This window comes from Pinus tabuliformis, chromosome J, assembly GCF_031772625.1.
Source record: "Pinus tabuliformis cultivar Carrire ecotype Pingquan chromosome J, CPIR1, whole genome shotgun sequence".
NCBI classification, from domain to species: domain Eukaryota; kingdom Viridiplantae; phylum Streptophyta; class Pinopsida; order Pinales; family Pinaceae; genus Pinus; species Pinus tabuliformis.
This window is the reverse complement of record NC_142295.1, coordinates 1,568,208,799-1,568,352,977: the sequence shown is the minus strand read 5'-3', so window position 1 is coordinate 1,568,352,977 and position 144,179 is coordinate 1,568,208,799. Positions and strand designations below refer to the sequence as shown.

General features: G+C 38.8%; 1 protein-coding gene across 2 annotated transcripts; it reads left to right on the top strand.

The window, feature by feature from the left end:
• Window positions 1–93,799: 93,799 nt before the first annotated feature.
• LOC149233480 (delta(24)-sterol reductase-like) lies at window positions 93,800–97,477 on the top strand. 2 transcript variants are annotated; one of them, XM_089379770.1, is made up of 3 exons: window positions 93,800–94,213; window positions 94,363–95,799; window positions 96,714–97,477. In XM_089379770.1, the coding sequence occupies exons 2-3, from the start codon at window positions 94,555–94,557 to the stop codon at window positions 97,170–97,172; spliced, it is 1,704 nt and encodes a 567-aa protein (XP_089235896.1). In that variant the 5' UTR covers window positions 93,800–94,213; window positions 94,363–94,554; the 3' UTR covers window positions 97,173–97,477. The 2 variants fall into 2 exon arrangements, with proteins under 2 accessions (XP_089235896.1, XP_089235897.1); XM_089379771.1 differs by having other exon boundaries at window positions 94,355–95,799.
• The last annotated feature ends 46,702 nt before the right edge of the window (window positions 97,478–144,179 follow it).

Below are 144,179 nucleotides of genomic sequence, written 5' to 3'. Positions count from 1 at the left end.
CCATCACACGTGGCATATGCCGACTAATTGTCAGGCTAGACTCACAGCTCGTAATACTACAACTCAATGGTATATATTTCGTTCGCAATCCAGCTATTTATCGCATGTTCCTAAGGGTTAAGATTTTGGAAAGACAATTTGATTCAATTCAATATCAACATATTTCCAGAAACTTAAACACATTAACCGACTCATTAGCAAACTATGTGTTAGATAGACATTTGCGACATATATAAAAGAGACACATCATCAATGATTGTACATATGGATCATATAACTCAACCAGAATAAAACTCGAAAATCAAAATATATATAAGCTGTTTATAGTTCATACATAATGTTCTGTAACCAAGACAAAATTGGTCATATGACCTAAAACTCAAAAAGATGCTAGGGGGTACCCTAGCCTAGTGGTGCTCATGATAGCACGTCACGGCCTGTGCAATCATGCGCAAGAGACGAGTCCATCGTCTAGGCACACCAGTAGTGTGTCGCTGCAGCTGTAAAGGTAACTCATCAATCCTCACATCGGGAATGCCGAGAGTAAGGCTCTCAACCTGCTCCTGCACAGCTGTAAGGGTCTCAGTATCGTCAAGATCACGAAGAATAGCTCTCCTAGCAGGCTCCACTGTCGGGGCAGCGACTGGCGGTCCCGGACGAACTGCTGGACGAACAGGACCAACATCTGCATGCACCAAGAGTATGATTAAAAGTCTTGATAGAATAAAGCATAGCAACATTATGAATAAAAACAGTAGACGGTGATATGGTCAAAGAGTTTACCAATAGCGCCCCACTGTTCGCCATCCGGTAACACCAAATCCGGATCACCTCGGAAATCCATACCCACATATGGATACTCGGAAAAGACCATCTCCTGGCGCTCGAACCACCTGAAGAAGGCATCAGTAAAAGTAATCTGAGGTTGACCAGCATGCCTAGACATGTGATCGACCCACCTCTGCATGCGTGGCTCGGTCGGAGAAGGCAAGTCGAGTATAATATACTGAGGCTGCATCAGTGGGATTTTCTCCAAGGCGAAGGCAGTCAGAATAGAACCAAATCCAAAGTTCTTCAACTTCCCGTCCTTCACCTTGGTCAATTGACTTTTCATCTGAACAAGTACTGCATCACACCAGTTGAATACTTTCGGTTGGAGACACTCCAAGGCGTGCTGCACATAAGATCTGTTGGCAACATGTAGAGCTGCGCTACCGGCCATCCTACCAATGGTATACAGAATGGACCTGAGAGACCTGTCAGTAATCTCACGGATAACAACCTTGCCGTCTCTGCTCGATTGGGAGCCTTCCCTGCAGTACTGGCGGACATAATCTCTCACGGAATCGGTCCCCCGGGCCGTACCTGACAAGGAAATGGGGGCACCTCGCCTTGACAATCCAGTCAAGAAGTACATGTCCTCTATGGTCAAGGGGATGGACTTTCCCCTAATCTGGAATACTTGGTTAATAGGATCCCAAGCATCAAGCATACACTGCAGCAAAGTAATCTGTGCTCTCATGCTAGAGATACGGAAGAACTTCAGCAGGCCACGGTTCCGCAGCGCGTTCACTGTGACAGGGTCATGGAGGGCAATCATGTCCTCCTCTTCATGTTCTCGTTCTCGCCATGTAAGGGACATTTTGTTCAAAGTTCCCTGCAAAGCAAACAAAAGAAGGAGTAAGTTCCTGAATTTGGTGAAAAACTGGCGAAAATTCATCAAAAAATGAGCCAAAAACTCAGTTTTCTGAGCCCAACGCAGGCAGAGAGTGTCCCACCTGCGCTGAAGGTCAGGCTGCCTTAAGGCAGCTTGACATTCAGCGCAGGTTTCGAATGGGGAACCTGCGCTGAAGTTAGGGCGCCCTGGCAAAACCCCTGAGGCTCAGAAAAGCTGGGAAACAGGCACAAAACTGAAAAAGGAAACCATGAAAAGAAAGAGCTAGGGTTTAGCTCCTACCTGGTCCAGACAGTGCTGAAAATCGTCCGCAGAATCTCCCGGAATCAGCTGGTGAAAATCAAGGGGAAAGAGGCACCTCCAGAGTTCCAACAAACCAAATGCAAATGAAGTGGTAAAATGAGAGGTAAAAACACCTTTTAATGGATTTTTATGTAGTTCAAAGCGAAATATTAGGGTTATAATCTCATTTTCATGCAAATATTATTCATTTCTAACAAAGTTTGTTGCAGCAATTGAGAATGCAGTACTACCCTTGAAAAGAGAAAAGCTAGTAATGATAAAAAATCAAAATTTGACCATATAATCGAGCAGTTTTAGCATAAAGTTCATGCTCGTTAAAAAATAAACGCAAGATCCGAGCAGTTTTAACGCGGTCTTCATGCTCGTTAAAAAATAAATAAAAGCAGTGAGCAATGTTTCCTCCAGAGTTTAAGCTCATTTTTATCTAAAAAATGAACCTATCCCGGTAAATAACCGTTGTGATCGTAAATTTATCAGCCATAAAAAGCCCATGGTCGTGTTTGCACCCACCACCTCCACCTTCATTTGGCCGATCGTTCACCTCCATATGATTGTTTACCCATTTTGAGGAACAGCTGCGAAGAGTGATTTCACCTAGCCATCCTTGTGACACTGCCGTGATTGGAAAATTCCAACCTGTACCTGGAATCAGTTGCTATCCCTGTTTATCACTCGTTCCTCAAAAGACGAGTCTTCTTTGAGCTCTTTTCATCTGACTCGTAAAATATGAAAAGTTTGCCGAGTTTTGGCCTTCCAGCTCGTTAAAGTGACCGGAAGAGCTATCCCTCCTCTAGATTTTAATCTTTTTGGACCTGAGGGATTATTGCACAAAAAGGTCGAGCGCTTGTTTTATTCGGCTCGTTAAAGTTATCGAAAATTCATCCCTTCTGTATTGTTTTATACTTTTTCGGACTTAAGGGATTAGATGACGAAAAAGGAATTTTGGAGTTAACTTTCTGTACCTTTTCAGACTCTCTAAAAATGAAAAGGACCGAGTTTTCCTTGTCGTTAGACTCGTTAAAAAGATTAAATAGCGACAAACTTGTCTTTAGACGAGAACGAGTCTCCCTATCGCTAGGCTCGTTAAAACATAGCGATGGGCTTGCCCGAAGGGCAGGTTATAGAACAAGCATATGTTATCCTCCTCAAGCTTGACAAAAATAAAGAGGTACTGGTCAGAAATGACTGGGGAAAAATTGGGAGAACCTCAAAGCTTTAATGGTAGCAAGTCGCTCTTGAACATGACACTTTTCCTCCGTATCACATCGGGTTGGGTTGTTTCATTCACCGGTCTCATCACCATGGTCTCGCCAAACCATCCACATTTGGGGTAATGCTACCGATCCATCGCATCAGTGTCGTTATATGTTCAAGAGATGTTGTTCAGAAAGAGTCAACCGTGTCCCATCCACTGCCATACATTATCCTTCATCCATCCATGATCGCCACCCTGAATCATATGTCACAGATTGTTTTCACCTCCATTAAAATCATTAGCTACGTTCCGTGTCACTGATGTGGGATTCATTAAGGCCCTCCTTTGACGGATCGCTCCTTGTCGACATCAGCTCATTATCCAAGGAGTTGATCTAGGAACAACCCCCCCAGTACTTTGAAGCTTGCATGCCTCAATGGCAAGTTTCTCACTTCCGGCGACAGGTATACATCAATGACCTTCGACCAGAAGATTTTGCGTGGTGTTCGACGCCAAGTCCTTTATTCACACCACGTGAATTGTACTGCAGTACCTTGAGGATCATTATCATTATCGGTGATTCCTCTCGCGCTTGTTAACGGTTTACATCATTGACCGGTAATCAAGCGATGTCTTTCCATGTTCGACTTCAGCGCAATTCTCACATGGATCGACTTGTACTTAGAGTGAAGATCGAACGAGTTTGAAGACCCCGGATCTAGTTTCATCCATCCGGGCTGCGATATATATTCAGGAAATATAAAGACATTTGACATGTACATCATTGCAGCAGATGATCATCCTACTCAAAGGATGATAATTTCAGCAGAGAATTATCAGTCTACCATCAGACGATCGTCTGTTCTATGTACCAAAATGAATTTATAAAGCTGAGCATGGGAATGCCCGCCTCAGCTAGATCATGAAAGCAGAATGAAAAATAATGTATTGTATTGTATTTTATTACAGGTCACCTCTCAGCGATTGAATGAACTTCGGATCCTCCTGATAAAGCATTTCACCCAATAAACGACCTCATACTTTAGGGGGCAACTGTTATAGACATTTTTGTGCCTTACAGCATGAAGCATGAAATGTCCATAATATAAGGGATCCAAAGTCCCTAAACATGTTGTTCCTACCTCTAGAGGAACAAGGTCAACAAACCACAGCACTGAATAAAAGTTCTCCACCTGAAAACACTCAAAAACAAGGCAATTCTGGATCATGTCAACTGCTCCACTGAGCATCTGCGCTGAATGTCAACTGCTCCACTGTCTACCTGCGTTGAATGTCAACTGCAAAGAAGGCTACCTGCGCTGGGCGAGTTGGGACATGTGGCACAGTCATTCCTCAAGGTGTCAATGCCCAGGAAGCTTCCAAAATGACACTTGGATCAGGGAATTCGACTGGTGATGAGTAAGAGGGTCTAGATCTCCAAGTGGAAGCAAGAACCTCCAAGTGGACTCAAGAACTGAAGAATAACTGAAGTGAGAGAGGACACTAGTCAGCTTCATGCCAGCTTCAAGCTGACTCATCCTTTCTCCAAAACTCCTATATATAGAGCTCTCTCATGAGGTCTAAGGGGGCTGGAATCTTGTGAATGTAAGGAAGTGCTGTTGGTTTGAGTTTAGAACTATTGGGTGATTTGCTTTGAAGGAGGTGAAGAGGAGATTTCTTTCTGCTGGGAGGTGATGCTGGATTGGGCCTCTTATGGTTGTATCACTTCCTGAACTTTGCTTCTTCCATTAATAAAGCATTTGAGGTTCTTCTATATACATGTGTCTCAATGATGTGTTGCTATACTTGTGTATTTGATTTATTCTAATCCTTGAATCAATTATGAATGTATGCTTCTTGTAGTTTCCCTCTCTTGCCATTTTGCAGGATCTTGTTGTAGCTGGGCCAGTAAAAAAGCAAGGAGCTGGGAGCAAGCAGCAAAGAGAGGAGATTGGATCAATCATTAGCGAAAGACATCGGTTAGTGGATCTCTTTCTCCCCTCTTTTACATCTCATAAAGAAGTAATCTCAAATAGCTTTGCTTTGATTGTTGCTGAGGTACTATCACCCTTAGAGTGGGATAGGGTCATTCCGTATTGGATACTTTTCCCAACAACATTCAGGTAACTCAGATGAAGAACTAGGAGTTCTTGATGTACTAGACTTAGTTAAGCGAGACCGCTTTTCTTAAATTGGTGTCACTTCAGGAGGCAAAGGCGGTTTACTTGCTATTCTCCACGAATGACGGGGTATGGGTTGATGTTCCTCCACGATTGATGATTAATTTTATCATCAAAAAAGAAATAAACAAAAGGGGGTATACTAGGCCAAAGGTTTACCAAGCAACTGTGAACTGCAAAATACCTCCTAGCAAACCAAGAAGTACGAGCAGGCAATCTCCCGGAATGCTATGTTTGGTGTATCACAATTTACAAGGTAGCCGACTCAGTTACTTAAGGATGGATAGCAACCTAGAGTTGTCCTCCCATATATACCCGAAGGTATGTGGAGGCCCAGTCCGTATAAGCGTTGTCTAATGCAAAACCGCACAGTGAGAGCATTCCCATATACTTTACGTACTGTAACACTACCCTATATATCCGAAGGTACATGGACGAGCTATGATATACTCATGTACGTGGAATGAGGTATCACACTCGGGATGTAGTACTGGCAAGTTAGTGACAGCTACTTTGTTTTACGATGCCAAAACACGTCTCTAGCCTAGAACCACTAAATGTTTGCGTTAATGATAATGCTCCACTAGGTAAATTGATGTTTATTTTAAGTTGATATTGCTTAGGAATTTGCCTTTCAAGTTCACTACGTGATGTATTCTAAAATTCCTAGTAATGCAACTATCATGATAAGCATTCTTTCCATTCAATTTAACGATCAAAATCCTAGCTACTTATGGATAGAGCAATCAGATTTCTTTTTATCAAAGAGCACAATCTAAATGCAAATTCCCTACACTTGATCTAGATGGATATTGGTGGCCACCCACCAAGTCCACTTGGACCCCCACCATGGTTTCTTTCAACTTTTCAGTTTCCTTAATTGTAGCATAGTTTACTATTTTTAGAAGTTTTTCAGGTCCAGAACTTCTGGAGCCATTTTCAAGCCCTAAACGACCTTTTTTGGGAACTCTGGGAGCAACATGGGTCCATGGACCGATGTTGCTCTTCCTAAATTTGTATTTCTCATATAGATCTTTCTAACGAGATATTGTACGCATCAAAGGGAGATCATATGCCAAAGTTACGACCCCGGGAAGTTGATGTACCAATTTACCCAAATGGGAACCACAGTTTGGTGTTTCATCTTCTAGGGTTAGGTTTTTGGATGTTTAGGGTTTTCCATTGTTTCTCAACAATAGATAGGCCTTTGAGCCTCATTGCAACATAGTTCGGAGGCATGAAGCCACCACATCTCTTCTCAGAGATAAGCTACCATCGCCCTAGCTGTTTATTTCCATTTTTTGTTTGTAAGCATATCTCAGTATTTTACATTAATGAAATGAAGTATTATTTTCGTTGCATCTTTGTGTTTATGGTTATCTCTGTAATTTGTTGCGTTCCTGTTTAAATCCGTATCAGTGGTATCAGAGCGGTTTGCTTTTCCTCTATTTTTCTTTGCATGTCCCCAACAAGGTCGGGATATAAGGAGTTAGGGCTTGAAATGGTCGAACCTTTGCAAGACCAGCCTCGCAAAACCCAATGGCCTCCCATGATGGATGAAAAGAAAGATGAGGGGGTAGGAGATCCTATCAAACTATTGCTCGAAGAATCCCTCGAGCGACAAAGGAACGCGATTATGGACAACTTTGCCCAGATCCTTCGGTGACTACCTAGGGGCCATGCATCGGCTTCCCACAGCTACTCTGGAAATGCCACATCGTTTAAGGCACAAGTTAATTTTGAAATCCCCATATTCGAGGGTCAGATAGACGCAGATGCTATAGATAAATGGTTAAATTTGCTAGAGGGTTATTTTTTTGTTCATGATTTTCCCAGTTGGGAAAAGATTATTTTCGCTCTTCTCAAAGCAGCCCCCACGTCAAGTACTAGTGGGAAACCTACTGCGAGAAGAAGGATGAAAATACTAGCTCACTATTTTCAGCCGCACCCACCTGGAATTCATTCTGAGATGCCATCAAGGAGCAGTACTACCCTGTCGGAAGCTATGAGGATCAATACATAAAGTGGACCACGTTGCGGCAAGGAAGGGACCAAGACGTGCTGGAGTTTACCAATATTTTCCATACCCTTCGCACAAATTTGGGTATCAAGAATTCAAAGCAGCATTTGATACTCAAATACCACGGTTGCCTGCACAAGTACATCTAGGAAGAAATAGAATTCATGAACATCTCATCGCTCGGTAAGGCATACCGATATGCCGTCAAGGTCGAGAAAAAGTTTAAATAGAAAAAGCGAGACTTTGGATCTGTGAATCCGAAGCAAGGTAAAGGTGCCCCCAAACCACAGAACAAAGGAAAAAACCAACGTGGGGTGGCCGAACACAACCCACCAAAGTTGTAAGCAAAGAACAGTGCCGCAAAGCCGAAAAAGGACACGGGAAAATGGTGTGAGTTCCATAAGAGCTCTACTCACAACACAAGTGAGTGTCAAGCCAAGCAGTCACTGGTGGCTGAGCCAAAGGTTTCAGAATCAGATGCATGTTCCTACTTTGAGTCAGAATCTGACAAGGGGAATGACAAAGGGAAGCAGATTATCGATGCAGAGCCCAATGCCAACATGAAGATCCAAAAAGAGGAACCTGAAGATCCAGAGGAGGAGGAGCGTCTCTTCCACTCCCAGATGTGGGTAAAGGGATCCTCGTTGCAGTTCATTGTCGACAGCGGGAGCCAAAAGAACCTCATTTTGGCAGAGGTCATGAAGTGGTTGGTCTTACCGACCACAGCACATCCACAACTGTACACCATCGGGTGGCTTCACCAAGGACGGGATCTTCGCATGAGCCAGCAGTGTCGCCTTCCATACAACATCAAGCCCTTCACGGATGAGGTATTGTGTGACATTGCTCCCCTTGAAGTTTGTGATGTATTATTAGGACAGAAATACTTGTGGAAGTAACATGTTGTGTATGAATCAAGGCCCCGTGCTGTTATTATTACTTTGGGAAATAAGTTGCATAGGATATCGGAGGAAGCACCACCTACCGCCATCTCTTTGGTTACTGGAAAATAATGCAGTAAGTTCATTTCCAAAACTGAGAAATTTGTTTTCCTAATGAAACGTCCTCAATAAAAGAAGAAGATGGTGGCCACGACCTCCAGACAGGACCCCTCTACACGACAAATACAAATGGACAAGGTCGTGGAGGAGTATGATGACATCTTCACCTCCCCCACAGGGGTTCCTCTACACTGTTAGGTCAAGCACTCCATCGATCTGACCCCAGGTGTGTCGCTCCCCAATGGACCAATCTATCGGCGCTCCGTTCTATAGAATGATGAAATCAAGAGGCAGATTCAGGAGCTGCTACAAAAAGTTCACATCTGTCCGAGTTCATAGCCCTATGAAAGCCCGATCGTGTTGGTATAGAAGGATGGGACTTGGAGACTCTGTATTGACTATCAGGCGCTGAACAAGATCATTGTCCGTAATAGGTACCTGATCCCATGGATTGATGACCTTCTAGACCAACTGAAGGGGGGAAAATATTTCTGCAGGATTAATTTAAAGTCAGGATATTACCAGGTACCAATCAAACCCTTCGATGTGTGGAAGACTGCCTTCAAAGACAAGGAAGGCCTTTTCGAATGGTTGGTTATGCCTTTCGGATTAAGGAATGCTCCTGCAACCTTCATGAGGCTAATGGATGACATCTTGCAGCCATCCACCAACTCATTTGTAGTGGTATACTTGGATGAAATCCTGATCTTCAGCCAGAGTTGGGAAGAGCACCTCCACCACATCTGATAGGTTCTCCAAACACTGCAGCAACACAAGTTATGTGCCAATTTAGAGAAATTCACTTTTGGCATGACCCAAGTTCAGTATCTGGGATACATTATTGATGAACAGGGGATGCATGTGGATCCAACTAAGATCCAAGTCATTTAGGATTAGCCCTCTCCAACCACTCTAATGGAGCTCTGCAGCTTTCTAGGTCTTGCCAACTTCTACCATAGGTTCGTGTTGGGATTTTCTCATATCACTTGGCCCTTGAGTCAAGTCACCAAGGGAGGAGTGAAAGCAAAATTCTTTTGGTTTGAATCTCAACAGAAGGCATTCATAAAGTTGAAAGATCGCCTCTGCTCCGCACCAATGCTCGTATTGCTAGACTTGCAACAATCATTTGAGGTCGAGACAAATGCCTCTGACTATGCTATTGGGGAAGTCCTTACTCAACACGGGCATCCAGTGGCATATCACAGTGAGACACTTTCCAACACAGTTCGGATGTATCCCACTTATGACAAAGAGATGTATTCCATTGTACAGGCCTGCTGAAAATGGAAACATTACATTTTGGGGAAGGAAACAGTCATCCACACAGACCACTGACCCCTCCAGTTCATACAAACCCAAGGGAAATTACAGAATGGTCGCCATCAGAAGTGGTCCACATACCTGCAACAGTTCCATTTGAATATCAACTATAAGAATGGCAGCACTGATAATGTTTCATATTGCCTTAGTCAGCCACTGATCATGTCATTAACCACCGTGCTCAACTTTTGTGGGCATGAGATTGCTGATTGGCCACTTCTCAACAAAAGCGACCTAGAATTCGGCCACACATACCAAACAGTCTTGGAGGGTCGGCATGTTCCCGATTTTCACCTCCAGGATGCCATGTTATTCCACCTGGGTCACCTTTGTGTTCCTTCAAGCAAGCGTGCCAAGATGATTTGGGAAGCACACTACAGTCAGGTTGCTGGGCATTTCGGGGTTGAGAAAACGGTGGCAGTACTGCAGAAGCATTTCTATTGGCCGAATCTTTGACAAGATGTCGGGAAGTACATCAAATCATGCACTACCTGCGCCATTGCCAAACCAACAGTCAAGAAGAAAGGCCTCTATACCCTGCTTCCTACCCCTAGTCGACCTTGGGAATCCATCTCCATGGATTACATGTCAGGCCTTCCTTCCACTAAGCATGTAAATGATTGTGTTTTTGTGGTCATCAATAGGTTCTCGAAGATGGCCATTCTGACGGCCTGCAAGAAGAAAATCACGGCAAAAGCCACTGCTAAACTCTTCTTTGAATGAGTGTGGGTACACTTTGGGATCCCATAGTCTATCATCTCAAATCAAGATAGAAGGTTCTTCAGTACATTTTTTTCCAATCTCTAGTCGATGTTAGACACCAAACTCACTAAGTCCACAGCCTTCCATCCTCAAACTGATGGCCAGACAGAGGTTGTCAACAGGATGATTGTACATATTCTACACATGTACAACTCGAAGCATCCATGCACATCGAATGAGAGCCTCCCCTATGTTTAGCACAGCTACAACTGGGCTCTCCACAGCTCGACTGGCCACCGCCCTTTTCAGGTAGGCTTGGGATTCTAACCACTATGTCCCATTGATGTGGCCCTGCCATTTGCAGCTACTCACGCAGGTTTGGCTCATGTCCAGTCTGAAACAGATAAGGCAAACAACTTCATTGAGCACATCCAACATATTCGCTAGCAAGTCCATGACATTCTAGAGAAATGAAATGCCAAGTACAAGCAGCGACATGATCAACATCAGGTGCCACACAAGTTTCAGGTCTGGTTGCATTTGGAAAAGGAACGTCTTACCAGAACCTATCAGAAACTCAAACCTCTCTGATATGGTCCTTAGATCATTACCAAGGTTGTGGGAGACAATTCATTTGAGCTCAGCATTCGCCCATTCCTTGGTCTACACCCTGTGTTCAATGTGGACCACCTTCGGCCATAATTTCCACCATTACTAGACACATCTGACATTGCAGAACAGCTCACACCCACAGAGTTAAATCCAGATTTCATGGAACAAGCTGCAACTGATCGGATCATGGACACACAGATCAAGCACACTCACCAGTAGAACATCCAACTATATTGAGTTGTCAAAGCAGGCCAACTCCTTCACCAAGGCAAGTGGCTCACCAGGTGTTATAGACATTTTTGTGCCTTACAGCTGTAAGCATGAAATGTCCATAAACCAAGGGCTCCTAAGTCCCTAAAAGTGTTGTTCCAACCCCTAAAGGAACAAGGTCAACAAATTACAGCTTCTCCCAGAAGTTCTCCACCAGAAACTACTCAGAATAAGTCAAATCAGGATCATTTCAGCTGCTCCACTAGCCAAGTGCGTTGCATAGCACCTAAATCCACTAGCTAGGTGCATTGCAACGCACCTAAATGCACTACCAGGGTGCATTGAGTGGGAAATGACAAATGGTAGTGTCATTCTGTGAGGTGGAGAGACAATGGAAGCTTCCAGAATCTTCTCCAATGACACTTGCCTCACTGAATTCGACCAAGGATGAGTAAGAGGCTCTCAGTCTCCAAGTGGAAGCAAGAACTGACAGAGAGAAGCCACTAATCAAATCATGAGCTGACTAATCCTCCTTGCATACATCTATATATGGATCCCTCATCCCAAAGATCCAGAGGCTGGAATTTTGCACATTGTAAGGAATTGTTGTTGGTTTGAGATACATATCAGAGAATTGGGTGATCTATGCTTTGTTGGGGTTGAAGAAGGGACTTCTTTGCTGGGAGGTTGATGTTGGGTCAGGAATCATCGGTTGTAACTCCTCCTGGATCTTCTTTTATATCAAAAAAACTATTTGATGTAGAAATTTTGAATAATTTAACACATATTCAATGGATATTATCCTGATCATGTACTATTGCGGAAAACATACACAATACATAAGCTCCTCTACGTTGATCATCAATATAGGAGCATCAATAACAATAAAACATCAAGAGCATTCACACATTAACACAGTATGTATCCCGGGGAAAGCATCTCGCTAAAAACCCCAACTATCTGTATATTAATGATTGAGTCATGTAACATTACACAGCATAATACTTCTCACAAGTATCTCCACCTCTGTTACACACAATACAGCTCAGATCTGATCTCCAAATCTCTTCCACTGCCTGCCTACCTCCACTGCTCAATACCTGCTCAAGAACTAATGAGAATGGCTCACCAAACTCGTTTTTCACCTGCAAAATAGTCACTCACACTTTGTTGGACGTGAGCACAAGCTATAATGTGGGCAAATATGTGAGCAAACTCATTGGCATACTCAATCCCTTGATTGTGCAAGATCTGATGCACAACTATAGTCACAACTGATAGCAATCTGATTCTCTACCACCTGTCCCTGTTGAACTGAACATGCACTGACATGCAACTGAGTTAACTGATGTATTCATTAGTTGTATTATGAGTTAATAACTTGTGAATTAATTAATAACTAATTCACCCTCATCTCTAGTCTATTTGCCAGTTAGACTAAATACAACTAGTTTAACAAAGCTAAACTGAACACAACTCCATCAACTCCACAATCAACTCCACCAAACTCAACTGATTGAGTTCTAACTGAAGTCATGCATGCAACAACTCAACTGACTCATAATAAAAGCGTATTTCCTTCTGACAGCTGCATGTGCCACCTCTGTAGCTCAAACTGAAGTGCTCCAAGAGAATAAGATTAAGTTTATAGTCCAAATATTATTGTGAGATAATAATATTTGACTTTTCTATTTTTGACAGCCAGTCTAAAAATAGACTTTGATCACTCACACTGTGATCACTCACACTTTCATCAAAAATAGAAGTCCATCTATTTTTCCCAACTTGATCAATCATCCATAAACAGCAACCTGCAATCCATAGACATGATCCATATGTCTAAAAATAGACATAGTCTAAAAATAGACTTGCGCCAAAAATAGCCTGCGGGCCCACTTAGTGAAGGCGACTCTTTTCACTAAGCTCCATCATCTTGTTGCAATCTCAACATTTATGTTTCTTCTCCATGCTTGTGTTTCATTGATGCTTGTTACATTTGTATGGTTAACTTAAATCTGATCCTAAGTTATTTATGAATATAAACCCATGTCTTTGTATAGTTTCCTTCTTCTGTGATCTTACAGGTACTTGGTGAAGCTGGGCAAGTAAGGGAGCAGGTAGTTGGAAGCTGTCAAAGAGGAGAGAGATTGGATCAAAGGACTAGCGCAAGACACAGGTTGGTTCATCCTATTCCTCTTTGTTTATAGTTCATAAAGAAGAATACAAAAGTAGTTTTCTCTGTTTGTTTCTAAGGTAGCTGTCACACCTTAGTGGGATAGAGCAGTTCTAAATAGACACTTTTCCCGATAACAAAATGGCGACTCCGCTGGGGATCGTGTCTAGTTAGTTTGTTTGTGTTTCTCTTGTTGTTTATTTCATAAACTTATAAGTAGCAATCGAACTGCATTTGCCATTAACAAATGCAAAGTAGACATCTGCTGCTTTAATCCATTCACTGGATCTGTTTATGATTTGAACAGCTGATTCATAGACCAACTGATTGCCCTTGTGATAGCTCTTAGACCCCCCCTTAGATCTACCTCTGATTGTGCATTACTGATTGCTTTTACTCGGCCAAAAACCAAAGATTAAACTGCAAACCGTGACCCAGAACCCGGATAAAATTCTCGTTTCTACCCCAGCGCAGGCTCTGTGAAGAGGTTCTGCATTTCAACGCACTTCCCGAGAGGGCTACCTGCTCTGCAATGCAGTTTCTCTGTGTAACAGGTGCGCTGATCAGCCTAGCCCTATGCAGCTGAGGTTCTTTGCTTCATTCTTTCCAGTTTTGTCTCTGATTTTTGCAGCCTGTGATCAGTATATGACTGTTTCATACCCCTTTTCCTTACTGATATTCTGCCTAAGTTGTACAAAAGAACTGTAGATGTTTTTATGTGTTTGTTGAGTCGTTTACAGTTTTCCATTGCAAAAGTATAATAGTCATACTGTCGTCCTTTGATTTAGATCTGTCGCAAGTGTCGATTTTGATCATAGGATAAAGTTTATTTGCTATTGATGGTCGATTATGCTTTTACTTTTGCCTTTGGTTTGAATTTGTGACTTTCTAGTGTCGAAACGAGTATTTATTTCAAAATCATAAAGTGTCGTAATCTCTACCTTTTGATTTCGAAAAGAAGCTTGTTTGTGTTTGTCGCTGGAAAGCAAATTCAGATTTGTACATCAACTTTCTTTTTAGGCATCAATATTAAGAAAGTGAAAAAAAAATACATGCATGTGCATTTGCATATTGACAGTCTGTTTGGCTTGATTTAGGAAAGTGCATTTACAGTGTGCTCTTTGCTCTTTGCGAAAAGATTGTGTCTTTCTTTTCCCCTAGTAGCTAGGATTTTCATTGCTGAAAAGAGATAAAAGTTTGCTTATCATCTTTAGATTGCATTTTAGGAATTACATCTACATCTCGTGGTGAACCCAAAAGGAAAACTTCATAAGAAAGATCAACTTAAAATAAATTCAATGAACCTAACAACGCTTTGGAACTTAACGCACAACATTTAGAGGTCTAGGCTAGAGACATATTCCGGCGTCGTAAAGCCTGGTAACTGTTGTCCTCACTGATGGTTGGGTGATTCCTCCACTTTGAGACGATAAGTGCCAGTACGGACTTGTGCTCCCACGTACCGTCGAGTATATATTGGGAGACCCCTATAGGCTTAAAACCTTTTATCCATAGGAAGCCGTGTCGGCCGCCCTACTGATCGCAATGCACCGAACACAGCATTCGGGAAGATTGACTGCCGTACTGTAAAAAGTATTCTGCAGTTTTGCGATTGGTTTGGTACTCCCTCTACCTAGACCTCCAGAGCAGTCCCTTTCATTCCTTTTCAGACTCTTTAACGGAAAAGGTCCATCTGAGCACTTGTCACTTCAGGCTCATTAAAAATCGAAGGAGACTAGAGTCATCTTTTGTTTTTTCTCGACTCTTAAAAACTGAAAAAACAAGTTGTGTCAAAGCGTGTTAAAATTTATTTTAAACGGAATATTCATACCCTTTTCCTACGTTGATCTTGGGTTGAGAAAATGGAGCCTACCAACCAAGGAATTCCCCTTGGTGGAAATCCTAGTCCCTTCTCCTCTTGGGGAGATGTTGGTGTGCCCCATATGGCCACATTGTCGCTTCCAGGACTGACAATTGGTTTGCCTGTATGGCTCTTCTCAACCTCTGTCGTTCAGAACACCATTATTCCTTAACAATCGAATCAGCAATTAGACGAGTCCAGAGTTTCCCATCAGCCTTCTACCTCCTCTAATTCTTCCTCTCCTCCTTCCTCTTCGCTTGATGGGGCTGGTAAAGCCAAAAGTCAAGTTCCTAAGGAAAAGAAGAAGAAAGAGAAGAAGAAGAAGGAGCCAAAGGCGAATGGAGGAAAACGAGTGTTGTCTAATGAAAATCCACACACTGCACCGACCAGGCCTAAATCGCCATGTGTAATTTGCAAACGAGACCACCTTCACAGAGATTGTCCTTGCATCCCCCGGATACTAAGAGACTGGTCTCCTCGTTTGCACAACCCGGTGTCGTCAACCTCTGATGATCATGTTGAAAGCACACCGTCAACTAGTGAAAGTGAAGCCCCAGGACAAAAAGGGAAAGCTAGATTTCCTTGTAAACTGTGCGAAGGCAATCATGCCCTCCACCGTTGTCCCTTCTTAGACGAAGCTAAAAGAGTTTTGGATGATCGTCCAGTTTCATTGTTACGACTTCCTCCTGGATATAAAAAACTCTTACCGAGTCCGTCACTAGTTGAGAATCCAGCTGGCCCGCTCAAGTGGTCGGCTGAAGCGCCTATCATTGAAGATAAACCATCTGGATCCATACCAGACGAAAGTCAAAAGGTCGAGGCGGAAGTTGACCCGGTCTTGCCTTCAGAGGTTTCATCTTCAGATGATACAGTCACTGAAGAGAACAAGGATGACACCGTCCAAATTCTCTTCATAAACACAGACTCCGACGAACATGGGGGCAATTTACCCGTTCCTTTACCGCAGGAAGGAAATTCGTCAGAGCCGTATCCGGCCGTCTATTCGGTCCCACCTCCAAGCAACCTAGTTGTTTCCTTCGACTGGATTCAACTAAGCATACCCCGTTTACCAGCAAGTGTACCATTCCGAATTATCGTTCAAATATATAGAATGGTCATGGCTGGTACCATCATAGATGAGGGGGCTTCTGTGAGTATCCTTTCCTCGACTACTTGGAAAGCGCTTGGTTCGCCATCGCTTTTGCCTGAAATGAGAAATCTGACAGGCTTTGATAAAGGAACCAGTCGACCTTTAGGGATGCTTCCCGATGTGCCCATAACATTGAGAAGGAAGACAGTTCACATGAACGTAATGGTAGTTCAAGGACCCTTGGGTTATAACCTACTCCTTGCACGAGAATATATTTATTGCATGGGAGCGATTGTCTCCTCACTCTTTAGAGTAATGTGTTTTCCGCACGAAGGAAGAGTGGTCAAGCTCGTGGACCAGCTTTCATTCCCCGGATCACGCATAGCAAATAGTCATATACCATCCCTAAATGGTCTTTTCACGCAAGAAATGTCTCAATCTCCAGTCCGTCCTCCCGATGAGCGCGAGTAATTCGGAGGGATATGACTGAAACCCAGGGGGCATGCATCCTGGTCTGCTTCGGCAGGAAAACTTCGGATATAGGGTAGGTTTCCGCGGGAGAATATGACTAGTCTGTACCCCGTCCGTGATTGGAAGAGGGGTTATTCTAGAACAAGATTCTTTTGTCAAAGTTATGTGAGTTGGCGGGCATCGTCACTCACCTTTGTTTGTTTCGATAGACATCGCCGAAGAAGTGTTTTGTTTGCACCGCGAATAGAACAATCTTTGGGTAACCTGTAAGAGGTAGGCCTCTCTCGTCAAAACAAAGTGTTTTGCCGGAGAGAAGTAGAGGTAACCTTGAAACTCTGTTTTATACCAGGGGGCATGCAAGCCTTTTGGAGTGCAAGCAAAGAGCGCCTATTTATTTTTTAAATTTTTAGGACCTCTAACCCTTTAAACTCGTAGGATTGGTCGTCTCCTAACTTGCATAAAGAAAGGATGTGGGGCAAAACTCTAAAAATTGCCGTTTTTATATGAGACATTCTTATCATATGACTGGATTAATCGAGCAGTGTTTACCGCGAGGTTCAAGCTCGTTAAAAAATAAACCCGGACCGAGCAAATGTTTCCACCCGCGTTTAAGCTCGTTAAAAAATGAACTATCCCCTGGTAAATAACCACCGTGAATGTAGCATTTCAGCCATTAAAGCCTTGGTCGTGTTTGCACCGTCACCTCCACTTTTCCATTGGCCGATCATTCACCTCCATTTGATTGTTTACCCATTTTGAGGAACAGCTGCGAAGAGTGATTTCACTAGCCATCCTTGTGACACTGTCGTGATTGGAAAATTCCAAACCTTACCTGGAATCAGCTGCTACCCATTTTATCACTCATTCCTCAAAACACGAGTCTTCTTTAAGCTCTTTTCTGACTCGTAAAATATGAAAATATTGTCGAGTCCTTGGCCTTCCAGCTCGTTAAAGGGACAGGAAGTGCTATCCCTCCTCTATATTTTAATCTTTTTGGACCTGAGGGATTATTGCACAAAAAGATCGAGCGCTTGTTTTGTTCGGCTTGTTAAAGCTATCGAAAATTCATCCCTTCTGTATTGTTTTATACTTTTTCGGGCTTAAGGGATTAGATGACGAAAAAGGAATTTTGGAGTTACCTTTACGTACCTTTTTAGACTCTCTAAAAATGAAAAGGAATGAGTTATCTTTGTCGTTAGACTCGTTAAAAAGATTAATAGCGACAAACTTGTCTTTAGACGAGAACGAGTTTCACTATCGCTAGGCTCGTTAAAACATAGCGATGGGTTTGCCCGAAGGGAAAATTATAGAACAAGCATATGTTATCCTCCTCAAGCTTGACAAAAATAAAGAGGTACTGGTCAGCAATGACTGGGGAAAAATTGGGAAGAAAACTCAAAGAATCTTTATTGGTAGCAAGTCGCTCTTGAACATGACACTTCCACTCCGTGCCCGAGTCGGGTTGGGTTGTTTCATTCACCGGTCACATCACCATGGTCTCGCCATACCATCCACATTTGGGGTTAATGCTACCAATCCATCACATAAGTGTCGCCGACATGTTCAAGAGAAGTCATCCAAAAGGCCACCTGTGTCCCGCCCACTTCCATACATTATACTCCATTCTTTCATGACCGCCACCCTGAACCATATATCATCAGATCGTTTTCACCTCCATCAAAATCATTTGCTCTGTTCCGTGTCATTGATGTGGGATTCATTAAGGCCCTCCTATGACAGATCACTTCTTGTCGACGTCAGCTCATTATCCAAGAAGTTGATCTAGGAACACCCCATTCAGTACTTTGAAGCTTGCATGCCTCAATGGCAAGTTTCTCACTTTCGGCGACAGGTTTACATCAATGACCTTCGACCGAAAGATTTTGCGTGGTGTTCGACGCCAAGTCCTTTATTCACACCACGTGAATTGTACTGCAGTACCTTGAGGGTCATTATCATTATCGGTGATTCCTCTCGCGCTTGTTAACAGTTTACATCATTGACTGGTAATCAAGCGATGTCTTTCCATGTTCGACTTCAAAAACATTTTTCACATGGATCGAATTGTACTTCGAGTGAAGATCAGACGAGATTGAAGACCTCGGATCTAGTTTCATCCATCCGGGCTGCGATATATACTCAGGAAAATAAAGACATTGAAATGTACAGCATTGCAGCACAGATAATCATCCTACCAAAAGGATGATGGCTCTATCAGAATCATCAGTCTACCATCAGACGATTGTCTGTCCTATGTACATAAAAAAGGATTTATAAAGTTGAGCATGGGAATGCCCGCCTCAGCTAGATCATGAAAAAAGTATGAAGATAATGTATTGTATTGTATCTTATTATAGGTCTCCTCCCAGCATTGAAAGAACTTCGGATCCTCCTAATAAAGCATTTCACCCAATAAACGGCCTCATACTTTAGGGGGAAACTATTATAGACATTTTTGTGCCTTACAGCTCTAAGCATGAAATGTCCATAAACCAAGGGCTCCTAAGTCCCTAAAAGTGTTGTTCCAACCCCTAAAGGAAAAAGGTCAACAAATTATAGCTTCTCCCAGAAGTTCTCCTCCTTGCATACATCTATATATGGATCCCTCATCCCAGAGATCCAAAGGCTGGAATTTTGCACATTGTAAGGAATTGTTGTTGGTTTGAGATACATATCATAGAATTGGGTGATCTATGCTTTGTTGGGGTTGAAGAAGGGACTTCTTTGCTGGGAGGTTGATGTTGGGTCAGGAATCATCGGTTGTAACTCCTCCTGGATCTTCTTGTATATCAATAAAACTATTTGAGTTTCTTCTCCATGCTTGTGTTTCATTGATGCTTGTTACATTTGTATGGTTAACTTAAATCTGATCCTAAGTTATTTATGAATATAAACCCATGTCTTTGTATAGTTTCCTTCTTCTGTGATCTTACAGGTACTTGGTGAAGCTGGGCAAGTAAGGGAGCAGGTAGTTGGAAGCTGTCAAAGAGGAGAGAGATTGGATCAAAGGACTAGCGCAAGACACAGGTTGGTTCATCCTATTCCTCTTTGTTTATAGTTCATAAAGAAGAATACAAAAGTAGTTTTCTCTGTTTGTTTCTAAGGTAGCTGTCACACCTTAGTGGGATAGAGCAGTTCTAAATAGACACTTTTCCCGATAACACCAGGGACCAAGTTCAGCAGAAGTTTCCTCATCTCATCGAGGAACTCAACGCAATGGGGACCATTGCTTCTTAAGGGGGGAGGAATGATCCAGGTGGATATTGGTGGCCACCCGCCAAGTCCACTTGGACCCCCACCATGGTTTCTTTCAGCTTTTTAGTTTCCTTAATTGTAGCACAGTTTACTATTTTTAGCAGTTTTTCGGGTCCTGAACTTCCAGAGCCATTTGAGGCCCTAAGCAACATTTTTTAGGAAATCTGGGAGCAACATGGGTCCATGGACCGATGTTGCTCTTCCCAAATTTGTAGTTCTCGGATAGGTCTTTCTAACGAGATATTGTATGCATCAAACGGAGATCGTATGCCAAAGTTACGACCCCAGGAAGTTGATGTACCAATTTACCCAAACGAGACCCACAGTTTGGCGTTTCATCTTCTAAGGTTAGGTTTTTGGATGTTTAGGGTTTTCCGTTGTTTCTCAACAATAAATAGGCCTTCGAGCCTCATTGTAACACAGTTCAGAGGCATGTAGCCACCACATCTCTTCTCATAGATAAGATACCATCGCCCTAGCTGTTTATTTCCATTTTCTGTTTGTAATCATATCTCGGTATTTTACATTATTGAAATGAAGTATTATTTCCGTTGCAACTTTTTGTTTATGGTTATCTTTGTAATTTGTTGCATTCCTATTTAAATCCGGATTAGTGGTATCAGAGCGATCTGCTTTTTCTCTGTTTTTCTTTGCATGTCCCCAACGAGGTCGGGATATAAGGAGTTAGGGCTTGAACGATCACCATCAGAAGTGGTCCACATACCTGCAACAGTTCCATTTGAATATCAAGTATAAAAATGGCAGCACCGATAATGTTGCAGATTGCCTCAGTCGGCCACCGATCATGTCATTAACCACCGTGCTCAACTCTTGTGGGCACGAGACTGCTGATTGGCCACTTTTCTACAAAAGTGACCCAGAATTCGGCCACACATACCAAACAGTCTTGGAGGGTCGACATGTTCCAGATTTTCACCTCCAGGATGCCCTGTTATGCCACCTGTGTCACCTTTGTGTTCCTTCAAGCGAGCATGCCAAGATGATTTGGGAAGCACACTACAGTCAGGTTGTTGGGCATTTCGGGGTTGAGAAAATGATGGTAGTACTGAAGAAGCATTTCTATTGGCTGAATCTTCGATAAGATGTCGAGTAGTACATCAAATCATGCACTGCCTGTGCCATTGCCAAACCGACAGTCAAGAATCAAGGCCTCTATACCCCGCTTCCTACCCCTTGTCAACCTTGGGAATCCATCTCCATGGATTACATGTTAGGCCTTCCTTCCACTAAGCATGGAAACGACTATGTTTTTGTGGTCGTCGACAGGTTCTCGAAGATGGCCATTCTAGCGGCCTGCAAGAAGAATATCACGGCAAAAGCCACTGCTAAACTCTTCTTGGAACGAGTGTGGGTACACTTTGGGATCCCATAGTCTATCATCTCAGATCAGTATAGTAGGTTCCTCAGTACATTTTGGTCCAATCTCTAGTCGATGTTGGACACCAAACTCACTAATTCCATAGCCTTCCATCCTCAAACTAATGGCCAGACAGAGGTTGTCAGCAGGATGATTGTACACATTCTATGCATGTACAATTCAAAGCATCCATGGACACGAGCCTCCCCTATGTTTAGCACAACTACAACCGGGCTCTCCACAGCTCGACTGGCCACAGTCCTTTTCAAGTGGGATTGGGATTCCAAACACTATGTCCCATTGATATGGCCATGCCATTTGCAGCTACTCATGCAGGTTCGACTCATGTCCAGTCCGAAACAGATAAGGAAAACAGCTTCATTGAGCACATCCAACATATTCGCCAGCAAGTCCATGACAATCTAGAGAAATCAAATGCCAAGTACAAGCAGCGACATGATCAACATCGGGTGCCACAAAAGTTTTAGGTGGGCAACAAAGTCTGGTTGCATTTGCAAAAGGAACGCCTTACCGGAGCCTATCGAAAACTCAGACCTCTCCGATGTGGTCCTTACACCATTAGCAAGGCTATGGGAGACAATGCATTTGAGCTCAACATTCCCCCATTCCTTGGTATACACCCAGTGTTCAATGTGGACTGCCTTCAGCCATACTTTCCACCATTACTAGACACATTCGACATTGCAAAATATCTCACACCCATAGAGTTAAATCCAGATTGCGTGGAACAAGATGCAACTCATCAGATCATGGACACACAGATCAAGCACACTTGCTAGTAGAACATCCAACTGTATCAAGTTGTCAAAGCAGCACAACTCCTTCACTAGGGCAAGTGGCTCACCAAGGACCAAGTTTAGCAGAAGTTTCCTCATCTCATCGAGGAACTCAAGGGGACCATTGCTTCCTAAGGGGGGAGGAATGATCCAGGTGGATATTGGTGGCCACCCGCCAAGTCCACTTGGACCCCCACCATGGTTTCTTTCAGCTTTTAAATTTCCTTAATTATAGCACAATATACTATTTTTAGCAGTTTTTCTGGCCCTGAACTTCTGGAGCCGTTTTGAGGCCCTAAACGACGTTTTTAGGAAAATCTAAGAATAACATGAGTTTAATGTTGCTCTTCCCAAAGTTGTAGTTCTCGGATAGTTCTTTCTAACGAAATATTGTACATGTCAAACGGAGATCGTATGCCAAAGTTACGACCCCCGGAAGTTGATGTATCAATTTACCCAAATAGGCCCACAGTTTGGTGTTTCATCTTCTAGGGTTAGGTTTTTGGATGTTTAGGGTTTTCCATTCATTCTCAATAATAAATAGGCCTTCGAGCCTCGTTGTAACACAGTTCAGAGGCATGTAGCCACCACATATCTTCTCAGAGATAAGCTACCATCGCCCTAGCTGTTTATTTCCATTTTCTGTTTGTAAGCATATCTCAGTATTTTACATTAATGAAATGAAGTATTATTTTCATTGCATCTTTGTGTTTATGGTTATCTCTGTAATTTGTTGTGTTCCTGTTTAAATCCAGATCAACACTATTCCTTATCAGCACACACAAACTTTTTCAATGCAACATGCATGTATTTATTTCCAATTTCCATTAATGTGAATGAACAAAAAGGAAAACTAATGCACAATCAATCAATAAACTCTTTTCATAAAAATGACGATTTTGTGACAATTTCTTTTCAAGGAAAGGAAAACTTTACGACACTTTCGTTTTCAAAGAAATGAGGAATTGTGACACTTTCAACGAAAAGACTAATCATATGCATCCTTCAATCAATCAATCTTTCATGAATGAAGATTTGACGACAATTCAATTTTCGAAGGAAAAGATGATTTTACAACACTTTCTTTTGCGAAAGATCAATCGATCAAAAACTAACTTTCGACTATAGATTGAAAATGAAAAAGTCAATACATAAGAAACATTTATCAATCCTAGTCTAAGTAGGGCCAAGTAAGGAGATGAAACACTAATTTCAGAGACAAGACATCGCTGACATTTAGCAAATCATTCAAACAAGAGAAAATTGGCAAAGAACTTTAGCTCCCAGATGAGAAACTGACCCTTAAGGGATCAGCGCAGGTAGCAGGAGAGAGAGTGTGCTAAAGCACACTAGATCTATGGGGGTAGTGCATTGCAGCACACTGTGTCCTTCATTGGGTTGCACTGGTGACAGTGAGCAATTTTGAAGGCAATTTGGCACAATTTTGGCTCATTTTTCAATGAAAGAAGACTGAAATTCAATCAATGACCACAAGTACAGTATGTAGAAATGTCTTAAGAGGCTAATAAGCTACTAAGATGGATGATCGCTCCCCAGCGGAGTCACCAATTTGTTTTGGGAAGTCTTAGTGTCTACAGATAAACGCTTAAACCCCTAGACTAGTAGCTAAGTCTAGAACAACAATACAAAGCATTCTCTACTTTTTCTATGATCAATAGATTAAATAAGAGGTAAAGAATCTTACCTGTAGCTTTCGCTTACTCTTTATCTCCTTTGACTAACTCTGTCGCTCCTCTCCATACTTAATCCACTTGAAGAGTACCTGCACACAGAAAGAAGACAAAAATCGATCAAAGCATACGATAATGATCTATTGATTAAACATAGCATGGAATCAAGTACATGATACACATATGGAAGCATAAATGAATAACACAAGCATATGGAAAAATATTTGAACACTTTATTAGTAAAAGGAAGAGTTACAACCCAATTTGCTCGATTCAGCATCACTCCTCCAGTTCAATCCCATTCTCTCCTCATAACAAGCAAGACATTTTTACATCATTGATATACTTGGAATCAATTCAAGTCTCATACTAATAGCATCGCCCTATAATTCAATGATTTCCAGTGCCTGATCACTTAAATGAGTGGTCTTTTTATGGGTGATGAAGGAAGTTATGCCATAAATGGTGATAATGAATACCCTCCCAAACTTAGAATTTAGTTCCATGGAGGAAGGGATAAAGGGATTTATGTTCCTTAACTCCCTTCTTCATCCAAATACGAGCTCAAAGGAGTAGATAAACTTGGGAAACTTCTAGATGCATCAAATGGATAAGAATATTCTCAAACCCCAATGCAATTTCACTCCAATTCGCCCAGCGCAGGCCAAAGAGGGCTCAAGTGCGCTGCATAGCACCCTATCAATGTATGGTCTGCATTGCAGCGCACCCTAATGAAGGCCTGCCTACGCTGATCTTCTTAGAGGCATTTTCTGGATGATTTCAGTCATGAAAATTCTTTGGAAGCTAGGCATTCTGATGGTTGACTTCTTTAGGGCATGTAACAACTAAATTAGGGTTTTATGGGCCCTAATAGTATTGATATGTAGGTTGGGATTGATGTGACCAAATGGATCTGTAACACCACTCAGGTCATCAAATTCAACTCTTTTAGCCACAACATGTGAACAAACAATCACATTGCTAGCTAAGTCCAAATGCTCTTGCATCAGACTCTAGGGGAAGAAAAGAATCGTCCCTCAGACTTTCAGGGTTTACTACATACTTCTGCAACTCTACTGTTGTCAACCAACTAGCATCCTCCACTGGTTGTCCTTTCCATTTGACTAGATATTGAAAATAAACCTGTCCTTTGGTTCTTTTGGTTACTCTTTTTTCCAAAACAGTTTCCACCTCTTTCTTATCTATCTTCAAGGATAATTTTAGGGGCGCCCTTTGGCGAAATTAAGGGGTTTTAAAATTTTAGTGGGCGAATATTTTGTATCAGAGTACATTTTTACAAATCACCTCAAATAGCCCACCTTATTTTAAGGGAGAGGGTAAAAAAGGTAAATTTAGCCCTTGAAATTAGGAGTTACAACTTTCCATTCGTCCATTTTCAAGAATAGGTTTTATTTAAGTGAATCAATTCGCCCATTTTTAAAAATAGGTTTTATTTAAGTGAATCCTATGGGCCAAAGGCCCAAATACCATATTTATAAAAGAGGTATGGTAAATTAATAAAAATATAAATAAATGAGAGGTATGGTAAATAAATAAAACATTTTTTATAGTTACTCCATAAGTCACCTTATATACATGCAAGGGTGTAAACAAATAAAAATATAAGTGGAGGTAGGGTTGTTGTTGGGAAAAGTATCTATTCAGAACGCCCCTATCCCACTCTAAGGTGTGACAGTGCCTTAGCAACAAACAAGGAAAAACTACTTGAGTATTCTTCTTTATGAAATGTAAACGAAGAGGAAGGATAAACTAACCTGTGTCTTGCGCTAGTTTGTTGATCCAATCGCTCCTCTCTTCAATAGCTCCCAACTCCCTGCTCCCTTACCGGCCCAGCTTCACCAAATTCCTGCAAGATCACAGAAGAGGGAAACTACACGAAGATATAGATTTACATTCATAAAAAGCTTAGGATCAGATTAAGCTAAACATGCAAATATAACAAAACATCATTGATACACAGCATGTAGGAGAAACTCAAATAGTTTTATTGATATGATAAGAAAGTCCAAGAGGAGATACAACCAAGTGAGTCCCGATCCAGCATCTACCTCCCAGCAAAGGAATCCCTTCCTCACCTCCAACAAAGCATAAATCACCCAATGTACTAATCTCAATCTCAAACCAACAGCAATTCTCTGCAAAGTACAAAATTCCAGCCTTTGGATCTCTGGGATGAGGGATCCATATATAGATGTAAGCAGAGAGGATGAGTCAGCTTATGTTTTGACTTGTGGCTTCTCTCTGTCAGTTCTTGCTTCCACTTGGAGACTAAGAGCCTCTTACTCATCACTGGTCGAATTCAGTGAGGCAAGTGTCATTGGAGAAGATTCTGGAAGCTTCCATTGTCTCTCCACCTCGTTGAATGACTCTGCCACTTGTCATTTCCCGCTCAACGCACCTGGGTAGTGCATTCAAGTGCGTTGCAACGCACCTAGACATTGTATTTGGGTGCTTTGCAACGCAGGCAGCTAGTGGAGCATCTGAATTGATCCTGATTTGACTAGTTTTGAGCAGTTTCTGGTGGAGAACTTCTGGGAGAAGCTGTCATTGGTTGACCTTGTTCCTTTAGGGGCAGGAACAACACTTTTAGGGACTTTGGATCCCTTGGTTTATGGACATTTCATGCTCAGAGCTGTAAGGCACAAAAATGTCTATAACAAGGGTAAATAAATAAAATGTCTTTTTATACTTACTCAAAAGCTATGGTAAATAAATAAAAATATAAATAAACTAGACGTATGGTAAATAAATAAAACCTCTTTTTATATTTAGTCCATAACCCTCGTTCTATTTATGAAGGCTCAAGAAAGAGATTTTATTTAAGTGAATCCTATGGGCCGAATACCATATTTGTAAAAGAGGTATGGTAAATTAATAAAAATATAAATAAACGAGAGGTATGGTAAACAAATAAAACAATTTTTTATATTTACTCCATAAATCACCTTATATTTATGAACATTCAAAAAATGCGTTATATTTAGGTGAAACCTATGGCAAAAATACTATGGGACATATACCATGGACCAGATTGTTATTAATACCATGCAAAAAAATATTATTATTAATAAAAATAAAAATGGCACATTGTATTGACCCATGGTATTCACCAAAATGGCACATGGTATTGACCCATGGTATTCACCTGGAATGCAGCCTATTTAAATGGGGGAATTAAACCAGCGTAGATCCATCTTTACTCTGGATCTACTAACCCCCGAGAGGTATCAAATATAGTGATATGCAAACTAGCATAGAGTGAAAAAATATTTGATCCCTCTCGGGGCTTGGTTAAAATAAAAAATAAAATAAAAATCAACTATTAATTTTATTAACTTTTATAAATTACAAATAGTAATTTTTAAGCTCCAGGTTTATGATAACCCATCGTATTAACCCATGGTAATACCATGGTATTCATGTGAGCATAGACTATTTAAAGGGGAAATTCTATCATCTTAGATCCATCTTAATTTTGGGTCTACCAAGTGCTCAGAGGGATAAATAGATTTCATCCCCCTAAGAGTGGTAGATGTGGAGTTAAAATGGATATAGATTGGTTTTTATGATAATGAAGATATTAAATAGACTTAGGAAATTATATTGTAAAAACATCTTAAGGTGAATGGTTAAAGCATAGACATTGGACAAGTATATTTGTATACTTCTGTTTTAAACTGAAACAAATCCAGGGTTAAAAGGAATGGATTGATTGCACTAGTCATCCTTCTATAACTTTCCAACATATGCTGGAGTAAATAGATTGTAATTTGGGTAATTTTTCTAACTACAAATAGGAACATACTTGTGTATTGGCAGGGTGGTTACGAGGTCCCTAGAAGTGATGAATTTGAATTTTTCTTGGTTTTATATATATTATTAGGTTTTTTCTCATGCTTTCTGTGAATGACACAGGTGAATTTTATCCTACACCCACTAGGTTATCGATATGTAATTTCGGTAATTTTGATTTCAAAAGATATTTTAAAGAAATGCAATGATTTCATTTGTGCATTCAATAAACACAAGATTTTATAATTGAGTAAAATATTCGCCATGCCCGATGAGAGATTCGCCAAAAAATTATATATACATATTATATTATTATTAAAATCGCCTTCCAATTTTCCTATATACCATGGAGATTCGCCCATTTATTATACATATAAATTTGGGGGGGTTCTTAAAATTTTCCCTGGCTATCTTTGGCATTTGTTCTTCCCAGTTCAAAGTTTGAACTTCATCTTCTGTAGTCTCCTCCTATAGCTCTGTCTCTGTCTCTTTGTATGGATACAAATCTGCAACATTGAAGATAGGTGATATCCCAATCCCTTTTGGAAATTCAATTTCATAAGAATTACTTGAAAACTTTCTTATAATTCTACATGGTCCTATCTTTCTCATTTTCAGTTTATTGTAAGTCTTAGCAGGAAATCTTTCTTTTCTCAAATACACCATCACTAAATCTCCCACTTGGAATTCCTTCTCTCTTCTTTTCATATTTGTTCTATGTTTGTATTTTCCACTACTTTCCTGCAATCTACCTTTGACATCTTCTTGTAGTCCCTGCATCTGCTCTACAAGCTCTTCATCTTTTACACTTCTGATCTCCTGTTTACCCAAATCTTTAAGTTCATACATACCTCTTGAATTCATACCCAAAATAATACGAAATGGACTCATTCCAGTACTTCGGTTTGGAATGTCATTATAAGAAAACTTAGCCTGAGCTAGTGCTAAATCCCATTATTTAGGACTTTGATACACTAAACTTCTCAATATGTTCCCCAAGCTTTTGTTTACTACCTCGGTTTCTCCATCTATTTAAGGATGGTATGCTGAACTGAAACTAAGGTTAGCTCCTAGTTTCTTCCAAATAGTTCTCCAAAAATGCCCTACAAACTTTGTATCTCTATCAGACACAATACTTACAGGCAATCCATGTAATCTTACAATTTCTGAAAAAAATAGATTTGCAATATGTGTTGCATCACTAGTATTCTTACATGCAATGAAATTTTCCATCTTAGAAAATCTATCTACCACAACATAAATAGAATCATTCCCCCTTTGAGTTTTAGGTAAGCCCAAAACAAAATCCATGCTAACTACATCCCATGGTCGGTTTGGTATTGGACATGGCTAGTACAATCCTGTATTCTGGCTTCTCCCTTTAGCATGCTAACATATCCTGCACTTCTCAACAAATATCTTAACATTAGTCTACATCTTTGGCCAATAGTAAAAACCATTTATCTATGCAAAGGTTTTGTCTTGTCCAAAGTGACCAGATAATCCTCCACTATGTTTCTCCTTTATTATGTTTTCCCTCATAAAACATTTGGGAATGCACAACTTGTTACCTTTAAACAATAAACCTCCTTGGATAAGATAATCTAACCATTGACTTCTGTTATGAACTATTGGATTTTGAACTATTTTATAGATATCTTTGAAATCTGCATCATCTTTATACATTTCAACCATTTCTTCAAATCCTACAACACCAACTTTGAATTATTGCACAATAAAACTTACCCTGCTTAAAGCATCAGCAAATTTGTTCAACTTACCACTTGTGTGCTTTATCACAAAAGTAAAGCTCTGCAAAAACTCTACCCACTTGGCATGTTTTTGGTTCAGTTTTGGTTGGTTGTTTATGAACTACAATGCATGATTGTCATAATACAATATAAACTCCTTTGCTATCAAATAATGTCTCCATTTCTTTAAGGCTTGTACAATAGCATAAAATTCTTTATCATAAGAAGAATACTTCTTCTTAGCTTCATTTAGTTTCTCACTAACGTATGCTATTGGTCTCTGTTCCTGTCTCAAAACTGCTCCAATTGCAACTCCACTAGCATCTGTTTCAACTTGAAATACCATTTCAAAATCAGGTAAAGCCAAAACTAGTTTTCTGTGATTTTCCCCTTCAGCAACTTAAAATTCATGTCTGCTGCTTCTGTCCACTTGAATGGTTGATTAGTCTCCTTGATTGTTTCAAGAATTGGTGCAAAAATCTGACTAAAACCTCTGATAAATTTCCTATAAAAACTTGCAAGACCATGAAATCTTCTTACCTCAAATATATTCCTTGGAATAGGCCAGTTCCAAATTGCATGGACTTTCTCTGGATCCATTTTCAATCCTTCTTTAGAAACTACAAATCCCAAGTAAATTAATTCTTCCTTCATGAAACTACATTTCTTCAGATTTATCAGTAGTTTCTATTTCTACAAAGTTCTTAGAACCAACTTAAGATTCTCTAGATGTTCTTCTCTACTTCTACTAAAGACTAGAATATCATCAAGATAAACAATAACAAACTTGCATGCATATTCCTTTAAGACTTCATTCATCAATCTCATGAATGTGCTAGGTGCATTAGTGAGTCCAAAAGGCATCACTAACCACTCATACAACCCACTATTTGTTTTAATTGCAGTATTCTATTCATCTCCTTCTCTAATTCTTATTTGATGATATCCACTCTTCAAATATATTTTAGTAAAATACTTTGATCCACTCAAAGAATCCATCAAATCATCCATGCGTGGTAAAGGAAATCTATACCTGATAGTGATCTTGTTTATGGCTCTAGAATCTATACACATTCATCATTCACCTCCTTCCTTTGGACTGCGTATTGTTGGTACAGCACATGGACTAAGACTCTCTTTGATTAGTCCCTTATCCATCAATTCTTGCACTTGTCTTCCAACTTCTACATTCCCTTGAGGAGTTAGTCTGTATGCTTCTTTGTTTAGCAAGCTTGCTCCTAGTATTAGATCAATATGATGACTAATACTCCTAATTGGTGGCAATGCATTTGGCAACTCATCCACAATAATATCAGCAAAATCATTCAACAAAGTTTTGATTTCTTCAGGTAAATCATCTAAGTTTGTGGAAGTCAAAATTACCTTAGGCCTCCCTATGACAGCAAAATGCATTTTTTCACGTTTTTCAACCTCTTACAATAGCTCCTTTCCACTCATCAACATAACACTATTTCCAGGTGCTCCCTTATTAGCTTCATCCTTCAATGCCAGCAGTGTATGTTTATTTCCATCCTTCTTCAGAGTATAAGTATTTCTCCTCCCATCATGAATAGCTCTCTGATCAAATAGCCAAGGTCTTTCCAACAATACATGGCATACATCCATTGGCATTACATAACAAATATCACATATTTATAATTACCAATCTGTATCTCTACCTTGCATTGTTCTGTCAAAATGATCTCATGTCCTTTCTGCAACCATGACACTCTGTATGGAGTATGGTGTAATGTCTTTACCAATTCTATCTTGTCCACCATCTTTGTTGAAACAAGGTTATCAGTGCTTCCACTTTCAATTATCACTTTACAACATTTACCTTTAGATTTGCATGTAGTTCTGAATAAACTCTTCCTCTGAGTTGGTTCTCCAATCTTTTTCTCTGCTTTAAGAAATGCCCTTTTCAACAACAGGGATTCTCCTACTTCATGCGATTCTTCCTTTTTTGCAACTTGAGGTTTTTCTTCCTTTGCCTCAACCACATTCACATTCCTCTGACTTATTGTTTTGTTATGAGGATAGTCCCATGATCCATGTCCCCATTCTCCACATATGTAACACTGAATATCTCTTCCTCGACCTCTTCCTCTAGGTGCAAATCTTCCTCTATTAAAATCTCCCCTCTGTGGTGGTCTACTACTTGAACTTCCTGCTTCATGCTGATGTTGCTAACCCCTTGGTCTGGTAGTTCCTCTACCTCTTACTGAACTTCTTCCTCTATTCCTCTGATTCTATTTTCTCAACATCTTCTCTTCTGCCTTCAAACCTACTTGATAGGCATCTTCAATAGTCTTCAAACTCAGCAAGATGATCTCATCTTGGATGGCATACCTTAAGCCATTGATATATCTAGTTACCTTCTCCATGTCATCCTCTGCATGTCCTACTCTAATACTCAATCTATAAAACTCCTTTGTATATTCTTTAAGAGATATTCCTTTTTGCCTTAAATTCTGCAATTGTTTGAAAAGATTTAATTGATAATCTTTAGGCATAAATTTAGCTTTCATTTTACTCACCATTTTATCCCATTGCTTGATCTTGGACTTTACTTTTCTCATTCTAGATGTTTGTAATTCATCCCACCAAATAGTTGCACGACCCTTCAATCTGGTAACTGCAAATTTCACCTTCTTTTTGTCGTCAGCTTCCTCTTCATAGTCAAAATATTTTTCCAATGAACTGATCCAATCCATTAGCTCTTCTGCATTGAGACTCCCTTCATATGTAGGAATTTCCACCTTTGGTTTCCTCCTATTTTCGCCAACATCTTGATAACTCTGGTAGTTTCATTTTCCTCCTCTTCTTCTTCCTCGGAAGATTCTTCTTTAGCCTTGTCAGCTCCCTCATCAGGTGTTCTTCTTTGAGCAATCTCAATTTTTTCCATTCTCATATGCAGACTCCATATCTCTTCCAGCAGAACTGCATTTCCTTCAGGTCTTCCTTGACCAATGCCAGCTCCTCTCCTCGGTGGCATGTTTAATGCAATCAGTCTTAATCTTTGTGCTCTGATACCAAAATGACATAGTAGGTTGGTGAAAACAAGGTTATGTCTTCAGATAGAATATTGGTTACTTTAGAACCAATCCGGTAGTCTCAATAGATTCTATTCATGGCTAGCTTTACATGGAGGGTCACCACTTTTTACTTAAAATTTCAGTCCCATGTTGACTTTCGCTTTATAAACAGTGCTTCAGTCCACATCGTAAATCTCTTCACTATCAGATTCGATGTTCAACACTCAACCCAATCAACAAAACAGTCCATTGTTCCTCCACCATCTATCAACCACACACTAGATCCAACGGTTCACAAGGATATCGGGTGAACCACTTGCACAAAGAATACCCACCCGATAAGGCGGTTTTCTCTCTCCACAAAGTGCTACATGCCACTTGGTTAGTGGAATCGTGTGACTCCCCTGAAATACCACTTACAGCTCTTTGTCCGCTCGATAACCACCTTTACTATTTAAAACCCACCTTCCGGATATAACCACGTGCATTAACTCAATACTTAACAAAGCACTTAATCAACAGTTTTAGCATTTAATCACAAAATTAACCCTTAACACAAAATAACCATAATTTATGAGAAAATACATTAAACACTAAGATTTTCATTTAATGCATGAAAATAAAGGAAATACCCCGTTAACTTTCTAAATGCAGATACACAGAGTAAACGAGAGTCCACACCAGGAATACTACAAATACATGTTGAATCAATTTCATTAATATAATATCTGTTACAGAGTCTTGGCCCTCTCGGCTCAATTATAGCAATATATTGATCTTTGTCTCAATCTCAAACCCTCTCTGACACTCAAACTCTATCCTCTCACTCAAACCTCTATCATCTCAGCTCGGCTAATCTTTTTCCATTACATTTTCTTTCTTTTATGAGTCAAACTCTATTCTAATTGTACTAACAACTCAATCTCTATTTTGATCAATCTAACAATCAATTCTCTATCTTTAAGCTTTATTACACACCTCTACTAACAACTTAGCATTAGTCATATATGGTTGGAATACAGAGCAAGAAACTATAGATAGAATTGCAAACCTTCTTGGCTTCGTTGGGTTTGCATCCTAGGAGAAAATAAAATACTTAGGACTCCCATTGATGCTGGGCTCTAACAAGGATAACCTGTGGGAGGAAATCATAGCCAAATTAAAAAAAAAAAAAAAATCCTAGTTTGGGGAGGATATTGGCTCACAACAGCAGGCAAATTAGTTCTAATTAAATCAGTGCTATCAGCACTCCCCACATTCCAGGCCTCTCTCATGCTAGCACCTAAAGTAATTACAGATCAGATAACAAGGTTAATGTGGGAATTTTTGTGGAACGGAGGAAGAGGAAATAGCAAAAGGTTTCACCTCATCAATTTGGAAATGGTGAAAATACCCCTTATGGAAGGAGGGTTGCAGATCAGAGAACTCACGCATGCAAACATAGCGATGGGTTGTAAAATTTTGTGGCAGCTTCATACAGAACCCAACCATCTGGTTAGTCAGATTATTAAACTTAAATATCTTAATAACCAAACATTGAAGCATTTCAATACAGAGAAAATTCCAAAAGGTTCCTTGGCTTGGACCTTGTGTAGTCGACGAATTGAATTTTTTAGAACTTTCCTTTATCGCATACCTGGAAATGGAAGAAACACTAAGCTATGGAGCGATACAATAATGGGTCACCCTCCTTTAGAAAAAGTTAAAGAAATGGATGAGATAAGAGCCTGGCTTATCGAGAAAGGAATTCAGAAGTTAGAAGATATCTCGGACTGGGATAACAATGGGAATTGGCAGAGCTGGAAGTTCCCAAGAATTCCAGATTGCTTGAAATTGCAGTTTGAAACTCTTATTGAAGCTATCACTGATTTTTCTCTGGTTCACAAAGATGAGAATGACTCCTAGGGATGGGGTAGATTTGGGGCTTATTCAGCTACCCAAGGATACTTCTAGATGCAATCTAGGAAGGATTCAATATGTCCGGCTTCCTTTTGGAAACAGGTTTGGGATAGCTTCAGCATCCCAAAAATTAACTTTTTCTTCTGGACAGTAATGCACATGAAAATTATGACTGGCGAGAACTTGAAAAAAAGGAACATCACAGGCCCCCATCGTTGCATTCAGTGTAAATGTGCTTTGGAAACCACAAATCACTTGTTTGTCGAGTGCGAGTTCGTGAAGAAGGCATGGTTTTTCTTTCTTCAAGGCATAAATCTTCCCTTTCCTCCATAGACCTCGATAGTCTCTCTATTCTCTTCGTGGAAGGACAGATATCATTATAGAATCAGCAGCAAGACTCTCTAGTATCAAGTGTGGATAACAATTCCAAAGTATGTTTGTTGGAAGTTGTGGCTCGCCAGGAATGATCTCATTTTTAACAACACTGAGTGGACCCCAGATAAGGTGGCTGCAAGAGCAAAGTGCCTCCTAATCGAAACCTTAAATCAATTCCCCTTTAAAGAGGATAAAACTCTCCTAAATGAAGAAAGGTCATGGCTGGAAGCTTTTTCCTGCAGAGACAGAAACCAAATTCTCTCCCATCCAACTCAAAAGGAAAGATGGCAAATTCGGGATCCAGATGATAGCTTCCAACAATGGTGGAGAACCCTGGGTAAGTGCACAATTTTCTTCGATGGCGCTTCTAAAGGTAACTCAGGAAAATCAAGTGCTGGAGGAGTGATCTATTTTCCAAATGGGATCAAAGAAGACAGATTCAACTGGGGGCTCGGACAAAAAAACAACAACCAAGCTGAAATCCTTGGCTTATTGAAATCCTGCCAATTGGTTAGAGAGAAAGACATAAGAGAAATCCTATTCTTTGGAGATTCGTAAGTTCTGATAAAAGCTCTCAACACTGAGAAAGATCTAAAGGATCCGGGGCTAAACAAGCAGCTAATAAGATTGAAGAGAATCTTGCAAGAAATTCCCTTGACACAATTTTTCCATATTCTCTGGACCTCAAACAAGGTAAGGCAACTTGGCAAACATAGGATGTACGTTGGATACTAGAATGCTAACCACAAATGCTAAGACCTCGGTTAAGGCATTAATCCCTTGAGGATGATGCAATGAAATTTATGCTCTCTGTATGGTTGATTGGCTTGGCCCAACCTGATTTTTCTCATAAATAAAACATAACCATTTTAGTTAAAAAAAAACAACAACAACAACAACAACTTAGCATTAGTCTAAAATAAGGCAATTTCCTAACTATTACAATAATGAAGTAAAACTCATCTTCGAGAGGTCCAACCCTCTCTACTAAAACTGAATTTTTGACCGCTCTGGTCATCAAATTCAACTCTTTTAGCCACAACATGTGAACAAACAATCACATTGTTGGTTAAGTCTAGATGCTCCAGAATTAGCCATTAATGTAGGGATTTGTTTGGCTAATTAACTCTGAACCTGGGTCAGGCCCCATCAAGCCAACAATGCCTAACTGGAAAAATGATTTTGGCTTTAAGGAGTTTGTTCAATTCACTTTTGATTTGATTTTCTAAATTCGGATGAATCTTTCTTAGCTTTTGTTGAACATGTTTAACATCAAGTATCATTGGGATAGTATGTTGAATGATGGAGGCATCATAAGTCCTCAAATCATCATAATTCCAAGCGAAAACATTTTTGTATTTCTTCAGTAGATGAATAAAGGCCAATCTCTCATCTGATGAAAGTCCTAGGCCTAACTTAATGTTTTTTGGTTTAATATTAGATCCAATTTTTACCAACTCAAACCTCAAAGTTGAACTTTGTAGTTTACAATTAGTAACCTTTTTAAATATATCCTTCAAGTCATACAAATCTTCAAGCTTGACCACAGACTTGGGTAGATAATTTTCCTCAATTGATTGCTTCAAATCTCTATCATGTTCGCCTTCATCGATTATCTAATCAATATATGACCCTTCTGATGTTAAGAAACTTAAAATGACTTTGTCATCATTGAACACACACCAATTAGTGACATTGTCCGGAATTGAAGGGCGAAAAATCAATTCAATCGAAAATCTATCTAGACTATAATCCTCGGGTGGAATGAGCCTAGATGCGGCATTAGAAAGTAGGTCAACACTAGTATTTTGAAGCCTTTGGATAGGAGAAATATTAAATGCTAGAAAATTAGAAGTGAGAGTTTGAATGAGAGATTTCAAGTGACTTGAGACACAATAGATGGTGTTTCTCACCTATTTAATAACAATTTCAGAGTCTCCAAAAACTTGAAGGTATTTGAAATTAAGACTTATCGCTTTATACAAACCCTGAACTAGAGCTTCATATTTAGTAATATTATTAGTGCATTCAAACTCTAATCTGCATGTTATCATTGTTTTTTCTCCTTCAGGATTTATTAAAATACACCCTGCTCCAGCACCATCATTGGATCTGGGTCCATCAAAATATAAAGTCCAAAACAAATAATTAACTATTGGTTTATCTACAATATTTACACATCTGGATGATTTTGTCTGTGAAAAACCTCAATTTGAGAGGTGACAGAATCAGTTAAGAAAGGAGGATTTTGTGCATTCAAACTTCCTAAGAATGACTCAGAATAATAGTTCCCAAGAATTTTATTTTTAAAGACCACCGGTTCATTCTCCTCATCCAAGCCAGTTACTAAATATTTCATTTTCTTTTCTCGGTCAATGTGAATTCCATTGGACTTACCATTATAAGGAAGCCACATATGAGACCATTATGTAGAGAAATAGCCATGTAATTTCTCTGACCAATATCTGCTTAAAATTTAACCATAAAAGTTAGGGATATCAGCAACAAGTACATCAATGATTTGACAAACTTTAGAATTGGAAGAAAGTCTTATGAGAACATAATTGATTTCTTCTAACTCTTTGACTTTGGTTCTATCAAGTTGAACAATATGAACAATAGACTTCTGGGGCAAAATATTCAGTTTAAGGCAAACTAAATAAGGCATTATATTTGAAGATGCCCCAGAGTCCACTAAGCAATTGTACACATTTTTATTAAAGATCTTAAAAGTCAAAAGGAAAGGAGGAGTATGAGAATTTGACCTATCTCTAATTAGGATAGCATTGGTGGGATCAATTTTATCTAAAGGATCATTGGGAGGTTTTCCTTTTCCTTTAGAAGCTTTAGAAGTGACAACAGTAGGCAGAGGGGATGCAGGGACTACATTCAATTCTTTAAGTAAAAAATTATGTTATTTCTTTAGTTTACTTACTTCATATAAGGAAATATTAGCCTTGACCTTCTTCATATCCTCTACTATATTATATTCTATGGTGTCAGAAACAACCAGAGGGAGAATTTGAAGAAGATGGAATTAAATCGGAATATTTAGAAGGGTATTTTTTGGTTATACCTTTGTCCTTAGTAGTAGGAGTAGAAGCTTTCTGCTTTTGGATTAACTGCGATGAATCTACAGGACCCTTACTATGTGTGCTAACTGACAAAGGTTCATGTTCTTCTTCATTATCTGAAGTAAGAAGAATAAAATCCCATAATCCATGAACTTCAACTGATTCTTCCTCCTAGGAATCATCGGTAGATAATGTTTCCTCTTCTTCATCCTCATCTTGATCAAACTCAACATTTGATATGATATTAGGAGGCTGAGATTTTGATGTTTGAGCTTTCTTAAAAGGTCTAAAATTCTTTTTAGAAGACTCAACTACTTGTTTTTTGATTTCTACCATTTCATTCGACATGGACTTAAGGACCTTTTGTAATCCTTCTAGATCAAATGGATCTTTGGGGGGTTCTTCTTTGATTCTTCTTTGAAGGTAACCTTCTTAGTATTTCTTTCTTCTTGAGCAATTTTATTTTCCAGTGCTAGTGTCTTTCTTTCCACAAATAGGGCTTCTTTCATGTTGTCCACTAAAGTGGCTTTATTTTCCCTATCTACAAAAATTGTGATATTGGAAGGAAGAGCAGAAATATACCATTCGATTTGTACATCAATACCAGGTTTAGAAGTATCTAGAATTTTGTTCAATAATTTATTAAATCTAGAACCGAAATCCTTGATTGTTTTCATTTGGATTGCTTTAATATTGGAGAGATCATTGATTAGAGTGGCAGTTGTGTGATCGTCACCAAATTTAGACAAGAATTTCTCTTCAAATGTATTCCAGTTATTGATAGATCCTAGTGGTAATGAAAAATACCATGAACATGCAGATCCTTCAAAGGTATAGGGAAATAATCTAGCTACAGAATCTTCTTCAACCACTTCATTGAGATTAATGGCCAGCATGAAATTATGGAGATGTTCTTCAGCAGGGAGTCCATCATCAGGGTTAAATTTAGGCAGCCATCTTTCAGGATGCTTAGATAGAGGATGGAGAGTTGGTACAATTTGAACAACTTTGAGATTAGTCCAAGGTATGTTTTCCATTATGGGAATTTGGGTAGAATAAGTTGTAATAGCATAAGAGGTTATTTGTGCGGAAGAAGAAGTAGCCCCTGTGCTAGTGTTGGTTGAACTAGCACCGATTGATTGAAAATGATGGGTATGAGTGGAAGGATTGATTGGAAGAGAGGAATATGATGACGAAGGATGAAATGAAGGTGTTTGTGGTGGAGAAGAAGATAAAATCTCACTAGTAGATGATTGTGATTCATATTTTTTTATTCTTTCTACGGTGGGAAGGTAAGGGAAATTCAAATGGAGTAACCCCAAGTTTCTCACTTTGGGATCGAGTCAAAATATGAGAATTTTGGAAATATGAAGATACACTACCTTCGGATAACTTATATTGTTGTGGCCTTTCTTCTGAAATAGAAATTCCTTCTAATTTTTGAATTAAGGTTTGAACTTCATGTATCTCTTGAGAAGGAGGTTGATCAAATGACTTAAGGTGTGTGTAGGATATCTTGTAGTTGTTTTTACAACTTTAGGTCTGGAAGTAGGATATTTGGAATGAGATCTGGAATTTGGGGGAGATTTTGAGGGATAATGACTCTTTTGATTGCCTTTTGATTTGGGATCAAACCTTGTTTCCATTGATAGTTGAGGCCCTTCTTCTAGTGCCAAAAATGTTGAAGGCTCGAAATTTCGCTACCTTAACATCGAGGATAACCACCCAGTCGAGAACTTGAAAACTGTTCCTTTTCTATTTGGAATAGTGGCTCCAGCTAGGGATAATGGGACCAGTTTCCATTTAAAAGTATATAGTTGAATGTGAAGTATAAAGACAGTGAAATGGATGTGATCAATAGAAATGAAAGAAATTTAAATACACATATATATATTTATATATCTATATCTCATGGCTTTATTTTTTATGCGATTTAAGGATTTCCTTATATGCAAGATAATATAGATCATCTAACACTTCAAGAAGTAAATACAAGTAAGATCACTAATTTAATTAAATAGTTAATCAAATTAGTTGTTAACACATATCGCATGAAATATCTTGTTGTTTCACACATACATTTAATGATGACAATTTTTCACTTTCAATAGTGAATAAGAGTTTAACTACATTTAAAGATCATATATAGAAAAACAATTCTAAAATGACTATTGATCAAACATAGACACAAAAATAACATAAAGATAGAATTACCAGATATATCAGTGCTCTGCTTATGAGAAAATAGTCTTGGTTCAACTTTTCTATTAACATGATTAAAAAGTACAGTAGTGCAACATTCTAAATCCTTCTTTACAAAAATTCAAAACCCTTTTCTAAAAGACATGAAAGGGTATGTATAACTTAGAAATCGAATTGTTAAAATAGAAAATACATGAAATGCTGAGGAGGTTTAAACAAGCCATTCTTAAAATAAAATCAAAAGGACAAAAATAGAGTTTGTTTCAACAATACATCAAGATTGAGAGGGTTGTTTCCCTCCCATTTGCTGCCTTAATTAATATATATCATCCATGGGCTTCAATTCAAGAGGATGAGCTGGCCCTATACGCATATGTCCCATATACACAACATCAGAGAGAGCTGGAAGCATGTGGGAAGTGGTATTTTCCAGGCATCGTAACATCAGCCATTGGCTATGTCATTTCACTAAGTAATGAAAATAATGTTTAAGATTTAACTTTGATAACTTTTCAATCTCATCTTCCTTTGTCTTGGACCAATCCTACCAATATTTCATCAATGTTTTAACATGAGGCAAAGAATCAACTTGCCATTCTCAAATTAGATTAGCATCAAAAAGATTCTCACGGATGGTTTCAGTAAGATTGCTTGCGATGTCCCTCTCACTAAAAATGGCTCTTTCATCTTGCTTTAGTTTTATATCACAGTCCCTAAAGAGGACATGATGTGAATCATCTATCTTGGAGGATTCACTGCTCTTCTGTCTGCACTGTCCTATGATGTAATATAATCAAATATTTTCTCCTCAATTTCTTCAAACTATGTCCTCAGATTGGACAACTGAATCATCAGTGAGTTGCTTGTTTGACATAGATCAGTTATTGTTGTTAATTTCTGGCAGAAGACCACATGTTGTTGGGCAAGGAGAGTATTAAGTTCTCCTGCCTCTTTCTTGAAATCCTCAATCTTAGGATTATCCTTCAATTGATCAATTTTGAGTTGGAATTGATGTAACTGATCATATTTTCTTCTGACATCAGCTTCATGCTGAAGCTTCATCTCATCAAAGCTTTTCTATAATTGGGTTAACTGTACCCGCCATCCTTAGTCAATGCTCTATTTTGCATCCAATAATTATTGTTCCAACAGTAGGATTTTGTCATTCTTGTCTTTGATTAACTATTGGACTTTCGAGGCGTTATCAATAGTGGTCGTAGCATAAGCCCCTGCAAACTGTGATAGCCTAGTTAAAATATCAGAAGGGTTGGTTTGTTGATCTTTCCATACAACATCTAGTGGTATATCTCCAGGAACTAGTGCTTGGGATTGCTTTACTCTCTTTCTCTTTCTTTGCCTACTCATACAACCCTGTGTCTCAGAATGTAAATACATCGAGAGGAGGTATTTCTTCAATACTAAGAAAAAATTCAGAAGTAGGGTAAAATCGGGATGACTTCCAAATCATCAACGTTGACAGCTTTATCGGAGGACCCAATAGTGAGTGGGTTCTTCTTAGTGATTTTAGTGTAGAATTTCCTATAGATTCACAAGCTCATGCAATTTACTAAAGCACGAGAAAATAATATACTTCTTCTTTCAATCAGCGGAAGCCAATAGATCAATGAAAACAATATGACCAAGAAGAAGACAAATCAATGGCACATAACACAATATGTACCTGGGGAAACCCACTTCTCAAAACCCCGCTATCTGTATTGCATGTATCAGAAATATGACTTAAGATACAAAGCTTGTTCTCACTAGAACAATTCTGCACAAGTATGCTCAACTCTCTCAGCTCAAAAGCTAGCTCAAGCCAAATCCTTAGCCTATTCAGCAGCTCTCAAAGCCCCTAATATCTTTTGTAATTTCTAGGATGAATAGCCTGTATTTAAAGGGAATTCATGCTTCCAAAATTGTGCAATCCAAACATAGGTTCTTATCTGATTGCATGCATGATCTATACAACTCAGTAAATCATACAACTGATAGTACATTGTCCCTGCACTCTAGTCTCAATTGGGTCTTTCACATAATCGACATGCATGAATTTCTGATGAGGGAATCTTCAGTTAACTAGAGTGACACTTGTTGATGCACTAGTGCACCAACTGAATGTTAACTCTCTATTAGTTCCACAAATAGTTAGGAACTAATTTAACTGAACATAACTCAGTAAAGTGAGTGATCTAATTTACAACTCAATTTAAACTCATACTGGACCCCTAAAACTTAGGGAGAACATATACATGACTTCAGAAATACTTCCAACTCAAAATTCCTAAGCTAACTAAGTTAATTAAACTTAATTAACTATTTACAAGTTGTTATGAGAATAGAATTTGATTTTAATGCTCAGTTTAATTCAAGGACAAATTAAACTAGAATTTCTTATTGCCATTTCTCAACACTCCCTCTCAACAAGAAAGGGATTATCAGCTACCCCGATCCTATATCTATGAAACTCGAATTTACATCTTGACAATGCCTTTGTCAAAATGTCAGCATCTTTCTCCTCCGTGGGAATGTACTCTAACAACATAATATGTCTCAATACACAATCTCTAAGATGATGATATCCTATATCAGTATGCTTGGACCGATCATGAAAAGATGGATTTTCAGAGAGTTTGCTACAAATCTGATTATTGCAGTAAATCAATGTTGGATCCATCTACTGACCAAACAAACCAACCATGATCTTCCTCATCTAGATGGCCTCACATTATGCCTAACTCACAACCATGTACTCTGCCTTTGCTGAACTGAGTGCAACTGATCTTTGTTTCCTGTTTTACCAAGAAACTGTCGTTGACCCAATACTAAAGATCCCTCCTGATGTGCTCTTCTAGTCGGATGGAATCCTTGCCCAATCTGCATTGGTGAAGCCTTGAAGCTTTACTCCATCTGTTTATCTATACCATAATCCATACTGAGAAGTGTTGTTGAGGTATCTCAACACATGCTTTGTCGCCTTCCAATATAGCTTGGTAGGCCTAACCATCGCTTGACTAAGATGGTTAATTTCATAGCACATATTTGGTCATCTGTTCACCAAGTACATGAGTGAACCCACAAGCTGCTTGTAAACAGTAACTTCCACTACTTCCCCTGAAGTAGCATCCTCCTTCCTCCAGTTACCTGCCAAAGGAGTCTCCATGGGTTTGTTGCTCTCCATGTAGAATCTCTTGAGTATCTCATTGGCATACTTTCCTTGAGATACAAATAACTCCCCATCTCCCTGCCATACCTCCATGCCAGGAAAGTAATGCATGAGCCCCGTGTTCTTCATCTCAAACTCTGTTGCAAGGTCCTCCTTGCAAGATTTGGTCAGTTTATCATCACCTGTCAGTATGAGATCATCAACATAAAGTACAATGATCAACAATTTACCTTCCACCACTATGTGGTACAAGTTCGCATCTGCTTCACTTTTCATGAAGCCCAACTCGATGAAGTAGCTATCTATCCTGGTGTACTAAGCATGGGGTGCTTACTTTAGCCCATACAACACTCTCTTGAGCTGACACACATGTGACTCACAATTGAAGGTCTCAAAGCCTTCAGACTGCTCTATGTACACCTCTTCCTCAATCATGTCATTAAGGAAGGTCATCTTCACATCCATCTGATGTATCTTCCAACCCATTTGTGTCGATAGTGCCAATATAGATCTGATCAGCGAGTACCTTGCAATAGGAGCAAAGGTCTCATCATAGTCAATCCTCTCTACCTGTGAAAAGCCACAAGCCAAAAATCTATCCTTATGCTTCTCCTCGCTACCATCTGCAGCTTGCTTTACCTTGTAAATCCACCATGAGCTCACCTTTGACTTGTCCTCCGGTCTTGGGACCAGATCCCAAACATTGTTACGAACTATGAAGTCATACTCCTCCACCATGGCATCAACCCAAACTATTGCTTTTCTTCCTTAAAGGAAGATGGATCTATCATAACACATCCACTCATAAGAGCCATGTATCCAGTGTACCTCTCAGGTTACCTCCTATGTCTATGATGAGAAGTGGGTGCTCCCACATTCTCCCATGCATCATCCAACAATCTATTAGTCTATTTGGTGTGCTTTATTCCCTCTCTAGAAGACTCTACCTGAGTGGATGTATCCACTCCCGAATCCTCTTCATGCAGCTACTCCACATCAATCTAAGGCTCCTCAACCTTAGGAGCTAAAAGCTCCTCATCCACATGTAGCTCAAGCTCCGTCTCAACGGAAACTCGCATGGCCTTCTCCTCATTAAATCTGACATCCCTACGAACCACTGTCATCTTGTTGGTCATCAAGTACACTCGATAGTTGTGGGGTGTATTAGTGTACCCCAAAAATATCCCAAACTCTATTGTCGGATCAAGATTATTCTGTGCATATTTGGTCACATGGAAATATATTGATGACCCAAAAATCTTGAAGTGACCAACATCTGACCTCTTACCAAAATAAGCCTCCTTTGGTGTCTTCATCTCAAGTATTCGATGTGGGCTACGATTCTAAACATAAACCATTGTGTTGCATGCCTCATCTCACAAGTGTAGTGGCCGGCCCTAATCATGCAACATTGCCCTTGTTGCCCTTACTATGCTTCTATTCTTCCTCTTGGCTACCCAATTTTGCTGAGGTTTATGGGGTGTCATCAACTCCCGTTTAATACCTTTCATTGCACATAAGTTCTTAAACTCGTTTGAGACATACTCACCACTTTTATCACTCCATATAAATTTAACCTTCTTGCCCGACTCTTTCTCCACCAATGCTTTAAACTCACAAAACTTTGTGAAAGTTTGATCCTTTTTCTGCATGAAAAATATCCATAATTTTCTAGAAAAGTCATCAACAAATAAAACATAATACCTGTGTTTGGCCATGGATGTTGTCGAGAATGGTCCACACATTTCTGAATGGAATCGCTCTAGAATAGCCTCTACTTGATTGTCTCTTTCATTAAGGAAGACTTGGTGTATTTTCCCAAAGTACGCCCCTTGCATGTATCAACTTGCTCAAGCGTAACTTTGCGAAGACCAGTAGAGATCTGCTGCAATATCTTCAAAGCCCCATGATGCAAGTGGCCCAATTGCCTATGCTACAATTCACCAACCTCTCGGCTCTGCACCCTTTCTACTTTTATGCTCAAATAAGCACATTCCTCAACTCCAACTATATATATTCTTCACCCAAATCCCTATCTTCTTTACTTGGCCCGTGGCTATGTGTCGAAGGAACACCTTTCCTTTCGAGAAGATTACATCATAGCATCTATCCTCAAGCATGGAAACAGATAGCAAGTTCTTCTTCAGCCCAGGCACATACATAAAATTATTCAAGGTGAGTGGAGCCCCATGCTCCCTTTGAAAAGTGATTGTGCCCAATCCAGTAACACTATACTTCCCGTCGTCACCCATATCAATATGCATCTGGAGATCTTTCTCCTCCGGGTCACTAAATAACTCTTTGTCGCCATTCATGTGGAATGAAGCCCCACTGTCTAAGTACCATACATTTCCCATAATTGACGAAACCATGCATGCAATGAGGGAAAATTCCAATTCGAATTGGGAGGCCAAAGCCTCAACTACCATTCCTCCTAAGGACTTCTTCTTGGACTTCTTGAGTAAACAATTTGTAGCAAAATGACATAGCTTATGACAATGAAAGCACTTAACTTTTGTCATGTCTTTCTTCTTACCTCCATGATAAGAATCCGATTTCGAATGGAAATCTTTCCCTTCCCCTTCTTCACCTTAATTGTTAAGGCTCATTTCCCTTCATCATCAGTCTTTGATGAAGATCCATCCCTGGTGTTCCTCCTAATCTCCTCCTGCATCAAATCCAAAATCACAATCGTTCCCAATCTGGCAGCTTCTCCCAACCATTGACATAGTCTCGATAACTATGCCAACTATTTGGGAGTCATAGAAGAGCAAGACTCACCATATCATCCTTGGAAACCGTGATTCCAACACTTCCACGTTCATCATGACATTGAGTGAAGTTGGTCAAGTATTTTGAAATAATCTCGCCTTTCTCCATTTTGATTTTTTGAAGTTTGTCCTTCAGTTCAAATTTTGTTTGGTCACTATTATTCTGATACAAGTCAGTCAATGTTTTCCACATAACGTATGGAGTTTCCTTGCCATGGAGACTCGAGACGTTGTGGTCTCGAACCCCCTCATGGATTATTCACCTCGCCTTCACCACACACTTCTTCCATTCGACCAAATTTTGTGCATCTGATGTTGGCTTAGGAATTTCTTGATCAACGAATTCCTTCAAGCCATTGTCCTCTAGCACAACCTCCATTCTATTCTTTCAGGCTATAAAATTTGATCATCCTTCCAAGGCATACTCGAGTCGCAAACCATAGAATGCCATCTTCTGATCCTGAAGTATGTATTGCAAATTCAAATTTCACCTATAACCTAAAACTCAAAACATATAAATCTCCTCTAGTATATTAAATTCAGCTCCAATACCATGTAGAATTTCCTATAGATTCACAAGCTCATGCAATTTACTAAATAGAACAAGAATCTACTTCTACTTTCAACCAGCGGAAGCCAATAGATCAATGAAAACAATATAAACAAGAAGAAGACAAATCAATGTCACATAACACAATATGTATATGGGGAAAGCCACTGCTCAAAACCCTGCTATCTATATTGCATTTATCAGAAATATAAGTGAAGATACAAAGCTTGTTCTCAATAGAACAATTCCACACAAGTATGTGTTGGTTTCAGGGGTCCTAATCGAGATTCAGAGTTAGTTGCACCAACCAACAAAACCCTAAACTGCTGGCCCTTTCAGAAACAACCCGCGTAACGCATGCTGCAATCTCACCCGAAGCAGTATTGGGGGATTATAAAACTAGTTTTCTGCATCCAGAGTTTTGTGTGATGGGTTTCTATTACTTCTAGGGCTTTATCCCGACCTTTGCGAACCCTAGCCCTTAAAATACAAAAATCATAGTAACTTATAGAAAACAGAATCTAACCCTTCGCGGAACACTTTAAACATTCATAATATCAATTAAACAAGTAGATCTACCACTTTCGTGTACCAACTAAGTGTTTCTTTAGATAAATGTGGAAATCAAAACGAATACACATAAATTGCATAAGTAAATACAAAGGCATAAATACACAATCATTGCTCCAAAATAGTCTTTATTAGATATGATCTTTCTGTTACAGACTCCTCTTCCCAGTGCGCACAGCTGCAGGGGCCCACACACTCAGCTTGCGAACATACCAAGGTCTCCCCACACACAGCTGCAGGAGCCTTCCCCTTCGCCTAAGTACAAGAAACAGACTTTTCATGCCTTAGACTACTTACCCATACAATGATCTTCAATTATTAACTGAATTCCTATGAATCACTATGACTTATTTATATAGCTTCTTCTTTTATAATACCATGGTTCACAAACCATGGGTGGGTCACAAAACATACTATCTTCTAACAAACTAAGGAACTAAAGTCCCTTTGGACTCCTATGATCTTCGTGCTTTGCTCCCTTGAAATGCGAAGGCTTTACATAGATAACAAAATTCGTTACAAAATTTACCCCAGGGGACCCTGTCCCAATAGTATGCTCAACTCTCTTAACTCGTAAGCTAGCTCAAGCCAAATCCTTAGCCTATTTAGCATTTATCAACCCCCTAATCTCTTTCATAACTCCTAGGATGAATAACGCGTCTTTAAAGGGAATTCATGCTTCCAAAGCTGCACAATCCAAACATAGATTCTTATCTGATTGCATGCATGATCTATACAACTTAGTAAATCATACAACTTATAATACATTGTCCATGCACTCTAGTCTCAACTGGGTCTTTCTCAAAATCGACATGCATGAGTTTCTGACGAGGGAATCTTCAATTAATTAGAGTGACACTTGTAGATGCACTAGTGCACCAACTAACTGTTAACTCTCCATTAGTTCCACAAATAGTTAGGAACTAATTTAACTGAACATAACTCATTCAACTGAGTAATCTAATTTACAACTCAATTTAAACTCATACTGGACCCCTATAACTTAGGGAGAACATATACACGACTTCAAAAAGACTTCCAACTCGAAATTCCTAAGCTAATTAAGTTAATTAAACTTAATTAACTTTTTACAAGTTGTTATGAGAATAGAATTTGATTTTAATTTTTAGTTTAATTCAAGGACAAATTAAACTGAAATTTCTTGTTACCATTTCTCAACATTCAAGAGTATCAAGTATTTCTTTTGGAGTTGAAAACTATGTCTCTTGTGATCCTGTATTGATAATTTGATCAAATTGTTTCTGTACTTTATCTAAATCACTAGCAAACAATGATCCATCAGTTTGTTGCGCTGATGATGTGCCTTCTTTGTTACCCTATTTGATATCGCTATCCTTTGAAGATTGGGCCAAAACCTGATCTAGTTGTAGAACTGGGTGAGAAATCCTCAATGTATCAAGAGGGAGGTTTTCTAACCTTTTACTTATGTATTCTCTGAATTTATTTAATTCCTCTAAGCTCAAGAGAGCCTTAGCTAACTTCTCCACTTATTTGTAGTCTTGGTTTGATTCAAATAAGCCACCAAAATCATTAGGTTCATGTTGGAATTGTATGACTTTGACCTAAGCGGTAAAATTTTGAGCTACTTTGTTTAGGTCATATTTCCTGGCTAGAACAGTGGGAAAGTTTAAACACCGTATCTGTTCAATTTTAAGCACTACATGTTTGAAATTTTCCAAAGCATATACTCCATAGTGAATAAGGAATGGTGGCCACATGAACTTCGTAGCTTCTTTAAGGGATTTAGTTAGGCCATTGCCCACAGTTTGATAGGCAACCTCTGGGGCTAAACGCTTGTCAGGAACATAGAGGGGGAGAACGTGTGGACTAGCCAGACTGCCAAAAACCCTAACATAAGTGAAGGATTCCTCTATGAACCATTTACCTATGGCTGTAAGATCATCTCTAGCTTCTCTAGATAATCTAGGGGGTCTTTCATCAGAGACATCTTGGTATAAATGAAACATCACTCCATGACAGATTTTGTAAAAATGGGGTTGGAAATTAGACTCCCAAAGGATATTATTATAGATGTGGATACAGGTAGGGTCTTCTAGGGTCCATTTCCATCCTATGGATGGAAAATAAGAGGTAAAACAAAATGCATCCATAATGTATGCACTCATATAGAAAGGAGGCACAATCCTAGTGGAAATGTTGCACTTTCTTCTGTAGGCTAGGATTTGGGAAGCTATATTGTCTGATAAAATAGTGGCCCAATCCATAATATAGGCATTTGACACGGCATCAATTAGGGGGACCCATTCAACTGTAAATTTTTCTGTGTTGGGATATTCAAACAATCTACACATCATGGCAGCAGAGTGACAATGAGGACCAGCCAGGGAAGATATAGAATAGAAGATACCCTTGTCTTCATGCTTGTGTTTGCTCAGATCCTGTCTCCACCGCCTTATTGTCTCTGATTCAACTTTGTTTTCCTCTGCAAACTTCTGAAGGAATTGCTTATCATATATCTTTTGGGACTTTGGAAAATGATACATTTTTCTCAATTCCTCAGCTCTGAATGACCAAATTATTGTCCTTTTCGAGGTTAGTAAGGTCCTTTCTGAGATGTTCAAGTTGTCGATAACCCATTTGACCACATCACTATAGGTTAGAATCTTGGGCCAAGCAACAATTCGATGGAGGTGGTAATTAGCAACGTTTGCCCAAGTAGTTTTAGAAGAAGATGTACAATCATCAGTTGTGGCTTTCCTTGTTACCACTTTGGGTTCTTCTTCTTCGAACAATTTGTACATGGATTCCCAATAAGAACTTCTAGAATATACATTGCATTTGGTATTGGAGAACAATGGGTGCATTTCAATCACTTATGGAGTAGGAGAAGCTGGTTGTGGTTGTAGCATAGGCCTTTTGTTCTTCTTAGTATATTTTGACATTTCGCCCAAGTTTTCCTTATCATGGCTAGCCTGTAGAAGAAAGAGCACAAAGAATGAAGAACAAACACTTAGAATTCAAAAACTTATGACAAAAAAGACCAAGTGGCATGAAATAGATGGTTAATGCAACAAAAACCTCGAAACACTAAATGATAACGATCAAATCATTTCTTTTCTCGAGAAACCATAAATATTGTTACAGCTGATCATAAATGAGAAACATGCATTCACATGATCTTTATACATGTCAGCACTTCATCGGATCTTTTGCATTGCAAGTTTCTTTGCCATGCATAACTTTTCAAATTGCGAGATTTACCTTTGCCGACATGTGATTGAATATTAAATAATAATTAAAATACAATGGCTGAAAGGTGTATATCAGATCTATCGTATTGGAGGTTCTTAAGGCAAGGCTTCTTTCAAGTTTCGCGATGGGATATGAGTATTGTGATCGCAAAACTGTGATATAAGCATATGCGATGGGAAAATGTGATGAAGTGATTGTGATATCAAAGAAGAGCTTTATCGGAAGGTCAGAATTGTTTAACAAAATGAAATGTCGATATTACTCTTGTGATAGTGGGATGCGATGATGACATGGCTTATTAGTGGGATTGACTCTAGAATGTGTATGCACAAAGGGATTTTTACTTTGTTAATGTTATATAAGACTTTTTGTTAGTTCATTTAATCTGGGAAAGTTGCATCACACTTTTCCTTGCTAGGGTGCTTTGATCTGTTCATGCGATTAGCGATATGCGATATGCAAATAGTCTTTACAACTTTTAGTTTAAGTAAGTTCAATGCCAATAGAATTAAGACTTAAGCTCAGATAGCATAGTTTTTTGGTTTTTTGGAATATTTTGTTTTATTTAATTGCTAAAAGACTCTAAATTAAAAATTTAAAACGGTCCCTGTTATTAGGTAAGTTAACTTATCTAATCATAACGGGGGGGTTGTTGAGTGACACAACAGGTTGCTGGCATAGTCACAGACACGCCAGAAGAATTTTCGGCCTGCACTCTAGTTGAATGCCATGATCACATCAAAGCAACCTAGATCGATCTCATCTTGATAAATAGAGAACTCAAATGAAGTCTTGTTCCCACTCAAAGGGTGCTACCAGATCCTGCTTCCCAATATAACATCGAGTCTAAGCAAAAAATCACATAAGCGGCTTGTTTGAAAGCCTATATCATTCAAGTAACAGAGGAAGCCAAGGGAGTCTTAGCACAAGTTCATGACTGGTCAAGCTACCTTTCCAAGAGAAATCAATTGGTTTACCCCATGCACCACTAGGCTAATCAATTCTTCAACCAAGCCATGGTCACCAAGGAAAAAACCGATTAGAAGGAGCTTTTAGCACAGGCGGATGCCCCCCAAAGCCAAATCCACCAAATCAAGGATGAATCGAGCAAGACCAAGATCCTTCTACATGACCTTAAGCCACCAACATAGGCTCACTTACAAATGCTACAAAAAATCAACAAAGACACAAAGACTCAATGGAATACCCTCTTGATGACATGCCCTAATTAACCTACCATCGAACTCACAATGTAGTTCCTCAATTAAACAAGCACTCTCACAGGTTCATGGTAGATGATCCTCATTGAGTACACACGATTAAAAAATGCAACCATTGAGTTTGTTCCAGGGTTGGGTCCTTTGTTGGCAGGAACCAGTTGAGGAGGAGCAACACAGGAAGAAGCACCACAACAACAGGAAGCATCAACAAACCAGCAACACCAACAAATTATTGACTCAGGGACAAGTCAATGGAATGTAGTCAAGGCCTGTTGGGTCGTTCCTTTTGAGGGTTAAGTTTTGTCACGTTTTTTCATTGACTAAATTTTGCCAAAGGTGACTGTTGGGAAGTTGTGGAGAAGACAACTAGAGACTAGCAGTTGAGGAAGATTGGCCAAAGAAATTAGGGCTCATGTAGTTGAAGCCAAGTTGAAAGGTTCGCTGATAGCCAAGGAAGAAGATGCAACAAAGGCAACCGAAAAGGGAAAGGGTAGAACATCCAAGGGAGAAGCAACAATCCAAGTGAGTGAAGATATTAAAAAGGCTGAAGGCGAAGAGAGAAAGCGAGAGAGAGAAAAGTATTGAAATGTTGTCACGAAGCCTATTGATTCTGTAGGATTCTATACTATTCTAGTTATGTATTGCCTTATTTGGTATCTCTAGACCTTGCTATGTTGATAAGGCTCTAAGCTGACTATACTCTTGTAATGTTGTTGAGCCTAATGAAAGAAGAAGTTGTAGGGATATATAAGAGTCTTCTTGCGTGATTTTATGTGCCCTTTTAATTTTTTTTATTGTTAATGTATTCACATTGTACATGTTCCTTTAAAATTCTTAATATATTATGCTTGTACCTATGATAGTTCAGACCTACGTTTACCGAGTATTACTATTTCCATGTGAGTTCTCCTGACACTTAGTTCCAAACCCTTATCTTAGTAAGGTCGTGGCGCAACTCAGGTGAGATGCCTTATTCTTCCTGAATAGAGTGAAAATGTCAACACTATGCTAGACTATGACGAAAGTTTTGTTGGCCCCTGTGCCTGAACCCATGGTCTCAACCTATTCATCATTTGTCTGCCAACAATTGTGCTCATTCTCAAATCCACAATGGATATTGACAATATTGAATAAATGTAATGGTTTTGAGTCAGATCCTAAATCTCCTTTTTAATATAAATCTCCATATTTGTTTCTTAAAAAAATCAAACATTTGATTGGACCATAACTTGAAGGCCTTATTGCAACCTTTGCACAACAAAATGGCATGTGGATAACTACCTCACATATTTTATGCCATAATTTATGAATATGGTTGCAATATTGATGCATGAGTTGTAGGTATTTCTTTATTGGTTTTTATTCTTTATCTTTGCAAGAAAACATAGTAGTCTAAGTAGGCAACAACTTTAACCTAAAAATATAGATTTTTCTGGCACGATTTTGGAAAAATCTGATTGAAATTTTCGGAAATCCATGTTATAGCTGTCAAACAATAGAGTTTTAGGTTCCTTGGGGTTTTTGAGGGTGATGAATCTATTTCTACCTTCAAAAACTAGATTGGAACACTTACAAATCAAGATTTTGCAAAAGAAAAAGCATTGTGAAAAAGTTATGGTCTGGGTGAAATTGTCGCCTTACTAGACAAGGTTGGAAGAAAACCATCCAAAAATAAAATCCTTGAAAATAGTTCATAATTAAATAACATATTTACCATCAGGCACTTCTTATCATAGTTTAAGCAAGTCTTTGCATAAAAATGAATAGGAATAAGATGTAAATAAATATGTCTAATAGGAGTTACTTCCCACCAGTAATTATGTTTCCCTTAGCTTATGTAGGAGAAAATTGTAAATGTGTAGGCTTGTTAGTGGTTACTATCCACCAAAATTTGTGCAAGTCCTCTAGCAAGCAATTAATTTATCCATTTCACATCTGAATTGACTATATGATGTGATTTGTTTATTGAGCACTATTAATTTTTGTGTTGACCAATGCAGGTTATAATTTTTTATGCATTTTTTTTCTAAAAGCATAGTTTCTATCTACTTCACATTTGAATCGATTATATGATGTGTTTTGTCTAGTGACAACTATTAATTTAGTGGTGACCAATGTAGGTTATAAATTTTTATGCAATTTTTTTATGAAAGCACAATTTCTAAGTTAAGTGGTAGGGAATAAATTGCCTTGCAACACTTGTTTTTGGATAGTTTTTGCGCAAAGCTTAAGAACAAAAAATCACTATACACATATTTAAAAATCATGCATGGATATTGCAACCATATCCATAGATTATGACATAAAATATTTGAGGTAGTTATCCACATGACATTATATTGTGCAAAGGCTGCAATAAGACATTCAAGTTATGGTCCAAATCAAATGTATTAAAAATAGTTTTTTTAATAATATTCAAAAATAAATATTTATTTTTCAAAGTTAAACATTATAAGTTGCATTGGTCAACACTAAACTAATAGTGATCATCACGCAAATGAATTGCTAGAGTCATTCCTTGGTAGGGAATAAGATAAATATTAAAAAATCATTTATTTTTAATTTCAAAATGAAAGTGGTTAGTTCCCAAAACAACTTGAGATACTAAGAGGGTTTAAGGTGAAAAACATTATCTCTTGGAGTTCCTTGGTCTTACTCACATCAGTTATGATTTTCAAAATCTTTGCCACACTACTAACCTTCTTGACTTGTTAAGTTAGCAAAACTATGGTCATCTATGAATGCTTTTCTCCCTTTGTTAAAAAATCTTAATTAATCTCTTACTTCATTAAGGTGGTCTTCGTCTTTGTTGTCGTTGCTGCCGCTGCATCATCATCATCGTTATGAAAACTAAAATCATCATCATCATCATCATCATCATCATCATCATCATCAATCAATTAAAATTAATTTGATAACCTTATTTAATACATTTGATTTTTAAATAATAAAATAAAGTAACTTAATTTAAATGTTTTTGGTCTTTTTTTAAAATATATTTTCCTTTTTGTCCTTTTAAATAATTTATTAGAATTACAAATTTGAATGGTTTAATTATATACAATTTAAGTTGTTTATAGTTTTTAAAAACACTAAATTTATTTATTCATCATCATCATCATCATCAAAATTAAAATTAATTTGATAATCTTATTTAATACATTTGATTTTTAAATAATAAAATAAAGTAACTTAATTTAAATGTTTTTGGTCTTTTTTTTTTAAATATATTTTCCTTTACCATTTAAGTTATTTATAGTTTTTAAAAACACTAAATTTATTTATACATTAAAAATTGCAATTTAAATAATAAAAAATTAAAATCTCATAAAAAAATGATATGAAAAGAAAATTGGAATCTCACCCAAATTTTATTACTCCTATGGTTTTGACAACATGTAGCCATCAACATTACACATAAAATTTAAAATATTCAAACTAATTATAATTTTAATTAAAATTTGTCCTTTTAATAAGGTGAAAGATAAAAAGAATCATTTTAAATTATATTTTATTTTCAAAACATTTGTAATAATATTAACTTTTATGAAAATCAAAATTCACTTACTAATTTTTATTTATAATTTTTTTTATTTTAAAATAATAAAATAAAATAATGATGATGATGATTAACATCCACCAAGATCAATATGGTTTATGAGACCTTAAGAAAGAAAGAGATGAATTGAGATTCTTTAATATTTTATCTCTATGATAAAAAAAAGGGAGAGAAGCTTTCCTAGATTACTATAGTTAGTTTTGCGGACTTAACAAATCAATAATATTGGTAGTGTGACAAAGGTTTTGGAAATAAGAATGGATGTAAGAGTGGGGCAATCCAAGGGAAAGGGTTTTTCATCTTCAACCTTCTTAGTATCTCAATCGTAACAAACTCTTTTGTCCCAAGGTGTTTTGGTGACCAACACCCAATTTCACTCTGAAGCTCATGATAATTAGCTTTAATCTTTGCAATGTTAATTTTCTTCTTAACACTAGTCAAGATAGAGAGACAATCCTGGTTAGCAAGATTGGGGTTGATTACCTTCTTATAATACCTTAACTTCCTTTTTCCTTCTAACTCCTTTTAGTCCCACAACTTATCCTTGAATTTGGAAGTAATAATATTTTTAATTTTATCCTTATTCTCTAAGATGATCTCTTCCTTTATCCCCCAATGGTCGAGCCAAGATTGGGTATCCTTATGCCAACCTCACTTAAGCCAGAGGTGGGGGTTTTGGCTAGAGCTAGAAGCAATTTTGGGGAACTTCTTGGCTTTAATGTTGTAAAGCTTCTTATTATACATCACATACCAAAACACAGACATGCTTTTAATTGGGGAAATATTAGTTTCAATCAATAGGATGAGATAGTGAGTATTTCCTTTTATCTTGAGGTTGTAGGTTATAAATTTCTTTTGGATCACCTCAATCTTTCTCCACGATTCTTTAGATATACTGCAACCCCAAATCTCACACCCATATAATATAACAAGGGTGACAAGAGTCTCAAAGAGGAATTTTTTTTACTCCATACCCAAAGATCTGTCAACTTACAATTGTTTTCAAGCTCATAATAATATTTCCAATAATCATTTTCTTAATGTTATAATTCCACTTGAGCTGATGTTGAATGTCAATACCTAAATATTTGTATGAAGAGACTTGCTCCAAATAATTGTTATCATAAATGACATTATCATAGTTGATATTTTTGGATTTAATTATCATGGTTTTAGAGCTTGTCGGTATTAACAATCATACCCATTTTGGAGCAGTAAGCACCGAGGATTCTAAATTGTTTGTTGAGATCATCATGGCTTTTGGCAAGAAGAATGATATCATCAGCATAAAGGAGAAGAGTAATGACCATACCAACGAGTTTGGGGCCATCACATCTTGAAGCTTCCAAACACTCTTCTAGGTTATTAATGTCAATGCCAAAAAGGGTAGGGGATAAGGGACACCCTTGCTTAACCCCGATATTGCATTTAATATCTTCGGACCAACCCTCGGTGCTCTTAAGCTTGAAAAGAATGTATAGTCTAGTCATAACAATCCTCAACTCGAGAGGAACCATTATCTCTTCAAGTCTCTGCCATAGCTTATCCCGAGGAGCCATGTCGAAAGCTTTTCTAAAGTCGACAAAACAACAAAAAAGGTCAGTTTTATTACTGCTACATTCATTGACAATAATAAATTTAATGTAAATGTTTTTCATTTTGCCTTTTATCTAAGTATATTCTTAAATTTTAATTTTGTTTAAATTTTGTTGTAATTGTAAATTTTAATTTTGTTTTTTTTTGTGTGAGCTTGGTAAGACCTATCTTTTTCATTAACATCAAAATAGGGCAAGTTACATCCATATCCATATGGTTAGGTGGCCTCAACCTGCCCAGAGGGAAACCAGATCTATTGGCCACCTAACGACATGATAAAACATCCAGTAACAAAATGTGATAAGTCTATCCATCCATGCCAAGTAAGTCTGATTGTCTTTGTACTGCCTAGAATCTAAATAATTGTAAACATAATTACAAACATACTAGACATTATAGGATTTCTACATACAATACTTAAAATTGAATAACGCACACTAAATTCTATATTGATCAGATTACATATATACATGAAGTGTTGTCTCAGGATAGGGAAATTGTCTTGGACACACAATCACTTGGTTGAGAGAATATCTCAACCACGCAACAATATAGTAAACATCTAGATCTTAACAACTCCTAAGGAATAAGAATATACTCCTTTACATAGAAAGGGTCACAACTGAGACAAGTAGGGATTATATTTCCAAGTCACTCGCTTAATGACTACTTGTCTCGATCTCAATCTGCAAAGCCTTAGGTTGTGGTCCAATATTGACAAACATGATATAAAACAAATATGTCGACGTCCATATAAAGGAATAACCATATATTGGAATGCATGGGTGCCCAACCACTGCAACCGCTAGTCTACTAGGATGCCCTTCACATACATGGTTCTGCCAACCATTATAACTACATACATGTACCTGTACCTGCAAATCCCCCTTCATCATCATTGTCATGGGTTTTCTCATATTACCCATAACCATGCTCTAGGTTTTATAGGCTTACCCTCAACCATGCCCAGGATTTTCTCGTCTCACCCTAAACCATGGCCAGGGTTTTGTTGGCTAACCCTAAACCATGCCTATAGGAATCCCTGCCCACTTCACTCTCACACGTGGTTTCTGGCTTACCACAAACCTACACTTCCAAAGTGGTTTCTGACTGACCACAAACCTACAATTACAAAGTGGTTTTAAGATTACCACAAACTTCATGGGGGTACACATGCCTCATTGGGATTTCATTACACACTCCAACTCTTGGAGTTACCAAGTACATACTTTAAAAAAGACCACTACAAAACATCCTAGACTTGCTTACTAATAAATGTATGTGACACATAATACACCATCATCATGAGTCTATTCCACAAACTCACACAAACTTTAACTTAGTTGTCCATCATAATTGATGTTGTTGCTCCTTTACCTCATCTTTTGAAATTGTTCACATCATGGGCATCTTTGTCTTTGACAATTAAATCTTGGAACTCCTTGCTTAACCTGTCATTTGTTAGAGTAGCCAATTCTAACAAAATAACCTCATATTGAGGTGGCTAATATCAATATGTATATTCATTTTAATTCCAATATACTTTCACCATAAAAATATCATTTACCCAAGCATGTACAAACAACCAAATTTATATCGGCTTGCTATAAATACAAAGATGAGGAAGAGCATCTTATAATCCAAGTGACCCATTAACTCTTTCAGTCGAAACAACGCCCTCAAATCGCTTCACATACTTCACGTTGAGGTTGCACCAATGAGGAAGATGCACAACTAACTTTCCAAAAATTAAAGCAGCTTTACAATAATAAAAAGCCCAAAATACTAAATATTAGGGAGGGCGTGGTAACAACGGTCTTTTGGATCCAAACAACGCTAGATAACTACATGCTTGACCCAGTCAGACCGCAATGGAAAAAAAATTACTAGCTCCACACACAAAAGAACTCAGTATTGTACGCACTTACCACATCAATCAACAACTCTGCAATCACTGCTCGAATTCACACACAGGCAAAAATCTTGTCAACCTTCATGTGGCCCACCAATTGAGGAAAAAAAAAGATGTTGAATCATACACAATATTTCTCTAACTAATGTCAACCCCTAAGCAACATGTTTTTCAATTGAACCATGCCCACATAGGCTGACTACGTTGCCGCAGGTCAACTAACAACACCATTTACTAATCACGCTATCCAATTGAACGTAACTAAGCTTCGGGAAATGAAAAAAACTCAGCAGTATAGGTTGGTGCTAGACATTTAATTAGAGTTTCTTCAAACCATCATGCCAAGGTGACCAACACATCAACCATGCAATGCTCTGCCAAGAACCAAATAGTGTTCTCGCAGACCGGAAGATATGAGGTTTGAAGTAAAACCATGAATATTTTGCACTTTACACTTTGTTTGAAAGTTGGATCCCTCTCTTCCTCGCTGCAACCTTCTTTAATTGATTCTTCACTTAACCTCCAGTCCAGCATATAAATCACCATCGGATTCTTCACTGTCAACACCATGTCAACGATGCTCCTGGAGGCAGGTAGAGGCCCACACCTGCCACTGTCAGGAAACTACTAACTCAGGTGCTCCATAACCTCATCCATAATATACACATAGTTGTCTGAGTTGAAAAAGCCCAAAGCCACTATCCACAGGTCCGCGCAAGAAAAGTATATGATTAGACAAGGGCATTAGAGGTGACAAGATCCGCTCACAAAGTTGTTGGATCCTCCTACAAGATGATTCCGCCTCACATAGCCTATGCAAATGGCTCATCAAGGCATGCTCAACTTCCACCATCTGTCAATTGCAGCTAAGATTTGATAGACAACATGATCGACAGATAACATGATGCTTACATAGAATTTATTCCTCTCCAACTCCCTTGGCCCAGGCCCAACCACTACAATTTCTAGTCTACTAGGATGCTCTTCGTATACATGGTTATGTCTACCATTATCACTGCATACTTGTTGGGATGGGATCCCCTAGGTCATTTTTTGGGTAAAAGCCCAAATTTTGATGTAAATTCGGTAAAATGATGTAAAGTCTCTGCAAATTGTGGATGCGGAGTGCATAGTTAGTTAAGATTCAAAAGGGTTTTTACCCTCGTTTATATAAACTTGAGTAGGTTTTGGAAGATCTACCCATGGTTCGTGGATCATGGGATTGTATAAATAGGTGTGTCTTAGAGAGTCTAAGGCAGATCTATGTCATTGTCTATGGGTACGACAGAAGGAGTCTAGAGAATTAGCGCAGAGAAGTAAGTCTTAGAGGTGGAAGAGGCTCTGCAGCTGAGTGCACAAAGGCCCAGAGTAGTGTCTGCAGCTGAGTGCACAGGGAAGTTTTGAGTCTACAACCTTATACTGAATATCAATAAAGAGGATTGTTGGGAAAATTCATTTGTTTTATATGTTTCTCTCTATTATTTATGATTGTGACATATGCTGTAATGAATAATGTCTTTATGAAATAATGATGTATTTGTTATTCTCTTAACCTGCAAGACGATACTCGAATACAAAATATGCAAAGAAATATACCCAGAACATAGAACAATAAGAAATAATAGCAAGTATTTTATTATTCAGAACGCAATGTTGACTTGCCTCTTCGAGGGGGCAACCTCCAATAGAGCTGAGCTCAATTACAAAATAAGACATGATGCTCCTCAAGGGGAGTCTCTATCCTTTATATAGGATTCATACATGCAATACCATGGGGCAATACCATGGTTCTTATTAATACCATCTATCTAATACCATGGCCCATTTGCAACTAATTGTGGTCCCTTCATTAAATGCGGTTAACCACTTACAATTATTAATATGGGCTTTGTTGAATCTTTACTTGATCCGGACTTAAACAGGAACGCAACAAATTATAGATATAACCATAAACACAAATATGCAACGGAAATAATACTTCATTTCATTAATGTAAAATATTGAAATATGCTTACAAACAGTAATGGAAATAAACCAGCTAGGGCGATGGTAGCTTATCTCTGAGAAGAGATGTGGTGGCTACATGCCTCTGAACTATGTTACAATCAGGCTCAAAGGCCTATTTATTATTGAGAAACAATGGAAAACCCTTAACATTCCAAAAACCTAACCCTAGAAGATGAAACACCAAATTGTGGGTCCCGTTTGGGTAAATTGGTACATCAACTTCTCGGGGTTGTAACTTTGGCATACGATCTCCGTTTGACGCGCACAATAGCTCGTTAGAAAGATATATCAGAGCACTACCACTTTGGGAAGGTTTGTCCATCAACTCATGTTGCCCCCAGATTTCCCAAAAAACATCGTTTAGGGCCTCAAAATGGCTCTGAAAGTTCAAGACCCAAAAAAAACTGCTAAAAATAGTAAGTTGTGCTACAATTAAGGAAACTGAAAATGCTGAGAGAAAAATGGTGGGGGTCCCGGTGGACTTGGCAGGTGGCCACCAATATTCACTTGGATCATTCCTCCCCCCTTAGGAATCAGTGGTCCCCATTGCGTTGATTTCCTCCATGAGATGAGGAAACTTTTGCTGAACTTGGTCCCTGGTGAGCCACTTGCCTTGGTGAAGGAGTTGGCCTACTTTGATAACTCGATACAGTTGGATATTCTATTCGTGAGTGTTCTTGATCTGTGTGTCCATGATTCGATCAGTTGCAGCTTGTTCCATGCAATCTGGATTTAATTCTGTGGGTGTGAGTTGTTCTGCAATGTTAAATGTGTCTAGCAATGGTGGAAAGTATGGCCGAAGGCGGTCCACATTGAACACTGGGTGCAGGCCAAGGAATGGGGGAATGCTGAGCTCAAATGCATTCTCTCCCACAACCTTGGTAATGGTGTAAGGACCATATCGGAGTGGTCTCAATTTCTGATAGGCTCCAGTAAGGCGTTACTTTTGCAAATCCAACCAGACTATGTCGCCTACCTGAAACTTGTGTGGCACCCGATGTTGATCATGTCGCTACTTGTACTTGGCATTTGATTTCTCCAGAATGCCATGGACCTGCTGGTGAATATGTTGGATGTGCTCAATGAAGTTGGTTGCCTTATCTGTTTCGGACTGGACATGAGCCGAATCTGTGTGAGTAGTTGCAAGTGGCATGGTCACATCAATGGGGCATAGTGGCTGGAATCCCAAGCCCACCTGAAAATGGTTGTGGCCAGTTGAGCTGTGAAGAGCTCGGTTGTAGCTGTGCTAAACATAGGGGAGGTTCTCGTCCCATGTGCATGGATGCTTTGAGTTGTACATGCGTAGAATGTGTACAATTATCATATTAACAACCTCTGTCTGGCCATCAGTTTGAGGATGGAAGGCTATGGACTTAGTGAGTTTGGTGTCCAGCATTGACCAGAGACTGGACCAAAATGTACTAAGGAACTGACTATCCTGATCTGAGATGATAGACTGTGGGATCCCAAAGTGCACCCACACTCATTCAAAGAAGAGTTTAGCAGTGGATTTTGCTGTGATATTCTTCTTGCAGGCCGCCATAATGGCCATCTTCAAGAACCTGTCAACGACCACAAAAACACAGTCATTTCCATGCTTAGTGGAAGGAAGACCTAACATGTAATCCATGGAGATGGATTCCCAAGGTCGACTAGGGGTATGCAGTGGGGTATAGAGGCCTTGCTTCTTGATGGTCAGTTTGGCAATGGCACAGGTAGTGCATGATCTGATGTACTTCCCAACATCCTGTCGAAGATTTGGCCAATAGAAATACTTTTGCAGTACTGCCACCGTTTTCTCGACCCCAAAATGCCCAGCAGCTCGACTATAGTGTGCTTCCCAAATCATCTTGGCACGCTCGCTTGAAGGAACACAAAGGTGACCCAGGTGGCATAACAGGGCATCCTGGAGGTGAAAATCTGGAACATGTCGACCCTCCAAGAGTGTCTCGTATGTGTGGCCGAATTCTGGGTCACTTTTGTAGAGAAGTGGCCAATCAGAAGTCTCGTGCCCACAAGAGTTGAGCACGGTGGTTAACGCCATGATCGGTGGTCGACTAAGGCAATCTGCAACATTATTGGTGCTGCCCTTCTTATACTTGATATTCAAATGGAACTATTGTAGGTATGTAGACCACTTCTGATGGCGATCATTATTCCATTTCCCTTGGGTCTGTATGAACTGCAGGGGCCGGTGGTCTGTGTGGATGACCGTTTCCTTCCCCAAAATGTAATGCTTCCATTGTCGGCAAGCCTGCACAATGGAATACATATCTTTATCATAAGTGGGATACTTCCGAACTGTGTCTGAAAGTGTTTCACTGTCATATGCCACTAGATGCTCGTGTTGAGTAAGGACTGCCCCAATAGCATAGTCAGAGGCATCTGTCTCGACCTCAAATGGTTGTTGTAAATCTAGTAACACGAGCATTAGTGCCATGCAGAGGCGATATTTCAAATCTATGAATGCCTTCTGTTGAGATTCAGACCAAAATAATTTTGCTTTTTCTCCTCCCTTGGTGACTTGACTCAAGGGCCAAGTGATATGAGAAAACCCCAACACGAACCTGCGGTAGAAGTTGGCAAGACCTAGAAAGCTGTGAAGCTCTGTCAGAGTGGTCGGAGATGGCCAATCCCAAATGACTTGGATCTTGGCTATATCCCCATGCACCCCCTGTTCATCAATAATTTATCCTAGATACTAAACCTAGGTCATGCCCAAAGTGCATTTCTCCAAATTGGCACATAGCTTGTGTTATCGCAGTGTTTGGAGAACCTGTCGGATGTGGTGGAGGTGCTCTTCCCAACTCTGGCTGAAGATCAGAATGTCATCCAAGTATACCACTACAAATGAGTTGGTGAATGGCCACAAGATGTCATCCATTAGCCTCATGAAGGTTGCACGAGCATTCGTCAATTCGAAAGGCATAACCAACCATTCGAAAAGGCCCTTCTTGGCTTTGAAGGTAGTCTTCCACACATCAGAGGGTTCGATTGGTACCTGGTGATATCCTGACTTTAGATCGATCTTGCTGAAATATTTTTCCCCCTTTAGCTGGTCCAACAGGTCATCAATCCACAGCATCGGGTACCTATTATCGATAGTGATCTTGTTCAGCGCCCGATAGTCAATATAGAGTCTCCAAGTCCCATCCTTCTTCTGTACCAACACGGTCGAGCTCCCACAAGGCAATGAACTCAGACGGATGTGACCTTTCTGCAGCAGCTCTTGAATTTGCCTCTTGATTTCATCGTTCTCCAGAACGGAGTGCCGATAAATTGGTCCATTGGGTAGCGGCACACTTGGGGTCAGATTGATGGAGTGCTTGACCTGACAGTGCAGAGGAACCCCTGCGGGGGAGGTGAAGATGTCCTCGTACTCTTCCACGACCTTGTCCATCTGTATTTGTCGTGCGAAGGGGCCCTGTTTGGAGGTCGTGGCCACAGTCTTCTTCTTTCCTTGAGGGCGTATCATCTAGAAAACAAATTTTCCGGTTTTGGAAATGAGCTTACTGCATTGTTTTACAGTAATCAAAGAGATGGCGGTAGGGAGTGCTACCTCTAGTATCTTGTACAACTTATTTCCCAATGTAATAATAACAACATGGGGCTTTGCTCATACACAACATGTCGCTTCCACAAGTATGGTTGTCCTAATAATACATCACAAACTTCAAGGGGAGCAATGTCACATAATACCTCATCTGTGAAGGGCTTGAAGTTGTATGGAAGGTGACACTGTTGGCTCACGCGAAGATCCCGTCCTTGGTGAAGCCACCTGCTGGTGTACGGTTGTGGATGTGCTGTGGTCGGTAAGCCCAACCGCTTCATGACCTCTGCCAAAATGAGGTTCTTTTGGCTCTTGCTATCGACAATGAACTGCAGCGGGGAGCCCTTTACCCACATCTGGGAGTGGAAGAGACACTCCTCCTCCTCTGGATCTTCGGGTTCATTTTTCTGGATCTTGGCGGTAGCAATAGTGGCATTGGGATTCACATCAATGATCTACTTCCCTTTGTCATTCCCCTTGTCGGGTTCTGACTCAGAGTTGGAACATGCATCTGATTCTGAAACCTTTAGCTCAGCCACCAGTCACTGCTTGGCCCGACACTCACTTGTGTTGTGAGTGGAGCTCTTATGGAACTCACACCATTTTCCCGTGTCCCTTTTCAGCTACGCGGCGCTGTTCGCTTGTAGCTTTGGCGGGTTGTCTTGGACCGCCCCGCCTTGGCTTTGTCCTTTTTTCTATGGTTTAGGGGCACCTTTCCCTTACTTCAGATTCGTAGATCCAAAGTCTCGCTTCTTTTGTTTAAACTTCTGCTCGACCTTGACGGCATATCGGTATGTTGTGCCGAGCGAGGAGATGTTCAAGAATTCTATTTCTTCCTGGATGTACTTGTGCAGGAAGCTGCAACATTTGAGTATTAAATGCTACTCTGTATCCTTGATACCCAACTTTGTGCGAAGGGTATGGAAAATATTGGTGAACTCTGGCACGTCTTGGTCCCTTCCCTGCTGCAGCGTGGTCCACTTTATGTATTCATCCTCATAGCTTCCGACAGGGTAGTACTGCTCCTTGATGGCATCCCGGAATGAATTCCAGGTGGGTGCGGCTGAAAATAGTGAGCCGGTATTTTCATCCTTCTACTCGTAGTAGGTTTCCCACCAGTCCTTGACATGGGGGGCTACATTGAGAAGAGCGAAAACAATCTTTTCCGGACTCGAAAATTCATGAACAGGAAAAATAACCCTCTAGCATATTTAACCATTTGTCTACAGCATCTGCGTCTATCTGACCCTCGAATATGGGGATTTCAAAATTAACTTGTACCTTAAAGGGTGTGGCGTTTCTAGAGTAGCTGCTAGAAGCCGATGCATCGCTTCTGGGTAGCCACTGAAGGATCTGGGCAAAGTTGTCCATCATCGCGTTCCGTTGTCGCTTGAGGGCTTCTTCGAGCAAGATTTTGATAAGATCTCTTGCCCCCTCGTCTTTCTTCTCATCCACCATGGGAGGCCGTTGGGATTTTCGAGGCTGGTCTCGCAAAGGTTCGACTAGTTCAAGCCCTAACTTCTTATATCCCGACCTCATTGGGGACATGCAAAGAAAAACAGAGAAAAAAGCGGACTTCTCTGATACCACTGATCTAGACTTAAACAAGAACGCAACAAATTACAGAGATAACCATAAACACAGATATGCAGCAGAAATAATACTTCATTTCATTAATGTAAAATACTGAAATATGCTTACAAATGGTAATGGAAATAAACCAGCTAGGGCGATGGTAACTTATCTCTGAGAAGAGATGTGGTGGCTACATGCCTCTGAACTGTGTTACAATGAGGCTCGAAGGCCTATTTATTGTTGAGAAACAATGGAAAACCCTTAACATTCCAAAACCTAACCCTAGAAGATGAAACACCAAACTGTGGGCCCCGTTTGGGTAAATTGGTACATCAACTTCCCGGGGTTTAACTTTGGCATACGATCTCCGTTTGATGCGTACAATAGCTCATTAGAAAGATCTATCCGAGCACTACCACTTTGGGAAGGGAAACATCGGTCCATGGACCCATGTTGGCCCCAGATTTCCAAAAAAATGTCATTTAGGGCCTCAAAACGGCTCCAGAAGTTTAGGACCTGAAAAGACTGCTAAATATAGTAAGTTGTGCTACAATTAAGGAAACTAAAAATGCTGAGAGAAACAATCGTGGGGGTCTCGGTGGACTTGGCAGGTGGCCACCAATATCCACCTGGATCATTAATTAACTAGAACTATGACTCGATCCTATTACATAAATAAGGGGGTTAGGGTTGGACCCTAACATGCCCTCCCCCATAAGAATAGCCTTGTCCTCAAGGTTGAAGTTGCAGAAACTGTTGAAGGATAGTAGCTGGTTCCCAGGTTTCATGTTCCAGAGAGGTGTTTTTCCACTTGACGTGGACTTCCTTGATCGTGCGGCCACGCAGGTGCCGCTCTTGTGTGTCAAGAACCTATTCAGGTTGGAGCCAGATTGACCCTTCTTCATCCACTTCAAGTAGACTGGTTTGAATTCTACAATGGTTCCCAATCACTTTCTTGAGGCATGAGACCTGGAAGACTGGATGGATTTTTGCAGTGGGTGGCAAAGCTAGCTTGTAGGCGACTTCTCCAATGCGCTAAAGTACTTGATACGGTCCATAGAATTTTGGAGATAATTTCTGACAACCCTTGTCTTTGAGTGATGTTTTCTTATATGGTTGCAGCCTCAAAAGTACTTGATCCCCTTCTTGAAATTGGCGTTCTGAGCGATGTTGATTTGCCTGTTGCTTCATGCGGTTTTGGGCTTGATGAAGATTCTCTCTAAGGTGGGCCAGCATGGTTGTGCGGTTTTGTAGGAGTTGATCCACTGCTCGTACCTTCGAGCATCCCTTGATATAAGGAGTAGGGGAAGGAGGGAGTTGACCATAAACTACTTCATATGGAGTCATTTTGGTGTTGGCATGATAGGTGGTGTTATACCACCATTCGGCTAGAGGTAACCACTGTACCCAAAGATGTTGCTTTACTAAAGTGAAACACCTAAGGTAGGTCTCCAGACATTTGTTGACTGCTTCAGCTTGACCATCAGTTTGTGGATGACAGGAAGTACTGACTTGTAGTTGGGTACCTTGTAGCTGGAAGATTTCCTTCCAAAAGTTACTAGTGAAGATCGGGTCATGATCAGACACAATGGAAGTGGGCATGCCATGCAATTTGAAGATCTGATCCATGAAAGATTGAGTGACCAAAGTTGATGTAAAAGGGTAGGGTAGGGCACAAAAATGAGCATACTTAGAAAGTCTGTCCACAACCACCATGATGACTGACTTGTTTCCTGACTTTGGAAGACCTGTACTGAAATCCCTAGAAACCTCCGTCCAGATTGAGGTCGGGATGGGCAATGGCTGTAATGTGCCTGGGGATTTGACTGTTTCTCCTTTGTGGTGTTGATAGACATTGTATTCAACTACAAAAGTAAGAATGTCCTTTTTCATCACTGTCTAGAAAAATGATCTTTGAGTGCGAGCATACGTCTTCTGAAAGCTTGAATGTCCTGCAGTGGGAGATGAGTGCAACTCCGGCAAAATGCAGCTTTTGAGGGTGGATGTTGGTGATATTACGACTCTGTCCTTGTAGCGAAGAATCTTATTCTGTCGCGAGTAGCCCGTTGTGGAATTTGGATCTGCCTGTTGATTAATGAGTTGGGAGAGCCAGGGATGTGAAAACCATTCCTTGCGAGCCTCTTCAATCCATTTTGGAATGGGAAGGGAAATTGCGAGCAGGGTACTTTCCTCCTCAAATTAGCAGGATAACACATCTGCTACAATATTTTCGTGGCCTTTCTTGTAAATTATCTCATAATCATATCCCAGCATTTTGGTGAGCCATTTATTTTGTTGTGGCGAGGATAGGCGTTGCTCCAAAAAATATTTAAGGCTTTGATGGTCTGTGTGGATTTGGAAACATCGCCCCAATAAGTATGGTCGCCAGGTATCTACTGCATGTAAGATGGCCATCATCTCCTTCTCATAGGTAGATTGTACCAGATTCTTCCCACTTAGTTGTTGGCTCGTGAAGGCCAAGGGTTGACCTTCCTGCATTAAGACTGCCCCAATACCCGTACTAGAAGCATCACATTCAATCACAAAAGATTTGGTGAAGTCGGGTAATGCTAAGACTGGAGTGGAACACATGGCATGTTTGAGAGCTATAAAGGCCTATTGTGCTTCATCATTCCAGAGGAATGAATTTTTCTTAAGGAGTTGAGTGAGGGGCCTAGCAATGTGACCATAATTGCAGACAAATTTGTGATAGTAGCCTGTGAGACCCAAAAATCCTCTCAAGCTCTTCAAGGTCTTTGGTTGAGGCCAATCCTGCATTTCCTGGATCTTTTTGGGGTCCACCCTGACACCTTCACGCCCCACAATGTGGCCCAAATGCTCAACTTCTTCCATGCCAAAAGAGCACTTGGACATCTTGACAAATATTTTATGCTTGCGGAGCAGTTGCAAGAGCAGATCTACATGCTGAAGATGTGTGGCCCAGGTGCAACTATAGATGAGGATGTCATCAAAGAAAACTAGGACAAATTTTCTGAGATATGGTTTGAGCAGGTGGTTCATAAGGCTCTGAAAAGTGGATGGGGCATTACAAAGACCAAATGGCATGACTAGGAACTCACAATGTCCTTCATGAGTTCGAAAAGCAGTCTTTGGAATGTCTACTTCTTTCATGTAAATTTGGTGATAGCCAGAGCGAAGGTTGAGCTTAGTAAAGAATTGAGCCCCATTTAGTTCATCCAGCAAATCATCGACAACTAGGATGGGAAATTTATTTTTGACCGTCAACTTATTAAGGGCACTGAAGTCTGGACACATACGCCATTCCCCACCTTTCTTGAGCACCATGGCCACCGACGATGAATAAGGACTAATGCTGGGACGAATGATGCCTACTTCCAAGAGTTCCTTGATGATTTTTTCAATTTCATTCTTTTGGGCGAACGGATATCTATATGGGCGCAAATTTGGTGGTTGGGCCCCTGGGACCAAAGTAATGCTATGATCACGTTCCCCTCTCAAGGGTGGAAGCTCATGAGGCTTGTCAAAGACTGGTAGATGGTTGTTTAAGATCTATTGCATCTCAGGATGAATATGAAGAGAATTGGATTCGAAGGCTTGGATGGCATTAAATTGGGCTATAGCTCCTTGGTGGCCCTTTTTTAACAATTTTTCCATCTGATGTGAGCTGATGATAGAGGGAGCTCCCGCCTGGAGTTTGAGGAGGGTATGTGTGTGGTCGTTCTGCTTAAAGCTCATATATAACTCCTGGAAATCCATTGTGATTGGGCCAAGTGTGCGAAGCCATTCAGCACCTAAGACAATGTCGCACCCTCCCATGTGTATGGCAAACATGTGGGTCTTTAACTGATAATCCCTCATTTGAAGTTTGACATTTTCACAGCGGCCTTCACATTTCATTGTCCCCCCATCAGCAATTTGGACCTGGAAGTTAAAAACTGCTCAAACAAAACAATACATTGCTTCCGCGACTCTTTGATGGATAAAGTTATGTGTACTGCTACTATCAATCAAGACTACTACTAGGCGATGCTTAATAAAACCTCTAATTTTGAGAGTTTGGGGAGAAGAAATCCCAGCCAAAGCATGCAGCGAGATAACTGGTTCTTCAGGTACATTGTCTTGTTGGTTGTCCTCTTCTTCCTCCTCAGGTTCCTCAAGTGGTGGAGCTTCCTCCGATGAATTGTGATCAGTAGCATCAATTTGAAAGAATTTGGGCTCCTTGCATTTATGCCCGGGGGAGTATTTCTCATCACGGTAGTAACACAATCCTTGCTTTCTTCTTTCTGCCATTTCTGCTGGTGACACCTTTTGAACCTTGAGTGTTTGGGTAATGCTTTGAGCCTCGGTGCAACGACCCTTGGCTATGAAATTTAGGCGATTGGACTAGGCCACTAACACACGTTCTACTTCACGAGCTATCCTACAAGCATCCAGCCATGAGATAGGGTGTTGTAGTCGGACGTGGGCTTGTATGGATTCTTTGAGACCACTGACAAAACATTCAAAGTAGAACTGATTGTGTAGACCTCCTATGTGGAAGGCTAAGGCTTCAAAGGTTGTAATATATTCGTTCACTGTTCCTGTCTGTCAGAGCTTAGTGAGATGACCCAAAAAGTTAGATTCATGGTCAAAGCGATCCGTAAGAGATTTTTTGAATGTCTGCCAAGTCAAGGGCCTTCCATAGCAATGTTGATGCCATTGCCACCATTGCCATCTTTCATTGTCCAAGTACATGCTACCTACACTAAGTTGAGTCGTATCATCCATGATGTGAGTCATTAACAAATATTGCTCCATTTGTTCTATCCATGTGGCTGGGTGAAAGCCATCAAATTTATACATGTTCAACTTGGGTGGTGGTGGCTAGGATTGTTGGTGGGTGCCAAAGAGGTGAAGAGATTGACTAGACTCACCTTCAATGTTTTCATTGCCAATATATGCCTCTGCGTGTTCCTCCATCTTGCCCTTTGAGAGTGTTTCATTTAAGTTCTTCAACTGCAACAGTACATCTTTCAATTGTGATTCAAGGTTGTCAATCCTCTCATTGGCCATAGCTTGAGCTCTAGTTTGTACCATGCACCGATCCAATGTACTTGAAATTTGGGATCGCCCGAAATTTTTGGCATTAACAATTGAATGGTACCACCTTACTCAGCTTGTCGACCTGATTCTTATGGGCTAAGTCTCGAATAAGCGTCCTGGGGGGGTCAGATCTGAATGGCAGATTTGATTGTTGTGATGACTACAGAGCCCCAAACTACTAGATCTGGATGGCAGATCTGATGGATCTGATAGATCTGAATGGTAGAACTGATTGCTACTGCTACAACAAAACCCCACTTGCAAGATCTGATCTGGCAAAGATGATGCGTGATCCAGAGATAGAGAAGGGAACTATGGTATCCAAGAGTGTTAGGTGCTGCAGATCGCAATATAAATAAGGGTCTAACGGTAGTACTCGGCCCAATCTTTCTGGGCACTAACCAAGGAGGATTAACCGTACCCTTAGCCATACAACTTGACTACCCTATCGTACACGCGAGTAATCTCCCCAAGTGCTGTTCTCAATGTACTGTAGCAACAAGACGACCGACAATTTATCTATGGCTAGGTTTCAAGGGAGCTAGGGGGCTTCCGATATACCCAGAGGGTACCTGGAAGATAGTCCGTGCACAGTTATGTCTAATGCACTACTACTCGAAGGGGTACCCACAAGGATTACAAGGGAGTCCAACAAGCATGACCACCTCTTGTATTTCCTGCGTGCATGCCTCCCCAAATCCACAGGTTTAAGCGCTCAACGACAAATCTCGTGGTTTAAAGACGCCGGAACACTTCTCTAGCCAAATTTTTTTGTTTTTCTAAAAATTGGAGATCCCACCGACCCTGGAAAGCGCTCTGATACCAATTGTTATGCTCTTAACCTGCAAGACGATACCCGAATACAAAATATGCGATGAAATATACCTAGAACATAGAACAATGAGAAATAACAACAAGTATTTTATTATTCAGAAAGCAATGTTCACTTGCCTCTTCGAGGAGGCAACCTCCAATAGAGCTGAGCTTAATTACAAAATAAGACACGATGCTCCTCGAGGGGAATCTCTATCCTTTATATAGGATTCATACATGCAATGCCATGGGGCAATACCATGGTTCTTATTAATACCATCTATCTAATACCATGGCCCATTTGCAATTGATTGTGGTCCCTTCATTAAATGCGGGTTAACCACTTACAATTATTAATATGGGCTTTATTGACTCTTTACTTAACTATAACTATGACTCGATCCTATTACATAAATAAGGGGGTTAGGGTTGGACCCTAACAGTATTGATGTGCAAATTTACTGGATCCGTCTTATTAACTGAACGTAAGTAATGTTAAGTGATTACATAGAGATCATAACACTTTTTGTTAGGTTTGTTGAACACTTGGGTAAATCTGAGCACATACTAATCCAAGAGTAATCTAAGGTGCGTGTAAGTAGCTAATTTGTTCGCTCAGGGTCTGTAAAGGCTGATTATAGGCCTTCACGGAGGTCTAAAGACCGTTCGAAGGGAATTGCAGTACCAAGCCTTAAGGCTTTATAGATCTGCACGGAGGCAAATCTAGGGCATAAAAAGACATGACATTGATCTCTGGATGCGGAAAATTGGTTCCAGCATCCCCCCATACCGCTTCGAGTGAGACTTGTCCACGCTCCGCGGATTGATGCCAAAAGGGCCAGTACTGTAGGGATTTGTTTGGCACAACTAACTCTGAACCTGAGTCAGAGCCCCTTAAGCCAACAATACCTGTACCTGTACCTACAAACCCCCCTTCATCATCATCATGGGTTTTATCGGATTAGCCATGATTATGCTCTGGGTTTTATCAGATTACCCTCAACCATGCCCAAGGTTTTCTCGTCTCACCCTAAACCATGCCTACAAGAATCCCTGTCCACTTCACTCTCACAATAAAAAGGAAGACAAAGGGACAAACACCAAGCTAATCATCTTCTATAGACTTGGCAAGAGTAGGGTCCTTCATGCTGGAGCTAGGGAGCTCTATTTGAGGGATGCATGGTATGTGCTGCTCAATACAACTAAGGCACCCATTCTGCTTCTGTCACATGGAATAAGTCGATCTTGCGAACAAGATAGACCTTCCTAGAATCTAAAGAAGACCTAATGACAAGCAAACCAACCAGACACTATCTTTCTCTAAATATGCTTTTATAAACAAAGGCAAACAAGTGTTTTAGGGCCTACCTTAGGTCCAACGCAAGTTTGTGGATGCCCTCGCTCCTTCGATCCAAATGAGCTCCTTTGTCGCGAATCTGCAAACAAAAACAAGCAAACAAATTAAATAGCACATGAAAAGCCAATATCATAAAACATATTTAACATGAAAGTCAAGGAGTTCATGAAACAAATAACATGAGATACTTGTTGAGAAAAATGAGTTTGATTGTATTAATTCAAAAGAAGAAGAACTTTACAACCTATGCCTTGACGCTATACAAGCTCCTCCCAGGGTCCAGCAAGAAGTCTCCTCTACTTTGACAAGTTTCACTCACTTCCCAATGAAGCCAAAAAGGTATGTGATCTCTCCTCTTAAGCTCAACTAGGAAGTCTTAATTTCACCAGCATTTACCCTCAAAAATCTTCAGCTTCTAACCTCCCTAGCAACCAGCCCAATGCCTGAATTTATAGTGCAATGGAGGGAAGTTACTAGGTCCTCCTTCAAAGGGATAAAGCCCTCCTTCAAAGGGATAGCTCCTCTCATCAAGGGATTAGCTCCTTCTCTTTTGGGATGCATGAACCACCTAAGAGCGGCAAATCCACGTCAAAATTCCTTCTAGAATCATCTAGAATTAACCCAAAGTGAGTTTTTTAGAATAAACTTGTGCCTTTTTTACTTTCACAGGGGTCCGCACCCACACCTTTAGGGATAAAGTGGGCAGGTCCGCAGTTTTTGTAAACAGAAGGTGCGGGACCGCAGGTAACAATGAGAGAAAGTGTGGAACCAGAGTTTCATTGATTTTTAATGTCTTTCTCTTATTTTCAAAGCTTGACTTGAAGAGCTGAGGTCTGAGACTTGCTTAGGAGGACAGTACAAGTGATGATAGACCCATACTGACTGCAAATAATCATGGTGACGATATTTTTGTGTAATAGATTGCCCCCTAAAGTGCGAAGTCTGTAGTAGATGAGGATTTCATTTATCATTTAGGAAGAGTGAAGTACTTTATCATTTCGAGGATCATCTTGTGGAGAGCCCGGTTGGAACCTGTAAAAACATTCAATGCAAGATATATATATGAGATCATATCATCACTGAGGTAGGCATTCCCATACTCAGATCAAAACTGACTTAGAAAAATAACTACTATTCTGGTACAGAATGATCTTGTAATACATCACAAGTATATACTCATGTGGACACAGTATGGACGCAACCATCTGTTTATGAATAGCCCATTATATAATGAATACAAAATTCCTCGCAGCCTGGATTGTGGAAACTAGATCCAGGGTCTTCATTTCTACTTCCCGAAACAATACGATTCTATCCATGCTAATGAATGTGTTGATGTCGAACATGGTAGAAACCATTTGATTACCAGTCAATGATGTAAACTATTAACAAGTGTGAGAGAAACCACCAGTGATGTCAATGGCTCTCAAAGTACCCAGTACAATCCATGAAATGTGAATAAATGTGTTGATATCGAACAGGTCACGGAATCCTTTGATCGAAGGTCAATGATGCAAACTGTCATCAAAGGCGAGAAACCTGCCATTGAGGCATGCAGATCTCAAGGTACTGACGATTTCTAGATCATCTTTCTAGATAATGAGCTGAAGTCGATAGAAAGCAATCCGTCGCAGGCAAGCCCACAACACGAAATCATAGATCAAGTTGAAGAAATTTAGTTGCAAGGACTGACTCAGGGATGGTCAAGATGGATGACAGATATTTTGCAGATGAATGGCTTATTGGCAGTGACCTCTTGAACACATAACGACACGACAGATGGCTTGGTGACAATTGACCCAAAGTTAATACCCAGAAACCGGCTGAAGACTTTCAATGTGGTTTGATCAACTGTTAGGCAAAGGATTTCCCAACCCAGGTGAATAAAAGTGTCGTGTTCAAGAGTGGTTACAAAGTATGACAAACAGGCTCATTTTTCTCTCTTTTCCCCCACCATTTCTGGCAAGTACCTCTTTATTTTTGACAAGCTTGAGGAGGATAACATTTGCTTGATTATAAGCTCATCCTTCGGATGAGTCCAACTTAGTTTAAATTCGAACCCTAAGAAGGAGTGGTTCGTTCCTGTTTGTAATTGAACAGGTCCTTTACTGTGAAATTTTAACGAGTCCAGTATAGGAGAAACTCGACGTTTTTCAATTTTAGAGAGTCTGAAAAAACTTAAGAAAACTCCAGGGTTGACCTTTTTCGTAAATTTGTGTCTCCCAAGCCCGAAAAAGTATAAAATAATACTTGAGAGAACCGCTTGATCTTTACGACCAAGGAGTACTTTTCGTCATTAGTGCCCTTGATCCGAAAAAGTAAAAAAGCGATCAACGACACGTCGTTTTATAACCAATATCGAATTTGAAACGACAAAAATCCGGCAATATTTTCATGTTTTTACGGTCAGAAAAGAGCTGTAAGTGGACCGTCTTTTAATTCCGTTTTAACGAGTTCAAAAGAAAAACTCGGCGATCTTTTCATATTTTAGGAGTCAGAAAAGAGCTTAAAGGTGACTCTAAATGTTTTTTCGTCGAAAATGATAGATTTCGCCTGAATAATCTGTTATCCTGAATAAAAATGCAAACATTACTCATACCTGCTTGAAATGGATAAAAATGTTGCAAAAATACCTTTCCAAAGTGAAACATAAAAAAATTTGCAATTTATTTACTCAAAAAACTTATAAAAAGGGCCTTCGTCAATTCATTTTTACCATTTGAGTTTTGGGTGAGAAAATAGTGCTTTTGTTCAGAAAACTTCCCGTGAAGATTGCGGAAAATCCAGCCGTCGGAATCGAACGCCGTCTTCTCCAGGTAATCCAGATCATCCTACTCTTCATTTTTAACCGTTTCATTTTTTGTTTTAGGCTTTCATTTCATTTTTGGGAGGGTTTTTAGGCTTAAAACCCGCGCGCGGGGGCCCGTAGGTGTACCACTAATGGCCTGCGGACCCCGACTTTTTCTCCATTGGGAAAAAGTCAGGGGTCCACACCTTCCATGTAGACAAGGTGCGATCCCACGCACTGTGTCTAACCCGGAGGGTGCAGTCCCCGCCGCAATGGTTTTTAACCCAAAAATTCTCAAAATTGGACCAAACAAAATAATTTCTAGCATTCTAATTTATCTTTTTACTTGTTGCAGAGAGTACATCATGCTAGATTGGCGTGAACGAGAGCATGAGGACATGGACGCTGCTGCATGGAATCATGAACCTTCACTTGATGCTTTGAGGGCGTGCGGCTTGTACAAATTCTGGGCCATTCCTGGCATGAGGGCTCAGGTGGATTTCTTACAGTGGCTGGTTGACAGATGGAGCATACAGGACCAGTGTTTCTTCATTGGTGGCCACCAGCTCGAAATAGAGCCGGCGGACATATATTTCTTGACTGGTTTGCCTAAGAGAGGCGAAGACTTGACTCTGTTTGGGGCTAGGCCAAGTGGCCAGTCTGTCGATAGCCTCCAGCTAGAGTTCTGCAACAGCCAGGCTAGAGACAAAGGGATAGACATAAAAACCATATCCCGTCCTGAACCCATGATGATCATGTTTACTGTCACCAGACTTTGCGGGAGTGTCGCATTACATATTGCCACCGGATCCCAGATGCGTATGGGAGTTGATTGCTTTCGAGGCACCATCTTCAACTGGTGCAATGCTGTGTTGGCCAATGTGAAAGGCCAACTGACCAGGGCCAAGAACGGACAACTAAAGACCTTTGGTTATGGGGCTTTGGTTGTGAGTTTTGGTCTGGAAAGGGTTCCCATGTTGATCCTGCAGCACCTTACTGTTGGAGCTGGGCTTCCTCGAGAGCCCAAACTAATGCGATGGGTCGCAGTTATGGCCCATCACCCGGACGAGAGGACAGAGGTTGCTCGATTCAAACCTGAGTATTTCCAATGGTTGGAAAACTAGGTCTTTTCTATTCAGGACTTCCCTTACGCTGGGGTAGATTTTCGTGGTGACCCAGACATGGCTCTTCCACCAAGAGAGCAGTGGGATGACTCAGGTAAAATCATTTTCAACATTTTTCCTATTTTTTTTTTTTTCCATCGTCTCAAAACTGATAGCAAAAGTTTCAAATGCAGATGTGGGTCCACAGCGACCAGCCGCTCTCCGACCTTACGAGAGGAAACAACCAGTTGCAGCTGCACCAGCCCCACAAGACGAATCAGCAGAGGTTTTGGCCGAGTTGGAGGGTCATCTCGAGCGCTTGACAGGAGATATTCCGGAGACCACTATAGATGACATTCCTCGTCGACTTCAGCGCTATGTGATTGGGGTCCCAGGACCTTTTAGGAGGTTCCTTTGCAAGGTGGCCTGTGCAGTGGTTTCTTATCGAGATCATCACCAGTGATAGGATGATCGCCTATTGTGGGCACATATGAAATTTTTGTTTTTTGTACTTATCATTTTTGCCGATCATAAGGTGTTTTTCAACCTATGATCGAGGACAATGTATTTTTTGACACACTCCTATATATATATATATATATATATATATATATATATATCACTATTACCGGCTTATCTTATGGAATGGTTTTAAATTTACATGTATGATTATTGCAAATGTCTACTTAACATTCGAGAAGCAATTGCATCTGCTAATGTATTTAAAGATCTCGGAATATGCTGATATTCAATATAATCAAATTCACGTTCCAAGAGACGCACTCTCAAAAATAATCTTAATAATACTGGATTTCTAATGGCATATATTCTATTAAGTTGTAATACAACGAGTTCAGAATCTAACCTCACTATCAAACTCCAAATCCCAAATGAAATAGATTCAGATAATAACTCAATCACTGCACTATACTCGGCAATGTTGTTCGTTGTTTGATCGAGGCTTACCCCATGCATAGATACTAACTCTTCAGATGGCGAATAGATAACCCAAGATGCGGAAGAAATGTTCCGTGTATTACGACAAGCACCATCAGTGAAACCAATGTATGTTTGGAGAGGCATCAACATCTACAATATCAAGAGTAAAACCAAGATAAGCAGGAATAATGACGAAAAAACACTCCTTAAGCTAAGCACACTTTTTAAACTAAAACACACCAGCTAGAAAGAAAAACTATCCTAACTAAAAATCTCCATACCCATTCTTTAAGCATAATACTTCTTCAAGTAAAGACCATTTCTGGGTTTACCTAAAGAGTCCCCGTCAAAGTCTACCAATTCATAGGCCCCTTTTGCTAGCTTTCACTTGACAACATAGGGACCATGCCACATAGGAACGAATTTTCCAGCGCCTAATTTATCATTAGCTTGATCGTAAACTAAGACTAGATCTCCTTCCGAAAAATTTCGAGGGGTCACATTTCGATCATACTGAGCTTTCATACGTTTTGCGTGAGTTTCGATTGCCAATGCAGCATCACGTCGATTCTCATCTAATTGCGCCAAGTATAACAAATGATTTTCCTCTTCGGAAGTGGCTGGAAGTAACTCGATGGCCATTTGCAGTGACGGGATTTCGCATTCAATGGGTAACACAGCTTCCAGACCATAGACTAGTTGGAAAGGAGTGAACCCTGTTGATGTTTTTACTAAAATTGGGTATGCCCAAAGCGCTGAAAATAGCATGTTATGCCAATTCGACCGATGAATCCCAATGATTCGTCAGATCATGATGACTAAAACTTTGTTGATGGATTCAACCAGACCATTAGCTTGTGGATAATAAGGGGTTGAACTATCGTGACACAAACCAAGTTGGCCTGTAAGTTCGGTCATCATAACGTTTCGAAAATGACGCCCATGATCAGTGATTATCGCTTGTGGACACCAAACCTAGAAATTATATGATTGAACACAAAAATTGCAGTTGTCTTGCCATCTGCCTCAAATGTAGGCATCGCCTCGGCCCACTTGGTAAAATAATCTACCGCAAGGATGATATATGCATGCCCCCCGGCCGAGTGAGGGTTACATGTAATAAAATCGATACCCCATTTGGCAAAAGGACCAACGGTAATTATAGGGTGGAGAGGAGCAGGTGGAGCGTGCATCTTTCGATCAAAAATTTGGCAGTTGTGGCATTTTCGGACCGCAGTGATACAATCTTTAAACAAAGACGGCCAGAAGTAGCCAGCGCGCAATATCTTTTGGGTTGTGGCATACCCAGACATATGACCACCACACGCTCCAAAGTGACAGTCATTTAGAACCCTTTCAGCTTCTTTGTGAGTTATGCAACGTCGAAAAACAGAGTCCGCCCCACGGCGATAAAGAGTATCTCCAATAATCCTGTATTGTTGGGACTGGAATCGTATTTTCCGACGTTCTGACCTTGATATTTCTAGCCAAAAGGATTGGGTCTAGAGATAAATGATGATATCCCCATACCACGGATCTAAAGTATGGATTAGAAACAAGGATTCGTCCGCAATGGGCTCCTCTGCCACAGTTTCCGTATCAGTACGCGGGAAATCACACATTAACTCTGCAAAGACTAAAGATTTCTTAGACTTAGATTTCTCAAATTCCAAGTCGAACTCCTGCAGGATAACAATCCATTTGGAGTACTTGCCCCCTAGCAATTGCTTGGTCAAAATGTAGATCATAGGGTTGCAATCCGAAATTACTGTAGTTTTATGTAGTAAAATGTAGTGACGAAAACGTTGGACAACTTGAACAGCTGCCAATGCCAATTTCTCCACATGTGAGTATTTTAGCTCAGTTGGATTTAAAGTTCGACTAAGGTAATATATCACATGCTCAGTTTCAAATTCATCTTCCTGAACTAAGACCATTCCAATGGTGGAATGAGAGGCGGCGAGATACAAGAAGTAATCCTGGTTGTAGTTGGGAGGATGCAATAACGGTGCATAGGTCAACGCGTGTTTGAGTGCATCAAAAGATTTCTGAGCTATCTCATCCCAATAGAATGGAGTATTCTGTTTCAACAACCGGGTAAAACCCTTTGTGACCTCGGCGTAGTTAGGAATGAATCGTCGTAAAAAGTTTACTTTCCCTTGCAAACTTTGGAGTCGGCGAAGACTCGAAGGAGGAGGCAATTTGACAATAGCTTCGACCTTCGATGGATCGACGCGAATTCCGGCTTTCGAAACTACAAACCCCAACAATCGACCCGTTTCTATACAAAAGACACATTTGTGTGGGTTCAACCGAATCCGATAATGCCTACACCTCATAAATATTGCTCGTAAATGGACGAGGTGATCAACTCGATGTAATGAATGAGCAGGCAAGTCATCGAGATAGGGTTGCACAATGTGCTTGATGTCATGAAACGCATAAGACATGGCCCTTTGAAAAGTTGCTCCGGCATTCTTGAGCCCAAAAGGTAACTTGCAATAAGCAAATGTCCCCCATGGACAAATGAAAGCCGTTTTTGGTTGATCGGCAGGTAGAATATTGATTTGATTGTATCTGGAAAAACCATCCATGAAGGAGAATATTTCGCTGCCGGCACAATCATCAATGATTTGATCGATATAGGGAGTTGGGTAATTGTCCTTTGGACAGGATCGATTGATGTCCCTATAATCGATACATATTCTTATTGTTCCCTGCTTTTTGTTAACTGGAACAATATTCGATACCCAATCCATTAACGGGATCGGATAAATGAAACCTGCTTTGAGTAATTTTTCAACTTCTGCTTTAATTACAGCAGCTTTTCTTGGGTGAATCTGATGCAAACGTTGCCGGACGGGTTTAGCGTCCAGGTAAGTCTTGATCTCATGAACAACAATCGCGGGATCAATTCCTGGCATTTCCTCATAGGACCAGGCAAACACGTCGTGGAATTCTTGAAATAGGGCCTTATATATTTGAATTTCGTCATCTGTACACGAGGCACCTATATGAATGTTCTCAACAATTCCAGGCTTAACCGAAATGTCAATAGGAATAGTTCGAGAGATGTTTCCCAAATTTAACTCTGAATCGGGATGTTTCATTGGATTCTGAGGTTCCTTGACATAGTCAGTCGTAAAAATTGATGAAAAATCATTTTCAAAACGATCATTCTCGGGTAAAAACGAAGATCTGTGATGAAGATCTTCCCATGGTAAATCATCTACACATAGGATTTCACGAATTTTCTCATCAGAGTGAACAAGTTCAGAAAACGTGATTAAATCCGAGCTTGATGTGAAAAGTGATTCCTCACGGACCACATTCATGAAGTCATTTTTGGTTGAAGATGGGTCAATAAACGATTGCACGGCCTCATACGCAATTCCATATGGACTCAAAGGCATGACATCACCAAATGAGTCTATCTCAGATTCAGAAGGAATGATCCAAGGATCATCATAAACAATGGTGTCTGACGTAATCATATGAATGGTTGCAAATGAAGACGATGCGTTGATCGAAGGAAAAGGAAAAGTTCCCAGTAAACCGACATCTTTAACTAGTCCTACTCCAACATCCTTATACGGGATAGTCGTTTTACCGACATGCTGAATACTTTCAGAAGAGGCTGGGTCGGAAGAAAAGTAAGCCAGCTGGTCTATTGTTACGATCTTCCCATTATGAGGAAACTTTATAACCCAAAAGACCGATGAAACGACCGCTGTCATAGCGTAAGACCAACTTCGACCCAAGAGAAGGTTGTAATCTAGAGGGGCATCAACCACCTCCACATCTAGATTAACAGTTTTTCCTTCAACCCCTATAGGAAAATCTTGTAGAATGCCAAAAGTATGAAACCCACGGCCATCAAAGGCCTTTAGAATCGTCGGGGATTGATTTAGCGAAGGAGAACCAAGTGATCTCCAACACTGTATCGACATAATACACGTTGAGGCTCCCTCATCAATTACAGTCCATTGAATAGGCTTGTTTTTTACTATCACTGGAATTTGGAAAGCCATTTGATGAGGTAAACGCGGTGTACTATTTTCTAGATCGAAAATTATTAGGTTTGAGTCCTGAACGTCAACAGCTCCTATAGCCGACAATAGTAATTTGCGTTGTGCTGGACATGATTGCAACACTTCCAAAGCCGACATTGCTGAGGGTGAAACAGTTAAATCCTCAACAATGTTATAGTTCTGATCCGCTCTTGCATGTGGATTGAAAGCTGACTTTCGAAGTATACCCTTGGCGGGCGGTTTGATTACCAAGTCTGGATTAGGTTTCTCGATCTGTAGTGGATTGGAACCGGGAGCTGAGGTTGATGGATTAGAATGAGAAGATTCTGCTTCTTTACCATCAACAGGACTTTTACTACCATAATCTTGCGATTGAGTCGCAATCCTAACACGGGACATCATCAGTATGGGTTCTTCATTGGCACTCGAGGAAGAACCTATCATCTTACTGTCTTGAGCTGGAAAAGGATCCTTCAAAACATAAGGCATTTGGGAAATCTTCGCAACCTCTGAACGATGAGGGCAGTCTCTTGTAAAATGTTCATCGTCACAAATGAGACAAGGATAACGAGGTTTGCGGTTTTCATCATTGGATTCCGATTTTTCAGGTTTATCCTTTGAATTTTTGCCCGTTTTATTCTTCTTCTTTCCTTTCTTCTTCCCACCGGATTTTGATTTGGCTGCAGATGGCTCTACAATGTGAATATCGGCGGAAATCTCTGCAGAAGAATCTCCTGTTGGGGAATCAGGCAAGGTTATGATAGGAGAAGAATTCTTGGAAGACTTCTTCTTACTTTTAGTGTTAACCGTACCAATCATACCATCAGTGGCATGAGATCCCGAAGGAGCTGCAGCGATTTGATTTTGCTTGGGGAGATCGGGGATTTTCTCGTGTAACGTACCTGACTGAGTGTAGACCAAGTCAAGGTACTGTGCTTGAGCAATTACTTGCTCCTCAGTAACAACTCTGGCTTTAGCTACATCTTCAGTGATCTTTGGCAACAAATATTTTACAAACCACTCAGCCAAGATCTGATCCGGAATAAAAACCTTCACTAAACGCCGTCGACGTCTCCACTCATGAATATGATCTGAAATGTAAGTGGACGTTGATTGTTTTAACGAAGTTAACAATTCCTTGCCATTGTCATATCGGACTGGCAACTGAAAATGAGTTAAAAACGAGGTAGCTAACTGACTAAAATTATAAAAAGTGCCTCGTGGTAACTCAATGTACCACTTGGCCACGAGACCAATTAGTGTGCGCTGGAAAAGTCTTAGACGGATTGAATCATTTGAAATGGAGTTAGACACACACCAGAGGTGGTAAGTCATCACATGGTTCGACGGGTCCTCTCCTGAATTACCTTCGAACTTAGGAATGTCACTAGGCAACTTATTTGGCGTTGGCGGCCAAAACGGAAGATAGTTAATGGGATCGTTCGTTAGGTGCGACAAGTCAGGCAAGTCCAAAGTTGCGATAAACGGTAATTGACGATTAGGGTCCCTAAAACTCTGGGTCATGAGACCAGCCCCAGGAGGAGGATATCCGGGATAACTAGGAATAGGAATTGCATTTGGGATATTGTATCCTCCCGGAAAACCAGGATTAACCGGACCGTACTGGGGTTGCTAAGGTTGTTGATATGTGTACCTAGGGTACGGTTGATACTAATAGACTGGCTGCTACACAGCAGGACCGAATGGTATTGTCCTTGGTACGGTTGATAAGTAAATTGTGGTTGACTTGTGACAACCGTACTTGAACCAGGTTGTCCTACGGGCATCTGAACCGAAGTTTGAATCGTAGATCCAGACGATGTTAAAGATGTCTGAGGAGTAGATACAGGAACAGTAGAAACCAGAGCTGTCTATACTCCAGAAGTAGGTGGGGTAGTTTGAACAGATGTTGCAACAGTTGTAGTAGTCGTTTGAGGTGGAGTACGAGGTGTACTAGGCCCAGGCTGAGAAACTACCGAAGGTACAGAAGTTTGAATGTTAGACTGGACTGGTTGCTGGGGTGTACCAGAAACTAAGGGTTGTCCAGTTTGAGATGACAAATGTACATTTGGTTGCAACACCTGTTGAGTTTGCGATGGATCCCACACTATATTCATTCCGGGGTACAGACCCATAACAGGTTGAGAATATTGAGGACCATAACCGGGTTGAGGGTAGGATTGATAATTTAAAGGTACATTTCCCGTTCCTTAAACATACGTTTGACCGGAGGGTGGTTGGAAACCTTGGTTCGAGTACTGACCTTGGGGTTGATACCCTTGAGGCACGTACTGATACTGGGGTTGACCTTGAGGTATAAATGGATACTGGGGTTGACCTTGAGGTATAAATGGATACTGGGTTGACCTTGGGGTACATATTGAGTCTGGGGTTGACCTTGAGGAATGTACTGTCCCGTAGGTATGTACTGTCCTTGAGGTTTCCCCCCAGACGCAAATTGGGTACCTTGAGGTTGCCCCCCAGGCGATAATTGAGGCTGCCCCCCAAGCGGTAACTGGCCACCTTGAGGTTGAGGATTGGGAATAGAACCTGACATCATGAGAATGTCTTCTACGCTCAACGGCTTAGTACCATTGCTTCTAGTTAATAACCCTTGCTCAATGGGTTGAGGAGATGCTCCCGAAAAAGTACCAGAAACTGACTGATACCCAGAGGGAACAGAAGGACCGTCGTACAAAAAGGATTCAGGCGATTGAGTAAACATGGACGACTGCCTTGACATATTTAACGGAGGATAATAACCTCTAGGTGTTGGGTGATAAGGAACACGAGGTGGTGAAAAACTTAACCCTGGGTTTTTTAAGAAATTAGTCAAAGAAATATACCAAGTACTGCTCCTAGGTGGACTGTAAAAAATTGATTCACGCTCCGTTAGTTTAATAACAGGTTGATTTTCAGGGATAGGGATGCCTACTTCTTCTTCCGGAGTAGTAAGTTCTTCAATAGCTATAAGTCCAGAAGGAAGATCTTGGGTGATTACTCTTTCTACCCTAGGTGAACCGAGACCACTAGAAGCTGGAGAAGCAAACCCCGATGTCGGAGTAGCAACAAATTCACTTTCAGGTTTGGATAGTTCAGGTTCCTCACCTATATCACTAGTAGATGAAAAGCTACCAGTAACTTTAGAAACAGACACTGACTGCGGATTATAATCTGCTACTAACGCTTGAAAATCAGGATGTACTACCAAAGAAGACTCTCCTTCTTCAGGTGACCCAACTCTACTGTCTCTAGGAGTTACGAGGACTTTCAAGCCTTCAAGCTGGCTCGGTGAAAACTCAGGAGGTTGGCCCCGAAGTCTACGGGACTTCCTCGGTAATTCAACCACGGTTAAAAACTTTTAACTACTTCACACGCAAACAAAGTAAAATCTCAATGAAAACCACCTAAAGCCTCTAAAGAACCAAACAAATTTGAATCACACGCCTAAAGAATCTAGGAGATCAAACACACACAAACAGTAACTTTCCGTACTGGAAACACTAGTTGGTGATGAAATCCAACGTCACAGAGTTCAATACAGAAATGGTGGTTGGAACAGTTACCCCGGCAACCTGCTTAATGAATAGACTGGCACAAGTTCCTCCACTTAACCGTCTCGAGTGAAGAGCACCCCCCAGAAAATCCAAGTGAGTCTACCCGACGTCTGCTCCAGGTACAGTGGGATCTTCCCACCACTGTCACCTCAGGAAGAATCCTAAAGAATATGGCCACTAAGGTTACCAACTGAAACAAATATACCTGGGGGAACAGTCTATGATCCGATACGCACACAAGGGCAGAGTAGCAAGCTCAATCCCCTTGAAGGCTCCTTGACATAATCCAAGGTTTACCAACAAATGACCCCAGGCTCCTCGACAATGGTTAATCCGAGGTTTACCGTTTTTAATACGTGAATATCTGGCATCGTTCCCAATGAGGAAGGATTGATTCCCACACTGGTTCGGACACGATCTCATGCTTCTCCTTTAAGAGGAGATTTCCCAGAGCATAAATGCAACAATTGGATTTCTTCCCTACCACAAGATACAGCTACTTGTTTGTTTTTACTGTCTTGGAGAGTTAATTACTCTCCTACTCCAAGACACTAGCCTAAGCTAAGTTGGTGTATCAAAGCCCTAGAAATAAAAATGTTGCTAGATGAATTTTACTTTAAGCATTATTTTTTATTGGTTTTTGTTTAAGTCAAAAGGTGTGGAGATGAAACTCGTGGTATGAAGACTCGACTCAAAATCACTAAAAATGCACCTAAGATGATTTAAACAACCTTTTCTCTTCGATGAACTTCTAACTAAGAAAGAGTTTGAGAATGAAAATACTTTGTAAACACAAATATTTCTTAGCAAACAAATTAAAAGAAGAGCTTTTGTCCTTTCCAATGCATTCAAAACGATACAACTAGTTATTTCACAAAAATTTCCCTTTTTCGTTTCAAAGCACTCATCCACTACAAAAACAAACTTTTTTCCAAAAGAGATTTTTTATTTTTTATTTTTATAAAACACTCAAAACTATGCAAAGAACTAACTTTGAGATCTATAAATTATAAAAACCTATTTGAAGTCAAAGCCTACAAGATGTATTTTTTAAGGATGTTTTAGTTAGCTAGATGTAAGCTAAGGATCAATTTATGCAGAATCACAAATCAGTCAAGAACAACCAATTTTGTTTTCTTATTAAAAATGAAAATCCAAACTTTTAAACACAAGCTTTTCGAAGTTTTGTAAAGAGAAAACACAAAGCGGATTCCTCAAGAAGGGGAGATTTCATAAATGGTCAGACTCATAAGAAGGCTGGTAGACACCAAGGTGATCTGAGGTCCCTACAGCTTCTAAGCTCAGAGCCACTACAAGACCAAAATGAAAAACAAGCCCAACAAGCAAAACTCCTAGGAATTTCACCTAAAACCCTAACACTAATGAAATCAACCTAAGGAAAGCTTCTGACAAGTTATATGCAAGTTTGGGCAGTGGATAATAACTTCTAGAAACAAAAACTAAGCTGACTAACAAAGGAAATCTTAGGTTTTTCAAAATTTTGACAGGGTCCGCAGGCCCACACTTAACACAGGTGCCGTCCCGCTCTGTGCTAAAAGCAAAGGTGCGGATAGGTACGCACTGTGTCAAAAGGCTAGGGTGCGGTCCTCTCCCAAAGCTATGAAAAACGAAAAATAACCCTGGATCTACAAACTCTACCCAATTTTACACACAACAAGCCAAAAACAGAAACAAAAACACATTTTCTTAGGTCAAAGTAAAAACAAGGAAAAAATCAAGTCCCCAGCGGAGTCGCCATTTTGTCACACGGAATAAGTCGATCTTGCGGACAAGATAGACCTTTCTAGAATCTAAAGAAGACCTAATGACAAGCAAACCAACCAGACGCTATCTTTCTCTAAATATGCTTTTATAAACAAAGGCAAACAAGTGTTTTAGGGCCTACCTTAGGTCCAACGCAAGTTTGTGGATACCCTCGCTCCTTCGATCCAAATGAGCTCCTTCGTCGCGAATCTGCAAACACAAACAAGCAAACAAATTAAATAGCACCTGAAAAGCCAATATCATAAAACATATTTAACATGAAAGTCAAGGAGTTCATGAAACAAATAACATGAGATACTTGTTGAGAAAAATGAGTTTGATTGTATTAATTCAAAAGAAGAAGAACTTTACAACCTGTGCCTTGACGCTGTACAAGCTCCTCTCAGGGTCCAGCAAGAAGTCTCCTCTACTTTGACAAGTTTCACTCACTTCCCAATGAAGCCAAAAAGGTATGTGATCTCTCCTCTTAAGCTCAACTAGGAAGTCTTAATTTCACCAGCATTTACCCTCAAAAATCTTCAGCTTCTAACCTCCCTAGCAACCAGCCCAATGCCTGAATTTATAGTGCAATGGAGGGAAGTTACTAGGTCCTCCTTCAAAGGGATAACTCCTCTCATCAAGGGATTAGCTCCTTCTCTTTTGGGATGCATGAACCACCTAAGAGCGGCAAATCCACGTCAAAATTCCTTCTAGAATCATCTAGAATTAACCCAAAGTGAGTTTTTAAGAATAAACTTGCGCCTTTTTGACTTTCACAGGGGTCCGCACCCACACCTTTAGGGACAGAGCGGGCAGGTCCGCAGTTTTTGTAAACATAAGGTGCGGGACCGCAGGTAACAATGAGAGAAAGTGCGGAACCAGAGTTTCATTGATTTTTAATGTCTTTCTCTTATTTTCAAAGCTTGACTTGAAGAGCTGAGGTCTGAGACTTGCTTAGGAGGACAGTACAAGTGATGATAGACCCATACTGACTGCAAATAATCATGGTGACGATATTTTTGTGTAACAGCTTCTATAACTGAAACTAAATTTTTTAAAATTCCTTGCTATAATTTGGAAGCCCATAAGTGGCCGCAGCCCCACTAGACAAAATCTGATCTAATACTTTGGCCAGGAGGCTCTTCATCAACCAATACAAGTGCAACATTTTCTTGAACTGAGTTGCCCTACCTCTGGTATGACCAAGATAGGGCACTAAAGTTTGTCAGTCATCCAAATCGATGTCCATAATCCATGCTTTTTTATTAAGCTCTTCCTCCCATTCCTCGATCAACTGACAAACTTGGGTCGACGTGCCCTCATGATACATTGTTGCCTCTTCATTAATGATGCTTGAAACCAACTTTTGGCCCTGAGCTCTGCCCCCAGAGGAGCTTGGCTGGTTACTCCCAGGGGATTTCTTGGAGCTTTTCCTTTGACTGCATGAGCTTTGGGTAGCCTCGCCCTTTCTAGAGGCGAAACAAGCCATGAGAATTCGGTACCTGCAATTACTTTGACTAACAAATAGAGACCTTGTAAACTACCCAGGTGGGAGCTTTAACCTAGAAACACAAAGCTTCCAGGGGTCGCCACAGAGCCGAGGAACCGTCAACCAGAGCTTGAAATAGTCACGACTAAACCCGCACCCAGGGAAAACACACTAGCGGAGCCTTCTCTAAGCCACCTTTTCGCGCGGACCAAAGCCAAAGGAAACATAGTTCACTATCAAGAAAATTATCAAACTTACCATGGAAAACACTGATTATCCCATCCACACTTATGCCCTTGCCACCTTCGAGGATGACATTAACTCCTTGCTTACAAAGAGCCACTGTAAATTTTAATTATTAATTCTATATAATATATTTAATTGAAATGACTTTTTTGTCAAGTGATACAATTTCTAACAAGATTGTGATTTGTATATTGAAATTATTTAGGCATAAATTACATTATAATTTGAGATTCTACTTTGAACCATCTAGTGTGGTTCATTGCCAAGACTAAGATGGAGAATTTGATCAAGGCAAGAGAATAAATAGACAAAACAATGTAGAGAAAATGCCAAAGGTTGAATAAAACAGTCAAATTACAAATGAAATTAATATTAAAAATTATAACGTTCAATTCATATATATATATATATATATAGATATATATATATAGTGATTTCTTCTTGTTTAAAATGCAATTTAAAATGCATAATTGAATTTTCAATTCTAGAAAATTCATGAGAAAATTGAATTTTGTAGATTAAACAACTTAAACTTACGACTCTTAAAAATATCTACCCATTTTGAACAAAATAGACTAGAAAAAATGCTACACTAGGCCATATAATAGATTAGTTAGACTATGTGTTAATAATTAAATTTATTTTTAAGGTGTTAAATCTAGTTATGTATTAAAAAATACAATTTAAATCATAAAAAAAAAGTAAATTCATAAAAAAATTATAAAATAAAATAAAATTTCAAAAAATAAAAGTTTAATTCAAAAATCTTAAATTGAGTAGTTTGGTGAACAATTTATTTCCCTATTCAACCTTCTGTGATCCATAATGAATTAAACAAAGTCTTTCGGTAGAAATCACATGAGAGAATTTTTTGGCTGATGCGTTTCGAAGCAACAAGTGTGGTTCATCATCAGGACCAGATGAAGAAGACCATGGCAAAGACTTAAATAGAGAGCAATGTAGAGACACAATTTCAAGTAATGACTATATTTGAATAATAATGTTTAAATTATAATATTAATTTATTAATACATTAAAAACAAATATTATTATAATATTAATTTATTAATACATTAAAAACAAATATTATTAAGAAACCACTATATTAAACGGCTAGTTTTTGAAAGAATATATTTAAATAATGATATTATTTCATTAATTTATTAAAAATATCAATAGGTAACGACTATATTAAATAGCTAGTTTTTGAAAAATAATATTTAAATTAATTTATTAAAACCAAATATTTCTAGTTCTTGAAAAATAATATTTAAATAGTGATATTAGTTTATTAATTTATTAAAATATTAATATGTAACGGGTATATTAAACTGCTAATTTTTGAAAAATAATATTTAAATTGTGATATTAGTTTATTAATTTATTAAAAACAAATATTGATGATGATGATGATGGTTAACGCCTGCTGAGACCAAAAGATTTTATTCCTATGCTCAAAAAGCTTGGAGAGAAGCCTCCCGAGCTCACTATAATTTTGACATTGTAAAAGGCTAGGAAGTTCAGTATTGTAACAAAGATTATGAAACTGAGATCTAATGTGGTTGTACACGGGGCACTATATGACAGATCCTTTCCATCCATGGCATTTTGGGAACTGCCCAACGACTTGTTTCACTATGGAGCTCATGAGAATTCATTCTAATCTTTGCTATATTAATTTTCTTCTTTGAGCTAGTTAAAATAGAGAGATACTTTTGATCTTCTAGGGTGGGGTTGATGACATCTTTCCATCCATGGCATTTTGGGAACTGCCCAACGACCTGTTTCACTATGGAGCTCATGAGAATTCATTCTAATCTTTGCTATATTAATTTTCTTCTTTGAGCTAGTTAAAATAGAGAGATATTTTTGATCTTCTAGGGTGGGGTTGATGACCTTCTTATAGAAACTTAATTTTCTTTTAGCCGCTAAATCTTTCTCACACCACATTTTTCTTTGAACTTAGAAGTAATAATATCTTTAATGTTATTTATATTTTGCAATGCATCATTCTCATTGATCTCCCAATAGTTTAACGAGGCCCTTGTGTCTTTATGCCACCCTCGATTGAGCCTTAGGTGGTTTTGGCTGGAATTTAAAGCTAGCTAGCTGGTTGGAATTAATAAGTAACTGTTATATTAAACAACTAGTTTTTGAGAAATAATATTTAAAATAAATAAATAAATAATCAAAATCAAACTTTAAAGGAGAGGAGTAAAAAATTATAAAAACGAGGAAAGACCCTAATTTAGACAAGATCATTTGATAAATAAAATAACTAATAAAAACAAATTAAATTAAATTAAAAATAATTAATGGAAAAATAGTAAAATATACACTAGTCTATATATATATATATATAAACAAAACATATATATATATATATATATATATATATATATATATCCAAAGAAAAAAATCAATAAATAAATCGGGTCAACAATAAAATATGGGGCACAAGCCCATTAAACAAATAACAAAAATACTAAAAAGAGTTAAGAACAAATAGGATGATAAAATACATAAAAAACAGGAAGGATCAAGAAAATAAACTGTAATGAAGAATAAATCAACAACAAATACTATAAACAAACAACAAAAATATTAAAAAGAGTTAAGAACAAATAGGATGATAAAATACATAAAAAACAGGAATGATCAAGAAAATAAACTCTAATGAAGAATAAATCAACAACAAATACTATAAACAAACAACAAAAATACTAAAAGGAGTTAAGAACAAATAGGATGATAAAATACATAAAAAATACATAAAAAACAGGAAGGATCAAGAAAATAAACTCTAATGAAGAATAAATCAACAACAAATACCATAAAAAGAATGCCAATACTTACATAGATAAGCAAGCAAACAAAACAAATCCCAAAAAGAAGCCTAAAAAACTAGGACACGACAGAGACCCAACTTCTACTTATATTCCAACCATCATCTCTATTCAATTTTTTGGGTTTTTTTCAATTTCCATCATCGTAGGTTTATCTATGTAGGTATTGGCATCATTTTTATAGTATTTGTTGTTGATTTATTCTTCATTAGAGTTTTTATAGTATTTGTTGTTGATTTATTCTTCATTAGAGTTTATTTTTATTGATCCTTCCGTTTTTTTATGTATTTTATCATCCTATTTGTTTTTAACTCCTTTTAGTATTTTTATGGGCCTGAGGCCCATATCCCCATTTTATTTATTGATTATTTTTTCTTTGGATATATATATATATATATATATGTTTGTTGTTGTTTTTATTTTTATTTTATTTATTTATATATATATTTATTTTGGCTTGTGTATATTTTTGTTTTATTTTATTTATTTTTCCATTATTTATTTTTAAGTTATTTTATTTATCAAATAAACTTGTCTCAATTAGGGTCTTCCTCGTGTTCATAATTTTTGACTCACCTTTTTTAAATTTTGAATTTGATTATTTATTTAAAATATCATTTCTCAAAAACTATTCTTCATTAGAGTTTATTTTTATTGATCCTTCCGTTTTTTTATGTATTTTATCATCCTATTTGTTTTTAACTCCTTTTAGTATTTTTATGGGCCTGAGGCCCATATGCCCATTTTATTTATTGATTATTTTTTCTTTGGATATATATATATATATATATATGTTTGTTGTTGTTTTTATTTTTATTTTATTTATTTATATATATATTTATTTTGGCTTGTGTATATTTTTGTTTTATTTTATTTATTTTTCCATTATTTATTTTTAAGTTATTTTATTTATCAAATAAACTTGTCTCAATTAGGGTCTTCCTCGTGTTCATAATTTTTGACTCACCTTTTTTAAATTTTGAATTTGATTATTTATTTAAAATATCATTTCTCAAAAACTAGTTGTTTAATATATTCATTACATATTAATATTTAATAAATTAATAAACTAATATCATTATTTAAATAATATTTTTCAAAAAGTAGTTTTTTAATATCGCTGTTACTTATTAATATTTTTATAAATTAATGAAATAATATCATTATTTAATTATTATTATTATTTATTTATTTATTTTTATTTATTTTATTTTTTATTTTTAATACATTAATAAATTAATGTTATAATTTAAACATTATTGTTCAAATATAGTCGTTACTTGAAATCATGTTTCTACATTGCTCTCTATTTAAGCCTTTGCCATGGTTTGCCTCTTCATCTAGTCGTGATGATGAACCACACTTGTTGATTCGAAACGCCTTGGCCAAAAAATTCTATCATATAATTTCTACCCAAAAACTTTGTTTAATTTATTTTCCATTATAAATATATACACATTTTATATCTAGCGCTTTATAACATTTATGAAATATATATAGTATAATAAAATGTGATTCAAAAACATGTACACATGTTGTATCTAACCCTTTATAACATTTATGAAATATATATAGTGTAATAATAAGATGTGATCAAAGTAATTCCCTACGAATTCTAATTTCAATTAAAACACAAAAACTTCAAACATTTAATGTGAATCAATTAAAATAATTATTTTTATTTAGATTCGACCGAATAAAATAATAATTAACCTTTAATGAAAAACCATTAACGTATTAATGCTTTTCCTTTAAATCCTCCGATTTATCATTATTACTTACACGGTAAATGCGGAGAACATAAAAGGGTCTCAGTAAGTTTTCAACATTACAGGTTGTAATGCAATTGTTTAGAAATCTGACCGTAGAGATCCGCATCGAGGGGATAATAACACATGTGAAGTCAGAGGTTCTCGATTCTCCATTGCCCCAACACATTTAAGAAAAGGATTACCAACGCCGATATATATTTAATAATCTAGTTGAACGTGAAAACCAGAGAGATTGGTGGGGTTAATATCTTTAAAGGTCCAAAAAAGTTCTGCCGGTCCTCGGGGAGTTAAAAATAGTAAGAAAACATGTGCATCCGAATCGACATCAGGATTTTTCTAGATGTCTATCTGTCAAATTACCAGATGGCCCATAGATTCAGGCCTTCTTAGCTCTGTGTAAAGAGAAGAAAGTCAGATTATGGTGGGACTGTTAGTACGACCTAGAGTTGTACGCGTCATCCACGCTGGTAAATGTTTTATTTATTTCCAAAAGGCGTTGGAAAGTGGACGCAATTTTCAGACTGAGAACAGTGGCAGCAGTCAGCTCGTGTTGAAGGCAGTGAGTTCAGTGCTCAACTATCCATCGGTTTTCATTTAATCACCCCTTCTATACGCCATAAGTTTTAGCAGTCTCGGTCCATTTTCTAGGTAGAGCCCTATTCAGCAAGAATTTTATATATGTGGCTTTAATATATGACTTTTGCTATACTTTGCCCCCTCTGTGATATTGTTAGTTTAATGGAAGCAATCCTGAGAATGTATAATTTTCTATAATTTCGTTTTGTTTAGTCGTGCAGCTTGGTGCGGTCCGTTTAACGGGGCATGCAACGTGCTGACCAGCTGGGGGTTTGGTTGTGCTGTGGTCCTTAGTGTTAGTAATGGCCTGTGAAAGATTGCTGGGTCGATTGATTATTAATAGACAGAGCTAGAGCTAGAGCTAGAGATATTGGCGTTGTTTGCATTGGTGGTGGAAGTGGAAGAGGAAAAAAATGTCTGATCTAGAGCAGCCAATGTTAGTTCGGCCCAAGAGGAAGAAGGTTTGGGTGGATTACTTAGTGAACTTCAGATGGATATTAGTGATTTTTGTTGTTCTGCCCCTGTCATTCACATTCTATTTTATGACCTATTTGGGGGATGTTTGGTCTGAGAGCAAAACCTTCAAGCGTAGGCAGAAGGAGCACGACGAGAATGTGGAGAAGGTCATTAAACGTCTCAAGGAGAGAAACCCATCTAAAGATGGCCTCGTTTGCACTGCTAGAAAGCCTTATATTGCTGTGGGTATGCGCAATGTGGACTACAAGAGGGCCAGACACTTCGAGGTGGATCTGTCTGAATTCAGAAACATACTTGAAATTGACAAGGAGAAAATGATTGCGAGAGTGGAACCCCTGGTCAATATGGGTCAGATTACTAGGGTGACCGTGCCCATGAATCTGGCCCTGGCAGTGGTGGCCGAGCTGGATGATCTTACTGTTGGTGGGTTGATCAATGGGTATGGGATAGAAGGGAGTTCGCATATCTATGGGCTCTTTTCGGATACTGTTGTGGCATATGAGGTTGTGTTGGCCGATGGCCGATTAGTTAGGGCCACCAAGGATAACGAGTTTTCTGATCTTTTCTATGCAATCCCATGGTCCCAGGGTACACTTGGGCTACTGGTAGCAGCAGAGATCAAGCTCATACCAATCAAGGAATACATGAGAGTAACCTATACGCCTGCTAGGGGTAACCTCAGGGAGTTAGCCCAGGCCTACATTGATTCCTTTGCACCCAGGGATGGAGATGAGTCCAAGGTCCCAGACTTTGTGGAGGGCATGATATATAACCCCACAGAAGCCGTGAACATGACAGGAAGATATGCCTCCAAGGAAGAAGCGAAGCAAAAGGGTAATGTTATCAACAGTGTTGGATGGTGGTTCAAGCCCTGGTTCTACCAGCACGCTCAGACTGCTCTTAAGAGAGGGGAGTTCGTTGAGTACATTCCCACTAGGGAGTACTACCACAGGCATACTCGGTGTCTCTATTGGGAGGGAAAGCTCATCTTGCCTTTCGCTGACCAATGGTGGTTCCGATGGACGTTGGGATGGCTCATGCCTCCAAAGGTCTCGTTTCTTAAGGCCACTCAGGGCGACGCTATAAGAAATTATTATCATGAAATGCATGTTATTCAGGATATGCTCGTTCCTCTGTACAAGGTCGCAGATGCGCTCGAGTTTCAGCACCGTGAGATGGAGGTATGTTTCATTATCCCGAATTATCTGATCTTTCCTTCAGCATCTCAGGTTTGTACTACTGCTAATACAAATCCATAAGTCTGATGCGCACCTTGATGTTGTAAACGCAACCTAGGTCATTTGTGTGAACTTTAGCCGGGGTTTACAGGGGTTTTTGCTAGTGTCATCCAATGCAATTTATATTGTCCTCCAGCATCTCAGCTTTGCACTAAAATAACACATCCCATTTAAATCTTGGTCTGATATGCAGCTCGAGGATGCAAATGCAACCTGGGCCATCTCTGTGTGAACTTGAGAAATGCATCTTAAGCCGGGGTTTAGGTCCTGCTGTGATAGTGTCCATATGCAATGCTATTTGAATTTTGTCTGTCCTCCGGCATCCAAACTTTGCAGTACAACTGACACAAGGCCATTATACCTGGGTCTGATGTGCACCCCAAGTTTACAAATGTAACCTGGGCCATTTGTGTAAACTTAAGCTATGCATCTGAAAACAGGGTTTAGATTTATCTGTGTCAGTGTTCATATTCAGGCAACGCAGTCACTTGGGTTAGACAGGCTTATCCTAGTGTCCATATAATGCACCCAATCCATAGTCTAGGTGCACCGTTACAAACTGTTTGTGCCTTTACACACACATGAAGAGTGGATGGATCATCCCCACCCCCATCTGGAAGAGTTGATTGATCATCTTCATTGTGCCCTTCATCTCTCTGTGCAATTAGAGTGTTTTTGTAGTTGATGATATTATATTATTGCTATTTTTATAGTTTCCCTTTGGTCAAACAGAGTTCATCCTTTCAACCAAAAGAATTTGTTCAATGCCTCGAGTCTTTTGTTTTACATGTGATTCGTTAATTCTATTTTGGCAAGAGTCCCAAACTGAGCGTTGTTATAATTTGTGGTGTTTTTAGATATATCCTATTTGGCTGTGCCCTCATCGCCTCTTCAAACTTCCTGTGAAGACAACTGTCTACCCAGAGCCTGGTTTTGAGGAGGCGCAGAGGCAAGGTGACACAGAATATGCCCAGATGTACACAGATGTAGGCATCTATTATACTCCAGCTTGTGTCTTCCGTGGGGAGGCATTTGATGGGGCAGAAGCAGTGCGGAGAATGGAGAAATGGTTGATTGAAAATCATGGGTTTCAGCCACAATATGCTGTTTCAGAATTGAGTGAGAGAGAGTTCTGGCGCATGTTTGATGGTTCACTCTACAACAGTTGCAGAGAAAAATACAGAGCCGTGGGAACTTTCATGAGTGTCTACTACAAAAGCAAGAAGGGAAGAAAAACTGAAAAGGAGGTTCGAGAGGAAGAGCAAAAGCAACTGGACAATGTATATGTCGAGTTGGACCAACCTGTGATGGAGTAACTACGAATGCTGGCTAGGATGCTTGATTGAGGAGACCTTACAAATTTTATCTACAAATTCAGTTCATTTTGATTTCAAATTCTGATCTTTTTTTTCTGTGTGTGTGGGTAAATTACCATTGGGAACAGGTAGTAGTACACAGAGCATTAGTCTCCGGGCATATTTTGAAGATTATTTTGGGCTAGTCTGAAGCCTACTCACACAGTAGATCGCTTTAATTTTGAGAGACATTTTATCATATTGTTCCTTTGGCATGTTGGTTTGTGATTTAACAATGTATGTTTTTAATAACCTTTGGATCTTAACCGTTCTCACAGTTGAATTTTGGCTATAGCTTTCAGTTCTTGATATCGAAAGTTAAATTTTTTAAAATACAAAGCACTGATCTGATGGAGATACATTTTCTCTGCTACAATGCACTTGTTTGATGGAATGCATTTTTGCTGATATTGAATTGATTTTACATAAATTTGAAGGAGTTTTGGTTAGTTTTTTCCAGATCCCATGAAATTGGTAGCTATTCATTTACTTAGTTGAAATGTAATCTCTGTTACACGGGAACCGTTTCCAAGAGTTGGGAAACCCGTTCCAATGGTTCCCGCGCTCCCGGGAGCTTTGGAACTGTATGGGGACGTTCCCTTTTCAGGGGGAGCTGCAATGGGAGCTTGGGAAAGTTCCGGGAGCTTTGAAGACTGTTTTTTTTGGAGTTCCCGTGTTCCATGAGGTTGGGGAATACAAAGCCTGTAGAGAAATATGCTGAACTGCCCACAAAACATGAGCCTAAGTTGAAACCTTTGTAGGAAGAAAGGCCAAAGACATCCTTAACACCGATATCCTTAATTGAGAAACTGGAGCAATCACTTGATGGGTTAAGGAAGTGTGTGGGACCTCGATGTAAGGGCGATATCTGCGATGTTATGCTGATGAGTATTTCTTTTGTTGTTTATGTATGTATGTGGTAGTCAATGCTTAAACATTAGAGTTTCTTTACTTTTTCTCTTAAGAATAACTAGAAAAACATATGTAAAATTGTTCCTTTGTATTTTTAAGCCAGATTGTTTCAAAGACTCGTCATGTGTCATAATGTTAATATTTTATATATATAAAAGGGAGAGACTCAGGGGAGAGAGACACCCAAGAATATATTTATATATAAGAGATTATATATTTAAATTGATTTTAATATTTGAATACTCTGATTCAATATGATTTTTTATTATTATACAAATTATATAATTAAAAAATATTTTATATTTTTTTTATTATATAATACTACCGCTCCCGATTAGCCGCTTCCTGTAAATTTTGGGGAAACCTCTAGCCGTTCCCGACACCGTACTCAAGTTCCCAATGTTCCCACGTTCCAGAAACTCATGCAACTCATGCAACATAGAATATAATGAATAAGATTTTACCAATTGTTTTGTTTTGTGCCTGTTTTCAATATAAATTACACAGTGCATTACTTTCTGGGTATATTTTGCAGGTTATTTTGGGCTAGGCTGAAACCTATTCACAGGGTAGCTCGTTCTAATTTTGAGAGACATTTATCATATTGTTGCTGTGGCATGTTGGTTTGTGATTTAACAATGTATTTTTTTAATAACCTGTGGATCTTAGTCGTTTTCACAGTTGAATCTCGGCTATAGCTTTCAGTCCTTGATATCGAAAGAATTTTTTTTCATAATACAAGGCACTGATGTGATGTATATACATATTCTCTGCTACAATGCACTGATCTGATGGAGATACATATTCTCAGCTACAATGCACTGATCTGATGGAACGCATATTTACTGATCTATGACTATGTTGAAATTATTTTACATAAATTTGAAGGAGGTTTGGATAGTTTTCTTTCCAGGTCCCATGAAATTGTTAAATATTCATTTACTTAGTTGAAATATAATTAATAAGATTTTACCGATTGTTTTGTTTTTGTGTATGTTTTCCATGTGAAGTAGTGAACTTGTCTCATTTGTTTTAACAATTATTAGATCTTGTCATTCAGATTTTAAATTTTATTTTCAGTTTGGGTTATTTTTAGAATAAAGGAGAGTACTGAGAAAATGAAGATGAAGGAGTGCTCTGATGTAGCTACAACATTAACTCAACTCTCTTCATATTGTAATGAAAGGAAGTTTACAGGCTTTTTATGCACATAACACTTTCGTTTTACTAGTTTTCCTTTTGACAGGTATTACTAGGATCTATCAAGATTCAAAAAGCATGTTAAATAATTCATTTTAGAGAAATTCAAACAAGGGGAGTGGCACGGTGAGAGTTTTTACTGTAGGATGGCCACATAGTCTCTAATAGAATTTTTAAATGGTCCAAACTCTGCTCTATATATGTCATCAGCATTTACATTGCCTTGCAGGAAACTTCTTATGATTCAGACTTGTGTTATCTGTTTTCTCAATTTCTCATTGGAGTAGAGTGATTTATTGACACCCTAGGAGGCTTGTAACTGTGTGAGCTGTGGTACAGTTGTTTAAGTAGTGACAAATTCTTCGCAAGCTCCTTGTTTTCTGTTGGTAGTATAGTGATTTGGCAACTCCTTCACAGGTTGTACTACAAGCAAAGTTGTGATTTTGACAATTCTAGGGTGGTTAGCACAGCTCCTTAAACAGATAAATTCTTAAGGTGTAAGGCCAAGTTAACTATAAACGTACTTTATATCTTAAATTGTGGTTATGTATCCATGCAAATCTTATTTTATTCCTGCTTATAAACGTACTTTATATCTTAAATTGTGGTTATGTATCCATGCACATCTCATTTTCTTCCTGCTTGTGGAATAACATACTACAAGCAAATTACGTTGGAGAGACATTTTTTGGACCCGTTGCATTTTTCAAGTTTAGAGTCATGAGATCTGTCTTACTGGATTGCTCAGGAAAAAGGAAAATAATTGTGCCCACAAACAATCAAAATAGGTCAATAGAACTGCAAAAGGACAAACTAGTGACGAGGGAACACTGGATAATTCCAATAAAATATAGCAAACTAAAGATCAATTAGAATTGCTCTCACTGAAGTCATGTTAAAATAAGAATTCCACTAGATATGCTACTCCATAGTATAATAAGCCAAGGCACAAAATGGCTTCTATGCATGAAGGTTTTGGATGCATGATTTTGTTTTCTTACAGCGTATCATGCCTTACCTTGTAAGGCAGCCCTTGTGGTTAAAGAGAAGGTTGTGGGCATGGGTGCAGGTGCGAAGAGAGGCTGAATGCTGACTGTTTAGAATGTAGAGCTAATGCAAACTACTTTTAATGTAACTAGTCATTTTTCATCAAGCTTCAGTGCATACCGCTGGTCAACTAATTCTAGACCTGGTTATACTTCCTTGATGTGAACCCTGCTCTTAGCTGGGGAAGCTGCATCCACTTATTGATGATGATCTTCTTTTAAAGGAAAATGCTACATTGTAGTACACATAATTCAATTTTTTATTTTTATTTTTTCTTCTTGGTTAATTTTTTTGTATTTGTGGCATCTGTTCTTCTGCCCGCATCAATGTAACAATCGTGCCTATTAGGGTGGATGGATTAAACTTTCAACGTAATAAGTTTCAGCTGAATGTTACTTATAGGGGATTTTTTTAAAACAGGGAAGCAGGGAAACTTATAGGGGGTTCTGTTTCATCTGTTGCCCTGATTATTGAGGATGGGGAACCTTGTTATCAGAAAGCAATGAATGATGTGGATAGTGAAAAATGGAAGAAGGCTATGGATGAGGAAATGAATTACTTGGCCAAGAACAAAACTTGGGATCTTGTAGAGCTTCCTAAAGGGAGAAGTGTTGTTAGATGTAAATGGGTCTTCAAATTGAGGAAATATGTTGATGGAAATATTAAAAGATTTAACATGAGGCTAGTAGCAAAAAGGTACTCTTGACAGAAGGTATTGACTTCATGAAAAATTTCGCCAGTTGTAAAACTTGTTTCTATTCCGTATGATGTTAGCACTAATTACATTACTTGACTTTGAGTTAGAGCAGTTAGATGTGAAAACTTTTCTTCATAGATATTTGGATTGAGGAGATTTATATGGAATGACTAGAAGGTTTTGTACAAGACTGCAACAGGAAGTCTCTACTATTAACGTCATTTAGACAATAATTTGCTAGTGTTCAACAAGAAGTGACTTGATTGGATGTTTGGTATATTCAGGAGCTGAAAAACTAGGGTTTCTAACCAGGTGGGAACCCTAACTCAGGCGGACGACTCTGCAGGGTCGAGACAGTGACAGGAAGGGAGGTACGGGTGGCTACAGATGGCGTAGGGAGGTACTCCCCTGTCAGGAATGAGAAGGCAGGTGGAAGCCGCCATGCAAAGACACTGATGTCTCGGGAACCATGCCAACGGGACTTAGGGCTATGCGGAGAATGGCAAACAGAGTAACAAGTTTCATTTTGTTATTTCGCTGCGCTGTCGTCTTCATTCCTCAGCACGCGCCCATGGTCGAAGCTTAGGCAATCGGTTTCTTTGTTAACCTGTTAACAACAAACTGCAGGGTGGAAGATGGTCAAACAAAGCGAAGCTGTTGATTTGGACCCCGAACTTGAGGACATTCTATCGGTCTGGGGCTTGGAGGTAACGGATCAAAACATAGAGAGGTATATTCGTCCAGCTGGACAACCAGGAAGGAAGAAAGGTGGCTCAGGTGTGATTTGGAAACAGAGCAAATCCCTAGGACTCCTGGAGGAAAGCCTAGGCTTGACTTATCTAGAGAACTGGGAGGGGCAAGCGCTACAAAGGAGGTAGTCACCTTCTGAGCATTGTGCGACGGAAAACGCGGGTTTTCAAGTAAGTAATACTATACTTCACTTGCCAAAAGAATTTTACTCAGGGGGTTTAGAGGACATAGTCATTAGCTGTGGGTTTAAGGGCCAGGAAGGCTTGCGTTCTTGCCTGGTGGAAGATTTGGGGCCAAAAGAGGGTGGAAAAGGGCCTTGACTGAACAACACCCACTCATGCAGAAGCCCTCTAAATGTGGGAAGCAAAGATCTCTCTTGGCATAACCCACATGTCGGGGCGGGTATAGCAGAGTTGTTGGACAAGGAAAGGAATTGTCAGGAGCCTGGAAGGCGGTTGAAGCAAGGAAGGAGGCCGATGGGAAGGCGGGTGGAGGGGAAGAATAAGAGACCGAGGAAGGAAGGGAAGTCTACCTGGAAGCGGAAGGACAATTAGGAGAAAGGGAAACCTTTCTAGGGGCTGGGGCGACAGTTCAAGAGGAAGGAAGGTCATTTGAAGGCCTCAAAATTTTCAGGAAGGAGGGGCGTTCTGGAACACTCCCAGAAGCAACAGTCAATGCGGAAGAAACCTCACAGGACAGGGGGAGAGGGGTCACATGGGCTTCACTGGTGGAGCAATACCACACCACGTGGGTTCATATTAGGGGATATATATTAAAGAAAAATTGACTTAATATACTGGGGGATATATAGGAGGTAAAGGGTTTTTATATTGAAAAGTATAAAAAATGGAGCTCAAAGTTGATGAAAAATATAAAGGGGTATAAAAAATGTTAATGAAAAATATAAAGGGGTATAAATACTTACAATATCTAGTGAAAGTAGGGGTTTTTTAAATTGGGGAAGTGTATTGGGTTTATATTGGTAGGGGGTTAAATAATGTGATTTTTAGAGGTATTTTCAAATATGTAGTCCAATTATGGGTATTGTTTAGTATGCCATGAACGCACACAATATGTCAGAGGTTCATTAAATGAAGCACCCATGGGAGGGGTTCGACATCGGCAGGCTGGGAAAAGAGGAAAAAACACAAAATAATAAAGAAGACACAGACTGTAGAAAATTTGGTCCTTGGGATGGATGTCCAAATCGATGAGGCCATGGAGGTCTCAGAACTAACCTTGGTGGGCTGGGCAAGAGGGAAGAAATACTCAGCTAATTATATCCAAGAATGGACAACGAAAAACTGGCAGGAGGCGCTGGATAAGTCCTTCGTGGTCACATCTCTGGCAAAAGGATGGTTTATGATCAAATTCGAGAAGATAGAAACTATGGAATGGGTTTTGGGAAGGAATTGGAGCTTCGAGAGATACCCGATATACTTCAAAAAATGGAACCCCTTGTTCGATGCACATCGAGAAAAGGTGGATGAATCACCTGTGTGGGTACGAATGCCTAGACTATCGTCGTTCCTATGGGTCGATTATGTTTTCAGGGAAATTGGGAACCATTTGGGCAGATTTATGGACGCTGATATGTATTTCCTGCAAACCAGAGATCAAGGGATGGCTAGAATACTGGTAAGCCTAAATCCCCGAGAAGGTTTGGTGGAAGAAATAAACTTGCAATACAAGGATTTCACTTACACTCAATTGCTTGATTATGAACACCTGCCTTTTAGATGTCACATGTGTCATAAATATGGACACTTGGCAAAGGAATGCCCACTGGGATTTAGGCGAAGAAGGAGGCAGAGAAAGGAAGGGGGAGGGAAAGCAGTAGAGGAGGAGAACAAAGGGAACAAGATGAATCTGGGCCCGGGGGAGGATCAGATGGAAGTTGACAGGCCTCAGGAGGCCACTGCGGAGAATATGGAAGTGTAGGAGGAAGAACATCTTATCATCTCGCATCAGCAACAGGAGAAGGTGAACAAAACCAGAGCCAATAGAAGTGGATGGCAGGAGCCTCACTCATCAGAATGAGGGTACAGTTCTAGAACCTATCCCTACCACCATTTCTCTTGTTCAATATTTGATTATTTCTGTATTAGAGCCTGGTCCTTCCAGGCCAAAGAACTATGTTAATTCTCATATAAACACTGTATGTGAGCAATTGGATAGTATTATCACCTCAATCCCCGATTTACATCTGAACCAAAGGCCTGGGATGGGTGAAGAAGTCGAGGGATTAGAAGAAACCCCTTCAATAAACCCCCACTACAATCTTCGACCCCGTGAAAAAAAACCCCCTCCTTGGGAGGCAGTGGGCGGTTTACATGCAACCTTATCAAGAGGGGGCCCAAAAGACTAGAGGGAGGAAATCAAATCTGTCCAAGGCTCAACAGAGAGCCAAAATAGACATTGCGGATGGTAAACAACTATCCATCTCAGGGGTGCTTAGAGCAGCGTAGAAGCTCCCCGTGGTTCCTTAATGATCATTATGTCCTTGAATTGTAGGGGTTTAGCCAGTGGGCCTAAAAAAATGCCTTTGAAAGCTTTAATCAATAATTACAATTCGGATATCCTGCTCTTGCAAGAAACACTGGGAGCTGGAGCAGAGGTAATAAAAACTCTGTAAAAAATTATGCCTGGATGGCATTTCTAGGCATTGGATGTTAAGGGTCGATCAGGGGGGTTGGCATTGGGAGTGAAGGTAGACTTAAACTTTTAAATTCTTGGGGACAAGACTAGGCTATTGGAATAGAAGTCTATTCTTTGGAGCTTTGCACAAATATGTTGATCCTTAATATCTACGGACCTTGTCAGGATAGAGTCTCCTTCTGGAATAACCTTTGCTCTAAGTCTCTAATGGATAATCTGAATTTGGTGATCGGGGGCGACTTAAATTTTTCTTTAGGAATTTCTGAAACCCGGGGTCCATCGGCACACGCTGACCCTCTCTCTGATTACTTCTCAAATAAAATAAGAGAAAAAAAGTTGATAGATATCAACCTGTTGAAACCTAGACCTACTTGGAGGAATAGGAGAACAGAGGAAGACAGGGTGGCCAAGAGACTGGATAGGTTCCTTTTGAGAAAAGAGCTAGTGGTTAAGATTCCAGTGTTTCGACAATGGGTAGGAGAGGGAGGCAATTCACACCACTTACCTGTGTTGCTTGAAATGAAAGGGCCTCATAGAAAGCCGACTGCGCCTTTCAAATTCAATCCAACCTGGCTTTTGGAGGACTCTTATAACACCCTGTTGATGCCTCTAAAACCACTGCATCAACATCGGGGAAAACCACCCGGTCCGGACCTTAGTGCAGCGCCTTTTCCGTTTGGTGTGGTGGCTTCGAATGGATGTAATGGGACTAGTTTTCGAGTGATATATGAGTTGATGGGTGATTGGTTTGTAATGTATAACGAAAGTGATAAGTGTTCTATTCTACAATGCAAAAATATAGAAAGGTAACTAATCTATCCCGGGTATTCTTTTAACAACACGATTTTTTATTGTTTCTATTAAACAAATAACCATAAAGATGAATTATTCATAAAATAGAAATATGCATTCATATGATGATTACTTTGTTTAAGTAGTTAAACAAAGTAATAATAAAAACATTATCGCATTGATCATAATATATATCACTGACATATATATCCAAATGATAACAATTCTAAAACATTCAGAAATGACAAGCTAAAGAATTGCTTGAAAAACACACACACACACACACACACACATATATATATCAATAATAGCAATGTTGAAAAATGTTCATTCACATAGAGAAATAAGAAAAAAATAGAGATAATAGTACCATATGCATTTGAATTCTCTTGATGTAAACAACATTTAAATTCTGCCTTCCTATTTGGGAACACCTTCAAAAGATGCAATAGTGCAAATCTTATAAAAGCCTCTTTGATAAAAATGCAGAACTTTGGTCCAGTTTTTGATAAAAAAATATTGGAAGTACAGTAGTGCAACTCCCAAGTCAATTCTTAATACAAATTGCGGACCCTTCTAAATATATGAAAGGGTCTTTAAATACTAAAAATAACAACAAACTATCAATAAAAATCGTTATGCGCTGGTTTAACTATAGACATATAAATCTGGGATTTATCCTGAAAATAGTAGTGTTGTGGCGGTTGAAATGAATTCATTGTATCGGCTTCTTTTTTTGTGATTGCAACTGATAGATTGCGAGCATAGGCTGGATTTCTGGAGGCTGACTCATCTTGGAGTGTAGCTGAGCTGTATAGGTGGCATCAGAGAGTTCAGAGATCATGCAGTTGATTGCATCTGAAAGACACTTCATGGCCATCTGCTGGCTATGTGGCTTGACAAGGAAAAACCAGAACGTTTCCCATGTCAAGCTTTGGATTCCTCCAATCTGCTTTTCCTTGTGTGCCAGCTCCTGTTTCCATTGTTGTTCCAACGATTTTGCTTTTGGGAGTCTTCTTGGAGAGCAATCAGTGATCAAATTGGACATATGCAAACTATTATTTATCAATTCGATCAGACTATTCGTTGCAGCTCTGCATCTAGACGTCGTTTTTTCAACTTTCATTCACTGAGACTCCCATTCGGAAAACAGTGTTTCCTTATGCGATTCTTGTATTCTTGGCAGGTTGGCAGCCATTCCTTCTTTGGAATCTTGCCAGGACAGAAAATTGGTTAACCTTTCATCTGCCTTATCTAATTCAAGTTTGGTGTCTACTGCCTTTTCAATCATTGATGTAGAGATATTGCATAAGGGGTTGGTTAATGATATAGTGGCAAATAATATCCAACTGTCGGGACAAGGCTTTGGTTATTTCCAAAGCTTCTGTTCTGAATTCGCTTACCTGTGGATAACCTTTATACCTTTCTATCCGTTTTTTCATTTGTGCGATTTATTCCTCCTTTGCCTTTCTTTTTTGCTCTCTTAACATTTGAAGCTTGCTCAATTCTTGAGACAACTCCTGTTGTTTATGGAGAGTCTGCTCATCAATCCTCTGTTTTTCCAACTTCAACTGCTCTTTTAATTGTTCATTTTGCTGCCTCTATTCTATTAACCGCTGTTCAAGCTGATTTATCTTTTGTTGTTGCTTTGCGGATTGCACTTCAAGTTAGGTAATCATTTGATCCTTTTCCCTCATCAGAGGGCTAACCTCTGTGGATTTATTCATTGTCGCCGCTATGTAGGCTCCTACGAACTGAGATAGCTTTGTTAAATCCTCGGAGGTATCGACTTCGGCTTTCCATACCACATTCATTATCTCTGCCTGAGGAGTTGAAAGAAGACTTTGATCATTTTTCCTCTTATTCCTCTGTGTTTTAACTACAACCCTGTGCTTCGAACTGTAGAAGACATCGAGAGGTGGTATTTCTTCAGTTTGTAGTACAATCTCTTCAGTGGGATTCTCGGGAATAATTTCTATGTCCTGCTGAATTTTGGGTAGGCCGCTTGTTCCTTCAATCAGAACTATGATAACTTCTGGTTTTTGCACTGTAGGCATTTCTGGTGTAGTGAGCTCTTGGGATTTATTCGGGTTATTGATGATTGAGTCGAATTGCTCCCATTCCTTGATTAACTTAGGATCAATATGAATATTCGTATCAAGGGGCTCACTAGTTCCTTCTTGTGTCTGCTTCCTTTCTGGGGTCCCTTCCTTCTTAGGAGTCTTTTCACTATTTTTTTCTTCATAATGGCCTTGTGGTTGAACCACAGATGTAGTATTGAACAAGTCTAGAGGTAGCGTTTCCAATTTCTGTGCCCTGAACTTGTAAAATTCCTTTAGTCCTTCCGCTCCCAATTTGATTTTTGCCAGTTGTTTCACCTGAGAAAATACCTCGGCTGAAGCAAACGAATCATCATAAATATCCTTCTCATGATCAAATTTGAAGATTTTGGCTTGAGAAGTGACATTGTAGGGAACCGATTTGGGATCGTATTGCCTTTTTGGGATGATTGCTAACTTTAACTTTTTTACTTTCTCAGCTTCCTTTTCTGCATGTTTGAAATCATGTAGCGTGAAAGCACCACATCGGAGGGGGAATGAAGGTCACATACGCTTTTTAGACTCTTTTAGGTTCCTTGATGTCCCTTCTACTGTTATCTAATATGCCAATTCTCTGGCAAGTAACTTATCCGGGATGTATAAGGGGAGGACATGAGGGTTAGCAGTGCTGCCGAAAAGTCTAATGTAGGTGAACTTTTCTTCACCAAACCAACTACCAATTGCAGTTAAGTCGACAGAGGTTTCCTCAGACAACCTAGGAGCGGGTTTATTGAATAAGGCATAATACACGGGGACGCTAAAACCTTGACAGATTCTATACAGATGATTTTTGTAATGGGCTTTCCACAGTTCCTTATGATAGATATGAATGAGGTTTGAGTCCAGTGGAGTCCATTTCCATCCTAGAATGGGATATTCAGAATTGAAACAGATAGTGTCCATAATATAAGTACTCATGTAAAACGGAGGTATTACCATGGTAGTCACATATCTGTTTTTCTTGTAGTCAAGTATTTGGTTGGCCATTTTATCAGACAAAATGGTCACCCAATCCATGATATAGGAATTAATTGCGGCCTCCATTAATGGTACCATCTCTATAGAAAATTTAGCAGAATCACGGACTTCGAAGAGTCTGCACATCATTGCACCAGCATAACAATAAGGAGATGCCAACGAATCTACGGAGTACATACCCGATGATTCATGTTTGTGTTTGGTCGGAAAATGCCTCCATTGTCTGATAGGGTCCGATTCGATGGCGTTTTCTTTGGCGAAAGCCTCCAAGAATGCTTTGTTATATCGCTTCTCCGGTTCAGGAAAATGGTACATTGCTTTGATATCTTCTGCTCTGAACGACCCGAACATTCTTCCATCAGTTGTAAAGAAAGTTCTGTCTGTGATATTGATGCTCTCAATAACCCATCTGACCACGTCATTATAGGGTAAAACTTTGGCGCGGGCTGCTATTCTATGAAGATAGGAGCAGGCAAAATATTTAAGAGTATTCTCTGACTTGTCCGTGGCATCTGCTGTTGCTTCTTCTTCGATTTCTTCTGGATCCTCAGCTTCCAGCAAATTGTAGATACTCTCCCATGAAGCTTGGCCTAGACCGAGGCAAGTAGTATCTGATATCAATACTTTCTTCATTAGTTCTTCTTTAGCTACAATGGGGGCCTTTGGTTTCTTTGGTTTCTTTGTCATTTTAGCCGGATTCATCAACTCAGACTTGCTCTGCAGAGGAAACAAAAGAACGTAACAGAGAAAAAACCCGTTCAAAGCCAACGCATAATACAAAGCTTAATGGTAATTCAAGTGTGATAAGTAATACGAAATGAGATATTACCACGGATGAAATCCTCGAAGGATTCAACCTTAACTGTTGTATTAATGACTTCCGTAACTACCAATCGTGGTAATTAAATGTAATAATGATATGTCGCATCGCACATATTACTAACAATCTCTTAAAGCGGATGTATTGGCTTTCCCAATTAGCGATTAGCGAAAATCGCATATCGCAGATCGGGAGGTTCAAAGGTATAGCTTAAGCTGTTACCATAGGTAGCTCCGATTGCGATAAGGTGTGAGGAGGCGGGATAATTAACAAATCATCTTTTTTTCGTTTATTATTGATTTAAGGCTTAAACCCGCTAATATACATTTTAACGTTTTATCGAAAAGCGCACTTTTCCTTTATGAGATCGCATCAGCAAATTCCAAAGCGGCTTTTGTTATGTGTTTAATGGTATCTGCTATGGCTGATTGCGATTGCATTATCGCATCGGGGGTTTGGCATAGACCTTTGGAATGTTTCTTTGTTCAACTTGCGATTTGCGATTTCCGATAGCATTATCGCATTGGCGATTTGCCAATGAGAGCTTTTTAAACCTATCTTTTAATAAAGGATGTAACATATTATTTTACATTTGTTTTACAAAAAGGTCTTGGATAATATTTATATCGGATCAAACCTTTTCATAAGGACTTGCATGTGTTATGTGATTAAATCCAAGCTTGCGATTATCATTGAATTATTGATTTTAACTAAAAAGGGGCCCCATTTCATGTTAAAGTTTTGGATAAAATTTTTGAAATGGGGAGGGTTGTTGTATAGCACAACAATTTGCAATTCACTAGGAGAAACAATTATCTCTGAAAAAGTAATGCAATATCTATAACTTTATAAATTTGGAAACCATTTAGGATAAAGAAAACAATCTAAGAATAGTTAGATAAAAATTAACTCTGAATATAATGAAAAGTTCTTTTGTAATTCCTTTTCCAATCCTAAAAATAAAAACATTCTGAGTTTATTCGAGCTTTGATTGGTTGGTATAGATAAAGTAGGGGGCTTCTCCAACTTGGCTTTTAAGTTTACTCTATTGTCACAGGTAGTGCCTCTGCTGCCAGCAAACGTTTATAGTCTCGACAGGGTTACCTTTTAACCATTTAATCATTCATTGTTCCATCCATCTAAGAGTATGACTTTTGAAAGATAAATTCAAAAAGATATGTTCACACATATTTTTCTTTTTTTTTGTGTTTTTTATTCTTTCAAATTCTTTAAAAGATAAAAAGCCATTGTCCTGGTTTGGTGGCCAACGATTGACAATCCTATTCACTGGTTGTAATTAAACTGAACAAGCTAGCTCGTGATGAGACCCCTTGTCTTATGATTATAAGCCATTACCTTGTTTTGATATGCAATATTGGTAATGTCAGTTTAATTAGTTTCCTATGATCATGGTAAGCAGGCTCATGATGAGACCTCTTATCTTTTATATCTGACATATTTTAGAATTACACTCTGAAAAATCATAAACTTAGTGGATGGGGTGAATGATTTTCTCCTTAAGAGTATATGGATGACAATTTTAGAGTTGTAGATGCTAAGTATGGAAAAGTCTTTACTTTTGACGAATAACCTCTCTTGGCTCTTTAAAACTTTGAATGATTTACAATATTTTCAAGGCTTGTGAAGGTTTTACAAATCTAAAAGAGGTTCTCAGAGTTTTATTTTTGACTAACTTTCTAGAACTGCGGTCTACTCCTTAAAGGTTTCCATCTATCGAAAGTAAGTGTTTACAATACTTCCTTTAATAACTTTCCAATAGTAAAAGGTCAATGGAAGACTATTTACAACCTTATTTCCTAACAATAAAAATTCAAACAAACAAAACTGCATAATGAATATTTACAAGTAAGAAGGGGTTACCTCCTTAAGTAAATAATTTTTTCAAGATAAGCCCATTGACAGGAAGAGAATCTCTCTTTCCTGATAGATCTTGCAATATGAATGTTGATGAGCCTATCTTCTCAATGATTTGAAACGGTCCAAGCCACATCTTTTGAAATTTAGTGTGTTTGCCTTTATCTTCGTGTGCTTTGTCCCATTTCAAAACAAGATCACCAATTTGTAAAAATTTTGGGCCGATAGAATTTGCATCAAAAGAAGATTTAATAACTTGTTGATGTTTTGCATGTGTAATTCTGGCTTTTTCCCTTTCTTCTTCTAATTTAAGGATTTGATCATATCTTAATTGAATAGAAGATGAGGGATTTTCTTCAATAAATTGCACTAGGGCTAGAGATGGGAGTGCTAAGTTTGTTGGTATCACAACTTCTTTCCCATATACTAAGTTGAATGGAGAAGTGCCTATTGAGGCCTTCTGTGTTATGCGGTCTGCCCATAATGCAAATATCAAAGACTTGTGCCAATTCTTTTGATTCTGGTCAACAGTTCTCTTAATAATTTTGATAAGATTTTTGTTGGTTGATTCTGCTAAACTATTACCCCGAGAATAGTAGTTTGCAGAATATTTCAATTTAAATCCTCTATTGAAAGCAAATTCAAGCATAGTATTTCCAGAAAAATAAGATGCATTATAAAAAATGAGAGCATTAGGTACGCCAAACCTAGTAATGATGAATTGATCGATGAATTCAATGATTGCATCAGAGTTGGTTACCTTAAAAGGAATTGCTTTCACCCACTTTGTAAAGTAATCCGTGGCTGTAAGGGTATATCTATGCTTCTTGGAAGAATGTGGAACAATCTCTCCTATGATGTCCAGTCCCCATTATTCAAATGGTTGTTCAATGTTGACTGGTTGCAAAGGAAAGACTGGTTTCCTTTGTCTTCCACTGGCCATTTGGAAAATTTTGCATTTCCTTACATAGTCATGGGTATCTTTGAATAAAGTGGGCCAATAATATCCAACATGTATTATCTTGTGAGCTGTTGTATCACCTCCAAAATGTCCACCTGCTGGACCATCATGTAATTCCTGCAACACCTTTTGTGCTTCAGTTTTTTCAAGGCATCTTAACAAAATCGAATCATAATTCCTTCTAAATAACACATCATCAATGATTTCGAAGTGTTTTTCTTTCAATCTCAAGGCACGTTTGTTTTTGTAAGAGAGATTAGGAGGAGCATATCCATTTTTTAAATAAAAGACCAGATCTGCATATTGAGATTCAGAGTTCATAATACTTATCTCGTTTATCTGAAGAGCATTGTCTGAACCTTCATGTTCTGGGATGTTTGAAGCTCCTGCTAACAATCTGCAAAAACCTTGACCTCTAACAATTTTCGCTGGTTTAATATCTAAATCATATTCTTGCAATGCTGTAACCCAGTTGGCTCTCTTCTCTCCCACTTCTCTTTGGACTAGTAATTGTCTCACTGCTGAGAATGGGACTATTACTTTTGTATGAGTCTTTAGGAGGAATGGCCTAAAGTGTTTAATAGATTTGAACACAGCGAAAGCTTGCTTTTCTACTTCGGAATAATTAAGTTCAGCACCTTGTAGATTAGAACTGAAAAAGGATATGGGTGCTTCAACTTGCTGATCATTGATTTGTGTTAACACAACTACATAGGAAGTTTCGGATGCTAAAGTATACAAAATAAAATGATTAGAAAAATTTGGAGTGTTCAATGCAGGAGCATTAATGATCGCCTGTTTGATTGAATCAAAAGCTTCCTTCTCGTTATACCCCCATTTGAACACTGAGTTTTTCTTAATCATGGTCTGTAAAAGTAAAACAATTTGGGAAAAATAAGGAACAAACTTTTTTACAAAATTTATTTGACCTAAAAATGATTGCATTGAATTTTTATTGTGTGGAAGAGGAATATCAGAAATCTCCTTGATTATTTCTGGATCAATATAAATGCTATCTCTAGATACGATAAACCCTAAAAGCTTCCCTTGATCAAGAGCGAAGAATGATTTCTTGGGATTTAATGAAATCCCATACCTCTTACAGCATTCAAAGATTTGCTTTAAATTATGTAAATGATTCGCTCTTTTCTTGGAGAAGACAATTATTTCATTTAAATAGACAACAACTGACTTATTATTCAAACCCCTGAATGCTATATCCATTGCTCTATGAAAGGTAGCTCCAGCATTAATTAAACCGAAAGGCATTTTCTGGTAGGCATATGTTCCCCATTTGGTTCTGAAGGTAGTCTTTAGTCTGTCATCTGGGTGCACCAATATTTGGTTATATCCAAAAAAGCCATCCAGAAAGGACATTAATTCGGAACCAACAACTGAATGAAGAGTTTGTTCCATAGTTGGCAGTGGGAAATTATCCTTTTGGCTTGCCTTATTAAGATTTCTGAAATCAATGCAGATCCTAATGTCACCGTTTTTCTTTCTAACATGTACTAAGTTAGAAACCCATTTCGAATGTCTAACTGGGAAAATTATCTTAGCTTTCAAGAGTTTATTCAACTCTGCTTTGATCTGACTCTCTAGATTCGGATGTATTTTCCTCAATTTTTGCTACACAGGTTTCTCCTCAGAAATCATTGGAATTGTGTGATGTATGATAGAAGTATCATACGTTTTTAGATCGTCATAATTCCAAGCGAAAACATTTCTATATTTATTCAACAATCTAATGAAGGCAAATCTTTCTTTTGGAGTGATTCCTAGTCTGAGATTGATATTTTGTGGTTTGGCTTCAGTGCCAAGATTTATTAATTCAAACCTCAAAGTAGAACTTTGAAGTTTTGAATTAGTGACTTGTTTAAACCTATCCTTGATATCATAAAGATCTTCAAGTTTGACCACAGATTTAGGTATGGAGTTCTCCTCTAGTCTTTGTTTTATTTGAAGATCATGGTCATTCTCATCAATAATCTGGTCATCATAGGATTTCTCAGAAGTTAAGAAATTCAAAATGTCTTCGTCATGATTAAATACCCTCCAATTGGTGACATTGTCTGGAATAGATGGTCTAAAAATCAATTCGACTGAAAACCTATCAGGGCTGTAATCCTCTGATGGAAGGAGCTTAGAAGCAACATTGGCTAATAAATCAACTGCTGCATTCTGAGATCTAGGAATGGGAGAAATATTAAATGCTAGAAAATGAGATATGAGGTCTTGAACCAAGGACTGATAATGCTTGAGGTGTCCTGAAAGGCAATGGATAGTATTCCTTACCTGTTTGATGACAATCTCAGAATCACCAAATACTTTTAGATATTGAACCTTTAGGCCTATTGCTTTGTAAAGTCCTTGAATCAATGCCTCATATTCAACAGTATTATTTGTACACTCAAATTCTAGTCTGCATGATAACATAGTTTTTTCCCCCTTAGGACTAACTAAAATACATCTTGCTCCTGCACCGTCATTGGATTTTGACCCATCAAAATATAAAGACCAAAATATAGGATTATCTACAGTTTTATCTACAATTTCTTCAGCAATAGTAACACACCTTGATGTATCTGTATGAGAAAAATTTTCTATCTGCGATGTGAAACTATTAACAGAGAAAGGTGATGATTGAGCGTTAAAATTACCAAAGAATGATTCGGCTGAGTAATTTCCGAGAATGTTATTATTGAAAGCTATGGGTTGATTTTCCTGCTCAAACTCCGTTACAGTATGGGTCATGTGCTTCTCCTGATCGATCTTAATTTGATTTGGTTTCCCTTTATAGGGAAGCCACATATGAGACCAATCAGTAGAAATGTAACCATGGAGTTTCTCAGACCAATCCCTGCTTAAAATTAACCCATAAAACTCAGGGATGTCAGCAATCAATATATCAATTCTCTGAACTACTCTAGGATCAGCTGATAACCTAATGGTGACTGAATTAATCTCTCCTAATACTTGAACCTTAGTTCGATCCAACTGAACAATATGCACTGTAGATTTTTGGGGCTCAATGTTCAATTTTGAGCAAACTGAGGTTGGCATTATGTTTGATGAAGCCCCTGAATCTATTAAGTAGTTGTGCATATTTCTGTTGTAGGTTTCATAGGTCAAGAGAAAAGGAGGAGTATGAGAATTAGATCTATCTCCGATCAACACAACATCAATAGCATCTACTCTATCTGATGGTGGCTTACCTGTTCCCTTAGCCGCCTTGGACAGTACAACATTTGGAAGAGGAGAAGAAGGTACTGCATTTAACTCTTTGAGTAGCAATTTATGTTGATGTTTGAGCTTGCTAAGCTCAAACAAAGAGATATTCACTCTAGTCTTCTTCATGTCTTCTATAATGTTGTAATCCATAGAGTCAGAGACTACCAATGTCTTGGATGATGAGGGCGGATTGGAAGATGATGGCTGATTTTGAGTAGGCAACACAATAGATTTCTTTATGGGAGCCTTATCTTTGGCAGTAGGGCTTGCATTTTTCTTCTTTTGAGTTGGTTGAACAGGCTCTACAACGACTTTACTCCTGGTACTTACTGGGAGAGCTTCCTGTTCGCTTTCAGTATCAGAATTGGGCAAAATGAAGTCCCACATACCGTGACATTCAACAACCTCATCTTCTTCTGTTTCCTCGGATGACAAGACTGTGTCTTCATCCTCATCATTATCTGGATCTGATTCTGCATTAGATATGGCATTAGGTGGTTTTGATTCAACTCTTTTGAAGTTCCTAAATGGCTTTTTAGTGGAGGTTTCAACTACCTGTTTCTTTATTTCTACCATTTCATTAGACATAGTCTTTAAAACTTTTTGCAAACCCTCCATATCATATGGATCTTTAGCCACTTTCTTCTTCGAATCATCTTTAAAAGTAACTTTTTTGGACTTTCTCTCCTCAAGAGCGGTTTTCTTTTCTAAAGCGATAATACGTTTCTCAACGGCGATTGCTTCTTTCATATTCTCTGCTAAGGTAGGCTTTGCAACTCTATCAACGAAGATTGCTATATTCGAAGGTAAGGCAGAAATATACCATTCACTTCGAACCTCTTCACTGGGCTTAGACATAGCAGGAATTTTATTTAAGAGTTTATTAAATCGCGAGTTGAAATATTTAATAGGTTCTATCGATTAAGTTTTAAGATTGGAGAGATCATTGATTAATTTCGCTGTGGATCTATCTTCTCCGAACTTAGTGAAAAACTGCTCTTGGAAAGCATTCCAACTAGTAATGGATCCTGCTGGTAATGAAAAATACCATGATCCAACTGCTCCTTGTAAGGTGTATGGGAAAAGCCTCACAACAACATCTTCTTCTGTCACTCCATTTAAGTTTATTGACAACATAAAGTTGTTTATGTGTTCTTCTGCCAGTATGTCGATATCTGGATTAAACTTTGGCAACCATTTTTTGGGATGGGCTGGTAATTGACTCAAGGGTGCAGGCATTGCGACTGCCCCTGGATTTGTCCATGGCCTTGGTTGTGGTTGATTGTGTGCCATTGTTGCGCTAATAGCAGAAGAAAGTGAGGATGTAGTTACAAGTGGTTGGGAAGAGGATGTTGGAGTACCTGTACCCTGTTGGACAATGATATGAAGTTGGGGAGTGGATGGTTGACTTTGCAATGGATTGGATGAAATGGATGATGATGGTGAAAGAGTCTCACTATCAAACTCTTCAGGTGTCTTCCTAGCTCTTTTCCTTTTAGGCAGAGGAAATTTTGTTGGTTCAATACCAAGCTTTTCACTCTATAATCTTGTAAGAGGATGAGAAGGAATGTATTGCGAAGTCACATTGCCTTGGGATAATTTAGAATTTTTTTTAGATATTGAAAACCCTTGAAGTTTGTGAATTAAACACTGAACTTCATGGGGTTCAAGAGTGGATTTGTCCGATATGTTCAAGTCTTCAGTAGTGGTTGTTGTCTTTTCAACTTCTCGCTTGGGAATTGGAGATTTAGAATGCGAGGGAGAAGTTGGAGAAGATAGTGAGGGAGATTTACTCTCAGAATGGGCTATGGATTTAGATTTGCTCGCCATTCACAGTTCATGCCCTCCTTCTAGCGCCAAAAATGTTGATGCCTATAAAATTGCTGCATCAACATTGGGGAAAACCACCTGGTCCGGACCTTAATGCAGCTCCTTTTCCATTTGGTGTGGTGGCTCCGACTGGATGTAATGGGACCAGTTTCCCAGTGATATATGAGTTGATGGGTGATTGGTTTGTAATGTATAACGAAAGTGATAAGTGTTCTATTCTACAATGCAAAAATATACAAAGATAACTAATCTATCCCGGGTATTCTTTTAACAACACGATTTTTGATTGTTTCTATTAAACAAATAACCATAAAGATGAATTATTCATAAAATAGAAATATGCATTAATATGATGATTACTTTGTTTAAGTAGTTAAACAAAGTAATAATAAAAACATTATCGCATTGATCATAATATATATCACTGACATATATATTCAAATGATAACAATTCTAAAACATTCAGAAATGACAAGCTAAAGAATTGCTTGAAAAACATATATATATATATATATATATTATAGCAATGTTGAAAAATGTTCATTCACATAGAGAAATAAGACAAAAACAGAGATAATAGTACCGTATGCATTTGAATTCTCTCGATGTAAACAACATTCAGATTCTGCCTTCCTATTTGGGAACACCTTCAAAAGATGCAATAGTGCAAATCTTATAAAAGCCTCTTTGATAAAAATGTAGAACTTTGGTCCAGTTTTTGATAAAAAAATATTGGAAGTACAGTAGTGCAACTCCCAAGTCAAGTTTTAATACAAATTTCGGACCCTTCTAAATACATGAAAGGGTATTTAAATACTAAAAATAACAACAAACTATCAATAAAAATCGCTATGCGCTGGTTTAACTATAGACATATAAATCTGGGATTTATCCTGAAAATAGCAGTGCTGTGGCGGTTGAAATGAATTCATTGTATCGGCTTCTTTTCCTGTGATTGCAGCTGACAGATTGTGAGCATAGGCTGGATTTCTGGAGGCTGACTCATCCTGGAGTGTAGTTGAGCTGTATAGGTGGCATCGGAGAGTTCGGAGATCATGCAATTGATTGCATCTGAAAGACACTTCATGGCCATCTGCTGGCTTTGTGGCTTGACAAGGAAAAACCAAAACGATTTTCATGTCAAGCTTTGGATTCCTACAATCTGCTTTTCCCTATGTGCCAGCTCCTGTTTCCATTATTGTTCCAACGATTTTGCTTTTGGGAGTCTTCCTGGAGAGCAATTAGTGATTAAATTGGACATATGCAAACTGTTATTTATCAATTCGATCAGACTATTCGTTGCAGCTCTACATCTAGACGTTTCTCTTTCAACTTTCATTAACTGAGACTCCCATTCAGAAAATAGGATTTCCTTATGCGATTCTTGTATTCTTGGTAGATTGGCAGCCATTCCTTCTTTGGAATCTTGCCAGGACAGAAAATTGGTTAACCTTTCATCTGCCTTATCTAATTCAAGTCTGGCGTCTACTGCCTTTTCAATCATTGATGTAGAGATATCGCATAAGGGGTTGGCTAATGATATATTGTGGCAAAGAATATCCAACTGTCGGGACAAGGCTTTGGTTATTTCCAAAGCTTCTGTTCTGAATTCGCTTACCTGTGGATAACCTTTATACCTTTCTATCTGTTCTTTCATTTGTGCGATTTGTTCCTCCTTTGCCTTCTTTTCTTGCTCTCTTAACATCTGAAGCTTGCTCAATTCTTGAGACAACTCCTGTTGTTTATGGAGAGTCTGCTCATCAATCCTCTGCTTTTCCAATTTCAACTGCTCTTTTAATTGTTCATTTTGCTGCCTCTATTCTATTAACTGTTGTTCAAGTTGATTTATCTTTTGTTGTTGCTCTGCCGATTGCACCTCAAGTTGGGTAATCGTCTGATCCTTTTCCCTCATCAGATGGCTAACCTCTGTGGCTTTATCCATTGTCGCCGCTGTGTAGGCTCCTGCAAATTGAGATAGCTTTGTTAAATCCTCAGAGGGATCGACTTCTACTTTCCATACCACGTTCATCATCTCTGCCTGAGGAGTTGAAAGAGGACTTTGATCAATTTTCCTCTTCTTCCTTTGTCTTTTAACTACAGCCCTGTGCTTCGGACTGTAGAAGACATCAAGAGGTGGTATTTCTTCAGTTTGTAGTACAATCTCCTCAGTGGGATTCTCGGGAATAATCTCTATGTCCTATTGAATTTTGGGTAGGCTGCTTGTTCCTTCAATCAGAACTGTGATAACTTCTGGCTTTTGCACTGTAGGCATTTTTGGTGTAGTGAGCTCTTGGGATTTATTTGGGTTATTGATGATTGAGTCGAATTGCTCCCATTCCTTGATTAACTTAGGATCAATATGAATATTCGTATCAAGGGGCTCACTAGTTCCTTCCTGTGTTTGCCTCCTTTCTGGGGTCCCTTCCTTTTCAAGAGTCTTTTCACTAATTTTATCTTCAAAATGGCCTTGTGGTTGAACCACAGATGTAGTATTTAACAAGTTCGGAGGTAGCGTTTCCAATCTCTGTGTCCTGAATTTGTAAAATTCCTCTAGTCACTCTGCTCCCAATTTGATTTTTTCTAGTTGTTTCACCTGAGAAAATACCTCGGCTGAAGCAAACAAATCATCATAAATATCCTTCTCATGATCAAACTTGGCAATTTTGGCTTGAGAAGTGACATTATAGGCAACCGATTTGGGATCGTATTGCCTTTTTGGGATGATTGCTAACTTTAACATTTTTATTTTCTCAGCTTCCTTCTCTGCATGTTTGAAATCATGCAGCGTGAAAGCACCACATCAGAGGGGGAATGAAGGCCACATATGCTTTTTAGACTCCTTTAGGTTCCTTGATGTCCCTTCTATTGTTATCTGATATGCCAATTCTCTGGCAAGTAACTTATCCGGGATGTATAAGGGGAGGACATGAGGGTTAGCAGTGCTACCGAAAAGTCTAATGTAGGTGAAATTTTCTTCACCAAACCAACTACCAATTGCAGTTAGGTCGACAGAGGCTTCCTCGGACAACCTAGGAGCAGGTTTATTGAATATGGCATAATACACGGGGAGGATGAAACCTTGACAGATTCTATACAAATGATTTTTGTAATGGGCTTTCCACAGTTCCTTATGATAGATATGAATGGGGTTCGGGTCCTATGGAGTCCATTTCCATCCTAGAATGGGATATTCGGAATTGAAACAGATAGTGTCCATAATATAAGCACTCATGTAAAATGAGGGTATTACTCGGGTAGTCACAAACCTGTTTTTCCTATAGTCAAGTATTTGGTTGGCCATTTTATCAGACAAAATGGTCGCCCAATCCATGATATAGGAATTAATTGCAGCCTCCATTAATGGTACCATCTCTATAGAAAATTTAGCAGAATCATGGACTCCAAAGAGTCTACACATCATTGCACCAACATAACAATAAGGAGATGCCAACGAATCTACGGAGTACATACCCAATGATTCATGCTTGTGTTTGGTCGGAAAATGCCTCCATTGTCTGATAGGGTCCGATTCGATGGCGTTTTCTTTGGCGAAAGCCTCCAAGAATGCTTTGTTATATCGCTTCTATGGTTCAGGCAAATGGTACATTTCTTTGATATCTTCTGCTCTGAACGACCCAAACATTCTTCCATCAGTTGTAAAGAAAGTTTTGTCTGTGATATTGATGCTCTCAATAACCCATCTGACCACGTCATTATAGGGTAAAACTTTGGCGCGGGCTGCTATTCTATGAAGATAGGAGTAGGCCAAATATTTAAGAGTATTCTCTGACTTGTCCGTGGCATCTGTTGTTGCTTCTTCTTCGATTTCTTCCGGATCCTCAGCTTCCAGCAAATTGTAGATACTCTCCCATGAAGCTTGGCCTAGACTGAGGTAGGTAGTATCCGATATCAAGACTTTCTTCACTGGTTCTTCTTTAGCTACGACGGGGGCCTTTGGTTTCTTTGATTTCTTTGTCATTTTAGCCGGATTCATCAACTCAGACTTGCTCTACAAAGGAAACAAAAGAACGTAATAGAGAAAAAACCTGTTCAAAGCCAACACGTAATACAAAGCTTAATGGTAATTCAAGTGTGATAAGTAATACGAAATGAGATATTACCATGGATGAAATCCTCAAAGGATTCAACCTTAACTATTGTATTAATAACTTCCGTAACTGCCAATCATGGTAATTAAATGTAATAATGATATGTCACATCGCACATATTACTAACATTCTCTTAAAGCGGATGTATTGTCCCGATCAACGATTAACGAAAATCACATATCGCAGATTGGGAGGTTCAAAGGTATAGCTTAAGATGTTACCATAGGTAGCTCCAATTGCGATAAGGTGTGAGGAGGCGGGATAATTAACAAATCATCTATTTTTTGTTTATTATTGATTTAAGGCTTAAACCTGCTAATATACATTTAACAACCTTTTATCGAAAAGCACACTTTTCCTTTATGAAATCGCATCGGCAAATTCCAAAGGGGCTTTTGTTATGTGTTTCATGGTATCTGCGATGGCCGATTGTGATTGCATTATCGCATCGGGGGTTTGGCATAGACCTTTGGAATGCTTCTTTGTTCAACTTGCGATTTCTGATAGCATTATCGCATCGGCGATTTGCCAATGAGAGCCTTTTAAGCCTATCCTTTAAATAAAGGATGTGACATATTATTTTACATTTGTTTTACAAAAAGGTCTTGGATAATATTTATATCGGATTGGACCTTTTCATAAGGACTTGCATGTGTTATGTGATTAAATCCAAGCTTGCGATTATCATTGAATTATTGATTTTAACTAAAAAGGGGCCCCATTTCATGTTAAAGTTTTGGATAAAAATTTTGAAATGGGGAGGGTTGTTATATAGCACAACACACCCTCTTCAAAAAAACTTGTAGACCAATGGACCCAAGCGAGAATGGAGAGAAAGCTTTCTTATTTTTGGAAAATGTAAAACGACTAAAGAAGGCAACGGTTGAATGGGCTAGAGAGAAGAAATTAAAAGAAGAAGAAGATTTAAAATAGATTGGGATGGAACTTGATAAACTTGAATGTCCAGAAGCAGATGGATATGAAACAGTAGATAAAAGAGATAGGATCAAGATGCTAGAGACTCAACGCAGAAAAATTCTATTAATAAGAGAAGAACAATGGCGACTGAAAAGCAGGGCTATTTGGCTGAGGGCTGGGGATGAAAACACAAAATTCTTCCAAAATTATGCAAAAGGAAGGAAAAAATCAAATACCATTTGGTCTCTAAAATCGGAGGATGGAAGGCAGGCCAATTCCTTTGAGGAACTATCATCAATGGGAAGAAGCCATTTCAAAAACCTTTTCAAAGCCTCTTCAAAAGTGTCGTTAGCAGAGGTGATCAGGACAACACATGCTTTCCCTAGATATGTGGGTGAAGAGGACACTGAAGAGCTCATGGGGGAAGTCTCTAGAGGGGAGGTTGAAGGAATCATAAAATCAATGCCAAAGGACAAGAGCCCAGGCCCAGATGGTTGGACAATGGAGCTATTCCAACACTTTTATGAGATAATAGGAAGTGAGTTAACTAAAGTGGTTGAAGAATCCAGGAGGAAAGGATCGATTTTTTAACCTTTCAATGCCACTTTTATAGCCCTAATCCGCAAAAAGGAGGATCCCTCTTCTTTTGAGGATTTTAGGCCGATATCTCTATGCAACTGCATCTACAAAATAATTGCAAAAGTGATAGCCGTCAGATTGAAACCAATCCTATCACAGAATATTTCAAAAGAACAATTTGGATTCTTGGATGGTAGATAGATACATGAAGCTGTTGGACTGGCTCAGGAAGCCATCTACAACATAAAAAAAAGGTAAAAGCAAAGGTGTAGTAGTGAAAATCGACCTCTCAAAAGCCTACGATAGAATTGGCTGTATGTATCTCCGAATGCTACTGACTCATCTGGGATTTCAAGTGGGTTTTATAAACTGGATTATGGGTTGTTTGAACAATGTTAGCTTTGGTATTTTGATCAACAGGGCGACATCCACTTTTTTCCAGAGTCAAAGAGGGTTGAGACAAGGATGTCCACTATCCCCTCTCCTCTTTCTCCTAGCAGTGGAAGGACTCAGTCAATTGTTACTAGAAGCAAGGAGAAGAGGAGACATTCAAGGAGTAGAAGTGGTAGTTAACCTATATATAACCCACTTGCTATTCATGGATGATATTCTTCTTTTCAGTAATGGGAGGAGTGAAACTAAGACCTTACTTTTTTATTTTTGGATCTATTCCTCAAGGCAACGGACTTGAGTGTCAATAAGGAAAAATCTACATTAATCCTGGAAGGATTGAGTAGAATGGAAACCAAAAATATAGCAGAAGACCTTCCCTTTGAAGACCGGAAGATGGCAGATAGTTTCAAATATCTTGGTTTCTTTCTAAAGCCACACTCGTACAGGAAACATGATTGGTATTGGCTGGTGGCAAAAATTGAATCCAGGATCAACCATTGGAGCTTCAAATGGCTATCTAGAGTAGGTAGATTAGTATTCATAAAATCGGTATTAATGGCAATCCGTGTATACTGGGCGGCGCTTACCTGGGTTCCGAAAGGAATCTTGGAAAGGGTTAGACGAGTGTGCAACTGATTCCTATGGGCTGGCTCTAAGGAGGACTCGGTCTTGCCCTAGGTGGCTTGGGATAAGGTGGAAAGACCTAAGGAATGGGGAGGATGGGGTATAAAAGACCTTTCAGCTTTTGGCCCATCTCTAGCAGCAAAATTGGGATGGAGACTAATAATGATGGAAAACCTGTGGACCATAGTGGTCAAGCGAAAATACATCGATCCCACTCCAATGGATGAGTGGATCAGGAAGCCAAACAAGAAGAATGGGAACTCTTCAGTGGTATGGAAACAACTTTAGATGCTATCAACATCATAGAGCAAGGACTCTCCTGGCAGATTGGGAATGAAGATCAAGTAAGGATAGGGAAGGATCCATGGGTGGGATGCAACGAAGGCTATTCACTATCCCCAGGTATTATTAATCAGCTCGAATCAAGAGGCATACACCATCTAAACCAGATTGAAAAAGCTGGCCACTCCACTATATGGGGCCAAGCATGGCTATCTGGGACAGACCTTAACCTTGACCAACAATGGAGGGAGGAGTAGCATCACTACACCAAGGAACTGTCAAGGTCAAATGTCAGGCTCAGAGATAGACCAGACTAGCTAGTATGGGCACATGCCCCCTCAGGTATCTATTCCCCAAAATATGGTTACAAATTCCTTATGTCAAGAAAGGGATGGGGGAATCCAGAATGGTGGGTGAATCACATTTGGAAGCTGAAATGCCCAGCAAAAGAAAGAATGTTCTTCTGGTGCATCCTAAGAAACAAAGTTCCAACTTGGGACAATTTACAGAGGAGATTTAAGTCGGGTCCAGGCAGGTGTGCCTTATGCAAAAATGATCTAGAATCAATCCAACACCTCTTTCTAAAATGCTCATTTACTAGGGCGGTTTGGATGGAATCAAGGAGGTTGCTACAGAATAGTAAGAACTGGGAAGGGGAAGTCCTATCAGAGGTATGGAAAAAATGGTGGAAGGACTCTCCGGAAGGAAATATGCGAAATCTCCCTCTAATTATATCTTGGGGTATCTCGCTGGCTCGCAACAAAAGTATATTCAAGGATCTAACTCCCTCAGCAGGACACATTGCTATAGAATGTGCTGCAATCTATGAAAGCATACCTGAGCCAACCCAGGAAGCAATTCCAAGGGTAGTAAGAGAGGAACAGATTAGAGAAAATACTCCCTGGGCTTATTTTGACGGGGCATCAGACCAAAATAATAGATGTGGGGCAGGCATGGTGATACACATCAACGATCATAGAAGCCTTAAAGCCTCAGTAGGATTGGGGGAAGGATCCAATAATTATGCTGAACTTCTAGCATTAAAACTTCTACTTTGTTGGATCACCCACCTGGGCATTCATTCGGTTCAGATTTTCGGGGACTCTATGAATATTATCAAATGGTTCAATGGCGAGAGCAGATGTCAGAATTATATTCTATCTCCTTTGTTAGAAGAAGCTAAATATCTTAAACATTTTTTAATGATATCAAAATATGTCATATTTACAGGGAACAGAACAATGCAGCAGACCAACTTTCTAAAGCGGGTGTACAACAGGATCTGGATTGTTGGAGGATAGAAGAATCCGAGTTTGAAGAGATCCGTGTGTTGGATCAACCTCCTTTTTGAGACCAAAGACAGGAAGAAAGTTTTATCCAACTTTTACTTTTGTGTATTTCCTTATTGTTAATATGCTTTTGTTTTAGAAACACAAACTCTATTTCTATGTAAAAATGGGAATTGAAAACAGATAATGATTTTGGGTTGTTATGTTCTTGATGACTGGCTGCTGACCATACTCCTGTTTGGGTTGTTTTCCTCTATGAGGAGGCTCGGGAATTGGTACAGAGCCTTCTTATTACTTTGAGACAGTTTCAACTATTTTTTGTTTTTTTGCTAAACTACAGGGATGATAGAATGCTGATCATACTCCCGTTTGGGTTGTTTTTCTCTATGAGGAGGCTCGATATTTGGTACCAGCACTCTATTTTTTCACATTGAGATGGAAGAGTAAGAGGTTTTTGCTTACCATCTCAGAACAGATCTATGTTTTTATGAAAAACATACAGTTTACTGAATGCTTAAATGCATATAATATGTAACTTTTTATTGCCTTAATAAGAAGGTCGATTTTTTCTTTGGAAAAAAAAAGATCGCAACAAGAAATTATTTGTAAGCTCAGGAAATCATTGTATGGCGTGAGACAATTTCCCAGACAATGGTACAAAAACTTTGGTTCCTTCATAGTGAGCTAGAACTTCATTAGAAGCGAGTATGACCATTGCATGTACTTCAAAAGTTTCAATGGTATATTCATTATCTTGGTTCTGGATGTTGACGATATGCTTGTTTCAAACAAAAACATTGAATAGATCAATATCATAAAGGATCAACTTGCTAGAACGTTCGAGATGAAGGATCTTGTAGCTGCAAAATAGATCTTGGGCATCGAGATACAAAGAGAAGAAAAATGGAAAGCCTTGGTTATCACAACAGAAGTATGTGGAGAAAATAATTGTTAAGTTCGAGATGAACAATGTGAAACCTGTTAATGTTCCTTTGGCTTCCCATTTTAAGTTTTCTTCAGGTTTGATTCATAATACCGATGAAGAAAATGAGTATAGTACTGTATGCAAATTCACTAGGCAACTTAATGTATGCAATGGTGTCTACGAGGCCTGACATTTCACATGTAGTTGGAGTTGTTAGTAGGTTCATGGCGAATCTAGGAAAAGAATGTTGGCGAGCAGTGAAATGGGTGCTTCGATATTTAAGAGGCACATTGACCATTATATAATCTTTAGTGGTTGCAATGATCCAGTCTACAAATATGTTAATTCAGATTATGTTGGTGACTTGGACAAAAGGAGATATACTTCAGGTTATGTCTTTACTCTTGCAGGTGGAGATATTAGTTGGATGCCAAAGCTTAAGGAAACAATGGTTTTTTCAACTGCTGAGGCAGAGTATATAGATGTTTCACATACTTTTAAAGAGGCAATATGGTTGAAGTGTCTATTAGGTAAGCTTGGAAAGATGCAGGACAAAGTGAATGTATTATGTGACAGTCAGAGTGTTATTCATTGGCTACTAATCCGACTTATCAAAACAAGACTAAACATATTGATGTAAAATACCATTTTGTAAGACATGTAATTGATGGCAGTGAAACAACTCAAAAAAATGTCCACACACAGGGGAATTGTGCAAATATGTTCATAAAACCAGTTTTGGTAGAGAAGTTGCGATGGTGTTTGACTTCTCTTAGATTATAGAAAATATGATGAATGGGCATGGGCAAGGGATTAGAAATTTTTTTGTCAAGGTGAAGATTGTTAAAAATGACAAAAATTAAAAGATTTTGTAAATGTAATTTTTACTTTAGTAAGCCTTGTCTTATCGATCAAACGGTTGTGTAACGATAGGTAGTTCGTAACAATGCTTATTGATTAAAATGTTGTAGCCCAAGAAGCAGATTGTATTGGAGAGTCATTGCTGACCTTGATTAGTAAAAGAATTCCAATACCTTAAACCATGGAGGTTTCCTTGACACATTGTCAGGGTTTTACCACCTCTTGGATAAAAAAGGGTTTTACCACGTACATCCTGTGTTTATGTTTTGTGAATTCAATTTTCTTGTTTGATTGTGTATTTTTCCTTGCTAATTTAAAATTATGGGCTCAAAATACCAACAAGATTCATGTATTGGTTGTATTCATTCAATTGATCTGTCTTGAAGAGAAAACATGGATATGACCTCTCAAGGCCACCTCCAGGTGCTCTACCAATGAGCCGTGGAGGAAATTTCCAGTGTTTTAATTGATCTCTAACACCTCCCCTCAAGCCACACACTTCCTGAGTTCACATAGCCTACCTCTATACCATGTTGAAGAGCAAAAATTGATTTGCTTGGACTTGAACCTAGGTTCTCCAAGGTGCTCTATCACTGAGCCACTAATGAATGTTGAGTGGTTTCCCATTGAATGAATTGACCTCCAATGATTTGTGTAAAACATACTTGCAAAAGCAATGATGGGTATGGAAAGATAATGTATTAGAATAATTGAGATGAAATCTAAAAGAGTCACATTAGATGTACTAGCTATTATGAAGTTTGTCATCTAAAAGAGTGGCAGTAGTTATTATGAAGTTTGTCATCTAAGTTATAATGATTTTAGAACCGAACCAATCATCAAATTGGTTGAACTTAAAATTTGGAATTGGATTAGTCATCAAACTAGTCGATCTTAAATGGGGAATTGGACCAGAATTGAAAAAAATTGGACCAAAATCCAGTTGACCAAACAATATACAAAAGATTCAAATTATATATATTCGTGTGTGCATCCATATGAATCCCCATATATGCAAAGTTTCTCATATATATATAGCAAGGGTACATGTAATCAAAATAACATTGAGTGCAATTCATCTTTGCATGAAAAATACATTACAAGAGACTCTAAATGACCTTTAGTGTCTAGGTAAAATCACTACGACGAGAGGTGCTCTCCAACCCAGTATGGAAGATGTTGTAATGTCTTGTCCTGTTATGTTATTGTTATGTTGTGTTATCTAAACATTTTGATTCAGTCAAATTATATTAAAAAATAAAAATAAAAATAAAAATTAGTAATAAAAATAAATTTGAGGTAAAATAGTTAATTTAATGTATATTTTAAACTAGCCTAGATCCACTTAACTTCGGATCTACCAAGCATCGAGAGGGATCAAATATCTTGCGGTGCAAATCTCTTTTAGAGTGAAAAGAGATTTGATCCCTCTTGGTGCTTGGTAGATCCGGAGTTAAGATGGATCTAGGCTAGTGCTACAACAAATAACTACATATTGTCAAAATCATTGCCTATATTGGGATCCCCATCATTAATATCAGCCTCTAAGCATTAAAATAAAATAAACCTTTACATGCCAAATGAGTGATTTTGCTTGAATGAAGGGTACAATTCCACTAGGGTCATAATAAAGGAGGTCACCAATCAAAGCAACCAACATTGAAGTACATAAAGGGCTTTGGTGCTCTTGATTAAATGTTACTTCCATACCTCCTACATAATAGAACCCAATGGAAACACTACAATCTTGCCATTCTTGAAATCATAAAAACTGTCAACTATGTTGAATTTTGAGTGGGATATAAAATTGTACTTTCTCCATAGGAAATCCATTGAAGTTGGAACCACTCTAAAACACCTTGAAACAATCAATATAAATGTTAAAAATTTAACTTCATCTTTCATTTTCATCATTTTACTTCAAGAATTTAACATCACCATTAAGTACATAGCATTGGTAGGGTACAAATGATCGAGGAATGACGATACAAATGATCTTAGTATTTAAGACAATACAAATAGAGAGTTCACGACACATGATTAAGAGATAATTGATAATTCTCTACAATCCTTAGGTTAAAAGATAAGTACTCGATATCTTTTTTTATTGATTATTATTACTTTAGTTTTAGTCAAGCTCTTGTCTTTGTATCTTTTGCTTGGTTATAATCATTTCTTCCATGGCAACCTAATGAGGTTTGTAGGTACATCATGAAGGTTTCTAAAGCTATGGCAACAGATGAAAGCATCAGGAAGAATGAAGCAAAGTTGTGGCAAGAGGATTATCCTAGGATCAAACATGAACTTAACAAGAGTGATTTATGTTCAAGACTTAGGGAGAAATTGTACAAAACATCTAGAACCATGCTAGATAACCAGAAGAGTTCCTAGTTCAGAGGGAGAAAACAACCAGGTAGTTTGGAAGGATGTCATGATGGAGGAATATCAGTCCATCATGAAGAATGATGTGTAGGATATTATGCCGAAACCTGAAGGGAAGTTAGTGGTAACTTCCAAGTGGATCTACAACATCAAGCATGTGGTATATGGTAGCATAGAGAAGTATAAAGCGACACGCATGGCAAGAGGGTTCTTCTAGAAAGAGGGTGTTTTCACTGCAATAAAAACCCTCCAAAATTTTGCTTAAACTTGAATTTTTGAGCCTACTTGTGACCTTATGATCTGTCGTTCTTCGATTTCTCGTAGTCACTTCATGATCAATTAATGTTATGCTAAGTGTTTAAGTCTTTGTCTCGGTTCTAAGTGTTGAATTCACTTGCTCAGAAATGCTCAATACGTAATGAGTTCATGAGTGCATTCCTTTACGCAAGCTTGGACAGGCATAACACAGTCCATCAAGACAGTGCCTATGCGATGTTCAACCTATGTCGACAGTAAGTGCACACTTCCAATTGAAAATCTCTTACTTTTGGTTGCGATTGTACTTCTATTTTGGTGAGTTTTTCCAACTATTTTTTTGGTGCACCTTCGCTTTCGCAAGTGTCTCTTTCATGTTTACGACTGTTAATTTTTCTTGCTCTCACTTTAATAAGCGTCATTTTCATGTTATCTTCTCTGGCATGTATCACTTTCAATGTCGTTTGCATTTGCAAGTATTGTTTGCAGTTTTCTCTTACTATCGCAAGTGTCCTCTTGCGGGCATGGGAAGTGTCGCACGATGTAAAAGAAAAGTTACGATTCATTTTAGGAGGTAACTTTGGTGTCAATGGGTCCTATTTATCACATTGAAATGTATTAGATTCATTCCCAAAATTTTATGCACTATCACACTAGTGTCGTCACTGTCATTGCAAAGTGTATCTTTAATGTTACACTTGAAGGAAAGTGTTGTGTTGTTGTCACATCAAAGGGATCATGTTTTTTTAGGTGTCGAGTGTTCAATGTTGTGTCATCAATTGTTTTGAGTGTGTGATCGTATTCAAGTCCTATCTCAGTCCTATCTTTACTTTGTTGATTTGACACTTAGCCAAAATTTGGAAGATCCCTTCCCCGACCAACTTGACCTCACTCAACTTCCTTGAACTATGCATTGCACAGTAGCAAGATTGAAGATGATTTCTTGCCTCCTGGAACTGTGCAATGCGCAATTTTTGCCTCCAAGGACTGTGCATTGCATAGTCACAATGCTCTAGCATAGCCTCTCGACCTCCACAATTGCGTAGTTTTTCCCTGCAGCCAATCTCCTTCTTCACATTACACAGTCTCAAGAAAAAATCTGTCTTTCTGCCTTCTTGTGCTGTGCAACTGCGCAATCCACTGCCCCCCTCTCTCTCTCCTAAACTGTGCATTGCATAGTCTCAAGGCTCAATCTTGCCTCACTGAGCTCCCCAACTGTGAAATCTTCTTGCTCAAGCTTCTAGAGTTGTGCATTGCACAATATCAAGCCCCAGTCCCTCACACATGGCCTCTGGAATTGTGCATTGTGCAATCCCCTAAGCTTTCCTCCTGGTCCAATACCCAGTTCCAAGTCAACCAATGGATTTTGTGAAGCAAGTTAGACTAGGATTTTTCTGGACTAATGTCATCTTGTCGTGAGTGTATTTCACTTGCAACTACTATATCTTAATGTGACAGGATGATGCTTGGAGAGGAAGAGAAGGAGACTATGCAGAAAGACACTTGTGTTCAAGCTGTAAACATGAAGAAGTCATCGAGAAAGAAGATAAAGAGACATTAACTTCCACAATAGATCAAATATCAGGATCACATGAAGACTCCATATCAATCAACCCCATCGAGGATGAATACAAAGCACATGAAAGGTCCATCATGAAGATTCAAAGAAATTAGCAAAAGGAGCAGCTTGGCAATGCCACATCATCATGATGTTCCATGTCATCATTGTCAAGAGTCATCTCAAGAGTCGCATGTTGAAGTGAACAAAGTTCCTTCTACAAATTAATTTCTCCAAAAGACTTGGAATATCAAGATATCCACGAGGATACAAATATTATATATTAAATGTGTGGATAAGAATAAGAATTATAATGAATGATTTACAATGAGAATGAGAGGCTTTCTTATATATCAGGCAAGTGCCTCTTCATGAAGACTCATGTCTCATTTAGACATGCCTCCTAAACCTAATTACTACTTAACTAATAATTATTTATGCTTATTATCATTTACATTATTTTTTATTTATTTATATATATTTTATTCGTTACATTGCCTCCTTCCTCGCTTTGTCCTCAAAGCTTGTCGATGAAAAAAGGCTTGATCTCTTTTTCGGCTTCGAACGTCTTCCTCGCTCGGAATAGTCATCCTCGTCGATACAAGTTGATATGATCTTCTTAGTGACAAACAAAATTGTCGCACTGAGAAGAGATTAAACCATCCGAGATTAATCTTCTGTATAGTATTTTGATCACTGGAATTTTGTAACGACTTGTTAGCATAACACTGGATTGAGGGTACATCACTATTATATGGAACATTAGTTTGTTGTTTCTGGTTTAAATGGTCCTGATACATAGCTTGGTTGATTTGTCTACTCTTGTGATTCAGATGCCGATATAAAGTTTTTAGATTTTATTTTGGCAAAGATGTTGTAGAGTTGGTTATGAAACATTCACTGGGGATGTTCATTGGCTGAACTGCAACATCTAAGTGTGTCGTTTCTTTAACTGACTTGTCTTCTTGAGTTGTCATATTCAATCAATTGGTATTTGTTGTTTTGTCATCAACATGAATTCCTACATTTGATGCTTCTTTCTCGATAAGTTGTTGTACCTTGTTTTCTAATGACTTCTTATCCTTCTTAAGTTTCTTAATTTGCGACAATAATTTTTCGCTATGGTTTTTAAATTGAGAAACTTTTTCATTTTTGTCAACATTGATTTTGTCAATTTCTTTTTGCATATTTTGTAATACCTTTTTACCTTCTCGAGACATTACTTTTGAAATATCTGAGATATCTTCTGGTGTTACTGAATTTGGTTTTAGTGTAAAATCTTGGAGCGTTATTTTCTTCTTCTTGTAAGAAAATGTTAAAAACTTTTTCTTAGTATTTAGAATAAAGGAACCTAGAGTTTCCATCCAAGGTAAACCCAAAACAATGTCACTATCGTTAAAACATAAGGTTTTCACGGTGAATTGTGAGGTAAAAGTATAATCTCCAATATTTAGGTGTAAATTGCTTATATCATATTGTTTGTTACATGTGCCAAAAATATTTGTTTCAACTATATTTGATTCAGGAATCACCAATTGGTTAGCACATTTAGGACTAACATAATTACTTCTTTCAGCAGGACTGATAGAGATTATGATGTCTCTTCCTGTGAGTGATCCTTTGATTTTAAATAGTGTGTAAACACATGTACTAAAGGTTTCAGGAAACCTTTCATTACTAGTCTCCATTTTTGCCTTGACGTTTTTACGTAAACAATATGTCAATCAGAGCTATTATTATTATAAAATATCACTTATTTCTTCTATATATATTTTTCAAATATTCTCCTTTAATGTGGATTGTTAAAAACTTGAATACTCTTTTATTAAAGAAAATACTCCTTTATATTGTTGCCCTCTATATATGTATGTATTTATTTATATTAAGACCTCTTTTCAAAATAACTTTATTATCTTATAATAATAATAGTTTCACTTTTTTTTTTTTATAATAAATTGGTCCCTTTTTTTTATATACTTAATTACTTCCTTGATAAATTTTTAATGTCACCCCACTTAATAAATATAAAGGTCACGTCTTTTCATATGACACGGTCACGATGTTAAAATACCATGGGTTGTTTTTAAAACCTCCGTTAAAAGTGTTCTCCACGTAAAAAGTAAACGCATTCCTTTTGTTTTTTGTTTTTAACTTTTTAAAATACCATGGGCAATTACCATGGGTTGTTTTTAAAACCACGGGCTTCTCCACGTAAAAAGTTTAAATATACTTGGAAAGATTCCCTCTTGTCTCTATTATGCACTTTTTTTTTTTCTATATATATTTTTAATCTCTTTTTTTTTATATGACTCTTTTTAAATTGAAACCCCAAATATTTAGCGAAACGCTTGAACTGCAACAACAATAAATTTGACGAAGAGTCGATAGCCAAAGACTTGGATCGGAGAACGAGCTTTGTGCACCGGTTAAACAACCTAGAGGACCGAACTGCTCTGATACCAAATGAAGCGAACAAAGTTCCTTCTACAAATTAATTACTCCAAAAGACTTGGAATATCAAGATATCCATGAGGATACAAATATTATATATTAAATGTGTGAATAAGAATAAGAATGATAATGAATGATTTACAATGAGAACGAGAGGCTTGCTTATATATCAGGCAAGTGTCTCTTCATGAAGAGTCATGTCTCATTTAGACATGCCTCCTCAACCTAATTACTACTTAACTAATAATTATTTATGCTTATTATCATTTACATTATTTTATATTTATTTATATATATTTTATTCATTACACGTGTCATAATGTCTTGCCACATCATTTATGGATTGTAATGATGCAATTTCCAAAAATGAGAAAATGTAAAATATGTGGAAGACTAGGGGTCCCACATGGAATATGAAGAGTCACTATTGAGTTATAAAGTCATATAGAAGCTCAAAAGTCATGAAAGAATTCAAAAAGTCATTGTAGAAGTTCAAGAATCACAAGGGAGGTCAAGAGTCACATGGGAGGTGAAGAGTCACCTCATCTGTTATAAATACATCCTCATAACTCAAGGAAAGGGAATTTTGTGACTTGAACTTCCCACCTTGGTTTCTCTAGCATTGGCATAGGAGTGAAGATCCTTTTGTGGAGGAGAAAGTGGTGACTTAATGTTCCTCTATTGGGACTAGTGTTGCAACATTGTACTTGTATATATTGGCACTTCCACTTAATTTTGAAGCTTGATGAGCCAAAACATTTTCATGCATGTATCATGAATGTTGTAGGACTATTCTTTAAATGTTTGCAGTATATGTTTTGTTCATATGTACTAAGGAAATTGAACTTTTTCGGTGGCTTTTGTACTTATCTTGTTGAAGGTGTGTTGTATTTGGTTTTATGATCATGGTTGTCTTGTGAACTACTTTGCAAACTGACTTGCGATCCTCTTATGCTCTTGTGTGTCTATTTTAGGATGGTACTATTACTTTTCTTCTAGTGGCTTACTCTCTTTCTCCTTGATGTGAAAGTACCTTATATACATCACAATTGTATGCCTCACAATGTCGATTTAATTTCTTGTTTGAAAGAATGTTTGTATAACCTCTTATGTTAATAATGACAGCCAAGGCTTATCCCTAAGGACAATGGAGACCAACCTTATTTCTGGTTTGGGCTCCTATTCCAAACAGTGCGTAGTGTCAAGAATAACTCCTGCCTCTTCGAGCTTCCCAACTGTGCAGTGTTTCAGAACTACGCATTGCACAATCTGAAGCCTCAATCCCTCACTCATGGCCTCTGGAAATGCGCATTGTGCAATCCCATGAGCTTTCCTCCCAGTCCAGTACCCAGTTCTAGGTTAATTAGTGGTTTTCATGAAGCAAGTTAGACTATGAGATTTTTGGAATGATGTTATCTTGTCATGAGTGGATTTCACTTGCAGGTACTATATCTTAGTTTGACAGGATGACTTTTGGAGAGGAAGAGAAGGAGACTATGCTAAAAGACACTTATGAAGCTGGAACCATGAAGAAGATATCGAGAAAGAAGATGAAGAGACACTAGCTTCCGAAAAAATATCAAAGATCAAGATTGCTTGAAGACTGCATATCAATTAGCCCCTTGGAGGATGAATATAAAGCACATGCAAGGTCAAGCATGAAGATGCAAAAAAGTAGAAAAACGAGCAGCTTGGCAATGCCACATCATCATGAATTTCCTTGTCATCATTGTCAAGAGTCACATGTGTCATAATGTCTAGCCACATCATTTATGGAATGTAATAGTGCAAGTTTCAAAACTGAGAAAATGTAAAATATTTGGAAGACCATGGGTCCCACTTGGAATATGAAGAGTCACTATTGAGTTCTAAAGTCATATAGAAGCTCAAAGGTCATGTAAGAATTCGAAAAATCATTGTAGAAGCTCAAGAGTCATGAGGGAGGTTAAGAGTCACATGGGAAGTGAAGAGTCACTTCATTTGTTATAAAACACCCTCATAAATCAAACAAATTGACTTTTGGGACTTGAACTTCCCACCTTGGCTTCTCTAGCATTGGCATAGGAGAGAAAATATTTCTTTGGAGGAGCAAGTGGTGACTTAATGTTCCACTATTGGGGCTAGTGTGGCAACATTGTACTTGTATATCTTGGCACTTCCACTTAATTTTGAAGCTCGATGAGCCAACACATTTTCATGCATGTATCGTGAATGTTGTAGGAATATTCTTTAGATGTTTGCAATATATGTTTTGTTCATATGTACTAAGGAAATTGAACATTTTCAATGGCTTTGTTACTTATCTTGTTGAAGGTGTGTTGTATTTGGTTTTATGATCATGGTTGTTTTGTGAACTTCTTTGCAGACTGACTTGCGATCCTCTTATGCTCTTGTGTGTGTATTTTAGGATGGTACTATTATTTTTCTTCTATAGGATTACTTTATTTATCCTTACTGTGAAAGTACCTTATATACATCGCAATTCTATGCCTCACAATGTTGACTTGCTTGTTTCAAAGAATGTTTGTATAACCTCTTATGTTAATAATGGCAACCAAGGCTTATCCCTAAGGATAATGGAAACTAGCTGTATTTCCATTTGGGGCTCCTATTCCAAACGATGTGAGGTCTAATTGGGACTTCACATCGAGGAGACCCACTTGATTGATGGCTTTCCAACATCGTGAACAATTGGCGCTAGGAGGGCCCAAATGATAAGGTGTGACCGTTGAGTGTGTTTTGAATATCTTATCTTAAATGGCTCATCCCCAAATCATAATCCCAGAATGTTTTTCTAACCTATCCCTTGGTAAACTTTTCATCTCCAAGGAACAATTTCATGACTTTTCTCAATTCAGGTTTGATGGTGAGGGTGGTACATTCATAGCCAAATATATATATGATTTTCTTAGTTTTTTTAAATCTAATGAAATTGATGAAACCGATTTTGTTTGTATATTATTCATCCTCACTCTTGAAGGTTGAGTTAAGAAGTGGTTTCAGACTTTACCATCCCATTCCATTCATTCATTTGATCAACTTCTCAAGGAGCTTCATCAAGCCTTTGACAGGTATGATTATAAGGATGTATGTAATATGATTGATTTGCTTAGAATGAAATATGGTGAATCTGTAGAAGATTTTTTTAATTTTCTTCACCTTTTTTACAAGTTTCCTGCAGAATATTTTGACTATAATTTTATCAGTGAAAAATTTCAGTGTTTGATTCTACTTACCTTCAAATCTGTAGAAATTTTCTAACACATCTATCTCTTTGAGACCATTGTAGAAAATCTGCTATAGGTTAACCCGATAATGCAATATAAATCAAAGTAGAATATTATAACCTACTTCTACTATCAAAATTTACGGAAGCTTAAAGATCGAGCTGAACACATATAACCAGAAGAAGAAGAATCAATGCACAATACACATGAAAATACTTCGGGGAAAGCCTCAGCTAAAAACCCCACTATCTGTATTATCATACAAGGTGGAAATACATAGGAATTATACAAAGCCTTAGCTCTCACAGCTATCCAGCTCTCAGTACACTCCTCACAAATGCTCACAGGAAAACTTGACTTCTCTCAAGCCTTCCTCTCTGCCCTCCAAGCTCCTATTTTCTTGCGCTGTTCCTATGGGATGATCTTCCTTCAACCAAGTGGAACACTACTCTCACACACTGTCAGAACTACGCAATCCTCAAGGAATGATTCCTTCTGCATGCATGAATTTTCTTTATAGGAAAACACATGCAACTGATAGTACACTGTCCTTGAATTTAATCTCAACTGGGTCTTTCTCAGAATAGACATGCATGATTTTCTGATGAGGGAATCTTCAGTTAAATGGAGTACACTAGTTGAGTGCATGCATGCATCAACAGACTGTTAACTCACCATTAGTTCTTCAAACAGTTTGGAACTAATTTAACTAGACTTAACTCAATAAACTGAGTTAACTAATTACAACTCAAATATAACTCAATCTTATCTCCTTAATTTAAGGGATAACTCTTACATGACTTTAGAAAGACTTCTAACTTGAATTTCTCTAACTAATTAATCCAAAATGAATTAATTAATTATTTCTAGGTAGCTGGTAAGACTAAATTCGATTTTAATGCACAATTTAATTCAAGGACAGATTAAATTGGAATATTCTTGTTGCCACATTTCAACACTCTCTCTCAACAAGAAAGGGATTATCTGCCACCCCAATCCTATCTCCATGGAACTTGAATTTACACTTTGAAAATGCCTTTGTCAAAATGTCAGCATCTTGCTCCTCTGTCGAAATATGCTGCAGCAACATGATCCTCCTGATCTGTGAAAAGCCACGGGCAACAAATCTTGCCTTATGCTTCTCCATAATATCATTAGTAGCTTGCTTTACCTTGTAAATCCAACGGGAACTCATAATTGACTTGTTCTCCAGTCTCGGAACCATGTCCCAAACACTGTTACGAACTGTGGAGTCATACTCCTCCACCATAGCATCAACCCAAATTGGTTGTTGCACTGCTTCCTCAAAGGAAGATGGCTCGGTCTCAACGCATTCCCTAGAAAGGGCCATGTATCCAGTGTACCTCTAAGGTGACCTCCTCTTTCTTCACTGAGAAAGTAGTGCTCCCACATTCTCTCTTGCATCCTCCAACAATCTGTCAGCTTCTCTTGTGCGCTTTCGTCCATCTCTGGAAGACTCTACTTGAGTGGACGTCTCCACTCCTGGAACCTCTGCATGTGGCTACTCTGCATTAGTTTGAGGCTCCTCCTCCTTAGGAACCAACAGTTCCTCCATAGCCTATAGTTGGAGCTCCCTCTCAAGGGAAACTCACATGACCTTCTGCTCATCAAACTTGAGATCTATGCAAACCACTGCCCTCTGACTGGTAGGAAAGTACACCCAATAGTTGTGAGGTGTATCAGTGTACCCCACAAGTATCCCCAACTCTGCGGTTGGCTCAAGATTCTTCCGTGCATCCTTTGTCACATGGAAATAAGCTGATGAGCCAAATATCTTGAAGTGACCCACATCTGGTCTCTTACCGCAGAAAGCTTCCTCTGGTGTCTTCATCCCAAGTATGCGATGCGGGAATCTATTCTGCAAATAGACCGTTGTGTTGCATGCCTCAGCCCACAAGTGAAGTGGTAGGCCTTGGTCATGCAACATTTCCTATGTTGCCCCTATAATAGTTTTGTTCTTCCTCTCGGCCACCCCATTCCGTTGTGGGTTATGAGGTGCCGTCAACTCTCGTTTAATTCCTTCCACTGCACATAAGTCCTTAAACTCTTGTGAGGCATATTCTCCACTGTTGTCGCTTCTCAAGGCCTTGATCTTCTTCCCCGACTCTTTCTCGACCAAAGCTTTGAACTCACAAAACTTTGTGAAAGTTTGGTCCTTCTTTCGCATGAAATAAATCCAGCATTTACGAGAATAGTCATCAATGAAAATCACAAAATACCTTTGCTTCACTATGGATGTAGTCGAGAATGGTCCACACACATTAGTATGAACTCGCTCTAAGATAGCCTTTGCTCGACTGTCTTGATCATGAAAGGAATACTTGGTGTACTTTCCCAAGGTACAACCTTTGCATGTGTCAACTTGCTCAAGTCTACCTTTGGGAAGTCCTGTAGATATTTGCTGCATTATATTCAAAGCCCCATGATGCAAATGGCCCAACCGCCTGTGCCACAACTCGCCAATTTCTTGGCTTTGCACCAATTCTGCTTTTGTACTCAATGCTGCACAATCATCTACCTCTAGTTTATAAAGATTCTTCACTCGAATCCCTATCCTCTTGGTCTGACCCGTGGCTATGTGTCTTAGGAACACCTTTCCTTTGCTGAAGACAACATCGTAGCCTTTGTCCTTTAACATCGTGACTGATACCAAGTTCTTCTTCAGTCCAGGCACATACTTCACATCTGTCAAGGTGATAGGAGCTGCATGCTCCCTCTGAAAAGCAACCGTGCCCACTCCTGAAACACTATACCTTCCGTCGTCACCTATCTCTATGCACATCTTGAGGTATTTCTCCTCCAAGGTACTGAATAAAATTTTATCACCGGTCATGTGGAATGAGGCTCCACTGTCAAGATACCAACACAACCCATCATCGATGACACCATGCATGCAATGAGGGTAAAGTACATCTCGAACTGAGAGACTAATGCCTCACCTTCCGATCCTTCTGAGGATCCCTTCTTGGACTTCTTCGATGGGCATTTAGTCGCATAATGTCCCATCTCATGACTATTAAAGCATCTCACTTTAGATATGTCACCCTTCTTCCCTCCATGAGAAGAATTCAATTTGAAATGGGAAGCCTTCCCCTTCCCTTTCCTTACCTTACTTGCTAAGGCCAGATTTTCTTCATCATCATCCTTGGATGAAGAACCATCTCATGTGCTCCTCCTGATCTCCTCCTGCATAAGATCCAACCACAGTCGTTCCCAATCCGGCAGTTTCTCCCTTCCATTCATAGAGTCTTGATAGCTATTCCAACTCTTTGGAAGGCCAAGGAGAGTGAGGCTCACAATATCATCATCGACAGTAGTTATTCCCACACTGCCAAGCTCATCTCTGCAGGTGGTGAGCTTGTTCAGATATGTGGAAATAGTATCGCCCTTCTCCATCTTGATTCTTCAAAGCTTATCCTTGAGCGCCAATTTCCTCTGGTTGCTACTATTCTGGTAGAAGTCCTTCAATGTCTTCCACATTGAAAATGGAGTATACTTTCCATGGAGACTCGAGACAATATGGTCTCAAACTCCCTCAAAGATGATCCATCTCGCCTTCGCCACACTTCTTCCACTCAACCAACTCTTGTGCATTAGTTGAAGCTGGCTTTTGGATTTCTTGATCAATGAATTCCTTCAAGCCATTGTCTTCTAATAATGCCTCCATTCTAGCTTTCCATGCTATGTAATTCGACCTACCTTCCAAGGCATACTCGAGTCTCAAGCCATAGAACGCCATTGGCCAACCTTGAAGTATGATATGAATTCAATTTTCACCTGCACCCCCTAACTTCAAACTTTGAATTCTCTTCTCAGTATACTGTTCATAGCTTTGATACCATGTGGAAATTTCATAACACATCTATCTCTCTAAGACCATTGTAGAAAATCCAGTGTAGGTTAACCCGATAATGCAATATAAATCAAAGCATGATACTATAACCTACTTCTACTATCAAATTTTGTGGAACCTTAAAGATCGAGCTAAACACATATAACAAGAAGAAGAAGAATCAATGCACAATACACATGAAAATACTTCGGGGAAAGCCTTAGCTAAAAACCCCACTATCTGTATTATACAAGGTGGAAATACATAGGTATTATACAAAGCCTTAGCTCTCACAGCTATCCAGCTCTGAGTACAATCCTCACAGATGCTCACAGGAAAACTTGACTGCTCTTAAGCCTTCATCTCTGCCCTCCAAGCTCCTATTTTCTTGCGCTGTTCCTCTGGGATGATCTTCCTTCAACCAAGTGGAAACCTACTCTCACACACTATCAGAACTGCGCAATCCTCAAGGAATGATTCCTTCTACATGCATGAGTTTTATTTATAGGAAAACACATGCAACTGATAGTACATTGCCCTTGACTTTAATCTCAACTGGGTCTTTCTCAGAATAGACATGCATGAGTCTCTGATGAGGGAATCTTCAGTTAACTGGAGTAGACTAGTTGAGTGCATTCATGCATCAATAGACAGTTAACTCACCATTAGTTCCTCAAACAATTTAAAACTAATTTAACTGGACTTAACTTAGTAAACTGAGTTAAATAATTACAACTCAAATATAACTCAATCTTATCTCCTTAATTTAAGGGATAACTCTTGCATGACTTCAGAACGACTTCTAACTTGAATTTCTCTAACTAATTAATCCAAAATGAATTAATTAATTATTTCCAAGGAGCTTGTAAGACTAAATTCGATTTTAATTCAAGGACAAATTAAATTGGAATATTCCTATTGCCACATTTCAACAAAATCTTTTGAATCTAAACCCACAGATGATGATTCTCTTCCAACTTATGCTGATCACAAGACACCCCAAATTTGTGAGGAGGAACCTACTATTCCGTTTGTTCCTTTTCCTCCTCCTTTTCCAGTACCAATTTGGGTGCATCTTGGTGATGATGTTAAAGTTTGGGAATCTGAAAATTGAATTGTTGATTCGTCCATTCAACCTCCACCCATTTCCCATGATCTAGATCCTATTAAGGAGAACTTGGAATGGTTTAGAAATTACACAGAGCCTAAAGTAAAAGTTGATCCCTTAGTTTTTCAAGATCACATTAATGTACATAATCCTAATCTTGAATCTGATCCAATTGAAAACATAATTTCCTCAAGGGATACTTTTCAACCTCTACCATCTATATCTCATGATTCCTTGTTTCATGATACACTTGATCAATATACTTCAACTCTTAATAATGTTCAACCTGTTGTTTCAAGCAATAATCAAGAACAAGGTAGTTGCATTTCACAGGTAGAGGAGAAAAGTGTTGAAGACATGTTTCATCTTTCTTCTCTCTTTCAGTATAATGATCATATATTCTCAGTTGATCATGCATCTTGTAATCTTGATAACCTGTCAAATGATTTCAAATCCTTCATTCAAGTTGAGACTTTGGAAAACCATCACCATGACATCCTTGTTTCCATTAACATAGGTGGTGATGGATATATAAGTACATCATATGATATATTTTATTCTTTTGAAGGCTTGGATCAGCGAAGTATTGATTCAAAATATGCTTCTCATAGATTACAATCTTCATTTATGGGATGGGATACTCTTTCAATTCAGAATGATCTTGAAATTTCTTCGATTCATGTATCTTCAGATATCAAATTTGAAGAAATAAGTTGTCAGGATTTTGAATCTTCAATATACCCTATGGAAGAAAAAGAAGATCAATATGAATGTTACATTGGTATGCTTATCTTTGATCACTATTATGATGAAGATAATCTCATGGAGCATAATGTGAAAGTTGATGCGTTGTTCTTACAAGTTCAATATGATTTAGTTATAACTTGTGTTTCTCCTCCTGAGTATTTTCATCTTTCCTCACCTGTAGCACATTGTTCCCGGATATGTTGGATAACTCTGTTAGGCTAAAAAATTTGCTTAATTCTTTAGATCCTTATCTGGTTGGTCATGATTGAATCTAGGTACAGGATGGTGTGGTCCTACAATCAGAGGATGAAAAGCTCGAATCAATTATTCATGATCTGTTCAATTTTGAATCTTTCATATGTCAGGAGGAAGATGTTATAACTATAAATGATCAAGAGAGTTTTCTGATTAACGTATCTCAACTTTCTATCCATCAAGAATATGATATGTTTAATCTCGAGTTTGATCAAACCGGTGCATTGATACATCTGATGATAGTGGTGCATACTTACCGATTGATTTTTTATAGCCACCCAAATTCAATGATCCACCAAAACAAATTTCAAAGACATGTTAGGAAGTTGAGACACTTTCGTCCCTACTGATAGTTATGTCATGTTCTTGCAATCTCGTTGAGATCTTCGAACTCAGTTGGATCCAAATTTTCATGCATAATTATTTCCTTAACATTTATCCACTGGAAGTGAGCTCATTTTTGAAGGACTTTCAACATTTAAATTCAATTTTATAAACACTCAAGATGGAGTCTTTGATCAGATGGAAGAGTCTTGTTTGGTTAATCCTTCATCATGTGAATCCCTTGCATCGTACTCATAATTGGGGATCATATCTTTTATGGATATACATAACTTGAAAGTCCATCATTCTGATTGTTAAGAAGAAAGTCATTTTCAGTTGGAAGATTCCTCCTTGTCAAATGCTTCCGAGATCGGTCACCTTCCTATCACTTTTGTGCATGTCATGAATCTAATCATCTTTTTTGCACAATCTCTCTTCTTGAATGATATAAAATTCCATAGGGGATTCACTCAATGAACCTCTGACATAACACATGCGTTCATGGCATACTAAACAATACCCTTAATTTGATTACATATTGGAAAATACCTCTAAAGAGCACTTTATTTAACCCCTACCAATATGAACCCAATACACCTTCTCAATTTAAAAATCCCCTACTTTCACTAGATATTGTAGGTATCTATTTTTTCATTAACATTTTTTATACCCCTTTATATTGATATCCCTTTATTTTCATTAACAATGGTAAGGAGATTCTGCACCTAGAAAGAATAACCTAAATACTAGGTAGTTGAAAACTTGAAAGTTTCAATAAAAAGGAGGCGGATATGAGTTGGTTGATTTAAAAATACATATTATGGAAAATTTGAATGGAAAATACATAGATATGAACTCTCAATTGCATCTGTCTTCTATTGAATACTAAAAGAGATACACTATGGGAGTTCAAAACAAAACCTCGATAACCAATACAATGAAACACCTTTCATTTCATTTATAAAATAGGAAGAGGAG

What these genes read in the sequence shown, in the direction of transcription:
- LOC149233480 (XM_089379770.1), top strand. Translation starts at nt 94,555, where the DNA reads ATGTCTGATCTAGAGCAGCCAATGTTAGTTCGGCCCAAGAGGAAGAAG. An exon ending in TTCAGCACCGTGAGATGGAG is followed by an intron (nt 95,800 to 96,713) that starts GTATGTTTCATT and finishes TGGTGTTTTTAG; the next exon opens with ATATATCCTATTTGGCTGTG.